We start from the raw sequence: 125,980 nt of genomic DNA on the forward strand, positions 1-125,980 counted from the left end.
TGCAACGCATGGTAAAATGGTGCCACTCCTCCTTTGGCTCTGAAATCTGCGTTTGCAGCTCAAACCTGCAAAGATGGAAATAAGCAATTGTACATGGGCGATAGGTCCTGTCAGCTGCACAGGGAGCTGTTTGGGAAAGCCAAGGCATCAGGGGGGTCCAGGATACTGTTGGGTGCTGCAGGATGTCCTGCAGGACCTGGACCCAAGCTGGCAGCTCCATGCCCTGGTACAGAGCATTGGTTCCACAAGAGCAGCGTCCCACAGTCCTGTGCCTGAGGCAGCTATCCACTGGCACAGGTGCCGTGCCAGGGGGATGCTCCTGCTGTTCACACTGCACAGAGGGACCAGGACTAGGCTACACCTGGGGCTGACAGGGGACCTGATGGGGAAACATCAGCTGAGCTATCCCAAATTCTCATCTTTCAGGGTGAAGTTTCAGTTATCTGGCTACAGAAGGACTCACCTCTCCAAACAATGGGCCTACAACTGCCCCAGGGAGGTCGTCACCTCCCTAGGCTCCATAACCAGCCCCACAAGGAGGGATGAGCTCTCTGAACAGGGCACAGATGCTGATTCACAGGGACATCTCCCAGCACTGATGGCTCAGGCTACAGGGAAACGTAACCTTTGGCAGCACATTCCAGATTTCTGCTGAAAAGCAGTTACTGATGCTTTGACCTCTATGCAGACTCACACAAATAATGGACTATGGTGCTGCCACAGGTCAGGGAGCAGCATCCTGGCTCACTCTGGGCAGCGTGTCTTGTCTGCTCGTCTGTGTGTCTGTGCACAGTCTGTAACATCTCCTGGAGGAACGGTGGCAAAGCCAGGAGATCAGAGGCTGGACACAGATGATGAAGCCATTTCCCTCTCAAAAAGATGCATCTAAGCAGATGATTCAGGTCCCATCCAAAACTCACGAGTTCAATGCCAGCTGTTTCTCGGGATTGCTGGCACGTGGCAGGAGGATGGGATGTAACGCCAGCCGCTCTCGTGCCGCGTTGGGCTGGCACTGGCTCTGCTCCCGGCAAGCCTGGTCTGTTCACTTGGCGAGGGCCAGCCCAGTGGAAGCACGAAACCACAAACAGGAGGAGTGAGGTTTTGCTGTATTAAGTCACAGCTAAGTGGAGATTGTTCAGGCATCCCTGGATCCCGGTGTCACTGTCCTAGTGATATTCCCAGGAGGACTCTGCTGAGTTGTACGGTGGAAGGGCTAAAAGGTGTCGGTGGGAGTAGGTTCAGCCTGCTGGAAACAATTCATGCCCAGCGAGTGCTTCTTGTCCCCCAGTGCCCACTGAGCAGCAGGGACTGAGCACCCCCATCCCACTGCCACCACGGGTAAAGGAGTAAGATGGTGCAGCCAACTCTCACCTCCCTCAGCGAGCTGGAGCAGGTTCAGAGCCCTCATAATAACTGTGTGGGAGTTATCTGGCCATGGCCTGACCTTGTTGCTGCCTGTGGATGCCACTTGCTTGGCCACCCAGAGGCCCAGGGGTGCACTTTGCTTGCCCATGGCCAGCATCCCCAGGACTGATTGCAGCTCATGCACTCAGCACTGCTCCAAGTCCAAACATCAGTGCAGGGCTGTGGCTGAGTGTGTGATCCTGGGGGGCTGCTGGGGACATAGAAGAGGCTGATGCCTGCAGGCAGGGCTGCTGTGGCCACATGCCAGTGACCAAGCACGCACAGTGCAAGAGAAAGCCTGGGAAAATCCCTCAGACAGGCAAATGAAGTTGGGCAGAAATATTTGCTGCACTAATTGCACTGCTCTAATAAGGAGAAGACAGAGCACTAAGAGGAGGAGGGCAGTGGATGGACAGTGCCTGGCACATCACCCTTTTGGGGACATGTTCTGATCCTAACAGTGGTTAGGAGACAGGTGGTCTGTACAACTCTTTTGAGTCCCTGTGCCCCCCTCCTTTCAGCTTTATTTGTTTTTAGTTCCAGTATTGAAAGTTCTTGTGATTTTTCTCACATGTCCACCAGTGTTTGCCACTTCCCACATCGTCCCAGGGCCCATCATCAGGTGACCACACAAGGATGAAAGCCCTTCCTTCTTTCTTTGTTTCACCAACAATCCCACAGCCCTTGTGATTTCTTGAGCTGACCCGAAGCTGTGACTCCACAGCGTTGGCCGGAGCTGGGCTGTGAAAGGTCCCGTGAGCAGGGCAGAGACGGGGAGGCTTTGGCCTGGAGCTCATTTCTGCACTGCAGGCTCAATGTGGCAGTGGGGCGGGAGCTGTGCGGTGCAGGGACGGTGCAGGGACAGTGCAAGGGCAGTGCAGGGACAGTGCAGGGACAGTGTCCGTCAGTCCCATCCCATCCCGCGCGTCCGGCACGCGCGCTCCCGCGGGCGGCGCGTGAAGCCCCGCCACTCGGCCCGGCGCGCGCGCACGTGACCGCGTCACATGCCGGGACCCCCCTCGCCCCGCCCCTCCTCCGGAGCCCACCCAATGAGCGGGCGGGCACGAGGCCCGTCCGCGCGATGATTGGTCCGTGTGGATGTCAATCCTCTGGTGGGGCGGGGCGGAGGCAGCAAGTTCCGAGGCTCGGAGGTGCTGCGGGGACGGGACGGGACGGGACGGGACGGGACGGGACGGGACGGGACGGGACGGGACGGGACGGGACGGGACGGGAGAGTGTGAGCGTGAGCGTGAGCGCGGTGGGGCTCGCCAGGATCTGGGGGGGCTGCGGCTGCGCCCAGGGGAGCAGGCGGGGCGCGCGGCGGGGCTCGGACTGCTCGGGTGCGACACACGGAGCGGGGCTGACCCCGGAGCAACCCGTGGTGTAGGTGGGGACTGCTGACCCCCCTCCCTGGGGCCCTCTCAGACACTGTGAACACTTTTGCTGAAGTGACGGGAAAGAGAAAGTTGTTCCTCTGCAAAGGCGCTGACCCTTGGCCAGGGCTGCTCTGTAATTCCCACAGTTCGGGGCTTTCCAGCGTTGGATACACCCAGCGCGACGCCTGAGCAGATCCCGTGTCTCCCACCCGAGGTCTGTAGCCAAACCCTGCCCCAGTGCGCGGGAGAGGCAAAAATCCGCCCCAGCCCAGAGGGAAGGGGATTTGAGGATGGTGGTGGGAGGACCCTCATGGTGGGACCTGTGCGCCAGCAGGGATGGCGGGCAGGAGCCAGGACCGGAGCCTGCGGGAGGAGCTGACATGTGCCATCTGCTGTGAGCTCTTCAGCGAGCCCGTCATGCTGGACTGCATGCACCACTTCTGCAAGGGCTGCATCCAGGGCTACTGGGACAGCTGTGCCCGCGTCCCCTCCTGCCCCCAGTGCCGCCGGGAGTTCCCCAGCCGGGCGTTCCGCACGCATTACCTGCTGGCAGGGCTGGTGGAGAAGGTGCGGCTCTGCGGCTCTGCCCAGCACCAGCAGAAGATGCAGGTGAGTGGCCTCTGCCAGGCTTGGGAGCAGGGGACAGATGCCACATGAGCCCTGTGCAGCCACCACAAGCCCACCACCCCCTCCTCCCACAGACAGTTCCCCTGCTGCAACACCTTACCTGACCCAAGTGCAGTGACACTTGTGTCTCTTCCTCATTCATTCCCTCTCCCTGTTTCCTTCTAGCTGCCTGTCTTCTGAACCCTTCCTGATCTTGCATTTGTTTCCATCACTGCTGTTCCTGATTCCCACCACAGCCTCATTGTTTCTCATGTAGGGACCATGCAGCCAAGGGTGAAGGCTGCTTGTGCCAGGTACAGTGCTTGAGGGGATGGTCCCTGCAGAGCTCAATTCACAGTAAACTGGGTTTAAAGCTCCTGCAAAGAGATATCTCAGGCTGGAGCTCCCAGTCTTAAAAATAAATGGGATTCATTACATGCACACCTACGTAATTCTCAAGCCCTGTGCATCAGGTGCTTGCTCCTCCTTACAGCCTTTATATGAGATCCTGTGGCAGTCTCCTCTTGATGCTGACCCTAGGAACTGGGATTGCTCCTGCCTCACAGCAGTGTAGTGAAATGGCCTCCTTACTTTCTTTTCCTCCTACAGAAACACCTGGAAGATGCTTTGCAAGCTCGTCAGAAGGAGATGGAGAAGTTCTTGCAGAGGAAGCGTGTGGTGCAGGAGGAGATCTGTGGCCTCACGGTAATGCCCTGAGGGAGCTTCTCTTTCTACAGCCTCTGGGTCAATGTTCATAGAGGATCTGTGTAGCACTTCAGCTGAGGTTTAGCTCAGCTTGCTGTAAAAATCTAGATGAGTAAATATGAGGAGATCTGCACAAACTCCCCTGCACACAGGCCAAAGCCCGTCAGTGCTGGATATTCAGCAGAGGCTTTGGAAAGAGCGTTAAGCACTCATTAGTGCAGTGTTTACAAAGTGCATTGGTGCAGCAGGGCTGAGGCATGGTGAGAGCTGTGGGGTGAGCAGCCTGTTCTGGCTCTGCAGTGCTGCCTCTTTGGGAGGCTGTTAATCCTTGGCAGCTCTAAAATCCTCTCATGTGTCTGAAGGGGTGGCAGCAAAGCTGAAGGAGCTGGGTCAGTGGCATTGTTGGCACTACACAAGTGGTGGCCTCATCACAAGGATGTTGTTTGGATTCATTGCAAAGCTCTGAGGTGATGGGAGGAGGCTGAATGCTCTCTGTTGGCTTCAGAGGCACCAGGCTCCCTCCTGGAACAAATCAGGGAAACAAGAACAGCCACAGGCTGACTGTGCTTCCTTCTTGGGTGGCATAAAAGTACTGGAAACTAAGGAAGGTGAGTTTGAGGAAAAGGGAAGTAGTTCAGAGGTGAGATAAAACTGACGGGAGACTGTCTTCTGACTGGAACCTCTGATCCCCCAGCCTGCACCATTTCATACCTCTGTCCCACTGCCAGATGTGGAACAGACTTTTGAGGTTAGTGAAGAAGTACTGGCAAATAAGCACGTGTTGTCCCATTGCTGTGCAAGGGCTGTGTCTCGAGTAAAGAAGCAAATTGGAACAGGGCAGCCTTGCACATCCTCTACAGTTCTGGTGTGTCAGCACAAGCACCTGCCAGAGCAAAGGGAGGCTGGTGAAGCTTCAGGTGTATCTTGAGGGAGGTGGTCTTCCTGTGTGGAGAAAGGGATGTGCGTTTCAGGAAGCACTCCTTGAGAAAATAACGAGGGCTAAGGTTGTACTTGGAGATTAAAAGCTTAAAAATTGGGAAAACAAAAATTCATTGGCTGTCTCTCGTAAACAGGCAGGAAGGCTGCAAGAGCACCATAGGGTTGGCTGGCCGAGTAAACAACTGGAAAAAAGTGACCTCTGAAAGAGCTGAATGAGATTTTATCAGCCTTAATGACTGAGATTAGTCTGTGCAGCTCCCCGGAGCCATCTGAGAAAGAAAGCAAGTTACCAGCGTCAGGCAGCTCTGCCCACAGTCTGGAATGATGTGAAATAAATCCAAACTAACCAGAACAGCTGAGTCTGCAGCTCTGGAAAAATTAAAGAGGTCCAGTCTTGCCCACAGGCAAATTCCTAGTGGTGTGGGGGAAGGTTGTGGCTGTGTGCAAGGTTTTCTAGTTAAGGTGACCGAGCCTTTGGTAGAGCTGTTTTTCTGTGTTGGTTTTTGGCTCTGCAGCCTCAAAACTTCTCCTTATGTCCTGTTCTCCATCCAGAAAAGTCATGGCTTTGTCTAAGACCCTCAAATTTCCAGGGCTCTGTAAGCAGAGTAAGCTTACAGACCTAGCCATCCTGTGCACCTTCTTGTGTTTTAGCTGTTGGGTTCATCTTCTGCCTCCTCCCTCTTCTCAGAAGGTGTTTGGTGAGCTGAACTTCAAGATCCGGGCCGAGTTTGCTCGCCTTCATGAGATCCTGGAGGAAGAGGAGAGAGCTGTGCTGGCAGATCTGGGCAAGAAGGAGGAGCAGGCACTGGCACGGCTGCACGGGCACGTCGGGCGGCTGGAGGAGGGGATGGCAGCCCTGCAGAGGGACATCGAGCATGTTGAGCAGACCCTGGGCAAGATGGAAGAAGTGTCCTTGCTGGAGGTGAGACTACTTGGCCGACCCTGGCAGGAGGCTGAGGGATGTTTCAGGATCTGAATTTGGGATGGGGAGAGTCCTAAATGACAGCATTAAGTTGTACGTGGAAGTCATCCTCATTGCCATCCCTCTGGATTATCTGCCCAATCCCTTAGAGTCTGGAGGCTTTAGCCACAAGGGATACAGTGATTTCAGATGCGGTGGGTCTTGGGAGCCTTATTCCTTCTCTGTCCAAGTGCCCAGTCGGTTTTCCCCAGGAAGGGGGTCCTGGTAGCTTGGTTTCCTCTCTCTGTGCTGCGTGTCAGCAGGAGGCAGGACAAGAAGCTTATTTGTGCATCTGCATGAGTTACAGACAGTGACTGCTAATTCTCTCTGCTTCTCACTGCAGGTGGAGAGCCTGGATATCAGGTACGTGCCTGGCATGAAAGAAGCTGATTCCTTTTTCAGGAGCTTATCTCTGTCCCTGGCTGGGACCACATAGGAGAGGCATCTTATCCCAAATTTTTAAAGCATCACACATTGCTCAGGAAGCTGCTGGTGCTGTGCAAGGGGGAGGCTGGTCCCCAGCAAACATTGGATGCTCCTCCCAGGGATCACGTGTGTTTAGGCGGTTGGGTTGGAAGAGTGGGTAGTGGAGACATGCTGGTTTGGAATGGGTGCAAGAGCCAAGTGTGCTGCAAGAGGGAACAATGCTGGAGCAACAGACTGTGGGTGCTTCAGCTTCTCCCTGCCCTTTCTTAGCTTCTTACTACTCTTGAGGCCACAAAACTGACCCCGAGGTGCAGGTTTGTCTGAGGCTGGGAGTAGCTGAGGGCTAGAACTGTCATAGGGGAGTGTGTCTGTGTCCCCTCCCTCCCTCCCTCCCTGGGATGCAGCCCGGCTCCACAGGCCTGGCCTGTTCACCCATGCAGGGGTGTGCTGGGTGCAGGTTTGCTCTGGGAATCCCTGCTCCACAAGCAGTGCTGCCAGATCTGTCTCAGACACCTCTGTCCTGAGCCACTTGCTGCAGTACAGAGCTGCGGACAGAGCAAGAAGCTGCCAGGGAGCTTTGTGTCCTGTCTTCACCAAATCTGTCCCATGAAGCAGCCCTGCCCGTGCTCTCCCCACGTGCCTCAGCAGCAGCTCAGCAGAGGGGCTGACTGCTGCTCTCTGCCCCAGGCCCTCGGTGCGTGTGGAGACCCAGCCTGCCTTGGACCTGCAGTACTACAGGGACAGCCACAGCGGCCCCTTGCAGTACACCTTCTGGAGACGGATGCTGCGCTCCATCTCCCCCGGTGAGCACGTCGGTGTGAGGGATGGGGATGCCCTGCAGAGGGAATGTGCTGCCAGTAAATGCCGTGGTTGATGTCTCCGCAGCTCCTGCCCCACTCACCTTTGACCCTGAGTCAGCCCACCCCAACCTGATCTTCTCCAGAGACCTGACAGCAGTGACAGAGAGGAATCAAGCCCAGCCTGTCCCCAGCAGCCCCCGGCGCTTCCGTCAGTGCGTCAACGTCCTGGGCTCGCAGGCCTTCGACAGCGGCCGGCACTACTGGGAGGTCTGGGTGGGCAGCAAAACCAAGTGGGACCTGGGAGTGGCTGCTGAGACTGTAGACCGGGCAGCGAAGGTCAAGCTGTGCCCGGAGAACGGCTACTGGACGCTCCGCCTGCGGAACAGGACGGAATACTGGGCCACCGCCACCCCCTGGGTGCGCCTGACCCCCCGCCACCCCCTGCGGAAAGTGGGGGTCTTCCTGGACTGCGAGGAGGGCACCGTCACCTTCTTCGACGCCAGGGACATGTCCCACCTCTTCACCTTCCACCAGGTCTCTGCAGAGAGATACTGCCCCTTCTTCAGCACCTGCTTCAGTGACGGCAGGGACAACATGGAGCCCATGCGCCTCTGCCACCTGGCCCTGTGAGGGATGGGGCTGTCCTGGGGGACGGGGCTTTCCTGGGGGACCAGCCTGGCTCCTGCCTGGGGCCGTGCTGGGGGCCAGTTGTGCACACACAGACCTACCTGATGGGTGTTGGAGGGGCTGTTTTGTTTTCAGTTTTGGGAGGAAGGAGAGGGATGGATCTCTTTGCAGTTCCCATTTGCCCTCCTTTCCCTCGGGCATGGGCTGTGGCTGCCACCAGGCATTCCCAGAGGTTCCTGGCACCCCTTGGAAGAAGAACCTCCCATGCCTGAGCATGGCACGGTACAGTAATGGCAGCCACGGGGCTGCAGCGGAGGTGGCCACGGGCTCCTGGCATCTCCTCTCCCTTTGTGCTCCCACCCGTTTGGAGGAGGGTCCTGGTCCCGGAGCACCATCAGGTGCCTCTTGACACTCAATTCCACATCCCGGCCTTAGGCTTCCTCTGCTGGAGGAGCTTCCCGGGCAAGGGCTCCGGGCCGGCAGCAGAGGGAGCTCCGTGCCCAGCGTGGGACCTGCTGCAGCCCGGGGACTGCTGCGCTGCCTCCCCTCGACTCTGTCACTAATAAAGCTCGTTAGAAAGGCAGTTCTGGCTGCTGGGCCTGCTCGGGGCTGTTGTGCTGGGGCGATCTGCAGCTCAGGGGTGTTTAGACAGCCTTGGGAGCACAGAGCAGCCCTCTTGACCCCTGCAGGGTCTCGGCTCTGCAGTGTGGGAAGGGCCAGGTGTGGGGTTTTCCATCTCCCATAGCTGGGCACAGGGGTACCTGACAAAGCATGTCCTTCACTGCCCATCTGCCTGTCCAGGGGGTGGCACAAGGGCCCTGTCCCCCCACAGTGCCACAAGGAACATTCCCATTCCTGGGACTCACTGCTGCAGAGTGCCAGGGCTGGGGGTGCCTAATGCCTGTGCCAGGGCAGAAGAAACCAGAGGGAAGGATGTCCTGTGCAGGCAGACTGTCCTGTCCAGGAGCACTGAACAGCCCAGGGCTCTGCAGGCTTGGGGTGCACGTGGTGCAGAAGGGACACAGTTATGGGGAAACCACTGCTCTGTGTGGCTTGTCCCAAATCCCTGGGCTGAGCAGTCTCCTGAGGAAGCACGTCCTTCCTTTTGCCAGGCTGTGCATGGTGGCCATGGTGTGCTGCACTCAGGTAGTGCCACATTTTGGTGTATAATGGCCTTGTCTGGCCCTGCTGGAGGGGCAGGGTTGGGACAGGCAGAGCCTCTGCCCTGCATGCAGCACGTACAGTGGCTCCTGCATGCAGGGAAAACAGTGCAGCGTTAGCCCAGTGGGGAAATGGTGCCTGCCCCTAAATGCTACCTGAAAAACTCATTTCACTGACAAACCAGAGCACCATGGAGTAGGAATCACAGCCATGAATGCAGTGACCAGCTGGGCCTGGCCCTGGGTTTGGGCAGGAGGGGTTGGGGATGGGAGAGTGGGCACCGTGGGGATGAAGCACCCCTGTGCTCCAGCATCCAGATTCTGCATCTCTCCATCTGCCCCCAGAACCCGCTGTCTTTTCCGTGTGGGTCACCTCTTTGCTTTGTCCCTGGGTGTCCCCAGAGCCATCCCAGTGTCCCTCTCCCACAGCCATGCTGAGGCTCCAGCATCCAGCAGCTCCTGCTCTGGCACCACCTCTGTGACCTGTCTGTGTCTTTATCACGTGCTTTGGGGAAGCCTTTGCTTCCTCGGGTCCCCCCACGTGTTGGAAGGGGGACAAGATTTTAAAATAAGATCCTTTTGTTTCCCAGGGCGGCAACAATGGAAAGGTCCCACCGGTCCCACAGTCGCCCTGTGTTTGTGATGGAAAATTCCCCGCCGTGGCGGGGCGAGCCCTCCCCGGTGTCCTGCCGTTAGATGGCAGCATGGACAGGCCTGTCCTGGCCACTGCCGCCTGTGCAGTGCCACCTTTGGACTTCAAGGGATGGAGGATGGCAAAATTCCTTGGTTTTTTGGGTGCCAGAGGATTCCCCCTCCTCACCTCTGGGTCAGATCCTCTGTTCCTCCCACACTCAGCTTCTCCAGACTGTGCATTTTGTCCAGCAGCTCAGCGGTGCAATGTGATTCATCCCCCCATCACTGTCCACCCCTTACCACCTTGCTGCTCGTGTCTTAGGGGCATGATGACTCCTGATGCTGTCCCCAGCGTGGGCACACTGCCATGGCAGGGAGCTCCATAGCTGTCCTGTCCCTGATCACAGCCCCTGGCACTGGGAAGGGCTCTGATCCCACAATCTCAGCTCTTCACCCTGTAGTGGTGGGCAGTGTTCCCCCTCTGTGCTGTCCCCAGCTTTTCCTTATCGTGGCAGGTTTTAAAAATCTATCTCCAGAAACTTGCAGGAGCTTGGATACCCGTCTGGGACGAAGGATCACGGCCACTCTCTGTTCCATTGGGATCAAGGAGGGAGGTGATTCAATATGAGTTTACCGAAGAGCGATATGGTCGGCACTGCCAGGGTTAAAAACTGACTAATTGGGATGGGCTGTGTTGGCCAAAAAGACCTGTGTGTTGGGGTCCCTCTGAGGGCTCCAGGAGGGGGATCGGGTGGTTCCTTCTGCAGGTTTGGCAGTGCGAGCAGCTGAGCGCACCACAAGTTTTCATGCCTTTTCGGAGTCGCGAGCGCATGGCTCTCATTCAGGCTCTTTCTTCTCTGACTGCAAGCGAGCATAATTAATAACCCCCTGGGGCGCAGCGCGGGGCCGTGTTAATTCATCCATTGGGTGTGCAGGCAGCTGGCCAGGGCTGTGTGCTCCCAAAACTCTGCCATCGCCCCCGTCTGCGGCGCGCTGGAGCCGGAGCCGCTGTCGCCGTCGCTGGCAGTGGCAGCGGTGCGGGGGCAGCGCCGCTGGCACGAGTGGGGCGGCACCGCTCGGCTGCCAACGCCACGGGCGTGTGCGTGGGTTTCGGTGCACACCTGCCAGAGAGGGGTGCAGGTGCCACGTGGAGCGGTGCTGGGGGGCCACGTGGCTGCCCCACGCTGCTGGCACTGCGCAGGGATGGCAGCATGAGCTGGGGCCCTCAGCGCACCCCCGAAGAGTAGGGGTGCAAGTGTGTGTTCACCAAGTGTGTGTGCGTCTTCGTGTGCCCCAGGGGGTGCAGGAGGAAGGAGTTTCAGGGGTGTGTGCAGGACTGCGTGCCTGGGGGTGTGCGTGCAGGTGTGAGGTGTGGAACTGCAGGGTTGCACATGTATGAAGGTGTGTGTGTGCAGCCAGGTGTGAGATGTGTTCGTTCGCATGAGGTGCATGGACACTGAGGTGAGAGGGTGTTCGTGTGCGTTCCCTCTGCCCTGAGAGGCCGGGATGTGCATGCAGGCACAGGCAAGAAAGCAGGCGACGTGCAGGCGTTCACACACAGGTGCAGGGGATGCACAGGGGTGCGCACAGGTGTGAATATAGACACAGGTGTGAGGGGTGCTCATGAATATAGACACAGGTGGGGGGAGTGCTCATGTGCCCACAGGTCAGGGGTGATGCAGACCCACACCCACGCACAGAGGTGGGGGGCACACTTGCCGCCAGCTGCTGGGTTGGCGACCCACGCACACAGGTGGGGACACCCATGTGCAGAGGGATGCCCACACCCCCGACGGTGCCCGGAGCCGCAGGTGCGCCCACCCCCCAGCTCGCTCCGCGCCCCTCCCCGTCCCGCCCCGCCCGCCAGGCGCCCCGAGGCTCGGCGGAGGGCGGCGGGCAGCCCGGGCGGGCGGAGGAAAAGGAAGCGGCCCCGGTGTTCCCCGCCCGCCGCCGCCGCGCGTCGCCGCAGCTGGGGCGCGGCGGGAGCAGAGCTCGGGCGCGGGGCGCTTGCACCGCTCCGCATCGCACGGACCTGCCGGCAGCCCCGGAGATGAGGAGAGTTTGCACGCTGCCCCTCTGGCTCTGGCTCGGCATTGTCTCGGAAGCAGGTGAGCTGACGGGGCTGCGGGGCTGCCCTGCCCGTTCTGCCGCCCACCCCGCACCTGCGGGCGCGCTGGGGACGGTGCTGCTCCGGCAGAGCGGGACGGGACGGGACTCGGCGCTGCCATCCGTGTGTCCCCCAGACCCCGGAGGGACCCGCACTGTCCGCCAGGGCGTTCCTCACCACGGACGGGGATATGCTGTGCCGCGGCGCTGCCTGTCCCGGGCACCCCCATCCCCGGCGGGGAACGGCGCGCTCGGCTCCGGCGTCTCCCATCCCCGTCAGGGACCGGCACAGTCCGTCCCGGGGTTCCCATCCCCGTCGGGAACCGGCACAGTCCGTCCCGGGGTTCCCATCCCCGACGGGGACTGGCACAGTCCGTCCCGGGGTCACCCATCCCCGACCGAGACGCGCCGGGGGGCCCGCCCGGGTGTCCCCGACGGCGGTGACAGCGTGTCCGCAGCGAGAGGACGGGACGGGAGGACCCTGCTGCTGTCCCCACGGGGTCCGGGGCTGGGGGGAGTCCACGCCGTGCTCGTGCCGCGGGTGTCTCGCTGCGAGCAGGGAGAAACCTCAGGGGAGGGATGGCCCTGCGCAGGGACGCGCCCGGCCGGAGGACAGGCTAGAGGCCAGTCTGGGCTCTGTTTATTTATTTTTTCACGCACAGGGTCATTAATTTGTGTGCGCCGGGCAGCGCGTTGGGGAGGAGGCCGCGAGGAGGCGGGGGTCCACACCATGCTGTCCAGCCTGCCTCTCCCAGCTCTGGTCCGCCTGGGAAGTCACCCAAGGCAGATCCCAGTGAACTTCCCGTAGCGCTTCTGGGGCAAAAGGCTGTTGGGCAGAGAGTCAAACCCTCGGCCACAGCTTGGGCCAGGTGGGTGTGGGGCCACTACGGAGATGGGGCTGCAACACCCATACAGAGAGCAGGGACTGTGGGGCAGGGCAGAGCTGGGTGGGCACTGCCACGGCAGCAGGGACAGGGCACCCCAAAAGCTACCCCCAGAGGAGCTCCTGCTTGCACAAGTAGAGCATTTACAGCCCCAATCAGAGCAAGACCGAAAAAAAAGTTAGTGATGATGGAAGCGTCCAACATGGGAAGATGAATTTTGGGAGTGTAAATAGAATTTTCTGTAGCTTCAGCTCAGTGACTCACTGTCACTGGTGGCATTTGCTGCCGTTGCTGAGCTGAGCTCACGGGAGGGTTGCAGAGGTGCGGCATGGACAGCATCACCAGCAGCATCACTATCAACCTGCTCTGCCCAAAATGCTGCTGATAGCTCTGGTGCCGTGGGGCTGAGGGACCCAGCGGGAGCTCCAGGAGGCCGGACAGAAAGGGACCTGCTGCTGGTGGAGTCACGGCAGGAGCTGCAACTGTTCAAAGCTCTCCTGTTAGCAATTTGTAAAGCGTCGTGTAGCTGTTCTCGGGTTCTTTCATCTCCTGGAGGTGCGGGAGCAGTGCCTGGGAGGCTCTGGCCAGCCTGGCTGCGTGCTGTGTGGCCTCGCCAGCGCAGGGCTGCGCAGAGCTTTGAAGCTCTCGGTGCTGACTGATTAGTGCAGCAACGGAGAATGATGTGAAGCTCAGCTGGGGGATTGTACCCTGGGAATTTGCTTCCTTTTCTTCCATTCTACCTGAGATCAATTTGTCAGTGTGTGAAGGGCCCACAAATTCCTCATTAATCATAATCCCAACTGGGTGCAAATGTTTGCTCCCCTTGAAAGTAGGGATTGAGGTGTGAGACTGTTCCACCTGGGAAGGACAAAATACTCATCTGAGCATCATGAAAGGTCTCTTCTGGCACTGCGTCCTTCTCATTCCTGCACCCCAGTGCCTCATTAAATGGGCCAGCAAGAGCACACAGCTCTTACACATTCCAGCTGCCCAGTGCACCCAGGATGGAGTGGTTCTGGGGAGCTGCCCTGTGCAGGCAGCGGGATGTGGAGAGCAAGCAGAGGTCCGGCCCCATCATCCCAGGGCCCTTCGAGGTAACACTGTGGATGGTGATGAGAGTGTGTACTCACTCAGCCAGCATCCTCTGGGCACAGAGCAATGCTGAGCATCCCACAACCAAATAATCCCGCTGGGGACGCTGGATTGACGCTTCCAAGAGCGTTTGCCCTTTTGCATGAGGGAAGGGCCCGTGCTTGTGTAGGACCTGAGCCGATTGCGTTGGCTGCCGCCACCTGCCCCCCTCTAGGATCACACAGACCCCCCGGCCGGGCGCTCGGACGGCCCCGCGCTGGCCGTGCCAGCAGCAACAGTTGCCTGCGCAGCTGGGATTTGAAGCGGTCGCTTTATTGCAAGTAATAAACATGGGCTGTTTCAACAACACCCTTTCATGCAACAGGCACGAGTGCACAGCAAACCCCGCTCGGGCTCAACCCGGCTGCTGTCAGCAATGAGGCTCCCAAGGGGAGGTGGGTGACGGGAGGGATGCAGCCCGTGGTCCCTGGGGGGCTGCCAGGGAGGGGCCAGCCATGGCTCCTGTGCCCTGCTGTCTGCTTAAGGATGATTTAGGGTGAGTGGGCTGCAACTACCGCCCTGGGATTTGGCACGGGCACGCGAGCCCACGGCTCAGTGCCTGCACAAACACCCACCGGGGCGTCGGTTGCTGAGCTCAAATTGACGTCTGGGCAGGGGGACACTCCCCCAGCAGCCAGTGCAGACTGGGTGGAGGGGGCTTCCTCCAGCATGCCCCATTCCACTCTGCTGCTTCTCTCCCATGGACTTGCTCCAAGCGAGATCCCTGTCCTCAGGGTTTCTCTTGGCCCTGTGTTGGTGTGGTGTTTTCCAGGGCAGGCGTGGGAAGGGCAGGTGCTCCCAGCCGACCAGGAGGGAACAGGCTGTTCCCAGCGTCCCAAGGCAGTTCCTGGGGAGGGAAAGGGAGAGTGGGATCCCACGGGAACGGCATCAGGACGGGGCTGTGGCCAGGCAACAGTTTCTCCGGTGCCGTGCGGGACATCCGCAGCACTCAGGAGGTTGCCTTGCAGAGCAGGAGGGGGCTCTTGGTGGGTCCCCAGGTCTGCCCAGCTCAGCAGTTTTGGGGATCAAGGTGAGCCACAGAGACAGCACCCACCTCACCCACCTTCTCCTCAGCCACTCCAGCTAGCACAGCAGAGGCATTCCCAAATAAATAGGGTGCCTTTGCAATCAGCCTGCTGGGCTGAAACAGCCCCAAGCAATGGGGGCAAGTAGAGGGGCTCCCTCACCCCCAGTTTAGGGGAGCTGTATGTTTGAACTGGGGAGGGGGGAAAACTGCAGTAAGCCAGCGGTGATGGGGATCCCAAGAGGTCCTGCATGTGTGGGGAGAAGCAGAAATCCCTGCAGTGGCTGGACCCTACGGGCTGCGCTGCCCATGGAGGGTGGGGAGCCAGCAGTCGTGGTGGTTTCCGTGTGAGGAATGACTAAACGTCACAGGGCTCTTCCGCTGGGAAAGACGGGCCGGGGCGTTGTGACTGAGGGCTGCGAAATCACAGCTCACCCGGAGAAGGCAGTTCCTGGTGGGTTCCCATGCCGGGAGGATGTGGAGTGTAGTGGGAGGCTGGTGGCTTGTTGCACGCTGCCACACAGCAGTGGAGCTCGTCACCACGGGGCCCTGGGGGTGTGAGATGTTTGCCTGGGTCCGTGGGCAGTTGTGTGTGGAAAAACAGATGATTTTGCGAGGAAAAAATCCACAGGTGGTTAGTTAAAGCTGAAAGCCCTCTTTCTGACTCTGGACTGTGAGCCAGAGGTGTCCAGTGCCATGTTTCTCCTTGACCCGCCCCAGCTACCCCCGCAGCTCCTGCAAATCTCTGGCTGGGTGAGGGGCAGCGGGCAGCCAGGTACGTCTCGTGCCAGCTGAGTGCCATGGGGTGCACTCTGATGTGTGCCAGGGTCTGCTGGGGGGACCAAAGCTGAGCCTTACCCTAGGCCAGAGCTGGAATTATCTTTTGTCCTTCATTAGGAAAAGAAATACTGCTGCAGCTGCACTGGCATCTAGTGACTGGTTAAATGAATTCCAGGATTTTTATTGCCTCTGGCTATCCCGGACCTTTGTTTCTTGTTTCACGTTGTTAAAAGAGGGGGTTAGCCAGGTCCCAGGGGGGCTTTTTTCTCTCTGGTCAGAATAGTTGTGATGTTTTCGGTGTTATTGCCCATCTGCGGTGCCTCATTGTTAGCGCAGAACAGTGGAAGCGGAGATGGCGGGTGGTCAAGTCGGCAATGGGGCACGAACCCTCCAGCCCAGTGTGGCCACTCGCCTTGTCGAGGGGGCTGCGGGCAAACTGCTCCATCTCTGGGTGCAAGTTCAGCGGGAGGAAAGTGAAAAGCCGGCCCTGTGGCAGCTGATGCTGAAACTCCCACTAAGTTTTATAAGCTGAGGATATTAAGTGGGGAGTCTCGGAGCCTCTCCTGGAGTCGTTTCCCTGCTGAGGTAGCAGAAACAGGTTTCAGCCAGTGACTTGTATTTCACCTTACAGCTTCTCCCACGTGTGAGTTGTTTTTCTTGCTGTGTTTCTGCCTCCCTCCTTCCAGGGTGAGGATCCCTCGCACGGGCTTTGTGGCCAAGCCTGGAGGTGCCATGGGACGGACATCATGTGCTAATGAGGGAGGATTGGCTTAGGGGGTCAAGAAAACACTGTAAACTGGGCAAACAGAGAGAATGGAATGGTGGGGAAATGCAAGAGATACTCTGAGCAAGTGTTGTGTTCTCCCCTTTTCTAAGCATGTAATAACCAGGCCCCTGCTCCTCCTCCCGTGCAGTGAAAGGCAGTGAGGAGCCCAGGGCTGTCCCCAGGAAGGACCATGAGAAAGGGATGAGTGGACTGCAGACTGTCCTGTTACTGATGAGCAGAGCCTTGGTGTGAGCAGAGAGAAAGAGGAGATGAGATTTTATCTGTTTACAGCAACCAGGCCAGAGCTGGTTGCAGCTCTTGGGAGAGCCTGGAAAACCCCAGTTCTGTTTCAGCAAGAGAATAAGCTCAACTCCACTCCTGGTCTCAGTGCATGCAAAGAGGGAAGTGGTCGAGTAGATCACTGATGCTTTGGGGACCTGCTGCCACCATGCAAGCTGTAGCTGCCTACCCAAGTGCAGGTGTGGAGGGGCTGAGCCTTCTCCTGGCCGTGGCTCCAGCTGGATGGGTAAACACCAGCTGGTGCACTTGGTGTGCCCACCTCAGTCTGTGGTGCCAGTGCTGGTGACGCAGCACCCAGGCACTGTCACACCACGGCCACAGTGCCCTGCACAGTGAGCCCACCTGCCCAGCAGGCTCCAGGGATCAGGGCATCCCCCAGGGAAGGGTTAAGCGAAGAGGAGCAGTGCTGATGCCAGGCTGGGTGTCCAGGTTCTCCCTTGGTGGAGGTCAGTGGTGGTTCATGGGAAAGGAAAAATTGGCAGCTGGGCCGGATGTCCCTGCATTTCCCCTCTTCCTGCAGCCGCCTGAACGATGTTCCTTATTTAGCTTTCCTGACGGACAGGAGGAATCTGATGGCGGAAACTGTCACTGCCTGATAACAGCTCAGGGACCCCTTTATGATGGGCGGCACGGCAGGGAACAGGGCAGCGCTCCCCTGGCCAGGAGGGGACAGCCAGGGCTGCCCTTTCCACCAGGTTCCTGGGGGCGGCTGCGGGCAGGGCGGGAAGGGCACTCGCAGCCTCTCCCTTGGTGTTGCTTTGTGTACAAACTCCCTCAGTGCTGTCTAATTGGCTCTTTTTTTTCTTTCTCTCTTTTTGGTGAGGCATCTGAACTGATGGGAAGGGTTGTGGATGGAAAGAGGGGAGGCATTATGCAAAACCACTCTGCCAAGGTCTGAGACCAGATGAGACTTTGTACTCACTGGGAATGAGGATATGAAGGGCAGCCAGGGCTGGGATGTTTCAGCAGGAGCTGAGAGTGATGACCAGTGCCAAGAGTTGAGCACACATCAGTACTGGGAGCAGCTCCCATACAATAACGTTCTGCCCAAGCAGATAAACAATGCAAAGGAGATGTTCCTGCATATTTTATTGTTCCCAGCTTTCTCTCTATGGAAGATGGCATCTTGTTAGTGTCTGAGCCATTCTCTTATATGTGCCCATGGTGACCAGCCTCAAACCACAAAAGGTCCTGAAATACAGCTTGTGTGTCAATGTATCCATTGATTTTTATCTTGCATCTGTGGAGGCCACCAGGCTGTGCTCCCATACCAAAACCAGCATTGTTTCCATGGCAATTAATGTATTTTAAAAGGGTGGAATGTACAGTGAGGCTGTATTTTTTCAAGAACAAGCCTTAAGCAAAGCAGCCTTTGCCACTGGATGGGACATTGGACTTCGTTCAATGCCCACGTTGGCATTGCTGTGCTCTGTGCTGGGAAACAGGACATGGTGAGCTGGCTCAGCTAGGCTGGGAGGCACAGGGCTCCCTCAGACCTGTGCAAAGGCCACACCACAGCCTTGCACCCTGAGATCACCAGTCCTCTGCTGCTCAGGGCTCTGTGTTCCCTGGCGTGGTCAGAGCTGCACACTTCGAAGTGCATCTCTGATGATTTTGGCTTTAGCTGAGCGATTTTAAAAATCTCGCTGCAAGATGTAAGACCTCAGCAGGAACTCACAGGGGTTGTTTTGGTGCTCTCTGAGCGATCCAGTATATGACCAGGTCACCCACCTGAGCATCTGTGAGTCGCAGGACTGAGGTTTGGATCATCCACATGTGCTGGTGCTGCAGGACCAAATGCTTCTCCCTTCAGCCAAGTTCAATTTCCTTTTGTGTTTGCTTTCTGTCAGCAAACAGCACAAGGAGGGAGACTGGTGTGAAGGGAACTGCTCTATCAGTCCATGTGTATTCAGATACTGCTCTGCCTGTGTCACAGGTGTGTGCAAGGCTGGCAACCATGGGAAGGAAGCAGAAGCTCCTGCCCCAAACCTCAGGGCACATTTCAGGTGGCCGTGCTTGGGGATGAGGTACCCATGGGAGATAACAGGGCTTTTCATCCCCCTGGCTATTCTGAGGCAGAAAAAGCAGCAAAATTCCTATTGCAAGTTGTTTAAAATGGTACGTGTTTCTTACGGTGTCACTTCCTATTGTGATGCGCAGATGCCACTGCAGCAAGATGAGTTAACTTCCTGCTACACCTTCCTGGGTAGGAGTCATCTCACCCAGCCCCTCACGTAAAAGTTTGGTGTAGAGCCCAAGGCGCTTGCTTTACGCTCAGCAGGGCAGGAGCAAGACTTTTTTGGAGATGCTCCAACCCATCCTCGAGGAGGTGTTGAAGGAATTGCCTTTCGGGAGGTCAAAGCTGAGACTGCCCCCAGCCCTCACAGTGTCCACACACATCCATGTCCCCAGGACTGGCACTGTGCCTCTGCCAAGTTGAATTTAACCCCACAATCCACTCTCTTCCTCACTGGCCAGCCTGGCTCCCTCCCCCTCAGCAGCTCACAGCTGCAGGAGGGGACAGGCACTGCCTGGCCGAGGGTAAAACAGAGGAGCAGCATCAACCAAAACAACCGACGGCCCCAGCCTCGGGAGACATGGCCAGGAGGAGGCTGGGAGGCAGTGGGATCATGTGGAGTGAGCAGTAGACAAAGGAAGGAAGTTTTTATTACTGGGCCAAATCCTGAGATCCTTCATCTGTATTTAGGCCAATGTCTCAATGACTTCAGTGGAGACTGGTCTGAGTAAAGAGAGAAGGAAGGGCTTCAGGATCTGGCCCCTGAATAACTGTGTCACGTGGGAAGTTTATACAGAATTTGCAAGCTCATGATGGCTTTGCTGAGTGACCAAGGGTAACCAACAACCATGGCAGCCAGGCCTCCCCCCTGGACCACTGTCCCCTTCCTCTCTGGGGTCCTTCCCCACCCTGCAGTGGGTTCACCTTTTTTGGCTGCTGTCTGGGCTTGTCAGAGCTTGGCAGACCCTGCAGGGCAGAGCCAGGTGCCCTGAACTGGGCAGTGGCTCCACAGGTTTGTAAAGGTCTGTAGTGTGCTGACAGTGAGATTTGGCTCCAGGCTTGGCTCTCCATCCGAGACTTGTTTTCCCCATTCCTGAAACACTGGCATCCTCTGAGATGGATGGAAGATGTAGTGACCCAAAAAAATAAATACTGATGAAAATGCAGGTCAAGTCAGTAGTTTCCGTGAGTGACAGTAAATCTTGACATTTACTGAGCTAAGAAGGTTGGGCACGAACTGTGGTTTGTGCTCGGATTTGGAAGCTGCCAGCTCAGAGCGAAATCGCACCCAGCGGAGGTGACGGCATCCAGTGCCTGCAGGAATCCATCACTCAGCCGGAGCAGAGTCCCCAGGGAGGTGTAACTGGGGCTAAGTGCCCATCATCCCTTCACCAGGCTGCAGGCCCTGGCCCTCGGGAAGCAAAGGGCAGAGGTTTAATGGCATGTCCCGAAAGTGTGGCAGCCAGCTGGACGGTGGGACGCTCCCACGGGAGATGCAGGCGTTTGCTCCAAGGAAATCCCTGCACCGCTGGGCAGGCGGTGCAGGATCCTTGTGCTGGGATGAAGCAGGGGGGAAGCAACCACCTTGCCTCCAAAGGGAGTTACTCAGCAATGCCTTGTAAAGTGATTTAGCTAACGGAGTGTGTTTCTGGGCCTGATGGCTCCTCACTGGCTTTGTTGGCTCTTGCCAAGCTGTCAGAATTGAGGAGTCCTGGGATGTAAGTGCTGGGTCTGGCAGCACTGCCAGTGCTGGGATGGGGTCAGGGCATATCCTGGTCTTCATGTCCCCTCTGTGCTGTGACATTCCAGAGTGCAAGGGAAGGGGAGCTGCCTGTTCCGGGCAGGCAGGCAGGCAGGCTCAGACCCAGGATATGTCCCCTGGGTGACAGACCTGCAGTGGGATTTTCACCACCATGTTTGGTTACTCCTGTGCTACAGAGACCAACAGAGGTAGCACTGTTAGTGCTACACTGGGGGTAGCCTGGCATCCCCAGTTTGAACACCTGGTGATGGAGTTTGATGTTCCTCAAAGCCCCTGGGTTGTAGGGAGTCAAGAGCCTTTCCAAAGAAATGGATCACACCAGGATTGCACCCAGCCCAGGACATGATCCCTGCTCCCAAGGTGCCTGTGTTGCCCAGGGTTGCCCCTCCACAACGCTCAGCATTTCACAGTATTTATGGCTGCTCCTCACCCTTGGCTGCTTAGACAAATAAAGCCTGGTGCAGCCTGAGGCAGTTAATCCCTGGCTTTCCAGCCTCCCAGCAATAACAAGGCCTGGGTGGCATTTCAAAGTATGCACTGGGGGAGAGGGGGAGTGCCTGGATCTATTTTTTATACGGTGGGGGAAATCCAAGCCTGCCTTCATTGAAGATAAGCGGCGTTGGCCGGGCTGGGCTCCGGCTCAGAGGTTGTAGCGGTGATGGAAGGCAGGAGACTCCGCACAGCGTTGGCCCCACGGTAACCTCTGCCAAAAGAAAAACACTCCTAATACAATAGTGGATTTAAAAAAGAAAAAAAAAAAAAAGAAAAATAAACAGGGCCCCACATGAACTTAGGAAACCTGTTCTGGCACGAAGAGCGATGTGCATGGTGAAATGACCTGAGTGGCACCTGGAAGGACTCTGGTCTCCAGACCCGCGTTGCTGTGAGTAGGAAAGGGCCAGTATCTGTCCTCGACCCCTTGGTCCAGTGTGGTGCCAAAACGGTGCCGCTGCCAAACGGCTTCTGCTGCCTCTGTGGTCGAAGCCAACGTGCCTTCCCTTCGTTCACGCCTTGGATTCCCGTGGGGCTGGAAAGGCCATCCCCAGCCTCGCCCCACGGCTCTGAGCACCAAGTACTTCATGGTGACCAAACAGGGACAGCCGAGGAAGTGTCGTGTTGTTTCTTTAGCGCTGTTTCCCTGTGAGTACTTGTGCTCCTTGGGTGGAAGTCATTAGCATGTGTAAACGCTTCCTTCCCATCGCGTCCGCTTGCGTGCTCTTCCCACTGCGCTGCGTGGCAAGGGAAGCACCTTTGAACGGGAAAAAACAGTCAGCTCTGAGTACTAACAAGAGTAACTGGGTGTTTATGCAACTTGGTCACCCTGTTGTAAGCTATTTTTAAAAAGCAGCAGAAGGGGGTTTAGCTGACTGGCCTTCAAACAGCGCCAGAGTCCAACGCTGCCATTTAGGCTGGGCGTTTCGTTGTAGGAATTGTGCTATGATATACAAAGTGTGACATTTCCAACTCAGCCTTTCTTGGAAGGGAATTAAATTAGTTTCATAGCTGCGCAAGGGGTGTTACGTGGAGGTGGAGAGAGAAATCTGTGCAGATGTTAAACAGCCAGCTAATCTCAAGTGACGCGAATGCCCCGATCCGCTTTGGCTCTCGGAGATGATGATTATCATCTCCTGCTGCAGCGGGTCCTGGCTTGTGGTCACAGCTCTGTGCCAAGAGAAACTGAGAGCATGTGCATCTGTAACTTGCCATCAATGCCCTGGACAGCCCCACGGGGCCAGATTTCTTCCCACTGCTCCGAGTCTCTCCATCTTTAAGTGTCTTTGCCCAGCAGGGAGCAGATGGGATCACTGACCTGGGGGTGAGGAACAGAGCCCTCTGTGGGGGGAGAGATTTGCTGTGCTCTTTAGAGCCCATCTCTCTTGGGGATTCTTCAGAGAACAGAGTAAGATTTTTATCAACCACATCAGGGAAGGCTCTGGGTTTGGGCAGCTCTGGCTGCTTTCAAGGATGGCAGAAAGCCAAGCTGTGCAGTGTTTTCCAGGAGGGTTGAAATTTCTTATCTCCTACGTGCTGTAGGTGCATTTACTCCAGGGATTCCACCTCCTGTCCTGCTCGTGCAGACGCCAGGAGGGCTCTTAGATCTGCAGCGAACACTCAGAACTCCTCTGTCAGCCCTCTCTGCTTGTGCACGTCTGACCTCGTACCTGAGCCTTCCTTCCTCTGCCGCTACCTCTGATGACTAATTCTCCTTTGAAGAGTGTGTGCCTGTGATCTTCCTGCCTCCCCTCATGCCCACCCCTCAGAGGGGTCGTGCAGACGCTGTGTGTGCACGTGCAGGTGTGCATGTGAGAAGCTGGAGGAGGGCTCGTGCTCCCCAGGCAGCAGCTCTCTCTATGCCCGTGACCACTCTTCCCTCTTTATTATTATTACTATTATTATTATTATTATTATACTTGGTGCTTGAAACCCCTGCTTTGATAATCAGGAAGTTTAAATTCCTCCTGCATTTCAGTTGTGCTTCCTACTTTCTGGACCCATCCGAGTCTAATGTAGCTTTTCGTGCTGCATTGACTCTGGGACAAATTAATTTTCTTTGTTCCCTGTTATCTTTAACTAGAAGGAATAAGGATTCCTCCTTTCTTGCACACGTATGTGTTTTTCCAAGTGAAAGCAGCCCAGTTTCTGTGACTCAGGCAGGGATGGAGGTAAAAGGAAGCTGCAAGATGGGCTTGCTGGGAGCCTGGAGCAGATGGGGAGTTGAATCCAGGTTTGCCAAGGCCAAGTAATCATCTAATTGCAAAACTATTTTTTCTCCACTTACCCAGTTCATCCATCAGCTTCTCTTGCACTCTGCAGCTGGAGAACAACTCGAGGGTGGGTTGTGTTGCAGGGAACAGGCACTGCCAGCTCCAGGGCAGCTGTTTGGTTTGAGGGCTCTGAGTTGATTTCAGTTCACAGCTAGGTAGCAAACATCTGGATGCAGATTCCAGGGACATGAAGATGGAAGAGCAGGTCTTTTCCACTTGGTACAATACCTCCCAGCCCAGCTGCATGGCTTGCAGACCCCTGAAAAAGCCCAGCACAGTCAGCCTGGCGGAGCAGGCTGGGCAGGAGGCAGGCAGGGTCCCCAGGCTTCGCTCACATGGGGGAAACCTGCCTTGAGTGGGGTACAGGGGTTTCTTTAGTGTCCTGCTCAGCCTGTCCATAAGCCAACAGTCTTGGGAAGAGTTAAACTTCAAAGGCCAGCAATTAAGCCCACACACATCAAGGAAAAAGCAAACCTGTGACTTGCTTTTTTCTTTCCAAACGCTGCTGCCCTTTTCTCTCTGTGCTCAGTGCCGACCCTCAGGCTCCGTCTGACTTCCCAGTCAGCTGCCTCTGCCTCTTCATCTCCCAGCAAGAGTTGGATGCTGAGGCCTCACATAGCTTGAACTTCATCTTCCCCCAGCAGCACACCTTCAGTTTGCTTTGACAGGACTTCACCTGAGCCTCTGGCAATGGCTCATGATGGTCTCCTCTCTGCTCTTTCTTAGGCCTTTCCCTTCCTCTGTGTCCATGCAGCAAAGTCATCAGCACAAGCTTTTCCCAAGCCACTTGCCCAGGAATCCCAGACCCCAACTGCCCATAGGGGGATGTCCTTGGCCCTTCCCAACCATCCATTCGTGCTGGCAATGCCTGTGTGCCAGGTATTGGACTTGGACCAACACTCATTTCACACAAGCTGTGGACCATCCCTTGCATCCCTTCAGGTTAGGGATGTAATGAACAGTGCTAATTGCTGTTATCAGTCCCCTAAAGCCATTCGATCCCTCTGCTCTCTCTACACCCCGTTAATCACATCCTGCGGGGGCAGAAAATGTGAGCAGGGCAAGATTTTGAAAGAAGTAAATTAAAAGAGGAAGAGAAGCAACCTGACAGTCCTTAAGATGTGGGAGGATAATTTTAATTGAGTTTTGCAAGGGTTTAGCCATGCAGTTAATAGGGGCCACTGGAAGAGGGCTGGCTATGTATGCTAAGCAGGACGACTCTCCCTGGGCTCCTGCAAAGCCGTGGCAGTTGGGCAGGTCTGAGGATTTCTGCCCCTTAGGGAGTGAATCCTGTGGGCAGAATAGGTCCTGTTCCTGTCTGAAGGCTCTGGGCTCCCCCTCCCCTCCCTGCGAATCCCGCTGAGCTGGAGCTGCCCTCTGAAATGTCAGGGAGAGGAAGCAATCCTTGGCTTGTTAGTTTCTACAAGGAAATAAAACACACAGATGGCTCGAGCATCCTCTATCTCAAAGGCAGGAAAAGGATTCTCCGGGCAGGAGCAGGCAGCCAACAAACCCGGAGCGATTCAGGGAATGGGGGACCAAACAAAGCGGCGTCTGGCCAGCCCTGGCCCTATAGCAGAAAGGGTGGGCCGGCGGCCACCGAGGGGAAACCAGCCCTCTGATGTGCCGAGCATCCCTCGCCGGAGCGAGGGCAGCGAACAGCCGCTCCCCTGGGGCCCGGGGAGGCTGCTGACAGCAGAGATCCTGGAGGAGGTCTGCAGGGTGGCCCCGGCTGACCCGCTGCCCCAGGCCGGACATGTGGCTACCTGACACGGGCTAACTTTGGCTCAGGACGGAGCCTCTCGGGGAGGATGGAGTAGGGAGCGAGCGCGGGAGGGGGGGGGTTGAGGGTAGGGAGAGGAAAGACGGCAGGAGACAGAAATGCAAACATGGCCTGACAGCCGTGGGGCAGGGGGAGGGGAGGAGGAAAAAGCAGGGTAAACCTGGCAGGATGGAGCAGGAAACCAGGCTGGAGCGAGCAGGGCGATGGTGAGATAGTGCTTCCTGCCGAGGGAGAAAGGCAGACAGATCAACGCTCCCAGCCGGGCACTCGCTGACCCCTCATTGGGATGCTTTGCGATGACGTGGTGGCAGGTCCCTGGAGCAGAGCAAAGTCCTATAAACAGGTGAGAGCATGGTCAGGCATTGGGTGTAGCCGTGCTCTGTTTCCCAGGGCAGTTGACTTGGGAAATACCCTGTTATAAATCCCTGCCTGAAGGCACTGATGGACCAGGAATAAAGAATACAAGGGTAACTTTGGTCCTCAGGAGAGCCTGTCTGTCTTGAAAGTGTCTCTTGCTTTTGAACCTCTTTGTTTCTGTCCCCGATGGACTCCAAGCTTGGAAGCTGAAAAGCTGAAGGAGCTCAGAGAGCTTGTGACATTGTCTGCCTCGTTCCCTGTCAGTGCAGGTTGTTATGAGATGCCAGAAAAGAACCAGTTAATTAAAGTTTATCAGCCATGAGAAGCTAAACAGACCCTTTGGGGTGCATGCACTGAGGCCAGGCAGCCTGTTGGACTGAGGCTGTGGCACTGCCTGGCTGTACCCGTGGGCATGGGATCTGTGGCTGTGGTGCCAGAGAGTGCCAGGGGCTGGGGAAGCAGAGTGGAATGCCCATCCTGTGGTGCTGCTGCTCAGGCTGTGGCTTCTGCTTGCGTTTTGACCATGCTGCTGTTGTGTAATGTGCTGCTCACATCTGTGTGCCCTCCCCATTCCCCTCGCCCCTTGGCTGCTGGGCAGGGGGATGCTTTGTCTGTGTCTCCCCTGGCTGCAGGTGCTGAGCTGGAGGAAAGCCCTCTTTCTTCACTCCCCAAATGCTCTGCTGTTTGGACACCCGTCCTTCCTCCTTACCTGGCATCGCTGCAGAGCCAGGGTGTTTGGGGCATCTCCGAATCTGGTGCCAAGAAAAAAAGCATTTCCACCAGCTCAGGTGGTGCTCTGATGGCCTTTTTCTCAGCCCTCGTATTGGTCTCTGCTCAGGGGACTCCTGCCTCCATACACCAACTTTCTCACAAAGGTTTTGGGGCAAAAATGATGTCTCATTATACTTTTGGTGTTGGACAGGAAGGATCAGACCCCCAATAATGAGAGTCACCTCTGTGTTTGTATTAAATGAGTTTCTGTAATTATTTTTCCCTTTTGTCCCTTGAAAAAGGACAGCCTGTCCTAGTTGAAGCAAAGGAACATCTGATGCTTTGGGAATATCCTCACAAAATGGTGAGGACACAAATCCACCACACTTTGATTTGGTGTTGTTTCAGGGCTTTGAGGTCCCTGAATGAAAGTGTGTAGGCTGAAGGAGCATTGCCTTGCCATTGGCACTGCCCATCGTGGGAAGAGGAAAGGTGCTGTCCTGGGCCTGAGCGAGCTCTTGATGTGTGGATTCAGTCGTGTGGCTGCTGGAGCACAACACTGGGCACACTGGGGCTCATCCTGCACTGATGGGCACAACCTGCTCCATTTTGCTGTCAAGTCCCACCATGGTTTGGGGCTCACTCTGCCCACTGTGAGGCTGGAGAGAAAACACCTGGTGCTTCATCCCTACATCGGCTGGAGCCTGACATTTATTTCTCAGCCTCGTGCCATATCTCACCTCTCCGTGAAACAAGCCTTCCTCCCTGCTGGCAAGCACCATGAGAAGGAAGAGGAGGAGCTGATGGCCCTATGTTTAGATTTCTCATGCTGCTGTGCCAACTGCCTGCTCCTTGTGTGACGTGGCACTCATGCCTTGCTGCTCCAATCCACAGCTGGATGCTTGCCCCGTGCATGACAAGTTGTTGCTCCACGGGAGAACTTCAACCCTGTAGGTGGGAAGTTGGCCCGGCTTTGCCTTCAAGCATGTGAACTTCCCACATGTCTGTGGGCAGCCACGGATCCCTCAGCACCAGGGCAGGGAGTTATATCAACACAGGGCAGGTGGGAAAGAGTAACTGGAGCAGAGTGGAACAATGGCACCTGCAGTGCTGGGGTTAGTTCCTGTGGGGTACATAAAATTTCAGCAGCAAATGCTGCCAATTTGGACAAGTCCAGCCTGGAAAGCTGGAGGAGAGGACTGCAGAAAGAGCAGAACCAGTGTTCTCCTTCCTCTCCCCCAGTGCCAGCTACTGCTGCTCTTCTGCATCAGAGAGGATCGTTCAGTCCCTGTTGGTCACCAAGGTACCAGAATTTTACTGCTGAGTGTCCAGGAGCAGGGCTTTGCTCACATAGTAACTGGTGCAAAAAAATCTCCCTTTTTTAGAAAATGTCCAAATCTGGTGTTCCTACCTTGTTTTGTTGGACAGACGCTCATTGATTAGGAATTTTTTTTTTGCTGAAAACAGCAAAGTAGAGATGGGGTAGTAGCACGGTTAGGGAAACTTTGCTGGGGAAAAGGATGCTCTTTTTTTCCCCTTCCAGCCTCTCTTTTGCCCTAGTAGAGCACTGAGTGGGCAGTGTGTGTTGGCCTGGGTACAGGGAGACAAGCAGGAGCACACAACCTCACCTGGAGCAGCTTTGCTTTGTGCATGTTCTCTTGCAGCTCTGGTCGCAGAGCCCCAAAGCAGTAAGTTTGGTGACCAGAGAGATCCAGCCCAGCACCGGGGAAGGAAGTCAGCAAGAAGGACAGAGTGTGAACAAAATCCCTCTCCGGAAAGGCGCCCCGTTAATCAGTCAGCGGGGCCGACTCAGCAGAGAGGGAGGGAAGGGGAAGCAGAGAGGGGCTGAGGTGGTGTGGGGAGGATTGGAGGGAGGATCCGGTGCAGGGCTTCCTGTGAGTGGAAGCAGACGGAGAGCAGGAGCTGTGCTGTGCCATCCTGTGCCATGCTATACCTGCACCTTCTGTCACGCCCAGCCCTTGACCTGTTCCCAAAGCCATCGCTCACTGCTGGCTCTGGCTCAGGTGCTTTTCTGCAGGGATTCGGTGTCTGCAGCTACCTCAGGGGAAAACCAAGTCCCACGCAAGGCTTTCCCACAACATGCCCAAGGGTGGAGAGATGAGGTCTGGAGCCTGCAAGATGCCCTGGTACTTTTGAGGGCGAGCATGGTGTCCCCGCCAGGCAGGGAGAGCCCTGGATGCAGGATGCAGTGGGCAGCCCTGCTGCCGTGCTGAGAGCAGCAGTGGTGTAAGCACAGAGAGAAGCAGCAGGGCCTGAAAATGATGGAGCTGCCAGTGATAAGGAGAAGGCCCTCGGTGCAGCCTGGCCCTTTTAGAGCCGCGTGCTGCAAGATCAAGGCTACAGAAACCGCTGGGAAATGTGCCTCTCTGGAAAAAGACAAGGTGTGAGTGGCTGTGGGATCCTGCTTCCTCTCACCGCATCCCATCAATCCCCCCTCTGTTTATTTTAATATCCTGCTGCCAACTTGCTTGGAAACCATCTTGAAAAAACAAAGCTTGCCGGGGCTGCCGCATGCCTTTTTAATTACATTAATGCTCTCCCCGTGCAAGGGCGCAGTTGGGTGTGCGGGAGAGAGCGGGCTCTGCTCAGAGGGCCGAGGAGATAAAGCATGGTTAGGGTTGGAGGTGGGGAAGGAGGGACTGAGAGAAGAGGAGACACTCCATGCTCTGGAGACATCTCCCTCGCACCCTGGGATTTGCCAGAGACACAAACCATCTGTGTGTCTTTTAGCAGAGATTTAATGGCCAAACCCAACACCAAGTTCGGCGCAGGAGGGAGTCATGGCAGGGCACACGCTCCCCCGGGGAGGAAAAGGGCAAGGGCAGCAATGGGGTGGGTCCATCAGCAAAGCACAAAGACTGATAGAGAATTTGGGTGTGGGGGGGGAAGCTCATGGCTTTGAAGACGCTTTTGCAGGCTGGGAGTAGCTCCATGTATCCTTTTGCCTGGCCTGGATGGCACGGGTGACTCTGGGCATTAGCATCCCAAGATGCCAGCCTTAGTGTGGGGCATCGGGGTGAGCAGTGGGTCCCCAGGGTGAGCCGGTGCCTGATGCAGGGAGTCCCCGAAGTTCCCAGCAATCTGAGGGCAGTGAGGAGGCTGGACAGCCGTGAGTGCTGGCCCAGCACTGGCTGCCAGCAGCGGGAGCGTCCCCAGCCCCGCGCCGCGGTGCTTTCGGAGCGAGCAGTGGCTCCTTTTCCTGTTGTACTCACGGAGGGCCATGGACAGGATGCATCTGCAGGAATCCCACAGCCTCAACCTGCACAGATCGTACTTTTCCTTTCTTCCCCTCCGCCCCCCGGTGTTGTTTGCTAGCAGGTCACCAGGCGGCACATGAAGGGAGGCAGGGGGTTATTCCTGCCGCCATCCTGCTCCCCCCGGGCCCAGCGGTGGGGCACAGCACTGGCTGAGAGGCTCCTGCTACCTTGGACCACTTAGTTGTTCAAGCATGGGGACCACTCCAGTTTTGAGACTTAATTTGGCTCCTGTCACAGCCAGCCCTGGAGCTGGCCATGACAGAGGGCTTTGGGGACTACCTTTCTGCTCGCTGCCCTAGAGCACGGAGATGGGGGTGAGAGGGTCTGCTGTCCCCAGCTGGCCCCATGCAAGCCATTACCTTCTGCATTTTGGGTTGAGCACTGTGGGGGTGGCAGGCACCCCTGGATGCTCCCTGGGGCCATGGATTGGGATGCTGTGGCCATCTGGAGTGTGGTGTTTGCACTGGGATAACCGCGTCCGGCATTAATAGGAAATGCAGCTTAGCGGACAGATTCCCTTCCCCACCCCCTTTTTTTAATAAGCCTTGTTAAATTTTGAAGGGATTTTACAAAAAATGTGGTCATTTATTTTCGCCGCCCGGGGGCACATTTTTGTGCGTGACGTCTGACGTCCCCTCTGCAGGGAAAGGGGGAGGTTGGAGGCACGAGGTGGGGTGCCCTGAGAAGCACGGGGTCCCAGAGACCACGGTGATGCCGACCCGACCCACGTGTTGAGAGACAAATGATGGCTGTTGTCGTCATTGTTGAGGACAGGCTGTGGGCAGCGGGACACACACGCAGGCAGAGGTGGGCCAGGGCAGCCCCTTGGCTGACTCCACCTCACGTGGGCAAGGGAAGAGGAGGCAGGAATGATGGGGGGAGATGGCCGGCACCCCGCCGTTGCCATGGGGGCAGCCACGGGGACACCCCCTCGGAGCGGCGCGCAGGCGGGAAGGAAGTGGAGAACAATCAGGGAGAGCAAGGCCGGCAGCCCCGGCCTGGCAGTGCCGGTGGTGCCGCTCAGCACGTCCCTCCACTGCCGTGTCCCCCTCAGCAACCTCTCCTTGGTGGCCGAGGGCCCTGACGGCTGTGTCAGAGAGGCTGGTGGCCATTTGATGCCTCCTGGGGCAGGTTTCCCCACAGAGAAGCATTCCTAGAATCATTGAATCATTGAGGTTGGAAAAGACTTCTAGGAGCATCAAGTCCAGCTGTTAACCCAGCACCACCTTGTTCACTGCTAAACCACGTCCCCAAGTGCCACATCCACATGTCTTTTGAACGCTGCCAGGGATGGTGACTCCACCACGTCCATGGGCAGTCTGTTCCAATGCCCGAGCACCCTTTCAGTGCAGAAACTTTCCCTAATATCCAATCTAAACCTCTAAACCTGGCACAACTTGAGGCCATTTCCTCCTATCCTAAGGCTCATGTGGCTCTACCACAGCGCTTCTGAGATCTGTGGTCCTCAGGTCGCAGTTTTGGAGGAGAGGTCTCACATAGTGCTCCTTCTGCTTGTGAAACCTGTGGAATCTCTGTGTTCTTGAGACCTCTCTGTCCTTGCCAGACCTCTCTGGTACCTGGGTTTGAATGTTACTAGGGAAGGAAACCAACATGCATAGAACGTAGAGTCAAAAGACCTCATGTTTTTGTAGAAAGTCGAGCTGGCACCATATTTTTGCATTCTTTTTTTCCTTAGCATTTAGCACCTACCCGAGCCACAGCTTCACATCTCATAACTCTTTCCCTCTATTTCTGGTTAGTTTCTATCCAACCCCCCCTCTATTTCTGGTTAGTTTGCTTGTTTTTGCTGTCAGTGAGACTTTTCTTTTGAATTATCTCACATCTCCAGAAGCTGGAGCTTTAAGATAAAGATCACGAAGTAATGACAGTCAGCAACACTGTGCTAATGAAAAACAACAGTAGTCTCTGAAGGTAACCAGTACTTCGAGATGTTTTGTCCGTGAGGAGCTCACTTAGGGTGCATGTCTGGCATGCCGGAGATGCAAGCACACAAAAAGTGGGACTCTCCCTGAAAAAAGGTGAAAGAAGACCATGATAATGTTTAACTGCCTGTCCTTGAGCCTGGATAATTTCACTCCCGGAATACCTGTCTGGTGGCACGGGGAAGGGGGCTGCTGCAATCCCCGGGGGTTTGGTCCTGTTCAGGTGACTGTACCTGAGAGTGTGCCAAAGGAGAGGGGCATTCCATGAATGCCTGCTGGCTCCAGAGAGCACCCCTGTGCCAAAGCAAGAGTTTTGCATTTCTGGTATCTGGGCATCCCTGATTTGTCCTCCTGATTACAGTGTATAGAAAAATCTCCTGCCAGACTCCCTCTGGTTACCAGAGAGGATAATTTCAGAGCCTTAGCCCAAGCAAACTCAATCTCATTTGCCTGGTGAGGAATGGGCACACTTGGATTCCTCAGCTTCTGGTCTTCCATCTTTTTCTGGCCCTTGTCTGTGCTAGTCTCTCTATCAGAGCCCAGGGACTGGGGGCCCTGGCCCTAAAGCTGCTGCTAAAGAGCTGCTTACTGGAGTCAGGAGGGCTGCAGACAAACCACTTATGTCCTGCTGAGCCAGCATTCAATTATCTTGTAGGAGCAGACCCCGAGGAGATGTTTCCTTCAAGAGGTTTTGCCCCTCTCTGGGGGGCAAAACCTCTCGTGATGCCTCGTGATGCCAGGAGAGCTGCTGCCCACATCGGTGGGTGCAGGTTGTTCGGTGTCTGCATCATCCCCTCTCTCCTTTCCCCCCACAGATCTGGTGAGCAGCTATTCTATGACCCCCCCTACTCTCAGCATCACCGAGGAGGAACACGTCATCAACGCCAAGGACACGCTGACCATCACCTGCAGGTAAGGCATGAGCAAGCCTGGATCTGTCTAGACTGCTTTTACCTGGTGAGCCTTGGAGGACTAGGCAAGGAGAGCCCTCCAGGGACACCTTGGCTGCAGTACACCTGCAGATTAGCATGTCTGCCTAGAAATCTTCCACATTCACCAAGGGTGAACTCATCTAATTAATTCATTGAAAAAGAAGCAGAAGACGTCTCCGAGGGGACGGTGATAACCTCTGCTGTAGTCCTGCAGGCAGAAGGAAGATAGAGAAACATTTGCATGATCTGATAGCTTTGTTGTAAGCTCTTCAGGGAAACTGGCCTCCCTAATTCTCCTTGTCTCTTTCTCTGACATTGATTATTCTCATCTCCTCGGGGCTGCTAGGATTGGAGTTCTGGTTTCTAAATCTAGTGGCACCTTTGGGGGATGTTGAGAAATACCCATGGGAGAAGGCAAGGCTGCACTCAGTGGTGTCTATGAGAGGCTTCCAGCTTTTCTAGGAAGCTGAGATTTAATACTTTGCCTTGTACACATCAGGGTGAGGAAAAACCCTGGCCAGACCAAATCAAAACCCTGTGAGAGGACCTGGAGAATCTCGGGTTGTTTTGGAGACTGGCTCTGAGAAGGTGATGTGCCTGAACTGATTTATCCATGCTGGGACACTTGGCTGTACATGTTTTCAGCACTACCCCCTATCTAGGAAAGTTAAAAAAAAAAATAAGCAAGTGGGAGAATTGCCCAAGGTCAATTTTCCTGGAGTTTCCCTTCAGCAGCTGAAAGCAGATCCATGCTTGGGATATGAGCCCAATGAGGGTCTAAATTCAGCGTGGGCCTCAAATGGGTGTTCCTCAGTGTTATATATAACCACAGAGCAATTACTGCAAACACTTGGCTGGCATTGTGTTCATGTCTTGTCACAAACATATTTAACTTTTCCTGGAACAGATGGAATGGCTTTTTCTTTGTGAATCAGTTCATAGCCAAGGCAGAGGGACAGAGGAAAGGTTGTTGATGGCAATACTGAACTGATTTCACCTGGTCTGGGAAGCTGCACGGTTGTGGGCTCATTCAGCCAGTGACCTGAGGAACCATGGTGTGTGTTGTGAGTTAAAGGACTGCCTGTGGTCAGCCTGCTGGGAGGGCATAGAGGAAAAGGAGAGACTCCAGTGCTCTGCCATGGTAGTACTTTCCACAGATGGATATGGGAACTGACACTCTCTGTTAAAACCTTGGAAGATGGGAGATTCAGTGCAGTTATTCTGAATAAGGTTAGAATCAGGGCAGACCCTTTCTCAGCAGTGGCCCAGGGAGGGACACAGAAAGTGGTTTCAAGACTTTGTTGTCCGCAGATTGAGCCAAGGCTAAAGAACATACGGTAGTTAGAGGTGTGGTAAAAGAAAGCGTCTTCTGCAGTCAAGCATGAACACAATTTCTTAGCACTTTGAAGCGGAAAGCCTTTTTTTTTTGTGTATCCCTCCTGAACCTGGATTGCCCTTTCCCTGTGCACTTGCTACGTATTGGCTAATATGAAGGAAAATCACTCAAGTGGAAAAGAAATGCTCTGATTTCCAGTGCAGACCGTGCATGGCCTGCCCTTGCAGGGAGCATCGTACAAGCTACAGAGTCACTGCAAGTGGCAACAAGCTCCCTGTTTGCTGCTCCCTCTGAGCTCTCCAATCCTGTGTTTATCTGTCTTGAGGAGAGGATTTTGACTGTGGGACACTGTTACTTCATTTGAATGAAAAGAAAATCCTTCCTGGTCCCTGGCTCTCTAATTACACCCAGCTGCTTCTCCAACCTCTTCTCTGGACCATGGCCCACCCTGGGAAGACCTGGCTTGGGATAATGGGAACTGAAGGGAAAAACATGCAGACCACCAAGAGAACAGGCAAAGGAGAGGGTGGTGGGGCAGGGTAGGGCAGAAAAAAATACAGAATCAAATCCAGGATCCAGGGATTTCCTGCTGAGCATGGTGTTGGAGGTGACTTCAGTTTGACCCTGGCCTTCCCTTGAGACCAATGTCCTCTGGCTGCTCTTCGAGCTTCCCTTGGAGCCAGGAGCACAGGCCTGCTTGAAGCAGTGATTCAGCAGAAAGATGAGCTCAAAACCCCCCTGTGAGACTCCCTGGAGACCTTTCGAGCTTCACCCACTGAGCGTGAGAGTCCCGCAGCCAACTGTGCTCTCAGGCTCCCCCACAGCAGCCTGGATCTCAGACATCCACAGCTCTGCAGCCCCCCTCCTGCTCCACAGCCCACCAAGCCTCATCAGTGACCAGATTCCATGCCAAGCTGAAGAGACCCAAGGGCACAACACATACTCAAGGAGCCACCAGATGCTGGGGCTCTGCTTTTGCAAATGGCATCACACGCAGTCACGTTCCCTTGTCACCCAGCACAATGCACCCTTGAGAGGCCCAGACAGAGCAGGAGACCAGTGCAGGAACATTCCCCAAAATGCAGATCGTGCCAGGGCTGGCTGAGAGCCCCAGAGATGTTTTGATCTAAGCATGTGGCAGAACCAGGGAAGGGGCTGATGCCCACATAGACAGTGCAGCTTTTATTAGCTCTCATCCTGAGAAGGAAAGAAGGAATATCATGAATCTCTGCATTCAAGCCCTCAGCAGCCTGTGCAGGGGGAAAACAGAGATCTTGTGCTGTTCCAGCTCATGAATATTGGAGCAGAGCCCACAAGAGCCAGCTGTGCAACAGCAGAAACCTCTGGAGGGTTCAACTGGGTCATGACTGTGCCAGCCCATCCCATCCCATCCTGCAGGTGCTGGGCACTCAGGTGGAGAGCAAAGCAAGAAAAAGAAGGGCAAGGTTGTCCTTTGCTGCCCAGCGATCTGTTACCAGAGCTGAGTCACAGATGCACAAACCCATCTGTGGCAGAGGAAGTATTTGACCCTGGAGCCCTCTTGGCTCCCGTGGAGGAAATGAGCACTGTGGCAGGGCTGAAGGAGCCTCAGGATAAGGCAGTGCCCCACAAGCACTGCTTCAGAGCAGTGTCCAGGGACACACAACACCTGCTGCTCTTTCCTACACGTGTGTGACTGCTGTGAACATCCTCTGCGGTGCTGAGGGAGGATCTGGCTTATCCCAGCTAAGCCACAAAGCCACAGCCAGCTTTGCCCATCATACCACACATGGGAGCTTCAAAAAGGATTGAAGAAAAGTGGTGCCAATTGCAGCATCTTCCTTGAAGAGCATCTGTCCTGAAAAGATTGAGGAAAACAGCTGTGGAGAAGCCTACAGTGCATCTTTCTCCAGCTGGCATCAGCCGGCTCCATGGCCAAGAGGCACATTATCACCGAGCTGAAAGAAAACAACTTGGGAATAAATCTTTGAAGGTGACAGATAGGAGGGAGGGAACCGTCCAAAACTGCTGCTTGGACCTTTCCCCAAATGCAGAGAGTAGGTACAGAAATAAATCCATGTGAGCCTGACCTGTCCCGATTCCTGCCTTCTTCTGGTCCTCTTAACCCACTGGTGATGCTAACTTGGACTCACAGTAATGCCCACACCTCTGTGCCCCCCCTGATCCTGGCTGAGCAGCACATATGCAAGGAATGCCTGTGTTAGAGCCGCCCACGAGCTGGTTGGCACGTCTGTTTGCACTGGCCCATCCATGTTTGTATAAATATGTGTCACTCGGTGACTGCAAGCCTTGGTTAATGAAACAAGTAGATCTGATAACGTGTGAAAATGCCAGTGGGTAAACAAACAGAAAGCGGAAACACTGGAGACTTGTACAATTACCCTCCTCCATGTGGAGTGCCAAAAATGCCTGAGCAAATGCAAAGGGCTTTGGGGCTCCTTTGCACAGTTGAGGTCTGGAGCTCTCAGCTCTGGGCTGAGATGGCCATGGCAGAGACCCCTGGATGTTACTGGTTTAGTGATCAGTTTTACTATTGTTTTCCCTGAGCATGCATAGGATGGGAAGAACTCAAAATTCAATTCTTAGTTTTACTGAAGTGCTCATGAGACTCTGATACCTTGGAGAAGCCTGCCCGTGCTTCACAGGCACACTGCTGGAGCTGCACCTACAGTCCTGCCTCAGGCACTGATGGCATTTTTAGTGAATGCACCAGTTTGAGCTGGGTCAGAGGGGCTGTGAGGTTGTCCCCAAGGGCTCGTCACTGCCTCCAGAGCCCTTGTGCCTGGTGACACGAGGCGAGCACAGCACACTGTCTCCGAACTCGTCTGCAGAGAGCTGGAAGAAAGCAAAGTCTACAGGAAGATAAATTAGCAGCTGAAGAAAAACACAAAGGGGCAGGTCTTGTCCCTATGCTTGGAGAGAAATCCTGTCCTCATTGCATCTGAGCCATTGTGCCCTCCAATGGCACCTTATCTCGCTTCCTCCTCACTGTCCCTTGCTGTCTGGATCCAGCTATCGCTGACAGTCACGGTCTGGCTGTACTTTAAAAGCATCTGCCCTCAGAGCTGCCCTGGCAGAGCCCTGGCAGAGGAGCTGCGTGTGCCAGCATGTCTATTCCCAACTCGAATAATAGATGAACCCAGTTTCCCCTCACTGAGCCAACGGTGCTGACAAAAGGCCATTTTTGCCCCACAGCTGTCCCTTATGATGGCTTCTTTTTTCCTTCTTTTTTTTTTTTTTTTTTTTTTTTTTCACGTACTTAAGTGACTTCCAGCTATACTGGCAAACTTTCAAGTGGGGACTAGGCCTTCCTCTGAAAGGGACTCGGATTCCATAGAAGGAAACTTCCAGCATGGAATAAAAGCTTGTTTTGTTTGTAGTAAACAAGTGCAGTTATAACAAGCTAGGCTGGCGTGTGCGAGCTCCTGCTCTGGAGATCCTCGGCTATCTATAAATACACACGTGCACACTCTGTCTGGGGGTTTCTTGTGTTCCTGGACTTTTCTGTCTGTCTTTGGGCTGCTGGCGAGCAGGCTCAGTGGTCATGCCCTCGGAGAGGTGTCTGCAGCTCAGTGTCTCTGCAGAGGTGGGAAGGGGTGGCAGCCCCAGTCCAGCTGTGGTTTTGAGGGGCTGCAGGGTGCTGTGCAGAGCAAGGGAACCCCCTCCCACAGCAGCAGGGAAGGAAACAGCTGGCAGCTGGCCAGAAAGCAGTCAGCTGAGCCTCCCCTGGTTTTCCCTGTGCTGTCTTTTATCCCTGACTCCCCTCTTGCTTTTCTCTTTCTCATTTTCTTCCCAGTCTGCTCTCCTTCCCTCGTTCTCCTTCCCACTCCATTCATCACACCATGAGCCCCAGCCAGCAGCTATACTGAGCCAAGGGAAATCATCACATCCATGTGTTTCCCTAATAGCTTTGGACCCTTTTAATAACAAGAGGGAATAGAGAATAAATGGAGCTTTTCCCTCAGGGCCCTGTGTGTTTCCCTGTCCTGGCATTCGTACCAGTAGGACAGTGTCGTGGGACGGAGGGTCCCGCTTGTGAGCGGGCTGATACCTTACAGCTTAGCATGGCCAGAAAGGTGGCCTGGGGAAGGGGAGAAGCCTCTGCCTGCCCAGTGATTAGGGAAGCTGCTTGCCATTTCCTCATGCCTGTTTTTTTCCCTTGGAGGATGGTCGTCCCTCCGTGCCTCAGCCCAAGGGTGGTGTCTGGCTGGGCCACGGGGAGGTGAGCGCGGGGTCACCGCCACGTCCACCACGCTCGGCCCCAAGCTAATGCTCCTCTTTGCCCACGTCTAGAGGACAGCACCCCTTGGAGTGGTCGTGGCCTGGGGGCAAGGTGGACCCTGCTGGGAAGGAGGAGGCCGAGCTGGCGGCCTCAGCAGCCCCCAGCAGCAGCCGGGCGATCCGAGAGGAGGACTGTGAGGGGACCGGCACGAAGCCGTACTGCAAAGTCCTGGTGCTGACGGAGACGCAGGCGAACGACACGGGTTACTACCGCTGCTACTACAAGTACATTGACGCCAAAATCGAGGGCACCACAGCGGTGGGCACCTACGTGTTTGTGAGAGGTAAGAGCCATCGGAGGGATGAACCTGCAGGCTGGGGGGCCGGGGGCAGCCAGTGCACCACAATGTCCGAAAGATTAAAAACCTCAAAGTGCCTCCCCTCCTGCTGCAGGCCTGGGGAGGGGCCAAGGGATGCTTCCCTGCACTTCCAGGGAACCAATATCCGTCCATGGCAGCAGCGCCTGAGATTCAATTTCGTCCCATCCTGGGGGCATTGCTCCAGCCAGGCTGGAATGCAGGAATTTAGGCAGTCTCAGAGACGTTTCACCACTAAAAAAAGCACAGGAGTTATCTTCTGGGCAGCTGGGGGCTCCCCAAGATGCTGGTGGCTATGGATGATAGCATTCCATGAAGCTGAGACTGAGGGAGAGAGAGGCTGAGTGGTACAAATGCACCATGAGCTGCTCCTGTCCCTGGGCCTGATGGCTCGAACCACTCCACAGTGGCAGATCCACTCCTCTCCACACTGTCTCCTCTCCAAACTGTGCAGGGGCTGCCTGCACAGGCAGGATTATGAGATGTATTTTGGAGGAGGAGGAAGAGGAATATTCACCGGGCTTGGGGTTGGAACCCCAGCTTAGCAGGGCCAGTACTCATCCTCTCCATGCCCCAGGGGTTCCCCCTCCGCCGTCTCCCCCACTGCTCAAAGCAAGATAAATGAGCCCTGTCCCCTGGAAACAGTTGGCTGAGCTATTTCTCTTTCCGCCCCCATTTATTAGTTGGTGCAGTTGTCATGAGCCAGGCAGGTCATGACATATAAGATGCATTTTTCAGAAGTCCCAGGGCAAAGCCAAATTTGCCTCTGCAACTATGCAGAGAAAAATGCAGGGGCAAATCGGAAAAGCTGGACAGCTGCTGGAGAGGAATTGAGGTCTGTTTGGGCAATTGCCTCCTCTCCCCGTGGGCTCTGCTGCCCACCCTAAAACAGGACAGAGCTTCCCTGGATCGCAGACATCTGTGAGTTGGACAGGGGTGTTCAGACCCTCTAGGGTGTTTTAATAGGATAGAGTTTCTTACACACGCTGAAAATGTGTACAGCCTAACAAACTTATGTGCTTTTGAGTGCTTTTGTAAGAACCTGATTTTCTTTGTGATCCAGCAAACGCCACTTTGCCCCCTGATCCACCTTCTCTCACCTCCAGCCTCTCTGCAGCTCAGTAGTGTCTCTCCTGTTTACCAGAGAGCAGCAAGTGTGCACATGGTGCAGCTTAGGGGCAATAAATCCCACGTTGTCAGGGTCCGTGGGACTCACAGTGCCTGTGGACAGCGTGTGTGCAGCAGATCCTGCCAACACCTCGCAGCATTGCTGTGCACAGGGCTACACAGCACGTGTTCATGCTGGTTCCAATCAGGCTGTCCCCTGTTATGGCTGTCAAGCATGTAGGAAACCTCAGAATCCGCCTTTCCAGACAGGACAGGCTTTCAGGCAGGAGAAGGGACATGTCAGGAAAACCCAGGCAAACAGTAACCATTGCAGAACATCCAGATAAAGCCCTGCCTGTTCCTGCTGAACTGGGCTGCAATGTGAAACTGTCCCTGGAGAGCTTGGAAGGGCTGATGTAAGTGTCAGGGATGTTTGGAGACAGCATGATCAGACCACAGCTTTATCCATCAACCTCATTTCTCATGTTAAGAGCTTGGTGGAATTGCCAGGAACAAAATATCTGTGCTTGGCTGGAAAAATGGGTTCTTTTGTATTTTACCTGCAGCTCAGTTCTTAAGTGAACTCTCCACACATACCTCTCCTTCCCAAGTGCCTGGTTAGGTGTGTATTTTATTACAACTACAGATAGCACTGTAGCACACAGAATGCCTCATCAGGGTAGGATAGGATATGTACAGCCCACATCTCATAAAGCTTAGCATATATTAATGAAGAAGATGCTAAATTATTCCCATTCGACCCATTAAGGCAGTCTCAAGGAAATTTGTGATGTGGTCAGAGCGGGGAGTTAGTGCATGAATCACAAGCTCATTGGCAGCAGGACCAGCCCAGTAAATCAGTTAGTTCTTGGCTGCCATCTGAGCTTGAAGGGGACCTCATGGTCTCTCACCTCTGGCATTTGTGCACCTCCTCCCTCTCACATGCCCAGGAGAGGAATGAGGAACATGTTCACACTGGGAAACAAATCTGTGATTTCAGAAATCCTGTGGCAGCACAAGACCCCAGGAAACAGACAAGAACTCTCTGGGCAATCCGTGTTTTCGTAACAGCTGACCAAGACAGTTTTCTGAGCGTGGCTTGTTTCACCTAAGATGTAGAAAAAAGACGTTCATACAGAGTAGGTCTTTGTAGCATGACTATCACTGAAGCAACAGCTTTATAGATCAAAAGTTAAAGAAATTCCCTCATACGCTTAACAGAGTGGGAGCACTGGGTTGGATTGGTTTGTGCCCAATGTGGTTTGAGCTACACAATCCCTGAGTGGGGATAATTTCCAAATTCATCTTTGACTTGTCCTTTTAGAGAGGTATCTTTAAGGGTTGGGTAGCAGAGTGAAAAAGTCTCAGGCTGGACAAACAGATGTCATGCCACAGTCCCTTGAAATCAGTGGTTTAACTGAAACCCAGGTGAATAAAGACTAAATGTAGTTTTTAAAGAAATGAAGGTGACTGGGATCATTTGGTCTGATTCCAGCATACCAGAAGCCATAAAGTGTCCCCTAGCAGGTCCCTGAGGCAGCCCTGTGTCTCCCACCACCTCCTTACGGAGCTGCCTTCACCCAGGGGACAATTCCTATGAACAGAGCCAGTCATGACCATGTGCTGGGTGGACATTTACAGAGACATGACTGGCAACACCAGGCCTTGGAGACACTAGGGACCAGTGTCTATTCAGACCATCCCACAAGGCATAAGTCCCTGTGGGAAAGGGCAGGCAGGGGCTGATTCTACAGAATAAATCATCCATCACGGAGGCTCTGCCAGAGGACACCGAGCAGCCTCACAATTCTTTATCTCTTCCAATTCTGTCTTCATCCCCTTTGGTCAGCCTGGGTCACTGCTCATTCTCTGTTGAGTTTAGTGTAACATCCCCGGCCTTGCTAAGTCATTTCGACGATTATTTTTGGGTGGTTTTTGCTCTTCCTGTCAATATTTGTGCCTGCAGCAGTTGGGCGGCAGTGGGGTGGCAGCCCTGGAAAGCTCAGCTCATCTGTTTATCTGAGCTGCAGGATGACATCTGCATACCATTCCGCTGGGGATCACTTCCTCACCCTGGAAGGTCGCGCTGCACCAGGGCGGGCGGCACGGCCCCGCAGCGCCCCTGCCTCGGGGCCACGCTCACCAGCTGGGCAGGCACCGAGCCCAGGGCACAGCACACCAGCTTCACAAAGGGTCAGAGCCAGGCGGAGACCTTGAGGGGGCCAGGAAAGGGGAGGTCATTTCCAGCCCTGCCCAAACGTCACACAAATGCCACTGCACCGGTGCTGCGCTTGGTGCGGAGGAGCCGGCTGGCTCCCTTTGCATTCCCAAGCTCCAGGTGTCTCCTCTGACAGTCACACGTGGCAGATGGGGCCATCCAGCTCCACACCACTCCCCCTGGCAAGCTCACGCTGTGTTAAAGAAAGTCAGAAAGCCGCCTTTTGTACTGGTTGATTTCTTTTCCCGTTTTTTCCTTGTCTCTGTTTAGTTGTTGTTCTCCTTGTATCTCTCCTTCAGATTTTGAACAGCCATTTATCAACAAGCCAGAGACCCTCCTCATCAGCAAGAAGGAGAACACTTGGGTACCATGCCTTGTGTCCATCCCTGATCTTAACGTCACACTGACCTCGGTGAGAGCTCGGCCAGTGGGAGACTCTGGGCTGAGATGTATTGCATTTGTTCTGCATTTGTAATTGCCTGAGTGGGAGCAGGACAGGCACTGCCAGGAAAGGAAAATGCATGGGATAAATTTTCCATGGAAAGTACAAGCCACTGGCTTCCTTGTTTTATTTGCTGGTTGAAGCTGTGTTGTCCAGTTCCCTTGGGCAAACCCCGCAGGTTTCCTGCCAACCTTGCCTCTCTTCCCTGAAGCTCTATGAAACAAAACAAGACTTTTGTTTTAAACCCATTTCCCCACAGCATCCCCTGTTTGCCTGGTCTCTGTGATCTACAACCCCTTTAGGTGGTCGGCATCCCCACAGGGGAGGAGGCTGCAGCCCTGGGGCTCAAGGCTAAAAACAGCTCTGTTATCAGTTTGCTTTTGCCTTTTTTTTCCCTTTTTTTTTTTTTTTTTACAATGCAAATACATCCTTCCAGGATGAGTGTTACTATTGTACAAAGGCCTCCAGGGACACTCTGGGGGCCAGGGGCCTTTCCCTTGCCCGGGAAGGACACTACCCAAGGTCAGCACTCATCCCAGTGGGGCTGATGTTTGGGACACCAGCATCAGTTTCCTTAGCTATCTCTAGAAGTTTCCATTCCTGGAAGTCTCTGGCCTGCTCTGCAGATGGAGAGGCTCATGGTGCAGGATGCGGCTGCTCGGGGTAGAGGGGAGGCAATTCCTAGATGGCAAACCCTCGAGGGGAGAGGGCAGGAGGCCAGCACAGATGCTGCATCATTTCTTCCCACGAAAGGGACGTGTTAGCCAGTGTAAAGTCTGGAAGGGGTGGGGTGGGAATGTTGTTACCCTCTTATTTCAGTTGGCAAAATGTTGATTTTTCCAGCAAAACTTCTATATCCACCCTGACGGGAAAAGCATCTTCTGGGACAACAAAAAGGGAGTGCAGGTACCGACACACATGATCAGGGACTTCTTGTTTGTCCAGTGTGAGACTGTCATCGACAAGAAGGTCTTCAAATCCAATTTCTTCATCATCCATATAGCAGGTGAATATTTGGGAAGGTGCAGAGGAGCAGTTTGGGAGACTGTTGGGGTCCTCTCTAGCTACACAGACTCTGCATGGTGCTTATACCTCCTCTACTGTGTGTCAGAAACATACACCAAGCAGCAGGAGGTCATACCTGAACCTCCTGTAACTGCACAGTCTGAGTCAAAGAATTAATAGATCAAAAATGTCTTTTTGTTGCCTCTTCTGCATCAGGGAGCGAGCTGTACGACATCCAGCTGTATCCCAAGAAAGCCATGGAGCTGCTGGTGGGAGAGAAGCTGGTCTTGAACTGCACAGTGTGGGCTGAGTTCAACTCTGGTGTCCGCTTCCAGTGGACTTACCCTGGAAAACAGGTACCAGCAAACAGAGCAGCTCCCTGTGTTCTGAACCATTTCTGTCTGGGTCATCCCCTCCTGCCCCTTTGTTGTTCCCTCTTCACATCATTCACAGGGCTCTGCTTCGCTGTTCTACCCATGCTGTGCCCTGGACATCTTGGGCAGAGTATTTTCCCACTTCTCTCTCTTGCAGCAGAAGGCAGACAGAGGGAAGACCCCTTTTCCTGGCAGAAAGCTCCCTCCTTACCAAGGTGTTATTGCTCTGAGGCTCTCCTGGGAAAACACTGGCTTCGAATCCACCAGTGCAAATCCAGAGCAAACATAATTGGCTTAAAAAGAGCTACTCTAGTAACACAGCCCTCGTTACCAAGAGCCTGCGAGGTGGTCCCTTCCCCACCGTGTTTTCCCCTTGTTTTAGCCATTGGCTCTTGGGAATGATGAGACAGGGGAGTCCCCTGACGGCATCACTTTCTTCATGTAGCTATAGGGCTCCTAGCCTGGTTCCTGGGCTGCAGATAAGAGCAAAACATGTGCTAAGCTCTGACTTCAGCCTCAGGCAGTCAGTACATAGGACATGCTGCTTTTCAGTCTCTGAGGATGGCAGTCCATTGCGGAGAAACCTGTCCAGGTAGAGGCAAGCACTGGGCAGCAAGAATCAGAGCTGTGAGGAGCCCATCCACACAGCCCCATCCCTCCGATGTCTTTCATCCCCTTCCCCTCTGTCATCTCCCGCAGACACAGCGAGCAGTGGTGGAGTCCGACCGCCGGTCCCTGCAGACACACACGGAGCTCTCCAGCATCCTGACCCTGAACAATGTCAGCCAGCAGGACCTGGGCGAGTACAGATGCACTGCCACCACCGGCGCCCAGATGCTGGAGGAGAGCACCGATGTCATCGTACACGGTACGGCCCCTTCCTCTGCCTCACAGAGCCACAGCCAGAGCTGAGCTGCAGCAGAGCCCATCCCACTGGGCTGTGCTTGTCCCAAGGCTCAGCAGAGCAGCTCCTGCACCCCCATCCACTCTGCTGGAGTGAGACCCAGCCTTCCTCCAGTCCCTTGGCCCTTCTATGCCCCAGCACCACGCTCAGCAAGGTACCAAGATGACAAAGGAGAGAGGTACCGACTCCAGATAGGCCCAAACACAGTGGGATGGCAGGACACGTGGGTCTCATGGCCCTGCAGCAGATTCAGCGCCCCTGTGGCATGGCTGGCCTGGGAGGCACCAGCTGCAGGAGCACAAGGGCATCATTGGCACTGGGTGGCTGTGTCCCAGCAGCAGGAAGTCACCGATCTCCCTGTGTCCCCAGTGGTCCCCAAAAGGGAGATAGAGGCGGCTCTTCAGCTGCCAGGATCTCAGTTGCCCTGCCACGACACCCTGCCTTGTCCTTGGTCCTTGCTGTTGGGCCCTGTGGAGAGCAGCAGAGTTTGGTGACAGCCTGTCCCTTTGTGCTCCCCTCCATGTTCACGTTTTTTCTTGCAGAAAAGCCCTTCATCAACGTGGAGTGGAGGAAGGGCCCGGTGATAGAAGCCACTGCAGGAGACGAAGCCGTGAAGCTGCCAGTGAAAGTCGTGGCTTACCCCCCACCAGACTTCCAGTGGTAACTCACCTTTCTTAGCCTGAGCCACTTTCTCCTCTTCTCCTTTCCTCTGCCAAATGGGAAAGCCTAGCCTGGCCCCCTTGCTGTGTCTCTCTGTGGTCACTTTTTTCCACCCATGGGGGTCATTTCTCCCAAATGCCCTGGCTCTCAGCTGCACAGCCTTGTCTTGGCAGTTCTGCACTGTCTGGAGTGGCAAAGCAGAGCACCCACAGGAGCTGTCCCTCTTGTCCCTCTGCTGCCCAGAGGTGCAAGGCAGTGGATGGGCTGCATGCAACATCGTGCTGCACTTGCACCAGAGCTGGCTGCAGCTGGGAGCTTTGCACTCACTCACTGCTTAGGGCAGAGCTACAGCATCCCCAACCTCACACACATACATATGAATTGATGCACAAGACCCGTAACTCAGGTTCAGGGAAGGCCCAGGGGCCTCCCCAGAGAGGTCCTCAATGCTAGCAAGGGACACCTCGACTGCGCTCTAGTGGGGACCAGCAAAGCCCTGCCCAGCTGCCAGTGGGACACTTCCTCCCCATGGCTGCATTTTCTCTCTGCCTCCCCGCAGGTACAAGGATGGAAAGCTAATTCCCAAGCAATCTCAATCTTCAATGCAGATCAAGGATGTGTCGGAGCAGCACGCCGGGACATACACGCTGGTTCTGCGGAACAGGCTGGCGGGGCTGGAGAAGCACATCAGCCTCCAGTTAATTGTCAATGGTAAGGGAGGGCCAGGGCTGGGCCGGGGGGGCAGAGCTGAGCCCACGGCCCCAGCCTTTGGGCTGCACCAAGACCAAGTCCCCATTGCTGTCCTAAAGCAGTTGGCACCTACATCATGTCTTCCTGCCCCATTGCTGAGGGACTGTCTCGTTACAGTGAGGCTGGTTTCTTCTGGCTTGGGTGGCAGGGCACAGTTTTGTTCCTGGCTCCATCACTTTGGGCAGGGTATGTCCCTGCTCAGGGGCCACTTCCCAGTTGCAGCTGGAGATGCTACTGAGGGTGACCCTGACTGAGGCGGACTTGAGGGCAGGGCAGCTGCCACACACGTGAAGTCTTGATCAGGAGCGGTTCCTCTGGGTGGGAAGCTGCTAGGGAATTTTCCCACAGCAGAAACTGGTCCCTGTCATACAGGATCCAGATGGAAGGGCACTGCTGCTTGGACATGTGTCTCCAGCACACTCTGTGGCCCTGTGCTGGGGGCTGCCAGACAGTGCTCTGAGCCCTGCAGCATCCAGATAGAGGAAGGAGAAATGATGTCACTTGAATCTGCCTAAGTATAACCCTGCTGTGCCTTGCAGGCCTGAGCTGCCCTGAGAGCTGTAGTGCCCAGGCTTTCCATAGACAGCTCTGGGAAGGGCTGTGCCTCGCATGGGGAGGCAGTGGCTGAGCCTGCAGCTGCTCATGGTGTCCCTCTGATCCTTGCAGTCCCTCCGCGTATCCATGAGAAGGAAGCCTCTTCCCCAAGCATCTACTCCAAGAAGAGCCCCCAGGCCCTCACCTGCACTGTCTATGGCATCCCAGCGCCAGAGGTGATCCAGTGGCAGTGGAGGCCGTGGATGCCGTGTCGGATGTTCTCCCGACGCAGCCTGTAAGTGCCGTTTCTTCCAACACCTGTGTCTTCCCAGGCCACCAGTTCAGCATTACGGGCTTCTTGTGATTGTGGTTGGGCCCCAGAGCCCGTCTCACTTCTGCTCTCCCCCCCACAACATGGCACGAGGAGGACAGCACTGACTGATAGCTCAGGGTACTGTACACCCACTTCCCCCGTGGGGAGGCACAGTGGACACACCTGTTCTCAATGTAGGAGCTTTGCCCAGCCTGGGTGATCCCAGACACCGACGACTTCCACAGTGTCCCCTGCATCCTCAGCCATCGACATCCATCAGTGGATGTCCACGGCACAGCCACACTGCAACCTGCGATAAAACCACTGATTGTTATGCTAATGGGGAAACTGAGGCAGATTGCAGGAGAAACTGTCCCAGCCCCTTGGTGAGACCCCAAGACAGCAGCTGGGGCTCACCCCGTTCCTGCCCTGAAGTCCCCATGGTTTTTCCGTCCTTTGTCTTCCGGTTAATGATGGAAGTAAAAGTGCTCATAGGCAGCTGCTGCTTGTGGGGAAGAATTGCTGAATCCTGGGGAAGTGCCAGATCTCTGGATGGTTTTCCAGGAGGGTGTTTGTGTCAGCAGCACCAATAGGTAGGCACGAAGGGTATATGCTCACTGCCTGTGCCCTGTGAAGCTGGGACAGCACCAGGCAGGGCTGCAGTGGCATTTTTTAGTGACAGCCTCACAGGAAGAAGAAAAAGGGATGGTGGGGAGTTGTAGCCAGAGCAGTCGGGGTGGAGGACATCAGGGTGCCTGGAGGAAGGCGGGTCCTGCAGCCCTTTGCAGGCTTTTGCCAAGCCAGGGACGACAGAGAGCTTTCCATTGCATGCAAGTGCACTGTGGCCCTGTCAGGAAGCAGAGGGGCCCGTGAATTATGAGCACTGTCTCCCAGGGCCACCGTATTTCTGCCTAGCATAGCTCCAGAGGATGCAGGAGGCTTCTTTCTAGCTTCCTGTTGTTTACACAGCTCACCAGTGTACAGATTGTTGCCTCACTAGTGGTTGCAGAGCACCCTTATAAAGCACATCAGAACTGTGTAACTGAAAGAACCCAGGAAATTTTGCAGAGTTATAGGACAGGGACATCAATCCTCAGACACAAAGCTACTTCTGCTGCCTTTTACCCAGCTGACCTTCTCTCCTTCTCTCTCCTCTTTCTCCTGCTCCTTCCTGGCTGCTGGATTAGCAATAGCAGGCATCGGGCAGCAAGACGCCATCAGAGGGACCGGATGCCTGAGTGCAAGGACTGGAAAGATGTGACACAGCAGGATGCAGTGAACCCCATCGAGAGCATTGACACCTGGGTGGAGTTCGTGGAGGGGCGTAACAAGGTGAGGTTGTATCCCAAACCCACCCTGGGGCAGGGAGCTGGAGACAGGCACAGGGGTCCTTTGCCATCAGCCAGCAAAAGTGGGCTGGAAAGGAGCCAGGCAGAGACAGATTTGGGGAGGGCTTCACACCTCTGCTTCTGAAATGAACCATCATCGGCCATTCCCAGCCCTGGGGCTCTGCAGTTCCAGGCAGCCCCAGGGCGAGGGAGAGCTGTCATCTCAGAGAAATTACCCTGTGACCAGAGAGGCTCCCACTGGGGCTGGCTGCACAGGAGGGATTGCATGGATTGCTGTTGAACACAGGGCATCCAGCTGGGGAGGGCACGAGGGGCGTGTGTTGTGAGGGCTCCCTTGGCCATTTCTGAGCACAGGCTGATCTTGTAGAGCCAAACCCTGCAGAGCAGCCTGGGCTGCAGGAAAGCAGGAGCCACAAACTGGCCAGGAAATCCCTGGCTCTGGGAATGTGTGTGTCTCTGGTGGGGCATTTCACCCAGCTGTCCCCAGCCCAGCGGGGTGAGGGTGGTATGGAGATGGTGGCATTTATCCACTGCAGGTTTGTGAGTGAGAGCACGTGTGCTCCACAGACCCCACTTCTCCATCACAGCATTTCCTTTCTGGAGGGAATCTCTCTCCCCTCAGTGCAGTGTGTAGTGTGTGACCTGCTTGCTGCCTGTTTCTTTCTGCCTCTCTGGTAGCCGCGAGTGTCAGGTCTGCGCCGTGACGGGGTTCCTGTTCCCGCTGGTGTCGGGCACCAGCCGCTCACAGAGGGATGCAGAACAAACAAATGGGCCCCTGTTTCCGAAAGTCACTTCCTGTTTTCCTACACACCTCTAAAGGCACTTCCTGTCCCCTGGCCTGGCTGGGAGTTCATCACTCAGCCAAAAGAGTGGCAAGGGCAGATGCTTCTCCTCCCAGGGCAACCGAAGGGAGAGGCAGCGGTTGGTGTCCCCCAGGGAGGAAAGCAGGGGTAGTGGGAGCTCCTGAGTGAGAAGCCCTTGTGTCTCTCTCCAGATGGGGCATTCATCTTGGTGCTTTTTGATCTTTCCCTATTTTCCTCATTCTCTTCCTCCTATTCCTCAGCTGTGTCCCTCTCTTTCCATCTGTTTGGTTGTAATTGTCCAGGAGCTTCAAATTAGGTTGTGCATCCCAGGATGTGCAAGAGCTTTAGGAGAAAAGAGTGGGATGCTCTGTCCTCAAATCTGCTTTCACTCCCTCTGCTCCTTTCTGTCTGTCTTCTTTTACCATCCTCCTGGTTTTTATTTTATCTGGTAAGGCCAGAACGAGCCACAGGGTGTGCAGTGCACTGCACATGCACTGCAGGTAGCAGGATGATGTCAGATCCAGAAACCCTAACTCAAACATAACACTGAGGATTAGAAGGAAAATGCCCAAGAAACAGGAAAGGCAGCACACAAAAGTGCCAGCAATAGGGTCACTTCAGCTGTACTGAATAACCCCAAGAAACGGAAAAGGCAATGCACAGAAGTACTGGTAATAAAGTCACTTCAGCTGCGTTGAGCAGGCACTGAATGAATGACTGTTGCTTCTGGTTAACCCAAGCTAATGCATTGCCACTTACAAAGGAAATGCTTCCCCAGGTCTATGGGATGAATAGTAAAGGCAAAGTAGTTTCCCCCTTTGTAAGGCAAAGTAGAAACACATTATTTTTGCATTTTAGACATTGTCTCATTAGAGGGCTTTCTGCATATGATTAACTTATTTAAACTGGAGCTCCAAACTGCAGGTCTCCTCTAAGGGGAGTGCTTGTAACACATTCGGCAGCTCACACATGTGCAGTGTGAGCCAGCAGGAGGAGGAGAGCAGCCTTATTCCCCAGCTGCTTTTCCTGGCTTATTCGGAAGCAGCATCTCCTGGGTCCATGCTCCCAGGATGGCAGCCTGGCTGTTTGCCCAATCTTAGTCATGTCTGGCTAGAGAGATGGAGGAGGAAGCTTTTAGGACCGTGTCTATGTACACATGGAATTTAAGTAAGAAGATGACAGCTCTTCCTGAACTGGGGAAAGCTGGGATGCTTTCACAGGTTTGATTTCTCCTTATGGATAAAAGGAGTCCTAGCAGGTCTGTAAGTATCTGTAAATTCCACTGAACCTACAGGATACTAAGTAGTCACTTAACGGCAAAGGGCTCAGGGAGTCAGAGCCCTGGTGTCTTTTCCCATTCTCCTCACTGTTATAAATAAAGCTTGGCAGGAGCTTAGCCATCCCCTCAGACCTGCATCATGTTACTGTCCCCCTTGCTGAGCACAGCAAGGGGGACAGTAACTGTCCCCATGGTGACCCGAGGGACTCAGCAAGAACTTTGCTTCCAAGGAGAGGCATCTATGCTGACTGGGCTCCAGAAGAAGGAGAAGAGATTGGAAATAAAATCGTGTTGTTGTTGCTAGAGCCAACTTTCAGGCTTGAAATGCACAAAGGGCTATTGAATAAGGGGCTATTTTTGTATAACCCTTTCACAGGTACAGCTGCTGCCTGGAGCCAGGTTTGCTATTTGCTTTGCTGCCTGCCTGCTGCCTGCCTCTTCTCTCTTGCTCTTTCTAACTCCTCCTTATGCTCTCTTCCCCCATCAGACAGTCAGCAAACTGGCCATCCAGGAGGCAAACAACTCAGCCATGTACAAGTGTATTGCCTCTAATAAAGTGGGTCGAGACGAGCGGCTGATCTACTTCTATGTGACCAGTGAGTACTGCAAACCTACCCTTTACCTGCACCAGCCAAGCTCTCTGCTGGAAAAAGGCAGGTCCCTACACCTGTTGGGTCCTGCCCTTCACAGTTAGGACCTTCAGCAGTGACTGGGAAGCCAGAAGGAAAGCAGGGCCAGCAGCAGATAGCACAGGCAGAGTTTGGCAGGCAGACCGGCAGGCAGGTGAGCCGGGGGTGCCTGTGCCTCGGTCCTGGAGCAGCCCGGGCAGGTCCTGGGCAAGTCCTGGGCTGGGGACAAACTGCTGGCTCAGGCCTAGACAGCTCTCTGCTCTGGGGATGTGCCTGGTCCAAGAGCATCCTCTAGTGGCACCACCCGACCCACTCCCAGGCTGGGTCCTGCTGGCCTGAGCCCCTGGTGGAGTCCCCATAGGATTTTGGTGGTGGGAGGAAGATGAGTTCATAGAAGCCAGAGCCCAGCGGTGTGGGCTGGAGTCATGGCCCAAATGGGGCTGCATAAGCCTCCTGTCAGCAGTACCCTGTGCTGGCAGGAGTCTCTCCCTGTCCACTGGGACAGGGAGCCCAGCAAGGACACAGCAGAGGTTTATCTTCCAGACAGACCCCAGAAGGCTGGGCCCATGGCCCTTGTGGTAGTGCCTGTGCTGTCAGATCCACTGTAGAGCCAGGTGCACATCTTCAGTGGCTGCTCCAGGAATGCCCTGCACGTGCAGTTGTCCAGGCTGCTGTGTCACTGCCTGCGTGTGTAAAAGCAGGCATGTGTGCAAACCAAAGGGTGCAGCTGAGCTGAGATCAGTAGCAGCCCAACTTTCCCCAGAGATTTCCCCAGTTTGCTTTGTGACCCCATCTTAATTTGAGCCAGGGACTTCAGAATGTCCAGTAACACTCGCTGGGCTTAAGCTGTGCTTGCCAGCAGTTTGCATGTCACAGTTCTGCTCTGCAGTGGTTTTCTTTACCCTGAGGACAGGCGGATCTCAGAGAGCTGAGCCTGAGGAGCCAGTTCCATTGTGTCTGGCAGCTCAGCCATGAAAACTCATTCACATGTTCATTTCCTTCCTGAAAGCCATTCCAGACGGGTTCGAGATCGAATCCCAGCCCTCGGAAGAGCCCATAGAGGGGCAGGACCTACAGCTGAGCTGCAATGCGGACAACTACACCTATGAGAACCTGCAGTGGTATCGCCTGAACCTCTCCAAGCTCCACGATGAAGAGGGAAATCCCCTTGTGCTGGACTGTAAGAACGTCCACCACTATGCCACCAAGATGCAGGGGGAACTGCGCTTTCAGCCCGACTCCAACGATGCGACCTTGCTGCTCACCATCCCCAACATCTCCCTGAACGAGGAGGGGGACTACGTGTGTGAGGTGCAGAACAGGAAGACCCGGGAGAAACACTGCCACAAGAAATACATCTCTGTTCAGGGTGAGGGTCCACAGGGCTGGTGGGAGTGACGGAGGAGCGCTGGTGCTCTTGCTGCCATGAGCTTCCCAGTCCGTCCCCAGGGGAAGCCACGCAAGCAAGCTAAACTCAAGGTGGCAAAGGCAGGGCACCTGGGTTCTCAAGACACCCTTCAGCAGGGGTCCGAGACCCAAAGCCCCCCAGGAACACAGATATTCCTTTGATCAATCAGTTTCCCGTTTTCCCCTCCTCCTCTTTGTGCTGCTCCTCCAGCCCTGGAGATCCCCCGCCTCAAGCAGAACCTGACAGACATTTGGGTGAACGTCAGCGACTCCATAGAGATGCGCTGTAAGGTGGACGGCAACCACATTCCTGAAATCAGCTGGTACAAAGACGAGAAACTGGTGGAAGAAGTGTCAGGTACAGTGGGCTGGGGGTGAATCAAAGGCAGGGCATCGTGTTCAGCCGTTGGAGAGCTGAGCACTGCTGAGCTCTGGGAGTTGCTGTACCCAGGCAAAGGCACTCGTTCTCTGAATTGGCCAGACTCTTTGTTTTAATCAAATTCTGTCCCAGTTTGATGCAGTCTCACTGGCCAAGTCTATGCCCCAGGGCCTGGCTCAGCACTGTCTGTGCATGTGCATGTGCAGCTGGAGAGCAGAGAGATATAAATCATTCATATTCTTACTCTCAGCCCCGTACCTGGCATCTCTGCTTAAGCAGAGAGCAACCCAGATCTCATGGAAGGAACATGGGAAGGATCCAGGCACATTGCAGAGGGAATGGGACAGATCCTGAAGCTGAAGCAGAACTTGACACACCAGCTGAACTGCCTGGGTACTGCCCCAATCCAGCATGCTCAGTTGGAGATTTGTCCCCTCCATACATTTCCTGGGGAAGGCCCCAGGGTATTTCTGAGGCCATCAGACCATAGAAGAGCCTCTACCAGCTGCTGTGATTTCATTCTGACATCTAAAATGAATCAGCAAAAAAATAGGATCCTGATTTTGAACCTGAGTGAGTCCAGTATATTAATCTTCTCCCCCCGTGAGTGACCAGCACAACTCTCTGTGCCTTTCAGGGATTGACCTGGCGGACTTCAACCAGAGGCTGAGCATTCAGAGGGTGAGGGAGGAGGATGCTGGGCTCTACCTGTGCAGCGTCTGCAATGCCAAGGGCTGTGTGAACTCCTCAGCCAGCGTCTCCGTGGAAGGTACCAGCAGCCACAACTCCCCTGGGGATGAAGGGATGGAGTAAGAGCTGTGGGCAAGGTCCCACACCTCTTTCCTGTGACAGTGGGAGGCAGTGAAAGCCCCTTGAAAGGGGCTGGTGGCATGGTGCTCTCACAGGAGGATCTGTAGTCCAGAGCATGTTTAGCTCAGGCAAACACTTCCCCAGTCACCTGATCCCCACAAGGGATGGCTGAGCTGGGGCACAGAGTGGGAATTTCTGAAGCTACAATTTCCCTCCCATTCCACAGGCTCTGATGACAGGACCAACGTGGAGATTGTCATCCTGATTGGGACTGGGGTTATCGCTGTTTTCTTCTGGATCCTTCTTATTCTCATCTTCTGCAACATCAAAAGGGTACGTGACTGTCTCTGTCCCAGGCAGGGGAGGTGGCATAGCAGGGCTTGGGGCAACACCACTGCAGTGATGTGGAGCTGTGTGACATCATCCACTAAACAAAGGTCACTGAGCGATGCTTCAAGTGCTCTCACTGCCAAGGACAGGGTGCATAAGGGCTGTGGTAAAGGAGGTGACAGGGGATGGTCTTTGCCAGGGGGTAGCAAATCAAGGCAGGCAAAGAATCCAAATCCCCTCTGGAATTCAGCACCCAGGGCAGGGAGGGCACCTCCTCACCCTTTGTGTTGGCTGATTCCTGCAGCCTGCCCATGCAGACATCAAGACAGGCTACCTCTCCATCATCATGGACCCCGGCGAGGTGCCCTTGGAGGAACAGTGCGAGTACCTGCCCTATGATTCCAGCAAGTGGGAGTTCCCACGAGACCGCCTGCGCCTCGGTGAGCCAGACCCCTCCCTGCCACTGCATGCTGTGGTCAGGACTTCCCACCCGCCCTTCAAACTCACCCTCCAGGTTTCTTACACACTTCTGTGCATTTAATCTTTCTCTCTGCCTCAGGCTTCCCATCTTCTTCCCCAGACTATCCCTAAAGCCCAGCTATGCCTGGGAAATCTGTTTGGGTCTGACTGTGGACAGGTCTGAGCCAACTGTAAGCCCAGAATCTCTCAAAGTACCCACAGAGGTGTCACAGACCAGGAGACCCCTAGGCATGCCTTAAAACACATCCCCACATTCTCCAAGTGGCAGTCTGGACAGAGCAGTCCAGTTCACAGCAGGTACCCCGAGTTCAGGACCAGGACTGCCTCCTTTATTGTCCTCATGCTGAGACAGCCACCTGCAGTCCCTGCTCTCTGTCTGGCAGGGTTTAAAGGGCAGCAGACTACCTTTGAGGCACAGAGCAGTGACATTAGTCCTGGCTGCTCTGCTGCAAGAGGTCATGTTTATCTTTCCCACACACAACAACTTGTTGCTTGAGGGCAACAAACAGCCCCTCACTTCTGCAGGACCATTTCCTTCCTCTGCTTTGTCCATGCCAGCTCTGTCTCAGTTCCTCCCATCATCCTTTCTCTTATTCTCACCAACACAGCAAGCAGCCACCTGAAAGGGCACTTGTTCCACTCCTTCCTTTTCCTTTATGATATTTTTTTCTTTCTTCTTCCCATGGTTTCCTGTTGGGATTTTTGTTTTCTTTCATTCTATACTGCTTGTTCTGCATCTGCCTTTCTTCACACTGCCTCTTTCCTTGTCCACAGGTAAAGTCCTGGGTCATGGTGCCTTTGGGAAGGTGGTGGAAGCATCAGCATTTGGGATCAATAAAAGTAACAGCTGTGAGACTGTGGCAGTCAAAATGCTGAAAGGTATGAGGACAGCAAAGCAAAACATGCAGTGTGTGTAGATAGCAATGAATGAAGCACCTGCCAGGAAATGTTCACCCTGCAAATGCCTGTCTTTTAATTAATGGTTTCTTGGCCTCAACCCACTTGATCCTCTTGTCTTCCCCTCGTGGATGCTTTGTCCCCATTCAGCTGCACTGGGAGGCAAGTGGCAGAACAGACAGTGGAGACTTTGGGAACTCAGCTTTCAAGGAAATTTATCTGTCTTCAAAGGCAAAGACTGAAATCTGTCTCAAAGGACAAACAGAAATCTGGAGCCCCTCTTTGGCAGGTCACTAAAAGAAGTGTTGCTCCCAATTGTCTTCTTCCAAACGTGCCTGTGTTTCGTGTTTAGGGGCCAGATTCAGAGCTGGGTAAGGAAGGAGGTTGCAGCTCTTACCCAGCTCTGGGGGCTAAATTGGCTTTGCAACCAAAGCCTGGTCAATCCAGAGTGAGATTTTAAGCTTTTATAGCTATTCTTTCAATCAGGCATCCAAAACATTATTCTGTAATTTGGCACCAAACAAAGCACTGAGGCAGTCTCTGGCAGTCAGTGGCCTGTATGTGGAAAGCGAGTCATGGCTCGTCTGAGCACTGCTTACCACTGCAAGTGTACAGATGCTCTGCACAGCAATGCAGGGGGAAGCCTGTCATGCAAGATTGCTTTACAGTCCTTTTGAGGCATGGCTCTCACCTGGCCCATCAGCTGCAGCTCAAGAGGATGCTTCTGTCTCTCAGGCTAAACTGACAAACTCTCAACTAAGACAAAATGCATACGGGGAAGCTGAGAAGTATGAAAAAGGCACACAAAAGAGAACAGAGAACACACCCTGAGGGTAAAACAGAGGGTCAAGAATTGATGCGAATTGGGCACTCGAGAGAAGATGAAGTACAGAGAGATGGCAGGGGCATGACACTGTGCTTGCTATTGGAATCATAAAAAGATATCTGGGTTTGAGTTGAGACAGCTCCTATCTTCAACTGTGATGAAAAGAATCAGATGTCTTTTGTTCCTAATTGTTTTATGGCTCGTTATTTCTGTTTGGAGGCCAAAAGGGCAGAGATTCAAACGGGTGCATCTGTATGTAAGCCTCAAGTGATCTTTTTCACTGCACAACTATCACAAGGAAAAATCTGTTGGGCACAGATTGTGTTGTCCTTTGCCCGGGGTCCCTGCACCTGCAGAGAGCATCGTACGTGTTACAGCAGGGATCCTGGGATCTCCAGACAAGGCTTGACATTTCATGTGGGAACATGCAATAACAAAATGTACCGAGGCTTTGAGGGCACAGCCTCCTCAGCAAGACTCGTATTAACGTGCTGCTAAGGGGAGGGTGGTGAGGGGGAGTGAAGAGCTGTAAGGAGGCATCATGACATGGTCTGTGTGTTTCCAGAGGGAGCTACTGCGAGCGAGCACAAGGCACTGATGTCAGAGCTGAAGATCCTCATTCACATCGGGAATCACCTCAACGTGGTGAATTTGCTTGGTGCCTGTACCAAACCCAATGGTAAATATCCCAGGGCAACAGGCTGTGCCTGCTCCCAGAGATCAGTGCTTGTCCCGTGTCTTTTTTGCTGGCCATACGTGTCATCACAGGGACGTGTGAGGAGGTTGTCAGTGTGTTTGTGTGCACTTAGGGCAGATGTCACAGCTCAGTGGGGCTGCACATAACATGAGTTGGGGTAAATTCTGACCAGCTCAAGCCCTTACCTCTTGCCCTGACCTTTGGTGTCTTCTCACCAGGTCCTCTCATGGTTATTGTTGAGTTCTGCAAATATGGAAACCTCTCCAACTACCTGCGGACCAAGAGGGAAGGATTCAGTCCTTACAGGGTAAGTAGCTTCCTTTGCCCTTAGGGACCTGTCTCATCTGCAGCCTGATACATGATCTGACAGTGTGACAAAGACACCCTCTGTCCTTCTTTCTGCAATGGGAAATCAGTTTAGGAACAGGAAAAGACTGTGCAGAGCATGGTTACAGGGGTTACACTGTGTGCTGCCTGCTGAGGGTTTTGGTGTGGTCCCCTTGCCAGGAGAAGTCTCCCAGGCTGCGTATCCAGGTGCAGTCCATCGTGGAGGCTGTGAGGGCAGACAGGAGGAGCCGCTCCGGGACCAGTGACAGTGCCATCTTCCACCGCTTCCTCATGCACAAGAGCCAGACAGCACACCCGATCCAGGAAGGTAAAGCTCCAGCCACCACAACAACACCAGACTCAGCTAGTTTGGGGAATGGGTAGGGAATATCAGTGGGGAGCTGGGACCCAGCCTTGGAGCTGATCACTCTTGCATGGCAATTCCCTGAACAGGGAGGGCTGTTACATCATCTCCTGCCTCTTGTAATATAAACCCAGAAGGGAGGATTAAATTCCTTGAGGTTTTTTTAGCCTAAAGAAAGGAGAATTGAGGGGGATCTCGGTGGGTCCTCCCTAGGAGACAGGGATGATGAGCTGACCTTCAAAGTCTGTTCCAGTCCTGTTCCCCACAACTCTGTCTAACTGACACGTGCTGGAGGCTGGACTCATTCTCCTCACACTTGAGCAGGTTCCTGCTGTGTGCCTCCTGCCACCTAAGCAGAAAATCGTAGAGGGGAGCTGATTACTCCAGTTAGCACTGAGAACTAGCTGTGTCTCACTGAGAGATTGTCTGTACCCCACAAGTTCTGGAGAGAGGCAAGCAGGACAACAGAATGCTCACTGTCTAATGATTTTCTTGTACTCCTGGATAGTGGATGACTTGTGGCAAAGTCCCTTGACAATGGAAGATCTGATCTGCTACAGCTTCCAGGTAGCACGTGGCATGGAGTTCCTGGCATCTCGAAAGGTGAGTTCACCCTTTCCTTTGCCCACCTGATCTTTTGTGCCTGCCTGATGAGAGAAGACCTGCTTACAGCCACTTCACAGGTGACACACAGAGAGATTCCGTGATCTACCTCACACTTCTCAGGAAATCTGAGGTAGTCATGTGTACACAAAGATGGGAAATTAGTCCTCCTGTATTTCAACCTCTCCTTAACCATCCCCTTTTTCTTAGCTCCTTCCCACTTTCACCATTTCCCTGTTACAGCTCAGGTTCACAGGGGGTTGGGAGGTGCTCTGCACTTTCTGATGGCTGTTCCTGTCCCTCTGATTTTGCCCCATCCTCTTTGTGTGCCCTCAGTGCATCCACAGAGACCTGGCAGCTCGCAATATCCTGCTGTCAGAGAACAACGTGGTAAAGATCTGTGACTTCGGCCTGGCCCGGGACATCTACAAGGACCCTGACTATGTCAGGAAAGGCAGTGTGAGTGCCATCTTCTCAAAGCCTTGACAGATTAGGCCCCCTTGACAAAAAACATCAGGAAAGAGGAGTGGAACCACTTGCATGGCCAAACGTCCTGTCCTCCTCCACCAGTGTCTCCATCCCTCTCTGACCTAACCAAACCTCCATTCCTCCACAGAGAGAGGAGCAGGGCTGTCAGCTCTGATTTCCTTTCACCCCTTTCATCTCGTTGCAACAAGAAGGGCTGTCCTGCTTCACGTGCCTGACTGAATGCTTGTGCCTTGCCTCTTCCTCCTGCAGGCCCGTCTCCCACTGAAGTGGATGGCTCCAGAAAGCATCTTTGACAAGGTTTACACTACACAGAGTGATGTCTGGTCCTTTGGGGTCCTTCTCTGGGAAATCTTCTCACTGGGTGAGTGCTGATGGGGATATCGTGCTGCTGAGAGAAGCATCTCTACCCACACAGCAGCTTGGTGGGTGAGTCTGTGCAGGAGGCCCTGACATTCTGAAGCACATCTAAGGGCTTATGGAAAGTGACACCAGTGTAGGCAAAAAAAATATGGAGGCCACATCCCCATGAACAGAGTGATGGGGACACAGGCGTGCAGAGGTGGCCGGTTTGGGCAGCACACCAAGGACTTGGGCTGTGCATGAGAAACGACCACATCTCCTGGCGTTTTGGCAGGAAGGGCAGTCTCAGAAGGACTGGTTTCTGAGGGTACGTTTCATGTTCCCACCCTTCTCTGAACTTTCTTTAGGGGCATCTCCATATCCTGGAGTCCAGATCAACGAGGAGTTCTGCCAGAGGCTCAAAGACGGTACCAGGATGAGAGCCCCAGAGTACGCCACGGCAGAAATGTGAGTCAGAAACCTCACGGATCCCGCATTGGTCAGAGCAGAGCCCTCTGAGGGAGGGCAGAAACCTTCCAGATCCCAGCCTAGGACAGGAGAAGCGCCTCTGTGAGATGTAGACCTTTCAGCCAGGGTGGGGAATGGGCCAACACATCCTTCACTCGAGGCAGCTGCCTGGAGAGCAAGCCAGATAGGTTCGGATTGGAGCTCTCTAGGTACCTTTGCATGCTCATGCTGGGATGAGTCTCTAAGTGGGCACTGTGCTTTCCTGCTCCAAAGGGTATCAGAGGTGCCTGAATCAGCTCCTCACGCCCTGTTACGTTCAGTGCATAACAAACCAACACCCTTCCAGCATGTCCACCTGGCCAGTGTGCTGGGGGTGCCAAGCTTTCCTTCACAGTGCAGCTACTGTGGGAACCATGTGGGCAGGACCTGTGGAGAGGGGTGGGACAGGGTTTCTGTGGCATAAAACCAGCATCTCTTCTTGGCAGCTACCGTATAATGCTGAGCTGCTGGCACGGTGATCCCAAGGAGAGACCGACTTTCTCCGACCTCGTGGAGATACTGGGGAACCTTCTTCAGGAAAACGTCCAGCAGGTGAAAACCTCTCTGTGTCTATGCTCAGCTCCAGACAGCTCTTTCTTCTCCCATTTCTCTCTCTCTCACTGTGCCCTCTACTGATTCTGTGGTCACTGCAATATTCTTGCATAGGCCAACCAATAACACAGGGATACCTGGATCAGTGATCTGTTTCCCAGAGCTGTTGGAGAACTCATTTCTCTGGCAGCCCTCTAGCTGCATCCACATACAACTCCACTCCTTGCAGGGCGGATGCCCTCTTACTCGTCATTCCAGTATTTCCATCCTAATCCCCAGATGATTATTTGAAATTCTTCAGCTGAGTCAAGGCCATGGTACTTCTGCTTCCCACACGCTTGCATAATGAAAACCAGGACTTGACCAGGGTTTCTGAAACTCTGCCCTGAGATTGAAATGTCAGGACCATGTGAACAAAACAACTGTGACATGGCAGCAGTCAGCTATACAGTTTTCTCTGAAACTATTACTAATCACGTCCATGCAGTAGCTCAACAGGACATTTAACTACGATGCAGCTCTTTTAAAACTATCCCTTTCAGAAGCCGATAGCTAAATGCTTGTGTACTTTCTCATCCTGACGTCCCTGACTTTAACCTTTAGACACTGGTTCCCCTCACATGCATGACTAAGGCACAGTGACTAAGCCACAGTTGCCCTGGAGCACAGTGCTCTGTCCATGTAAGGTGAAGAACTGTGGGATTAGGTTGTTTTCCTGCTCACATCTCCGTGCATCATTCACAGCTACTTAATGCAAAGGGCATAGAAATCTCAAGCCAGATATTTTGTCCCAGAGAAAGAAAATACACAAACCAGAAGTTTTCCTTCCCAGCTCTGACAGTCTCTGCTTGTGAAACTCTGTCTTGTGCAAAAGCCTTCCCCTTCTTGCCAGGCCACTCACTGTTCTTCCTACCAGGAAGGAAAGGATTACATCCCACTGAATGACTCTCACAGCTCAGAAGATGATGGTTTCTCCCAGGTGCCTTCCTCTGCCCAGCAAAACTCCGATGAAGAGGACTTTGACATGAGGATACGCTGCCACAGCCTAGCAGCAAGGTGTGTTCCCTCTGGAAAGGGTAGAGAGAGCCCAGCAGGCAGCCAGCAGCCTGAGCTTTAAGGCACCCTGAGGGATAGAGGGAGAACCCAGACTCAATGAGGCACAATCCCAGGCGATAAGGTGTGATCCAGGCTTTTAGGCCATAGTGTCTTGTTTATAAAAGCAATATTACTGGATTTTGATAATGAGAAAGAGCCCTTGATGCGTAAGCCCATGACATCTCTTCTTCTGACTCCAGCTATGCTGCCAGAGGATCACGTCAGGAGCTTCATCCTATCTGTTCCTAACGGACCCAAACAATTAAGCATAAGCCTCTCCTCTCTGGAGAGCTGTGATGCCTGGGATCTATATGATGATTTTCTGATTACCCCAACTGGAGAGGTCATTAGGGCCTGATTCAATTGGGAAGTCTAGGTGCTCCCCCATAGCAGAAGTAATATGGAGTGAAGAGGCCTAAGGTGACCCCATTACTTTCCCAAAATCCACCATTTGGGTCACCCAGCTCCCTGCATACTTTGGTTGCACAGTGAGAATGTTGGGTTCAGGTCCTGTTCATTCAGGACATTGAGTGCCGGCTTTACTGAACACACTGTGCTTCTGTCTGCAGATACTACAACTGTGTCTCGTTCCCTGGTTGTTTGACGGGAGGAAATCAGATCAGGTGCCCGTCCAGGATAAAGACATTTGAAGAGTTTCCCATGACACACACAATGTACAAGGCACACCCGGTGAGTAGCATCTGCGTGGAGTTGAGAGGGGGGCATAGAAATGCTGAGCTGTTTTCTGATACCTTTACTGTTAAGACCTTGGAAGGAAGATCAGTCCTACCTCATGTCAGTCTGTCTGCGTCATTCCTGTTAAGTCCATCAAGTCCTGTGCACATTCCTTTCTCCACCTGGCACACAGGGGTTTCTCTGCAGCACAGCTCACACTGCCTGAGTGGGAAATGGGGAGGAGAGATCTGCAAACAAGGGGACTATAAGGGACCTCAGAGAAGAGCCTGCTCTTCACCCTTCTCAAATCTGTGAACATAGCCTGGTTAAGCACACTGAAATCCAGCCAGGACTAGGTAAATCCAGAGTGTTTGCCTGCATCTCCTGCATCTTGACCCACATGGCACTGTGCAGTAGAGACCCCCCTGGTCTCTCTGAACTGGACTGGTACTTGCATCTCCTGTAGTGGAAAAACTTCAGTCATACCTTTAGTCTCAGAGGGAAACCTCACCTCTCACATATTTGATGGTAATACATCTTCCAGACAGGGAGCACTCTTTTTTTTCCCCAAAAATGACACTGAACTGCACACAGAAATCCTACCTTTTTATGTGCTGCATTTAGAAAGGTACCTAAGAAAATCAGATCCAGCATGCTGGTGAAGTGTCCCTACCTCTTTTTCCCCATCACACATACACACAATCTCATTTTCTGAATTATTTCTCCTCCCTTCCCACACTGATCAGTCGACAGGGATGTTACTGATAACTCCTGTTGCTTCCTTCCAGGACAATCAGACAGACAGTGGGATGGTTCTGGCATCTGAGGAATTTGAGAGGATAGAAAACCGACACAGAAAAGAAGGTGGATTCAGGTACTCCTCAAGTCTAGCCACTCAGACCTCCCTGCTGCCAAATGCAGTGAGACCAGGAGGCAGCTTTGGTGTCTCCCCATAGGCTGTACTTCTCGGAACCTTTAGCTGCGGGCCCTGAGCCAGATAAGTCCATGCACTCATTAACGAGAGGCAAAACACACAAAGAACAGACATGCCTGCTGCTTCCTAGGGTTTAAAATTTTGAGCTGTGCCCATCAATGAGAATATGCCTGTTAAGATAATGAGGCACAGTGGAGTGATGGTGTTAATGAAACTGTTAATGTTTGTTGGCATTTTTTGGTGAAATGTGTCAGGGCTTGTACCAGCAATGGCAGGTGGGATGGACAGAATGTGGCTGCCACCTCCCTCCCTCCCTCCGCCCTGACCCACAGGGCCCTGATGTGGTGGTGCAGGGATGGTACAGGCCTTAGGGTTTCACACATGCTGAAATGGAACCTGGCAGGTTGAGCTGGCACTCCCAGGGCTGAGGATGTTATGAATGGCTATGTCCTTGTCCCAGGCTTGGAAAGTGGGTGAGAACCTGTCCAGCCTATCTCTGCCGGGTGCCAGAGCAGGCAGGGACCTTGTCTTGGTGACAGTGTGTTGAGTGAGCCACGTCAGCTCACGTGTAGACAAGGCCAATCCCAAGCCTTGTCCTCACCTCCTCTGCCTCCCAGTGTCAGATCAGACTGGTCATTGTCTTTTCTGTTAGCCACAGTCCTGTGGCCTCTCTGCTGTTGTATCAAGCTGTCTCCTAATTCTTGTCCTTGTCCTCCTTTCCCTAAGGCATATGGCTGTTGTCTTCTACACCTGGTATCCTGTCTCCTGGAAAACACTGCCCTTAAACCTTTCCTTGAATGTGTCCCTGCCCTTGCTCTTGGGACTTCCTGCCAGTCACTTGGTATTGGCAGGTGCTGAGATGGGGCTGCTGATTTCCTCCCACATCATCTTCATCATCTTCGTTTCTTTTCCCCCATCCTGGCTGTTGGTTTATATCAGTTTCTGTTATTCCTGCCAGGTCTAGAAGCAATTGAGGCAATGTCTCTTGTCTCTCCCTGCTCATTGGGGCCCCAACCCTTCCCTGTATCTGGCAGGTATCCCCAGGGTAACTAGAAGAGCTGAAGGAACCCTGTCACCAGGTTATGTGCAGATTTTTCACAAAACATGAAGGCTGTGCTTAGATTTAGAGCAAGGCCTGGCTTTGTGCTTTGAATTGGAGGTTCCTGACCCTGCCTCTGACCCGTGCATTAGCAGATGAGATTTCCTGAAGCTGAGATCTCTCTAAGCAGGACAGAGGCTTTCTAAGAGTGCCCAAATTGATTCCCTGTGTCTCTCTCCTTCACAGCAGTAAAGGGCCCAGTCGAAATATGGACATGCCAGGGGAACAGTCGGACCTGCGGGGCAGATGTCGACCGTCGTACGGGTCCCAAGTCGGAGGCCAGACTTTTTACAACAGTGAATACGGGGAGCTGTCAGAACACTCTGAGGACGGCAGCTGCACCCCGCCTGGAGAGGGGGCCAGTCCCCCCACTCTGCACGCTTCCTTCTTCTCCGAGCAGTACTAATGGCACCAGGGCCTGGAGCTGCTTGCCAAGGCATCCCCTCTTACCTTCCAGGCACATCATCAGGGTCACTCAGAGCTTCTCCTTCAATCTACGCCCAAACTCAACAGGGAACCTACCCCAAACGGATGGGGAACACTGATGTCCTTGGAACCGCAGCACGATGGCTCTTACAGCTGCAGCTTCCCTGTGCCGGGACTGCAGAGAGCACCTCCCTGATTCCTCGTGTTTCCTTTCTTCCTGCGGCTCAGGCAGATGCCTTCTGCTGGCGAGTGGGTGCCTGTGTTCAGCACTACGGCACCTTCTGCCTGCCATCCAGCCTCCACTCAGATCAGCTTCCCATTCAGAAAGCCCGTTTCAGGTCAGATATAAATAGATCTGTCTTAGTCTCAAGTTTCTTCCTGGTGTGCAGCCTGAATGTTTTTCCTTGGATCGCTTCCTCCTCCCCTCCTCATGATGTCAGCTGCTGCGCTGTGGAGCAGAATCAAAGGGAAGAAATCCCTCGTGGTATTAGCAGCAAGAGCAGGACATTTTAAAGAGGTGTACTGAGAGATCCCGAGGGATCTTTGTAAGTGCTCGTGCATGCTGCTCGTTCTGAGTAGGTGCCAGCCTCTCCATCTCCTCTGCAAGCAACACCCACACCCCTCTCATCTGCTGGGGGGAAGCCTGCTGATCTGCCTTATCTCCAAGATTATTTTAGCCATCTCAACACAGCTAGTGCTGAGCAGGTCATCAGCTGATGGCTAAAGTGCTCCCACAGTGAGATAAATAGTAACCCCTTTTGCAGGCCCTGTGCAAAACAGGGTTTTTATGATCTGTGCTGGGAGCAGGTTACTCACAGGTCTGCTGCTCTCGCCTTCCCCTTCTCCCAGAGCGGTGCTGAGATCATTTGTTGCTGGAGTGAGAAATTAAAGCTAAGCTGGGTTAATTTCAGCTGTCTTCCAAACACAGAGTGAAAATTTGCTGTTTGCTGGGAGGAAAAGGATCAAAGGGGTAGGGAGTGAAATGTTTATTTTCAAGCTGCTGCAAGCGTTTTGGAAACAATGGAAGGAACAGAGCTCCAGCAATGAGGTGCCTGGGTTGCATCCCCTTGTGTGTTGGCATCACTGAGCACATGGGCAGCAGCACCTGGCCAGGGCTCAAGCCCTGATCCTCCTGGGTGGACAGTTCTGCACCACAACCTTTCCTGTTGCCCAAACTCCCTGACTCAAAAGAGGCACTCTCTGCCCAGAGAGCTCCTCTCCAGTTTCTGTTGCAGAGTCACCAGCATATCTGTCTCTGGAGGATTAAGGAACATGTTTGCTGAGGAAACATCTCATCACTTGGGCCTTTTGTTTCTAAGAGATACCATGTGAATTCAGAGCTCAAAGGAACCTCCACAGCCCCTCTCTCTAGACTTCTGTGCTGCTGCCTCACTGCTTCCCACCTACTTCTTTCCATCCTGCTCCCAATCCAAGAGCTCAGCCACAGAGCATGGTTGCATCACCGCCACAGGAGTCTGGGTGAAGAGGCTCGTCTGAACAGCTTGTCATCATCTCTTCTCCCACATGCCCGTGGCTGGCAGAGCTCTGTGCACCAGGGCACCTCAGCACCAAGGAGTTTCTGCTTTCAGGCCACACCTCTGTCACAGAGCCAAGGGTTTGGACTTTTAAAAACTGTGTTTCCTGTCAGATGTACAGCTTTTCCAAACTGTATTTCTTTTCCAGCAGAGGGTTTTGCGCGTTTCCCGACGTAAGCCTGAGAGTCCTTATGGATGATGTTGCCAAGTCTTAATTATAGTTCTCTGCACAAGTGTAATGGGGAGATTTATTTAGCACATGGGAAAAGCATGCCTGTCATTCAGATTCTCTAAGCCTGTGCAGCTCGCAGTTCTCCTCCCTTTTTGTGTCAGCAGGATGACATGGCTGCGATTTCCATGGCAAAAAAGAAGCACAAGAGTGGACCAGCTTGAGCCAAACTGGCTCAAGATGTGGAATGGAAAACCACATGTGACAGTGAATTCCCTGACTTCTACTGGTGTCCCCTGAAGTTGCCAGGAATTTAAGCATCTTTCAGTAATTGTTGTGACTCAGTAAGAATCCTCTGGCAGGAGATGCTGGAGAGCCAGGCCAAGGAAGTAGGACAGCCAGCGGGGCGTAGGCCAGACCAAATTCTCCCGCCCTCATCTTGCCCTGGTTTTCGGACTGGTGGTTCCCTCGGCAGAAGGAAGGTTGCATGTGCCCTGTGCTGCTGGAGGTCTCCACTGGCATTCACATGGGTGGAAGGTGGCTGGCTGAGCTAAATTCAGGCTGCTCGCTGGATGATGTGCCCAGGCTCTCTTGTTTCCAGTGCTCACAAAGCGTTGTCTGCCGGGAAACACAGCCCCATCTGAGAGACGGCCCAAGAAAAAGGATCTCAAAGGAAATAATAGTTGAAAAACAGAATTCCAAAGTAGCTGCAAGTCCTTCTCTATATGTGAGGGATAGATACGTACTAGCAAAGCCCAACTTGCAGGACAGCAGCACAATTTCTCAGCAGAAAGGGGACAGAGGCATCTGAGCACCCAGGCTCGTTTTCAGTGTGGCCATCCAGCCAGGACAGCTGCACTTTATCTCTAGGTTTAGCTGTAAGTTGCTCACAAGCATCCTTGTGGAGAAATGTTACTTCATTAGAGCCATTGTTAACGATCCCCTGCTTCACCCTGGGGAAAGCACTGGTGTGACATCTGATTTTTGAACATTCAAGTGCACAGAAGTTTATTTTCTCTGTCTTGCACCATCTTGATGGGTGGGGGTTGAATCAGATCCTATCGTAGCTGTGTCAACAGCGTTGCATGAACAATGCAGCCTGATAGGAGCAAATGCTGTCTCCTCTTCAGACACTCCTGCTGATGTAGAACTGTAGTGTGGGATATTGAAGAGCTGTTGAGACAATTGTACTTTTGCTCTCTAAAAGTATACTAAAATTAGATGTACAAACCTGATAACCCTTCCCACTCTCTTGCATTATTTCTGGCTTTTTATTTTTACAGTCTCCAGATAAGCATGAGCATGAAGTGAAGCTGGTCTGTTTTGGTTTTAAGATGTGAGACAACAGTGTTTTCTGTCTTTCCACAGCAACAAGGGAGTATTTCAACTTTTAAAACCCAGGGCTCGGTAATTGTGCCTGCTTATTCACAATGCACTCTCTGTTTTGTTTTGGTTTGTTTGGGCTTTTTACTGGAACTCAGCATTGAAGCTAAGCTATTTATCATCATCACCTTCCTTTAAAATGACTGTTTCTGCTTTATGACCAGCCTCATTTTTTCTTGCAAAATGTTGGCGTTGAGAGGACATTCCTCCCTCCTGAAAACAAAGGTCCCCTACTTGCAAATACACGTGTGTCTCTTGAAGAAAAACCTGTGTATCAAGTAACACTTCATTTATATTGCAATATTTTAGCCTGGTACCTGTTGTTGCTCCAGCAGCATTCAATGTTTCAGTGGGCTGCCTTCGAAGCAAGTAGGTTACAACATGGGTTATGTGCGAGTACAAAGCGTGGTCTGTGTGTGTGTGAGTGTGTTGTGTGTGAGTGTGTGGGTGTTTGCACATGAGTTTTCCCACCAGTGAGCATATGTGAGTGTTTATAACTCACGTTGAGTCTCGTCTCTGGAAGTTCACGGTTATATATCAAACCAGTTAGAACACTGCTTCCTTTCCTCTCCTCCTATAGTACCTGTTATCCTTTGTCATTAAGAGTTTTTTGTTTTAATATCTAAATGTGAAAATGAATAAAGTCATAACTGGCAGCTGCTCTCTGGTTCCTGGGGCCACCAGTGCCCCCACAGCCCTGGGCAGCACAGCCCCGGCCAAGCCGTGAGCGCATTTGGGGATTTATTATTTTTACTTTTGTGCCCGTTTGCGTTTCCCCTCATCCTCTCGGAAACAGCTGGCCTTTGTGGCGTTTCCATCCAGGATGGAACTCTCGTCTTTTCTCATGGTGAAGCCGGATGCGCTGTGGCCAAGCCGGCTGGCAGGAGCCGGCAGCTCAGCTCTCAGCGCCCAGCCCTGAGCCCCGGATCCGTCACGCCTCAGGCCTGGGGGTCTGGAACCCTCCGGCCCCCACGGACCCTCCCGACCTCCTTCACCACGCTGGGGAGGAGGGGGGGGACGACCAGAAACCCCTGGACCCCCTTCTCCTCGGGTCACCGACCCCCTCGGAGCCCCCTTCTCCTCAGCACCGACCCCCCAGGCCCTCCTTCTCCCCCGCCCCCGGTGCCGCCTCAGCCCCTCGCGGTGCCGCCCGCGGCCCGCAGGTGGCGCCCTCCCCACGGCGGCGGGCGCGCGCCGCGGGCGGGAAGATGGCGGGCGGTGTGAGGCCGTGTGGGGTGGGCAATCTCTGCTCCAGCCTCTCCACCGCCCTCCTTTCATCCAGGGTGAAAACAGACAAAAGGACCTTCTGATTCTCCCCTCCCCATCCGGGGACCTGTCCCTCTGGGGAACGAGGAGATGGAAGATGCTCTGCTCATGAAGTATCCCAATTTTGCGCATCCTGGTGCGTTGCCGGGCTGCTCCTCTCGTGAGGCTCCTCTCCTGGAGCCATGAGCAGTCGGCTGCTCCTCGGCTGCCTCCCAGGCCATCCACAAGATGCCCATAGGCTGGGAGGCAGGTGAGGAGCAGACGAGCACTGAGCAGCCTCCCAGCTGCGTGAGGAGGGATGGGGATGGGGATGGGAATGGGGATGGGGATGGGGATGGGGATGGGGATGGGGATGGGGATGGGGATGGGGATGGAACCAAACAGGAAGCCCTCCCACAGGGCTTGGAGCGTGGCAGACCATGTCTCTCCAGCAGAAACACAACCCACAGGGAACCAGACAGGGCAAAATAAAAAGCAGCTGCTTCTCGTGCTTAGCAAAGAGAACTGGGAATTTGCTGGCTTGGCCCCTTGTTTGCCTTCTAACACGGCCAACAGATGTTTCATCAGTGCTTTTCAGAAGTGCTCTGAGGTCCTTCTCCAAAGGTCAGTGCAGTAACAGTGAAGAATCCTTCAGGCTCCCAGGACTCCCTTGCCCCTTCTGAGGACATTTCGGCAATAAAGCACATGACTTTGCATCAGAATGATGCAGAGCTCTTAATGCTGAGAAATCAAAGCAGGAACAGCTCCGAAACATGTTCTGCACAGTGCAGTATCAGTGTGTCTGATACTGATACAACTCTTGCTCTCTGGCTGGGGTGAAAGTTTGGGTGAAATGAGAAGGCCATGTAGTTCCTCACCCAGCATTTACCAAGAAGAGCAAAATTAAATTAAAAAAAAAATCGCAAGCAGAACATTCAGCTGCTGTTTCAGAAACATTTCCTGGATTGTATTGACATTTCTATAGAGTTTTGCAGAAACAGCTTCTCAGAGGATTTTACAGAGGCACACGTGCTTTTAGCAGAGCCCACAGATCCATTCTGCTCTGAGATACAGCCTTGCCAGCCTGCTGCTTTCCTTGGGAACGGAACAGGTCTCCCCAGGGGCAGGATTAGCCCCGCTACTTGCGTCTCAGCAAAATAAATAGACTGTGCTTCGACGGTGTTATCTTACGTGCGTGCATGACCAGGTGCATCACAAATGGATAAACTACAAAACCTTGCAGAAGAAAACTGTTTAATAAGATGCACGGGCCAAGCACCAGGCTTATCTGAGGGACTCCCCAAGCAGCTGGGGAAGTCACTGAGGAGACCGTATCTCAGAAGAACAGCAGGACAGCTATTTGTTCAGAAACAGAAAATATCCTCACAGTCCTGCAGGAGTTGTCCTCCTCGCCATAACTAATTTTCAGATAGTTTGCCTTTCAAAATCCAAGAAGGCAATTACATTATTTTGTTACATCTCCAAAGAGGCCGAAATCCTTAAAACTAAGTTAGTTAAAGAGAATAATTTATCAAGCCCTGTTTTACACTATTTCATGGGATTAGTACTTATTAACAACATTTGAATGTTTATACAATTTCCCATTTCGTACATCAGAAGCAAGTAACTCCAAGTTGGGTAGGAGTGACCCAATCCTGACACACAGGCTGTGCTGCTCCTGTCCCAAAGCTCTTTTCTAAAGCGCTACCTGGACAGACTGAACACATCCCACCTCTTTCTCACACATACAGCCCATTTTGGACACACTTTTAAACCCTCTCTTGTATCTTTTTGACTTTCAGTGCTCCTGGGCTGGGAATACTTTTCTGAAAAGTCACTGAAGAGCTATGGGAGCCATTACATGTCCCTTTGCCAAGGGAGGTTTAGGTTGGACATTAGGAAGAATTTCTTCACAGAAAGGCTGATCAGACATCGAATGGGCTGCCCAGGGAGGTGGTGGAACCACCGTCCCTGGAGGTGTTTAAGGAAAGACTGGACGTGGCACTCAGTGCCATGGCCTTGTTGACATTATGGTGTTAGGTCACAGGGTGCACTCGATGACCTCAGAGGTCTTTCCCAACCTAACTCATTCTGTGATCCAATTCCTCGTGGAACTGCGGGTCCCTGGAGCCCAGCCCGCTCTCCCACCACCGCCATGGCTACGCCCACGATGACGTCATGCCATACAGCACCGCCCTCTCAGCATTACCCCCGCCCTTGTGGGCGTGGCCCCGGTCTCAGCCCCGCCTCTCGCCCTCGTGGCGCGGGGCGGGGCGTACTGCGCCTGCGCAGAGCGCGGAGCGCGGGGCTGCAGTCGAGGCGCGGGGCCGGTGGCGGAGCCGCGGGACGGAGCGGGGGCCTCGCCGCCCCCGGGCGAGCCGGGCATGGAGCGACGGCCGCGGGCTGCTGCCGCCGGGCTGGGTACCGCGCTGCGCCTCCCACCGCACTGAGGCGGCGGCGAGCCCCGAGGCGAAGCGAAGCGAGGCGGCGTGGCGGGCCGAGCCCGAGGCGAGCCTTGTGGCTCTGTGCGAACGCGGCTGAGGCGGCGGCGGCGGCGGAGGTTTCTCCCGGCGGCCTCCCCGGGACTGCGCGGGGCTGCGCGGGGAGGGGGCCGCGGCGCCGCCCCCGCCTCCTCCCCTCCCCTCCCCTCGCCCGGCTCGGGCAGCGGTGGGCGGGCGGCATGAGCGCGGCGCCCTGAGGGACCGGCGGAGCCCCGAGGGACCGGCGGAGCGCGGCTGCCCCCGAGCAGCCTCCCCTGGGAGCCGCGGCGGCGGATCGCACTCGGCTGGGACCTGCCATGACTCCCCTGGCTCCTCCCATGGCATGAGCCCGAGCTCTCCTCCCCGCTCCGCCTGCTTTTGGTCTCTCCGCGCTCCCGGGCTGTCAGATGGGATAGGACACACCCGGGCGTGCGGGGCTCGGGGCAGCGGCGGAGGCAACCGGTGACGGCCGTCGGCTCGCAGGGAGTCGAAGATGAGCTGGCGGTGGGCTCGCCAGCACTGGAACGGCGGCTCCTCCGTGCTGCTGCTGCTGCCGCTGCTGCTGTGGCACGGCCGGGTCCGGCCGGCCGGCGCCGACAACGCCAGCCAGGCGTACTACACCGCGCTCATCAACGTGACCGTGCTGAGCCCCGAGCGCGGCGGGCCCACGCTGCTGCGGATCGACCGCGGCCGCTACGGGCAGGACTCCCCCAAGGTGGAGGTCAAGGGGCTGCTGGTGGCTCCCGTCCCCATCAACGGAGGTAACGCTTCCCCTCGCTCGCTGGCCGGGTGGTTGGCCCCCTTTGCCTGGGCTGGGCAGGCTTTCCTCGAGAGCCCTTGACGGACGGGGAGGAAGAGCCTGCCCAGAGGAAAATAAAATAAATCCATGATCTGAGAGTGCTGGCTTGAATAACGGCTCGGCAAAGCATAATGTGCTTTCCAGCGCGGATCCCAGTAGGCTGAGCGTATTGAGCGGGTGAAGGTGTTATTCCTAAACTAACTACAGACAGTCGGTAGCGATGGTTGATAGTATTTGGGGACAGCGTTGCCGTGAATCTCAGAACAGCTGCATTGCCATCGCGCTGCGAGACGTGCATCCGGATGGCTTTGGCAGCTGCGTGAAGTCACGATTGTTCAGTGTACAGTTCCTAAAAGCGCTGTTTAAGCTGCTCATCCAGACTTGGAAGGACTGAAGCTATCAAGTTGTTACTCTCATAGCCAACCCAAAATGCAGTACTGAACACTGGGTAGAGAGCTCCCAATTAAGTTTTCTTTTAATTAAGTGAAGCTGTTGTCCATCAGTTGGGGGGATTTTTTGACAAATCTTGGGGTTTATAAAGAACACTAATTTGAACAAGTGAGACTTGTGATTTCTGCCTGAAATGAAGCCAGTTTCTTCAGTGGTAATGATGTTGTTTTAATAGAATCTTATTTTGAAAATCCTTCTTGACGTTATCTAAACTGCCATCTTTAAGAAAATAGACCACTTGATGGATCACAGTGGTCCCAACCTGTCTCCTGGACAGTAAACATCTGAATAATGTATTAAGCGAAATATTGTAGTCAGTTAAAACCAGAGTCTAAGTGGTGAAGGTTAAGAGTGGTTTAGAGGAATTGATAACACAAAACTATATTATTAGAAGCTTTAGAGAATTTGCCAGATCATGAGATCAGGAATACTTTGATGCTTCTTCAGAACAAATGCATCTTGGTAGGCAGCCTCTGTAACCTTCTGGTCCGGATGGATCAGGCTGTGCATCAGCAGGTGCTTGCCGGTCTCACTGAGGCTTGCTTTCATTAGCTTTACAAAGTGTAACTGGAACATATTAATGGGGCAGATTTTTGGGTGGAAGAGTGTGGAAGCAGAAATTGTTGAGGAAATGTACTGTAAAACAATTTTCATTTGCACTTCATACCTTCAGCTATCATCAAAATATGCTCAGTCTTTCTTCTGCTTCCTGGTGTTCCTCACTTGCACCCCCCCATGACATCAGAGATCTGTCCTGAAACATGTAAACACTGTTATTGCAAGTAGTATTTTTACAGGTTTTGAAACTGCTGCCTTTTAATATATTCAGGGTATCAAAGCACTTTATATTTTGAGCTTGCATTATTTGTCAAGGAAAACTTTTGATATTAATTTCTTTTTAGTCTGCTGCTGTGACATTTTCTGCTTTCTTCTGATATGATCTTCACTAAGCTGTGATTAAAACATTGAGGGAGGCTGTGACAGCATTTTCACAGGCTGCTAGTAATGGGAGAAGAGCTAAATAAAATTCCAGTCCATAAACAGTTTTTTTTAAACCTGCTGCTAAGTATTACGATGATAACTTTAGTGAGAAAACGCAGCAGGAACTGTGAAACTGCAGACCTGAATTGCTGCAGTTTTGACACGGTGCAGTCAGTTGTTAAAACTTTGTCATCAGTTGTTGGGGGGACTCAGTTTTGTCCTTCTGTTTCACAACACAAGACTTAAAGCAAGCACAGCAGCAGTTGTCTTCCTTACTTTGAGATATTCTGAATTGTTCTGTGTAGGTTGTTATATAGTGTACATTTTATTTGAATTTTGCTGAGGTGCTTCTTGTGGTTTAAAAATATTTCATGTGGTAAGAAAGATTGGAATATTTTATGCTTTTAGTTAAGCTGTTCTTAAACATCTGCTTTTTTTAATACATAAATTTGATAAAAGATGATGCAGTCTTGCTGAAGGTAATTGCTCTAATGTCTTTTTATCAGCCTGCTTATATTAGTGAAGGACTGTTTTACAAAATATTTTTTCTAATAGCTCTAAACACGAGTAGCTTCCAACCACTGCTGTTAGAGCAGTACATGCTCTACCCCTTTTCTCACTTATCCTCAGAAGAAAAGGGCTCTGCAAACCTTGTTAACAACTGTGTTTGAAGATACCTTGACTTTGAAACTGCTTTGATGTCAAGCATTCACCCATTTATGGCCTGTCCTTCGAAATTTCCGTAAATGTGGGTGATCTTTTAGCACCTTGAGGGTATAGTCTGTTTTAGAGCTGAAATGTCCTTAATGTCACATTTTTGCATGCTCTGTTAAGAATCACAGAATGGTTTGGGTTGGAAGGGACCTTCATGTTTATCTCATTCCAACCCCCTGCCATGGGCAGGGACACCTTCCACTAGACCAGTTTGCTCAGAGCTCCATCCAACCTGGCCTTGAACACTTCCAGTGATGGGACATCTTTTTACATCCATTATTCATTTGCTGAAGGGAAATAAATTAATTTATTAATTCAAGATTTAGAGATAATGTTCTGCTGCAAGCCATATTACCATGTGTAATACCACAACCCGTGATTTTAAGTGTTCTGTTCTGCAGTGGGTTTTAACTTGTATTCTTGAATATGCCCAACATTTTATATACTACTTTTCAAAGAAGATGCCAGTCCCATACGATCACCCATCCTTTATATCTGTGCACAATGACACGGTCGATCCCTTCTCCCGTTTCTTTAGCAGCATTTCTCTCATGAAATCCAACCTTGCTGTGTTCGTGCCCGCATTAAAACCTCTTCCCCTGTTCTTTTTATAGGCCCTGGTGTGAAATGGATAGGGGCTCTCCAAAGCAGCGTTCACTCCCCTGGTGTGGCGGTCGGGGATCGGCGTGACCGCTCGTGAATGTGCCATGTGAAAGGGCAGCTCCAGCGAGCTGCTGGTCACAGTTGGCTGCTGGGTGAACGTGCAGCACCTGTGTGTGCACGTTCTTCCAAGAGCGTTAAATGCACGGTAGCAGCTTAGTTTCTGTATTAGTCTCCCTTCCGTTCTTCCACCTCTAGTTCCTTTTCTCACCTCCTCCACCTTGTTAATCTTTTTTCATGACTTAATTTTCCTATTAGAAGAGCATTTTTAAAAGCTGCTGGATATGCATGCTTGCAGGTTGTGGGGAAAAAGTACTCCTCGGGTTTTAAATGGAAGGATAATAGTGAAATGCATCTTCACAGCCTGACGCAGCTTTTCTGATAGTCTAGTTCAGGTTTGTAGTATCTCTTTGTGAGGTTCCTGAGCGCTTCTCCCTCAATCCCTTACTCTCTTATTTGTGATTTTGTGCAGCCAGACATTTCATAGAGTCACGGAAAGGTTTGGGTTGGAAGGGACCGTAAAAATCATCTTCCAACCCCCCTACCACGGGCAGGGACACCTTCCTCTAGATCAGGTTGCTCAAAGCCCCATCCACTATTTTTGACTGTTGAGTCTGTGTTATTGCTTGTTTTCTGCTTGAATTCCAGTTGGAGCACTGGAAATGTCAGTCCTGTGTGCTCCAGGTCCCCTCATGGGTGGTCACACCTTGCTGGGAGATGAGAATTGGGTAGCAGGGAAAGCAGGAAGGGTGGTCTGGACTGGAGATGGGGCTAATAGGAAGAGAAATAGCAGCAGACTCAAAGCCAAACTTGAAAATGTTAAGATTCACTGAGCCAATAGGTCAGGAACAAGGGTGTGAGGAGGGGTGGAAAGGGAGGAAGTTTAAAGGGTGCATGGTGGTTGTACAAAAGCTGCTTTGGAGACAGAATTAATAGGAAGGGGAGGTCTCTTGCAGGGGTTGTTAGGGTTGGGGCTGGGTAAGGAGACCGAGAATTTGAGGAAAAACATGTTAGAAAACGGTGAAAGTGGGGAAGAAACAGTGTTGGCTCAGTGTTAAGAATGGAGGTTGCATGGTGCTGTAACTACAGCGTTCTGTCGCATCTGACACTTCATAAACATGTTGTGTGAACAAGTTTTAGCTGCAGAAGGTTTAAAATCCCAGTTTCCTGGTAACTGCAGAGCTTTAGGTAGCTGACGGAATTTCTGACCCAGAATCCAAACCATTAAGGTTTAGGAAAATGCAAAAAGCGAATATATCAGTGGAATAGAGGAATAAAAATCTTGTGCCATGCATCCATCCTTTACCATTGGTCTCACTATCCAGCTAGTCATTAATTGATAGAAAAAGTGGAGGTTATATATGGGAGTTTATAGCCATAATTGTAATACTTATTGAGCTAACAAGATTAAATCTGAACTATTACAGGACTCTTCTGAGCTTCACTGATTTTCTTTTGTTTAACTTCTTCCCTGAAACAAGATTACCTCTTATTCCAAGAGTTTCTTTTAGTGCTAAAGCCAGCTTTAGTCAAAGCAATTACCTGAAAGAGCTATTGGAAATAAAATGTCGTTGTACATAACTCATTGACTCATCGACACAATTTTTAAAAAGTGGAAATTATGGCTGGCTTGAATAGGAACTGTATTGATAATAAGACAAGTAGTAATACATTGAAAGAAAATATGTCTATTGCACAAATTAAGCCCTAATAGGATTGCAAATAACTAGTACCCTTCCTTGAAATAAGAATCAATCAGCACTGCTGTGTTGCTTCTGTAGTTTTCCCAGCTAAATTTTCTGGAAATTTTATCACAGGATTATAATTAATGTGTTGCACAGAGCTGTCTTATTTTTACCAGTCAGGTGTGCTATGGCAGCACCTGCCTGGGCAGTGGTGCTGGAGGAGGGAATGCTTTGGGGTGCAGCCTGAATGGCACTTCACCCTCCCCTGTGCTGGTTTTGCTCCCAACGAGCCTCTTGATCTGCTGCCCCTCAAAATACCGCTGGTGTCTCTCCAGCTATTGTATTACAGTGATTGAAGGTCAGACTTTAAAATGATTTCTGTATGTGTAGCTGAGACAGACCAGCTCTGGCAACTGGTGCTGGGCTCAGGGAGTGCAGTATTAGCTATGATCCAATCAATAGCAAGACATCTGACCTTTAAAAAGAAGGGAAAAAAAGGAAAAAGGAAAAAAGGGGAAAAAAAGAAACGCCATGGAATTAAATGGTTAATGCCCAGGGAGCGGGGTATTTCCTTGAAAAGAGGGCAAAGTCTGATAACAGCCAGTGCAGCAACCTTGGCTGAAGCCACTGTTGTGTTTGGAGCAGCACAAACACACCGTGTATGAGAGGGTGCAAACCCAGCTGTGGTTCAGGACTAGGAGACACTCTGCATTCAGGCAGGTTAGCATTTCTGGCAAAACCTCTGACAGCTGACCTAATAATTTCATTTTTCTTCCACAAAATGGCTCTCCCTTTTGTAGGGAGAAGGCTAAAAAGTTGGTCAAGCGCTTGGAAAAGAGGAGGAGGAATGTACTGTTGCTGTGCTAATGTGAGCTTGCTGCTACTTCTTCAGTAGCTGAGGGAGCTTGGTTGGATCTGTTGCATTATTAACTACTTTTTTCCACATGTATCCCTAAAATGCTGTCACAAACCTTAGTCCTTTCAGCATGAAGGGCTCTTGAATTATAAAAAATGGTCCAGGAGAAACAGATATACAAGTTGAACAGTCCTGTGTGTTCTGCAGAAGGAAACCGAAGCTCTCCTAGAGCTGAAAACAAACATGAGCCTAATGGTAGAGACTTTAATTGCAGCTGATCCTTCTGTAAAGAGGCTCTTCTGTGGTGCTGGGTCTTACAGAAGAAAGGGAGATGTTTACCAAAACATATAGTCATAGCTCTTTAACCCAGCAGGCTGCCACTTCTAACAGAAAATTGGGTTTTTGCTAACACATGATATATAGATAGACACAAAGAAAGGAGAGGTGGAGTAAATAGCTTGTATTTCAAATAAACTGGGAGAGTAGCACCTAGAGGGAAGCGTACTTAGATGGCTTTCTGTACACTTCTATCTTCTGAAATTACACGAGTGACTTCTGATCATGTCTTTTTCTGTGCAAGTGATTTGTTTTAGAACAATTTAATGTGAAATTGCTTTTTTATTCTGGTGAGTAACATTAGCTTTGGGCACCTCACTGCAAGGAAGTTCTTGGGGCACTGGAGTGTGTCCAGAGGAAGACAGTGGAGCTGGGGAGGGGTCTAGAGCACAAATCTGATGAGAAGCAGCTGAAGGAGTTGAGGAGGCTCAGCCTGGAGAAGAGGAGGCTCAGGGGGGACCTTCTCACTCTCCACAGCTCCCTGGAAGGAGGTTGTAGCCAGGTGGGAGTCGATCTCTTCTCTCGGGTAAGAAACGACATGATGAGAGGAAACAGCTCAAGTTGTGCCAGGGAAGGTTTAGGTTCAATATTAGGAGAAATTTCTTCACCAAAAGCGTTGTCAAACGTTGAACCAGACTGCCCAGGGCAGTGGTGGGGTCACCGTCCCTGGAGGGATTTAAAAGACTTGTAGATGTGGCACTCGGGGACATGGGTTAGTAGTGAATACATCAGTGGACTTGATGGTCTTAGAGGTCTTTTCCAGCATGAATGGTTCTAAAATGGTTCTAAACCTAAATGATTCTGTGATCATCCAGCTAATACTTGCAATCCCATGTCTTTTAGATTTTAGCTGGACTTTGGGCACTGGAGTATAGATGGCAGGATAACATAAAGCTGTCAGTGATTCTGTTTATCTGTGTCCCTTACAATGCCCACCCATGTGCCTGGCACCTGAGCTGTACAGCAGATGTTTTGTTTTAGCTGCCTCACCATGCAGGAAGGGTGAACCTGATGGTAAGACTTTCCCTCTGAAAATCGCGTATTAGGTACATGGAAAAGACAAGCAGAGAATTTCATGTTTTACTATTGGTTCTGAATTTTATTTGGTTAAAAGTGAAAAGATTACTTAACATTTGTGTGGTGTGATATAGGGTGCTAAGGTAAAGAAAAGTGAGTTGTGGCTTTTTAATAAATCTGAAGTGACTTGCAGATACTCAGTTCAGATTTATCTAAACCAACCAGATCTTTTGTACTACTTAAATAGTGCTGAAATAATATTGTCAGCTGTTAAATTTTCATCGGGATATACTGAATACACCTTGTCAGGAATAACATGCTGTAAGCATTTGAGTGGTGTTTGTTGGTCTATATCTGGAAAGCTTTAATCTCTTAATATCTTGTTTCCTAATTCTGTTGCTTTATCCAGTAACATTTCATAGCTCTGTCCACAGCTGAGAGAGACTTTGATCTCTACTATAGTAGGAAATTTTGTACTACTTTTCCCACAGATGCAGTTTCTGTTATCTCTTACTGATTTCTCTGTTCCTTTCTGAGCTAAAAATTTTCAAGCCATACAGGTTTCGAGGTGCCTACGTGAATTTTTGTAAAACTGAACTATATAACAGACTTTGGGTAATGCTGCTTCCTTGTTCAAGGTGCTCTTTGTGGCTTTTATAATTTTTCCCTATATTAGCCTCATTTTTGTGACCATTTTTGTTTTCATATCGTAATTTTGAGCAAGATTGTTCCAAAGCAAACCCTACATAATCCATAGGATTACTGTTTTTCATAATTCCATATACTTAAAGTAATTTTTTGTTGGTCGCAGTGTCTGCTTTCAGAGTTATCTTTGGCAGTTTAAGGGGATTCTATGGAATTGTGGCCATTTCTTAAATGGCATTTTCAGCAGGATGTACCACACCTGAGAAGGATGGGATTTTTAGCTTTCAAGGCTTGAGAAACTTCCTATCCCGGTCTTGCTGGTGTTTTCCACCTCCCGTGTTTTTAAGTGGAGATGTTCAGAGCAAGAGGGAAGTGTGCATTAAACTGCTTCTGTCCTAACAGAGGACACTGAGGTTGGTGGCACAAGGGCCATATTGTGGTTCTGTAACATTTCCAGAAAGGACTATAATTCCTTTTAAAAAAGGACTATAATTCCTTTTAAAAAAGGAATTTAAAAAATACGTACTGATCTCAAATTTAAGATTAGAAAGAGAAGCGGCAAAAGTGCAGCGGGCATGAACATGCTCTTTTTATGATTGATGCTGTTTATGATGGCCACCACCAGCGCTCCAGAACGTGTGTGGATGGATCAGTGCTGGCCAACAATTTCCAAAGTGATTCAAGTAATGATGTCAGGGTAATGGAAGAAAGTACTCTATAAAATTTGGCTTTGGGCATCTGTATTTCAGATTTTCCCTGATGCCTGGATGAAACAAAAGCAAAAGTACAAAGATACAGCAAATAGCCCTCCATGTCTGAAATGTCTGATACAGCCTTGAAAAACAATTGTGAAAAGGATGTGCTCGTATCTGGCTCCCCACCCTCCTTCCAGGGGAACAGGGAGAGGCACTTCTTGTCCAAATTAAGAGATGCAACGACTTCCTGTACGTCTGCCACTGTATAGATTCATCTGCACTGCTTTTCTCTAGGCAAGCAGAAGATTGTCTTTCTTGTTTCAGAAAACATCTTTAGCTCTTTGAATCTCCTTCCTTACAGATCTTAACCTCAGCTGTGTTAAGCTGAGGGTGCTTAAAAAAAGACCTTTTCTTTTGTTTCCAGCCAATAGGTTGAACTGGATATTTTTTTTTTTTTGTGGTGGATGTTTTGCTGAAATCTCATAGTCTGTGCTCACTGAACTCACTGCTTTAAAAGGAAAAAAAATATAGGGCACTTCATTTGAATTGCTCTTGTAATGTTTTCTGAGCTATTATGCAAATAAATTGATTGTTTGTGTCTTGAAAAAAATAACTGTTTATCCCAACTATTTTTAGTAGCCAACGATTCTTATCCTCTTGGCATTTGAAAGCATAAATATGTTTGCATTATAGATTGCTGTTGGCTCTAGATTTATAAAATCCTTTCATGATATGACCAGTGTATCAGACTAAACTGTGTTTCCAGTTTTGCAACCAGATCTGTCTTTCATCGCTTTCAGCTGCTGTAGCGTGAAGTTTATCTTCTGCCTTGGGTTTTGTGCCTTTTGTACACAGCTCTGTGTGGGTTTTGGGCTGTTCCAGGATATGTTACAGCATCAGAAAGGACAAAAGAGCTTTGCATACTGTTGAATTCAGACATCTGGCATTTGCCATTTCTGTTACTCTTCCTTTATACCAACTCTACCTGTTTAGCTGACGAGTGCTTTGTGTTTGCAAAACCATTTGTTTCTCTATGAATTTGAATACGTTTCCTTGTAGACAGAATGTGCATATGTAAAAAGCTGATGTTGGCTGCTGGGGTTTTACAAGATCAGCTTTTAATATTGTCCTTTTTTTACAGTATCCTGCACACAGCAGATAACTCTGAAATCTTGTTTTCACAATCTGCTTTGTTTAGTTGTACTTCCCACTGCAGTGATATTTATGGCTGCATTAGAAAGAAAAAAAAAAAAAGTTGCACTCCCCAGAATGACTGATAAACAGCTGTTTTGTAAATGCCTTTAGCAGATGAACCATATTCTAATGTTTTTAAGCCTCTAGGCAGGTATTGATTTGAATGTGAATTCATTGTTCTAGCTGCACTGGAGTTAAAAATAGCGTGTGTTAGCAAGCCTAATTCTCGGGCATATAGTCACAGCTTTCAATACATGAGACTTCTCTTTTTAAGTCTTTTCTTGATAAGAATGCAGTTATCTTTAGGCTTTATTAACAAAAGGATAGTGGCTTCCTAGTGCACAACAGTTAAGTAATTGAGCAAAACTTGGAGTTAGTTGTGCTCCTTTTTTTTTTTTTTTTCCCGTTTGAACATAAATGTATTTCCCATTTCAGTTGCAGATCGTCTGGGCTGCGACCCTCGAACACGTTTCCAAGTTCCACCAAACACCAAGCAGTGGATTGCTCTACTACAGCGAGGAAACTGTACATTTAAAGAGAAAATACTGCGAGCAGCTTCACATAATGCCACAGCTGTGGTCATTTACAACAATATATCCAGTGACGAACCCGTCACCATGACTCATCAAGGTAAATAAAATGTAATCTCCTTCGCTGTGATTCTTTTGCCCTATAAACTGTTACTGAGGAGCCCTTGGGGGTGGGCAGATGCTGTTTGACAAAGCCTGGTCTCTAATGATGTTTACATGTATGCGATATAGTGAAATGAGCAAATAATTCTGAATAGTTATTTTCCTTTAGCATACGTTTTATCCAATGTAATCGGTTAAATTGCTTCCCTCTGCAGTGGAGATGTGGGTGTATTGAGCAGGGAAATAGCTGTTAGATCTGAGGAGCAATCTTTCAGCCCTCTCTGAAGAAGAGGATCTAACATGTTTACACATATAACAAAAGGTCTAGAATTTTGCAAAGCTTCTGGACCTGAATAATTTGACAGCAGCATGGTTTCAGCTGGCTGTTGTGGTGGGGACCTTCAAATGTTAACAGTTGTATTTTGGCATCTGAGCCTGCAAGGACAGTTTACAGGGGGTTGTCTTTCTACAATGTGTCTGAGTGCCATACAGAAATCAACAAAGAGGGCAGGTGGCTCTGTAAGTTGTCTAGAATAATGCTGGAAATCTGGTTTTCTGTGGAGTTCTACTTCTTTACAGCTATCTATAATTTACCAATGTAAAATTTTACTGCTGCTACTTTTGCCGGTGGGAGCCTCGTGTAAATATTTTCCTTGATTAAAAACTGTATTTACAGTTCTGATAGCTACATTTTTCATTTTCTAGAAGGTTTTCTCGATTTGGAATTATTTAGCTTAATCGAAAAAAAGACATATTTTTATATTTGATGTCTGAATTTTTTTTTTTAAGAATATTTTCAGTCCTTTTACTTTTAAGCATAGGAGGTTGCTTGGAAACTAGAATTTCTTAATTATTGCTCTGTATGTTGCCACACAATTAGAATTGAGTTCTTTTACTAAAATGCTATGGTGAGGTTTCTTTCTCTAATTTTTTTTTTTTTACAAGGCAAATGTCTTGTGGCATCTTCTGGTTTAGTGAGGTTTGACTTTCCCAATTCTGTATACCATAGGAATTTTCCAGGGAGATTTTGACCTCTGTGTAGCAATTCAAAGCCTTGAAAGTTCATTTTTATGTTAGATACCTTCCTTAGACATTTTTACAAGTTATCTGCAGGCAAAAAGTTCCATATTCTAGTGAAACACTTTTTGACACCTTCCTCTTGTGGTTTTTCTCGTTGTTTGGTTGGGGTTTTCTTGCCACTTCCCTCTCTCCAGATGCAATGCCCTCCTAAACATTTGACTCTGGACTCTGTTTGAAATACTTGTAAGAATGTAAATTTTGCAGTCTGTTTAGCAATGATTTGTGAGTTTTCCCATGGCCTGGAATACCTCAGTGTGGCAGGAAAAAAGATTACTATTAATAATACAGCTGTAGCATTGTTGTCCTTGTTACATGTTAAATCAAACAATGGGCTTGATTATAACTTTAGTACCTTCTTTCTCATAATGTGTTAGGTTTGGGATCCAATGAGATGGGATCTGTCTTTTCTTAGGAAATCCTGGTTTCACTCAGTGTTTCAGCTCTGAAAACCAGTGTGTTGTCTTTGAAACTTAAATCAGTAGGGCCAGTGGTTCTGGTTGGTTGAAATAATATCTCAAGTTATAAAATATTAGAGCTGCTGTGGCTAAAATGGTGTCAACCATATCACTGCTTTTACACTTCTTAGGTGGTGAACAACCACATCATCTGCTAATTAGATAATCCAGTGCACTGCATCTCTTCTCCTTAGTATTTTCTATCCCCCGAAGTCAGGAGGAGTTGACCTTGTGTATCTGACAGCTGTTCTGCACTGATTCAGTTAATAACTTAGAGCTGAGATCAAGTGACAATGAAGGTGAGCCACCAAGTTGGTCTTACTTTCACATGATGTCTAGTGCTGTGCAATATTCCTCTTAGTACTCCTCTTTTCTTTAGAAATTGTCTACATAAGACAATTTTGCAGCTGTGTTATGATGACCAGGTTCATGGCCCTGCATTTTCTTTCCATAGGCAGGAGAAAGTAGACCTTGTGTTATTTTATATCACTGTAACATCATTTTTGTACTGCTACGTATCAGCCCTTAGAAATATTCTGTCTTCCTGGTGAAGCAGAGAGGAAAGAGGCAGCTGCTCATAATGCATCCTCTGAGCTGCAAGCTTTCTGTCTTGGATATTTCCATGAATTCCAATCACCTGCTTAGACAGTGTCTGGGGTAAAAATAAATAATATGTTCCATAGATTTATGTGTGTTGCCCACCTGCAGAGAGGTGATTCCCTATGAAAACAGCTTAGGAAGCAGTTTTCACCTGGAGGATTAATATTTTATCCAAGCTATTTTATGCTTGAACACACATCTGAAAATTTTATTCTCATGGAAATTCGTTCATACTCAAGATATTACTTGGCAGAATAGAAATTCCTTCTGGTGGCTGGATAACAGCTGTCACTCTGGAATCGGTCTGTCATCACCATGTCAAACGAACAGTTTCTGCTGCTAATATCAGCATTTGCTTTTTCTTGTGTGATAGTCTGCCCCTTTGTCTTCATGTTGAGTTTTAAAGTGGGTATTGACCTTAAGGAATCCGTGACCTTTTTTTTAAAAATACCTGTATTTCTGTTAATGTTATTTGCAACATCATTTTCTTTTCTGTGTGCATGTTCTTGTATATATTACTGTATACATGTAAAATAAACTTATTTTACACAGTCCTGTAGATATCTTCTATCAACCTAAGCAAAGGATGTCTTTCCCAGCATAAGTTATCTTAGGCTGTGATGTCACTGGCAGGAAGGCAGTTTTATGAGTGGTTTTTCTTGCTACTTCTGTTAAAGCAAAACTGATACTGTCTAATGTAAAAAAGAGCCTATGTGGTGGAGAAAATATGTAGCTGTCTCCATTATAAGCAATTATGGGAATAGTAAGGCAAGGCAGGTTAAAGAGCATTTTAATTCCTTTTTTGTTTGTTGTGGTGGAGACAGTCCTGTCAAGTACAAAACAGTGAAATTTGGGGAGGTTGGAACCAGATTATCCTTGAACCCAAACCATTCTATGTTTCTATGATACTGAATTTCTCTATTAAAATCTAGACTGGTATTTGGATTTATAGAAAAGAATATAAGCAAAGAAGCCTCTAAAGTTCAAACTTCATACTCAGAATTTATGGCACAAATATAGACAAAAAAAGAGAAACACATATAGGAGAGAGTGTTCAACTGAAGTTGCTGGATACAATAACTGCTGTTTATCAGCACCTAAGGAATTTCCTGAGGTATAGAGACAACTTCTAATATAATACTAGTTTTAGTGGATATATCTGATACAGGTAAATCTTTTAAGGTCTTTAGAACAAGCTGCAGATGTCTCATCTGGTGGTCCTTCTAAAGAAACAATGCATTAGTTCCCTGGCAGAAGGTGTTCTTGTTCCGTGGTGTGCATGGGTGATGTTCCCCTGCGATGGCTCTGTGGGAACATCGTCCAACATGGGCTTCCCAAAACAGGTTCTTCTCGAGGGGAGGATTTTTCGTGGCCCCCTATCCACTTAAAAAGCACACTGGCATGGGAAGCAAGGTCTGTACTTGCTTTGAACTGTTCTAAAACTGACTGTGGGTTATTTTAGGTCAGTGGGTCAGAGGCAGGAGGGACAGGAAGCGATTTGGAGTTGTTGCCATCTAATGGCTGTTCCACGTTCTTGCCCTAATTCGGAGTGGGTACAGTAGGCTGCCGAGATCCAGCAATCGAGATGTCACTGTCCTCTGTTGTGTCACTGTCCCTGAGAGCAGCACATCTCTGACTCTGCTGCTTGCCTTTCTCACAAATGTCTCTTTATGTAACTGTGAGCTGAACTGATGTGTGAAAGCTCTGGCAGGGTGCACTGCAGATTATTTTGCCCAAATGTGTGCTGACGAATATTTTAGCTCTATACCAAATCCACTGCGAAACTCTCCTTGGATTATTGAGACCTGCTTTTTAACCCACAGCTCAAAATTAATTTTATTGCATATTACAATAGTTATTAACATTTATTATTAATAATTTACCCTGGAATATTAGTGGAAAGGAAAGAGTTGAGTCATTAAGGTTGAAGCTTTAAAATGGCAAAACAATTAATAGCCTAATCATAGTTTACATATACTTGATCATTTTTTGTTTATGTTTGCTGATTGAAAGCCTGGAGAACAAGTGTCAACAGCATTATCGTTCATCCTGTTTCCCACTACATTTCTTGGAGGTGTATCAGTCGGGAAAATCTGTCACACAGGAGACAGAGGTGTCTGACACTTAGAGATGTGGAGAGGAGTGTGTTTGATGCACAGATTCTGGACCATAAGGAAGCACTTGTCTCTTCAAGACAATCCAGGGAAACCCCTTTGCAGAGCCATCACAGCCTCGGTGCCTTGCAGAACTCCTTACCAGTGTTTCTGTGTCATACATGCCTCATCCACAACTGAAATAACAGCAGTCAGGCTCATTTTAACTCAGCCAGCTGAAAGGGTAATTAGTTCTGTGACTGTGAAAAGGCCCACGGGACTGTTAGTGGCTGTAAGTAATTACATTCTTCTTCTTATCCAAAGTCTGAGCTCCAGCAGCAGAGTAATTCCCCATATCTATGGACTCAGTAGAACCAAATTTATGATACTAATCTATGAATATGCTATTTATAAAGCTCTCAAAATATTTTGTAGTGTCCTTGGGCAAGGCTCTCTTGCCATTTCTCTTTTGAGCTTAGCTGAAGTTGTTTGGAATGACTGTCCATGTCCAGATTGATAGAGCTGCGCAGAAGTTGTCTGTCTATAGAAGAATATACATGAGCATGACAGATTGCCCTTCTTAGAAATCCCTGGGTTTCTTAGCTCCACCATCTATTAGAGGGAATACAAACTGCTGTCCAGAAGGAACAAAATGAAAGCCACCTACCAGGACTTGGTCACGCTACAGAATGCAAGAGACTTCGAGTTACCAGAATCCAAGTGTGTCTTACATTGATGAATGTACCAGTAAGGTCCCATTACATTAATAGCATTGATTAATCAAGATTGTGACACTGTAGCAAGTTTCAGACATCATTCAGAAGTATAGAAAGTAAAAAAAAAATGTGAAAGAAGGTTGTTTTCAAGTTAGCAGAAATATCTTTTGAAGATAAACTTAGTATTTGAGAAATCTGTGAATCTGAGACAAGGAACCTTTTCTCAGTAGTGTGTAATGTATTAGGACTACACCATTTCCCTAGTTGAAAACTTAAAGGGATCCTTCAGCTTTTTATTAATTTGCATTTGTTTGAGGTTTGAATGTAGAATTTGGTCTACTTTGTTAGCATACCAAAACCTTAACAATACAAGTTAAATAAATTCCTTAAATAGGACTACAAGTGCAGTTTACTCACTGTAAAACATGGTTAAATGCCTTGTAAAAATATGTGAATAGAAGAAAAAAAAAATCTGCACAGGTTGTGGAAAGGGGATGATAAAGTGATACATTTCTTTCTGCCAAACTTTTTTTATTCTTCCAATGCCTCTCCTGTACATACTGGCACTGTGTTGTGTCTTGGGGAGACTGTGAGTGCTGGTTTTCTGGAGTTGTTGGGTGTAGCAGAGACAGCTTGACCTTGTCCAGCTGGAGGAAGTCCAGGGGCGTTGCTCCACATCTCATGTGTGTCAGCAGGGTTTGGACTTGTGAATGAATCAGGATTTAGCTGTGACTACCTGTTTTGATCGTATGCTAATTTCTCCTTAAGAAACATCTCCCTGAGTGTCAGCCTAGAGCAACTGGGTTATGAAATAATGTCAGCAGTTGTCATCTAAATACAGTTTCCTCAACTGATTTTTTTGATTCAGCCCTCCTTTTAGGAACTCTTGGTCACAGCAGATTACAAAGCGTATCAAAAATAGGGCAAGAACACTGTAGTGAGGCATTGTTTCTTGTTTAACGAAGGAGGACAGGCTTACAAGTTTGTTATTTATCACTTAGGGACTTAATTTAGTGCACTACAGGCTGGCACAACAAGAGTCTGATTAAACTTTAATATTTGGTTTGAAGTTAATTGTGTCACGCCCATCTTTGGAAAGCAGCTCTTGCTGTTTCTGGTTTTCTAATCATCTGCCTCAATCATATGGCTGCTTTTCTTAAAGGAGCAGGACTTGGTGATCATCCATCACGTTTTTTAGGAGTACAGCAGTGTGTGACACTTGCAAAACACTGAAGTGTGTGTCACCACGTTCACAGGGCAGAGAGAAAGGCCCTCTCTTAGCCTGGCAGGGTGAAATCTGTTGACGCTCCTTTTGCTACAAAGAAAATTTCAGAGTGTTCTTCAGACATACCTTGACAGTATTTCAGTTGCAATTCATAGAAGCCTGTTCCTCAATGAACTTGAAATATCTACTTCTTCGTCCTTTTAAGTATCAAGTTTTAATCTCAGAAGCTTTTTCTTTTTCTTTTTTTTTTTTCGGGGGGGGGGGGGGGGGTAAGGCTGTTTTGCATAGGTTTGTGTAGCAAAGAGACCTTTATAGTGTGTGTTTGTGTAATCAGAGAGTAATTTCTGCAAATACCTGCTCAGTGTTTTGGGATAGCTGTTCCACTGGTTGTATTTGATTGATGCATCCTGTAAAAGCCTGACTTTTGGGTAACAATTCCATATACTGCTGTCTTTTAGGATTTTTCTCATGGATTTTTCTCATAAAATATATTCTGGTGTCTGACCCTACATAAAATAGGCATCCTAAAGTAAATGTTTACATACAGACAAGAATTCAACACTTTCAATGTTGTAAAGGCAACAGGAAGACAAATGTTTTATAATACTATCCAGTCTTATTTTAAATTAATGTATACCCTTGGCATTAAATTCCTGCCTTGTTTAAAACTAAGTAACTGTCAAATATTATGGTTTTGTTCTGTTTTCAGAAGTATTTGATTTGGGACATCTCAAACAACATATTTTACTCTTGACATTGCTCATGTGTTGACAGCTTGGATGTGCTCCTGTTTACTTTCTGATTAGATCAAAATAAAAATATGTGCAGCTAGACCTGTTTTAATCACTCTGAAGGTATGCCAAGGCTCTTCCTCTTGGTGTCTGCTTTTCCATAAGCCAGTTTTAGAGTGTAAGAGTTATTCTTCACAACCCATTTATTTTTCCTCAGACTAAAATGTTAAGTTATCCGATGAATTTGTGGTTTTCCCCACTGTTGTGAAGCACTGTGGAGTTTTTATTTAAAACTCTATTCCCCAGGCCCACTTTTTCTAGCAGCACAGCTTTGCATACAGCTCAGTGTGCCTTTTCCCTTTCCTTCACCTCACAGATTCTATGGGTTATATCCTCTGTGGCTAAACCCTTCCCTTGTAGGTGTAATTCCTGCTTCCACCTCTGCTCTCTTGCAGCTCAGACGTGTTCTGGTGTTTTCACGGAACTCGTGATCAGTCTCTCAATATTTCATATATAACCATAGCACTTCATTTGTGCTTTCCTGGGGATTTTTGTTGTCATTTTGTGGGCTCCCAAATTCTGGTGGAGTGGTTTCACTGTTAGTGTTTTTCCAAGAAATCTGTTGCTCACAGTAGTAAGACAGATCCCTTTCCTGGGCACTGAACAGTGTGTGTTGCTGTCTTTTTATTTCTCATATAATGCATTCAGAAGTGCTTAGCACAGAGTTATAGGATTTTAATAGAAGAATAGGGAAGTCTGGTTTGTGAAGATGGGCAGTTTTATTTCCAATTACATTATCATGATGATGTTCCCATTGTTGCAGTCACACAGGCTGTGGCATTTCAATATCTGAATCATGCCCTGGATCCATCCTACAAGTGACTGTCTGTACAATTCTTTACCTTTACCAGGAAATGTAGAATTTGTTTGCATTTTTTTAAAGAAACACTCTGAAATTTCCACCAGCAGAACGTGCTTTAAGATTAGGTTTTTCAGAATGAAGTGATGAAAGGAATCAGTTACAATTAAATGTTCTTTGCTATTTAAAGAGAGAACAATTTTCTTTCGCAAGCATGGCCTGAACACAGTTTATCTGCTTCATGCTGTGTCTGCAGCATCAGCAGCCACCGTCAGAGACTTAGGAAATTACAAGGACTTGAGCTGAAAATATCAGCCATTAGCAAGCTGTTGACCTTTGTTATGAGTATCTGGCTTAGTTCTCAGTTCTCCCCAAACCTTGTTACAAAAAATCAGAATAGCTCAGTGCCTCTTACAGGTGGTCCAATTCATCCCATGGTCAAGATGGGGTCCAAGGTTTTGCCCTCCCCATTTGCAAGAGGCTGGTTGAGGCATTGCAGCAGTAGCAACAGTTCAGTGCCAGGTTGCTGAAATGCCCAGGAGGAATTGCCTCACCTGTCCTTCTCCCCCAGCATTGACCAAACAGCTGCTTGTGTTGTTCACAAGCTCAAGGAAAAAGGGAAACACCACCTGTTTGGCAGTTGCGTTTTGCCAGGCTGCCATTCCCTGCCACCTCCAAGGGACTGTGGTTGGATGGAAACTGCTCTTTGAGCCATGCCTGTCTATAGCTTGGTATGCTGGACGTAGTTGTCCATCACTTGAGTTTCAGATCAACAACTGGTAGTCAAGAATCACCAAAAAGAAAAGCCAAACACCAAAACCACCACAAATATTTGCTTGTGATGAGACTAGTAACTTTTCTTTGAGATGACTTTCTATTGACTTTCTGACCACGATGCTCTTTTAGAGTTGCTGGGAGATATGGACAGGTCAGTGAGAGAGCAAAGCAGTTTCTTTAGGGACTCTACAGAAACTTCGGGATGTTGCTGTTTTTCCCATATTCTTGGTTTTTTGTGTCTTCTCAGCTTTTTAAGTTCTTCTCTCTTCTCCTCTCACAATGTAACTTTACAGAGATTTAATGATTAATCACAACTCCATCCCTTTTCATACACAGAGTTGTATAACTATCCTAATTAAACATGCACATGGTAAAATTGCAAACTAGAAAGATCTGCCTGGGCTTGGATGATAGCAATTAAATGATTTATATTTACAGGCATCAATATTTATCTTGTGCCTACCGTCTGTCCTAGCTTGTCATCTATGGTTCAGTGTGTAGTTCATTGGCTTAAGTAAGCATTCCAGCTTCTTTTCTCTGGACACTGTGTTCTTGGCTGAGGGGAATATTGCATCCCGTAAGATTATGTAGTAAGACCATATTCTAAGTTTCACAAACAGTTAGTCTTTCTGTCTTCACCTGAGGATTTTTTTTTCTGCTAAACTTTCAGAAACCCAAGGTTTCAAGGTGCTTAAAATAAATGAGTCACTGTCTCCTCCTGCCCCCGATTGTTCTCAAACAGGGAGCTCTTGCTAAAATTATTTAGGGTGATGCCCCTGACAAAAATACGGATGAACCAAGTCCCAGTTTCCACTGAGCTTCAGTACGTTAAACAGGCGCAATTTATTTTTCTTTTCTGCAGTTCTCCTTGGCTTTTGCGAGGTCAGAAGCAGCAGTAGCACTTTGGCTGTTCCCAGTTGAGTCATTTGGAATGCAAATCACTTTGCAGTGATGCCAGAGGTTCCCATTGTGCTGGGCTTTATATAAAACGCGTGACAGATTGTCAGCTTTGTCACATTCCCTGGGCAGCAGGGAATAGGTAGAGGCTTCAGCTTTGGATTCAGATAGAACTGGGCTAGTATCAGAAGATCTTAGTCATCTTTGCTCTGCAGATAACTATAAATCATGTTGGAATATTATTACACTGAGTGCTTCTGCCTGATATTTTGATACTAGCATAATTCCTTGCTGCAAATGAATTCCTGCTGGGGAAGCGTAGCAGAACACGTGCTCTGGGGAATACAGTCCCCCCACAGCCTTCCCTGCTTCTCCTCACTGTCTGAACTAGATATGAAGAACAGAAGAGAAGTCTGGGGGAAAAATCAAGCAGTATAAATGACCTGCTCTCGGTTGATGCTGCATTGTCAGAGCTGCAGGGATTTGAAGTTGCAGGAGCTCAACGTGCTGTATGTGCATACAGAATCTTGCAGGAAAGGTGTCTCTTTTCCTGTAAAAATGTGCTGCAAGTCTGGGCAGGGACTGTCTTCCCCAGTGGACAAATGGGAATCTCAGTAGATTTCCATGAAAATAAAGCAAGTGGTGGATTTTTACTCTGAGCTTTGCTGCCTATTAAATATCTTTGTTACTTTGCATGAAACCAGACTTGACGCTGAAGTGTCTATGGAGAGCTGGACTAAAGTTGGTCTTGCGTGAATCTGTGTTAGGCTAGAGATGAAATACATTGTGTCCATAAATTGTGTTGGGTTTTGGTTGCAATTCAAAGCTTTTGAGTTACTGTGACACTTGTTTTAAAAATATTCAGAAGGAAACACTGAACTTTCTTTTCCTACTTTGACCCGTGTAGTAGGACAAGGCCTGAATGTCTTTGCCATTTCAATTTCGAAATTTCTTGAGGAAAACAATTTGAGGGCTGTGTAATGTCTTCAATTTTTGTGCAAATCCTAATTTCATCGGCTTTGGTTCTTTTGAGTAGTTTTGTCGGCACAATCTACAACATCAACATCAGTGAACTTACTCTGAAAATTGATGATAGTGAATGTAAAAGTTACTATTTGGCAGGGTGAATGGAAAGAGTAATGAGATAACATTTAACACTGTTGCACAACTCTATTAAGTCCCCACTTTGGAAAATGATGTAGCTGAGTTATTGTGCCCTGGGTTTCAAAAATGCTGCTATTTCGTTCATTTTTTGGATACAGTAGCTTCTTAAAAATGAGTTTTTAATTAAAAGACTTTGAACAAATGCCTTGTGTTAAAATGGGACCTCATGTTCTCTACTGTCACAGTAGGTTCTCTGTAGCTTAAACCCACTCTAAATCCAGAATCTTGGTTCTGAAGTTGCTTGCCTTATACAGCTCCTCTCTGAGGGGATGTGAATTGGAGCAAACAGATGGAACAAGCAGATGAGCAGACTTTGCAAGCATTTTGAAAATAGGTCTTGAAAGGGTTTTTGGTATAGGAAGCAAATAAATCTGGATGAATAAGAAAGACACTCATAAGGGTTTTTTCTTTCTGCTTTGGTTTTTCTGAAACTTATCTTTCTTTGAACTTGGATCAGAATTATCCTGAGTTCAAGATCCACTTTTTTTTAATTGCTTTAAACATAGGTGCTCTCTCTGCTCTACAGGTGATTTTGTTCTTTCTCAGCAACTCTTTTGGTTCTTTTACTATCCTTGTACCAATAATTTTCCCTTTGGGACAGGAAGTGGTCTAGAGGCAAGACACAATGAAAACAGATGGGCCACGCATTCAGAATGGAGCTGATGGAGCTGACAGCCTCTTTGCCATCTTATCAAGCGTGTCTTTGTACGGGAGATAAAATCAGCACTCACATTTCTGCCAAGTTTTTTCATTTCTCTTTTGCTTTGCAGCCACATAACCACACAGGGGAACTTGCATAACTCCCCACAGCAGCGTCCGCAGCGCTGGGTGTGCTGAGACCACTCCAGCAATATTCTCATATTCTCACTCATCTTTGAAATATTTTCTGAGAGTTGCCTGTTTAGGTATCCATGGCTTCAAATATGGAACAAATGTACTCTTGGAAGCTGGTTCAGGCTGCACACAGTAATTACAATGTGGGAAGTACTGTGTAAGCAGCAGAGATCTGTTGCTGTGCGTGGAGCTGCAGACAGTTTGCATGTTAATGCCCTAATCTGAAAATCTGGGTTTGAAGGACAAGCCAGGAGTTGAGTGGCCAGTGGCATATTCCGTGTGCCATGGATGGCTTAGATTAAAATCTCTTGAGTTGTCAAATGGCTTTGCATTTGGAAAATCTTTTGAGTAGCATGCCAGGTTAATTTTAAATGTAAATTAAATATTTTTCCTTTTTTTTGTAGGAACTGGAGACATTGTTGCTGTGATGATTACAGAGTCGAAGGTTAAGGAGATCCTGAATTACTTGGAAAAGAATATCTCTGTCCTGATGGGAATTGCAGTGGGGTCCCGTGTTCCTCCGAAAAACTTCAGTCGGGGCTCTCTAGTCTTTGTGTCAATATCATTCATTGTTTTGATGATAATTTCTTCAGCGTGGTTAATATTTTACTTCATCCAGAAGATCAGGTACACAAGTGCACGTGACAGAAATCAGGTAAGGGGTCTCCTTTTTTTCCCCTTTGTTTGGGGGGGATATTTCTGTATACAATAGTCAATGGGGAACAAGTAGTTTCTAAGGAATGTTCCATCAAACTGATGTTCAGAACCTCTTTGTTCCAAGGCAGAGCGTTTTGCCAGACAAGGATTTTTATACAGCAAAGTGTTTTCATTCTCACAGCACCAGTGTAAGATCTTCTTACTGGAAAGAATAGAACTGAAACAAAATATTTGGGTTTTGATGAGTGTAGGTCCATGAGTAAGATAGATTCTGTGTTGGCTGAGTAATGCATGTATGTATGTTGGGAACAGGGAGGAAAGTTAAATGGTTTTAACTTTCAAATTTACTTAAGATCACACTTGGTATGGAGTACCTAACTCTCCTAGTCATTCATTTTAACAAAAATTTTGTCCATCATGCCATTCTTACATTCTTTTTCAACTCTTAATTTAAGAACTGAGTTATGTATGACCATACTTAGAGATCTTGACTCAAGTTGTCAACTCAAATACGACTTAAACTTTGGAAGTAAATGTTTTACTAGTGTGGACTTAATGACCCACTGCCTCCATAGTCTGCCTTGGCTTTTACTGAGAAGGGTCAGTAAACCTTGGGAAATCCACTATGCTCTCTTTGCTGTATCTCTCTGTCAAGGCTAACTTAGAAAGCTGCTGAGCTCTAGCCACTGTCCCCCTTTTCCCCCAAATAATGGCTCATGCACAGCACCTCCCTGTGAGGCTGGTGTTCTGTCTGACCTAAAACAAATGCAAACTTACAAAGCCTCGGTTGTGGCACAGGATTTCCTTTTCAGTTACTATAAATAGTGTCTGATGCTGCAGGTCCCCTGGGCATCCTGTAGATTTTCCTAAGGATGTCATTCTTAAATGACCACACTGTAGCCGGTACTTAGTGTGGTCCCCTGGGATGGTGAAAGTTTAAATATAACTGTAACTTAATGAATGTCTGTGGAATACTAAATTGTGCCTTCTCTATCCCCTACATGGCTCTAGGCTTCTTCCAAATGTCCACGTTTCAAAACACTTGCTCCATGGGGAAAGAGCTCTTTTGACCTTTTTTCTTTCTTTAGATTTTTACAAAGGTCAGGAGAAACTTGATGAAAATTTTATGTGGTTTAAAAAGCTGGGCTTATTAAACTTTAATAAGAAGGTGGCGACAGCTACAGCTTATTTTTAAAGAGCTTTGAGAGCTTTCACAAAGGCTGTACTGTTAGTGATGAAATAACTTGATTTAGACTATGATCTTGTTTTTAAGTTATGTCAAGGCATGCTTTTTTTTGTTTGTTTGTTTGTTGTTTTTAATCACAGCCATCAAGAACATGCTGTGTTTTGTAGATAGCACAAGTAGATAGTGGTGTTTCACACCGTCACTGTTGCACACTTCCGCTGGAGGTGTGAAACTCTTGTTGCATGAGGTAGTGGCCTCTTCCACCCAGCCAGTTCTGGGTTTCGAAGGCAAGCATATGCTGTGTGCCTGGGCCCTGACTTGAGCAAAACAGAAAATCCTGAGCATTTCCAGGGTTAGCATAAAACAGTATTTGTTAAAATTAGGAAATGGAAGAGATTGACCTCTTAAATGGAAGAGATGAAAGTTATTATTTAGCAAATTTATTTACGTAAGAGAGCTTGAATATGCTGCAAGAGTTCTGCTGGAATATTACCCATCCAGTAGGAAAATGATCTCTTTAAGATTTCTTGCAGTGCCTATACAATCACATGCAGTAGAACGAAATATAAATACTACCCACAATCACTTAGTTGGTAGTGCTGAGCATTTAAGTTAAATACCTTTTCAACCTCATTCCTCTCTTAGTAATCACACTTTTGGTTATGCAATGGTTATCTGCTCCAGCAGTGTGCCAGTGTGTTCTGTGTCATTAAGTACTCAGGCCAATATGCTTGTTCCAGGGCATATAATTTAGATTTGCTTAAATTGACCAATTTCTCGCATACTGAAGTCAGGGTGAGATTTCTGACTTTAGGAGGAATATAATTTCCCCAGCCCGGCTCTGATTCCGATGCTGCCTTTCCTGTGTGGATATAATTCAGTAGCTGGGACTGAGTATCTGATTTTTTCAAATCCTTGCTCTAAAAATTTAAAATAAGAGCTGCTGTTCTGTGAAAACCACAAGGAAAAAAAAAAAAAAAGGCACTTATGCAATGCTAGTATAAGTGGTACAGTTGGTTGTGGTAGACTTCTGAGGCTGTATTTCTCAAATAGAAGCAGCTTTCAGTTTGTGTGCAGGAAAATGTGTGATGCAAGGGTACACCTTATGAAGGATTTGGGTTTCAGCTTCGTAGAAGGTGGGCACAACCCCCCCCCACATTTGTTGCAGGCTGCATGGGAGGTTTTGATGGGTGCTGCAGTTTGAATTCTCAGAAGCAGCCCTTTCAAATGCAGAATAATTAGTGCAGGATGGAGGGGAAGGAGGAAATGCATGAACTTCCCTTTCTCTATTCAGTGTAAACCAAGTCTGATGTCTCATTTTTCTGAAGGGGAGGAGACAGGATCTTTGTTCCTCTCGGTGCCACATCTCTGGGATCCCAGGGACCAGCTGGCAAACAGTTCCCTGTTGGCTGGGAGTTGGGCATCACAGTAGGAATCAGCACTCGAATTGCAGAAATGGCCCCTTCCATCCCACAGTAGTGGTCATAAAGCAGCATAAACAGCAAAAAAATAGCTTGGCTTCCGCATTTAGATTGAGGTTATCTTCAAACCAGTATTAATTTCAGCTTTATTTAAGTCTGTACTGGCTTATATAGATTTCATGACCCATATTTTTTTTTCTTTTATGAGATCCTGGTGGTTTCTGGTAATAGCGAGAGCGAAACTGGGTTACACTGAGAGGATCTCTTGCATCTCAGAATAAAATCAGCCTGCTCGGTGGGGAAATATAAAAATGATTCAAGCTTAAGAGAACAAGCAGTATATTACAGCACACTGAATAAAAACCCAACGTGAGCAGAATATAACAGAAATCATCAGGAGGGCACATTCCTCCAGCTTTTATCCTGCAACCCGGATTTGATTAGTTTTGCACGTAAATGTTGGGTCACTTCTGTACAGCCCATGAGGTTTGTGCCCATGCTTGTGGAGTGCCTTTGGGGATTCAACTGTTGAGGTTTTTTTCCTGCTTGACAAATCTCTGTGCTTTGCTGTGTGTGCATTTTTTCTTCTGTGCTGGCCTGCTGCCACAGTGTGTATTGCAATGGTATTACTGAGCCCAAGTAAGTCATTATAAAGGACACTAATGAAGCTTGTTTAACAGGGTTAATTTGTGTTCTCTTCTTTGTCATTTTATTAGCGTCGTCTTGGAGATGCTGCCAAGAAAGCCATTGGTAAATTGACAACCAGGACAGTAAAGAAAGGTGATAAGGTATAATAATAAGATTTCAACGTGATAAACTTGAGCATCATATTTAATTCTTTCTGGGGAAACAATCTCACTTTTTCTTTATTTCTGAGTTATGACCTTGCTTTCCTTATCAGGGGCTGACTTTGTCCTGTGGCACAGCACTTTGTATAACTGAGTATGTGTTCAATGTATGCTGTAAGTTTGGGCATTTCAAATAAGTTTCTCGTGCCTAAATACTACTTGCACTCCATCTGGCAACTGGGACGGAGGGTGGGTTTGTGTGCTGGCTGGAGGGGGTGGGGTGTGCTGGCATGAGTGTATATAGGGTTAGGATTGTTTGTGTGGAATTCTGTAGGCTTAGAGTCATTCCATGTGTAAGTTGTATAAAGTGAAAATAAATACAGAAGACAGATAATAGAAAAGAATCTCTTATGTAAAATGCAAATATCCAGTAAACTGAGGGGAGCATAAACAGATATTTCATTAAAGATAGTAAATGTTACTCCAAGAATATTTCTTGACAGTATACAAACTAAAATGTATGTGTGAAGTCCTAAACTTTTTCCATTTTTATGAGCAGTACTGCTTTTGTCTTTGATTCTGAAAGGAAAAAAATAGTCACTTAGTCTTGCTTAATTTTTGATCTTTAATTTTCAAAAAACAAGGGAATTCTGCCTATGATTTAATTTTTAAAATATTATTTCCTTGGACCTTTTTATTGTGATTCCTTTTTATATTTCTTATGAACACTCTCAGCAGTGGAAGATTAGGAAGTGATAGGAAAATTTGCTTCCAGAGAGAAGCAGAAAAAGTGTCCTCCTGTTCTTCCTCCCTCTCTGTGTAGTTTTATTTCAACACAACCCATTGCACTAAATCTTTTCTGTGGCTGTGGAAAAAAACATATATATAGGGAGAACTTTTTTGGGTTAAAAGATGCTGCTGTCTTGACATCAATTCAAAAGTGGCAGGTGATATGTAGGTTGCAGCGCAGACAGCACATGCAGGTGAACAGAGTGGGAAAAACCTGTCCTTCCTCAAAGCAGCCACTGGGATTTTCTTTGTGCAGCCCTGAGTGGTGCTGACCAGGAGTGCCTTGGTCTTGCTGTGGTCCCTGGCTTGGTGTCTTCCTCGTGGCTTGTTGGCTCTGAGAAGTGTAATGAAGTTGAACTGAGAGAAGGCACAGCCTGTTTTGTGTCACAGACCCAAACATCTACATCCAAATGAAGTCATCCCTTTTTCAGTTGAAATTTTAAATTCTCATTTTTAAAAATACAATTTTTAAAAAGTCATAAATTCTGGGGGAAAAAAAAAAAAAAGAGGAGAGGAGCCAGTCAGTCAGTGATCCTCATATTCATGTCTGGATAAGAATGATGATAATTCTGCCAGTAAGCAGCAGACACAAATGTGGGACTACTCTGCAATAAGTAAAATGTACTAATTCTGGCTATAAAAGTGTATCACAGGATTTTTATCCTGCCAAAGCAAACAAACATACAAAAAACCCTTAATAAAATGGAAGTTTTAGCTCCAAGTTGGAAGTGGAAAAAAAAGGAAATGTAGGAAAATCACCAGTATGTTATATATTGATTTCACTGAACATTAGAATCATTTTAGCCCTTAGCTTATGTTTCAAATGATCATTTACCAGCTCCAAATGAGGGGAGAGCTTTGTACATATGAGATGCTTTTCTTGTTCAAGTCATGTTGGAATATAACAACCCAGTCATTGGTTTTGTATCTTAGTAACAGCCACTTGGCACAACGCAGTTCATTTACCAGTCACAGCTACTTTGACATTTGTCACAGGCTCAACTCTTGACTTGAATTTTCATTCTATTCATTTTAGGAAACAGACCCAGACTTTGATCACTGTGCTGTCTGCATTGAGAGTTACAAGCAGAACGATGTTGTTCGCATTTTGCCATGCAAGTAAGATAGTAAAAGTTGCTTTGTTTGGAAACTGTTCTCTCTTGGTGCTCCTTTGCTTCCTTTCATGTAATGGGTGCATTGTAATTTACAAACGCGTTTGTTGGGTGTTTCCACTCCTAATAACAGTTCATTTTAGGCTGTGGTGCCAGAAGGTGTGAAGGTGGGTGCTTTGACTGTGGACGTTAAGCAGAATGATATTGAAGATGGGCAGTTTGGGCGTATTGGCAGCAGAGCTGTTGAGATTGCAGCGAGGTGGGGGTGCAGGTTTAAGGACCAAGTGGTGGGCAGACTCAAAGAACTTCAGTGTAATGACCCAGGTACAGCTGCAGCATTTTGCACAGTAGATGTGCAACATTGGCTGCTGGTTCCTCAAACTGTAGGGAATGGGAATGCAGCCTTTGCAACCTTCATACCTCCTCTGTCATCAGTCAACCTCCGTGCTGTCATCTGTCTTTGGTCTCTCCAGTGCAGTGTGATCTTGGCTTGTACCTGAAGATTTGTACTTGTTGGTTACTCTGCATTAGTTCTTAAAATATAACAACTTCCTCCTCCTTTTATGACATTCTCTTGACGGGTTTTTACAGGTTTTCAGTTTGTTTCCATTCCACTTCCATTCTTGAGTTGTTTTGGGATATTTGCTCTTTGAGAGATGCTTTTAAATACTTTTCCACCTGGTGATTGATTCTGATGAATCAGTACATTTTGGTAGCCTTAAGCATTACCGAGGACATCTTTGCCTTGTATACTGAAATGCAAAGCTTTCTCCTTATCTCCAGACACAAAACCCACATGTAAGTTATGTTGTATATGTGCAGCAAGATCCAGTCATTTGGCCTGTGCTTGGTATATAAATGGTTCTGCATGATAGTCTAGAAGCAACAAAGTCATGTGTTGGAGTCAGTCTTCAGTCAGGCAGCAGCAAATCAGAGCTCATTATTGGTCTTCTAAATCCTCCTGCAGGCTGCTCTGAATAGCTGGAATATTTGTCTTCCAGTGCTTCAGGTATTTCTACCATCATGAAAGGAAAACTATTATTTTATATCTTACTGATCAAAATATGTGTGTGTTCTACTTCTGAAGCCAAAATTCCAATTCAGTTTTCAATTTGCTTTTCTCTATGCTCTTTACCTCTTGGACAGGGGGAAACAATGACCTGGATTAGATTTTCATTGTTGTTTTTTTAATATGCCATACAAATGATTGTTTAGAAACTCTCATGAAAATATTTGAGAATAGGAGAGCTTGGTCTTGGATTGTAAGGATTTGGGAGCTTTTGGTCATGTGGATGTGTGGACATTTCGTTTTTACAGTCCAGTCATTTTTACTCAAAGATGACATCCTCTTGCTCTAACAAATGTACTCCCAAGTGATAAGTAATTCCAGAGAGTTACATCATTTATTGTAATCTCAAGTGAAGCTTGTACATGTGAGTTAAGGTCTTTGATGTTACGAAGGAGGTTATTTAGAAATTAAAAGAGGAACTTCTGGAAACTTCACACCAGTTTTGGATCACTTTGGCCACTTAGATGATTGATTGATTAAACTGCCTCTTAAGAAACCTTCACTTGTGTAGTTCAGGGTGGTGCTGTGAGGTTCAGTGATGTGGAATGAATGTTCACAAGTCCCACTCCTCTGTGCCTTTCTCTTGGTGCTGAACAGAGGGCAGGGGTAGGTCCTTTCCACTGAAGAGAGAATGAATCTTCCCCTGGTAGAAAAATCATCTTCTCCCGCTGAGCACAAGGCAGAGTTGGGATTGAAAGCCAACTTCCTTAGTTAATCAACTGCCCTTGTCCAAGAGGTTTGTTGCTGGTATCCACTGATAAGATACAGACCATTTAAATAAGATGTTTATTGATTTTTTTTGTTCAGTTGAAAAAAAAAAAAAAAAAGAAGAAGAAAAAGTCCTTTTCCTTCAGACACCTTCGGGGAGCCGCAGTCCTGCAGGCAGGAAGCTCCCTGCTCTCAGGGGTAGGTACAGCTGCTTCAGGGAGCTGGATGAAGGTGCACCTGGCTGCCACCTCAGCACAATCTGCCCCTCTGCAGTCTCCCATGTAAAGGAGAGATCAAGGCTCTTGTGTAGATCCCTTTCTGTTCTGCTTTTCACGAGAATGTGAGGTCAGTGAAGGCTCAGGTTGCATTCCTGCCAAAGGCTGTATGACAGCTTTTATGTTCACTTTCTACTCCTTTTTTAAATCTCGCTTATCATGTGCTGCAGCTCAGCTTTAAGTTGAATGCAAAACCATCTAGGCTAGACACAGTGAGATGGATGCTTTCCACAAGACATTTTTGTATTTGTAGATGAAAAGCCAACCAGTGCATGCAGAGATGAGCCCCGTAAATTTCAGATTCCGTGTAAGATTTTTCAATCTTCAGCACCTGAGACGCTTGTTTTGGAGTTTTAATCCTTTTCTACTTCCTCATACTTCACCCTCCAATTTATTGCAACATGCAGTGGTAGTTTAGGAAAAAAAACGAACCAGCAGACAGACAATGAAACAGAACTACAAGAGAGTCTCTTAAGCCAGATGAAAAAATAAATTCTGAGAAAACCATGGAGAAAATGACTCGACCAAGAGGAAGAAATGAGAGGCTGGACATTTTTCTTACTGTGCTTGTTGAGGAAGCTATAATCATTAGACAATAGGAATCACTGACATGATTCTACCACTGACATCCTTCCTGCTTTCATCAGTTTAAAAGTAACCTTTCCCTTTGGTACCACAATTGTTCTCTGCAGTTAAGTGTGGTCTGTCACTCTGTGCCTCAGTAGAGGAGTCTGGTCTGGGCAGACACACAGCAGGCAAAATCTGCCAGCAGCTGAGCAAGTTGCACCTAAAATTCCGTAGTGAAACACCATATTTGGGATGTAAAGTTCTGTGGAATGTGGGAAATTGTGACCCATTTAAAAATAAACTGAAGTGAAATTTGTAGGAATTCAACTGCATTGTTTGCAGTTGTTCATTTTGTGCTTCAGAGGGAGTAATATGTTCAGTTCCAGCAGCCTATGGACATTCCTATGGCTTTAGTGCACACAGGGACAAGGCAGCCATCTCTTTTAGGCTTACAAGCTTGAGGAATGTGTCTTTTGTGAATGTCATTGTGTAAGTTAAAAATAAGTAGGGGAAACAAATGTCAGACGTAGCAAAATACAAACCTCATGGACAGCTTTCTTTATTCAGATAATTTCATTCTCCCATCACACAGGGGCTGAGCAGGCACTAGGTGAAAAGTGATCAGGAGGGGGTAGTGTGAAGGACTAGTGAGAGATAAGGGAAGGGGAGAGCAAAGTGACAGGTTAGAGAAAAGCAGAGTGTGACATTGGAAAGGGCAGAAAGATACCTGGGAAGGAAGGAATTGACAAAGCAGGAGAGCAATGAAAGGAGTAGTGAATATGTTAAAATAAATGGGATTTGAGCCAAATTCTTAATTCCCGTATTTGGCAAGAAGGAGGAAAGTGACAAAAGTGACTAAGCCAGATTTTCATGTGTTTGGTTCTGTGCTGCTGCAAGTAGCTGCCTTTTTCTTTTTGAGACCAAATGAACAGAGTATCTTGATGGCATCCTTTCTGCTTTCTGCAATGCCTCTGCACAACCCCCACTTTCTCTGCTACCTGCTTGCAAGGACAGTCTCTCTCTCAGCAATACTCTGTATTTGTGGGAAGCATGGAGGCAGCTCTACCCTGGCATTGCCTGCCTAGGGGGAGACTTGGCACCTTCTTTCCCTCTGCAGCAGGCCAGGCATCCCTCCTCAACTGTGTTCCTGTCCTGGAGCTGTATGTTCCCTGCTGTGAGGTTTGGACCCCCAGGATGAGGGGAGTAGTAGCCAAAGATGCCACTTTGCAGCAGCAAAGGTCCCTTCAGTGGGATGCTGCACTGAGGGCCAAGAGGTGTAGTGACCTTTTGGGAAACAGCAGCCATTTGAACCCTTGTCCTGATGTGACATGCAAATTTGGAGTCCTTACACAACCAAAAGAGCTTTCCCAGCTCACTTTTTTCCCTGGGAAGCGCTGCAAAGGAGCCCTGTTGTACAAGAGTCGTCGTTAACAGTGTTCGTTACAAGCTGGAGGGCAATTGGATTGGGTGTGCTGACAGAGTGGAAAAATACCTGCAGGTCACCTGTCTGGAGTCCTGCCCGCACGGGAGACTCCGTCAGTGCTCCCAGCCTGGCTGCTGGCTGAGCTCCCTTCAGCCCTGGGGCTGGAGAAGCAGCTGAAGCTGTGTCACACTCCACTCCCCAGTGTGCAGCTCCTGAGGGAACATCATCAGCTGCTGTGACCAAGAGCAGCTCGCTAGGAACTCCTCAGATTTATGGTCTTGGAAAACAAATGACAGAAATAGGAAGGCGGAGGTTTATGATAGCAGAAATTGCAAGGGCTTACTTTGTCTGGCTGAGATTTTAAGATAATTCTTGTTTACTGTCTTCATTGCTTGTAGAGCTGCTTTTTAACTCTTGCAAACAGAGAAATCCAGACAGAGCCTGAGCCACAGTGATGCTATCAGCAAACTTTTTAAAGAGTAGAAAAACTGTGTAAGTAGTAGGCAGAGCCATGTTCATCTAAATCAATAACCTTTGGAGAACTGCGCTTCTTTGAAACACATTAATAAACATCCTTGAAGAATTAGGGACTAAAAGCAAAGAATTAGGAGGTCACAAAAACAATTGAGCTGTGTGTGTATATATATATCTCAAACTGCTAATGACTTTTTAAAATAACTCATATTTAGTGGATGCATGCATGTTGGCATCACTATCAGTTGCCTGCTTCACTTGATCTGAGTGCTTCTACAGCACTGATTAGCTGATAATGATATAATAAAGCTGTTTTCATACTTCTGTGGAGTCTTGATGTCTGCTCTTTTCCAAAATATTAGATTTTCAGGTCTGTTCTGCTTTAAAAAACAGACTCCAGAGACTTAAAAGAAAACATAAGCAAATAAAAGTCATAATTTTCCAAACACAGAAAAATAGCATCTCTATATGTTTCAGAAGGTTTCAAGCCATTTTCTGTCACCCAGGGTTTCTAGACATTGTTTCCTGTAGTTTTGCAAGTAATAAAGGGAATGCAATAAGATTTAATAATAATAGAAGTGAGTCTCTTTTGGGTAATTGCTTGAACAGAAGGCACTGTACATATCCTGGATTTTATGATTTCCATCTTGCTAGAGGACACAGGCCAGCCAAGGGACTAGCTGAGATATTCCTGAAGTTTCTATTCCTGCATTATCTGAGATACAGATAAGCAAAGTTCTTTTGCTCCCTGTCCATCTTCTGTTGACTATTTTGCCCTCAAAATCTATGCATCTTTTCTTAGTACAAGTAGGACATACAGCTGTAGCTGCCTGGAACCTAATAATGTTCATGTTCTTTAGTCCCTCCATTAGTCTGAGTAGCCATAGACAGAACATAATCACAGACTGTCTTTTTCCATGTTTGTTAACAGTTTCAGTTTTTTTCTCTTGGGTCTCTTTCCAGAGATTTAAAAGAGAATTAACTGGTAACATGCCTCATTTGGTCTCTGCTTTTAAAATCCCAAGGGGTGGGGAGCAGAGAGGTTCCAGACACCATGACGAGCTTCCTGAGGCCCAAGAGCAGCAAAGCATAACCCGAGAAAGGAGGGGGCAGAGGGTTTATCAACTTTATGCTGCCTTGGGGGCACTCCTGACCTCTTACATGCCTCAAATAGATGGCAAGAACTCCTTGTTCTGCCCCTGCCCCCTCGCCTGCTGGTTCCAGAGCACAGCCCTTCGCTGACTAAGCAGCCCCTGTAATTGCTGATCTTTGTCATGGTCACCAGTCTGTCGTGTTCGGGTGTGCCTGCTCCGACTGGCTTCTTGCTCTGCAGTCAGTGTCACTGGAAATGAAAGATCTGGGCTCTGATCATAGGAATTATCACAGGCAGTGAGTCAAACTAGGTTATTATGAGCATTTGCTAAAGCTTTATTGTGGAGAAAGTCTGGTAATACCCACTTCTGCCATGAATGTGCTCTGAGAAGTTCTTTGCCTTCTGAAAAACTAGGAGGGCATTTCCTTTACTTCCTTTAATTTAGATGTGTTGTTTTGGTCTCTGCATAGCCCTTCCTTGTTACATTGGTTTCTATCAATCCCAACACTGTTACATTCGTATTCAGGTATGTAACTGAGATTTTGGATGCAGTGGAGATGGCAAGTCAGACTTGTTGTCTGTTGCAGTTCCCTCCTGTGCAAGTACCAGGCCCTGTTTGCCTTTCCATCTTTGAAAGACTATTCCTTTTTTTTTTAATGGCTATGATATGATGATGGACATGTTTTCCTTCTTGATATCAAGAAATACTGATTGCAGGAAAAGCCTTCTTTTTACTTTGATGTGATAATTATAAAAGCCCTTTCAAAGTCAAACACAAGCATGTTTGGATTGGTTCCACTGACTTGTGAATAAAATTGACTGCTAGTGGATTTATGTTCTTCCTACCCAATTTATGGCCAGGTTCTACATCAAAACTGAGACAAGACTTTACACTAGATTGTTTTGGAAGTGGTATGACCCTAATTATTCTGCCTACGTGCATACTCATATCCACAACAAAAAGGTGAAAAATAATTGTAAAAATCTTGCTTTAAAGTGTTTCTTCCTGGTTGAACCATTAGTAAAGGGTGGTGAAAGCAAGCAAGAGTTTTTTATTTGTTTTTTTTTTTTTAATTATTGCAGTCAGCACAGAATATTGATGATTCTAAAATTTACTCTGCTGCCTTATTTAGAAAAACAATTATCCAAGATTTTGTTGAAATAGTTCTCATTGTATAAAATAGAATTGTTTGCAAACATATGTGCCCTCTCTGTTCTTCTAGGCACGTGTTCCACAAAGTCTGTGTGGATCCATGGCTCAGTGAGCACTGTACATGTCCAATGTGTAAACTGAACATTTTGAAGGCACTGGGAATTGTGGTAAGTGGATCTGTTGCTAGCTCTTCTTCCTCCCATGTCTGAGACCCAGAGCAGGAGGAATAATTGTAGGGGAGAGAGAGGGAAGGGTGTTACAGCATCCTTACTCAGAAGGTGTTTGGATTTTTTTACTTATTTGTTCTTGTTCTTCCTTTCCTTTGTTGCTCGTTGAGAATATATTGTTGTATTTGTATTTAGAACAATTTCTTATCTACCAGACCTCTACTAGTTTCTCTATAATCTTCCCTTTTCTCAACTCCTTTCAGCCCTTCCTTGTTAAATTTGCTCTGTAAATCTCTTGGTTTTGTGATCTGCTGTAGGCACTCCTAAATTTGTTTGCACATTAAAAGCCGTGCCTTAGGTGAGGCCAATGAGTTTTCCTCAAGCAGTTCATGGCTTCTGGGATCCCTGAGGACTGCTTTTGTTGACCAGTTCATAAAGGAATAGCAGTGAAGAACCTCAAAGAGGATTTTTTTAATCTTTCCTGTATGAGAAAAAAATCCTCAAGCTGGAGTGATGCTCTTTTCAGAAAGAAGAGAAAAACATATGGAGAGACTGTCTAACGTGGCTTTTGAATCAAGCCAGTGAGAATAATCAGGCCTCCATTTTTGGCTGTGTCAGTTGCCAATTTCCAAAGTCACAAATTTCAAAGAAATAGTTGCACTTACGTTGTGGATGATCTGTTTGTGCAATTAATGCCATACCTGGGTTTTTAGAAGAGGATACGATAGAATTCAGAATATGTTGCCGTGGCTCATTGTGGTAAACCAGACAGGCACAGGCTGTGAGACGAGTGTGTTTGAGTCCCTTCCTTGAATCTTAATCCTTTTGAGTCCCTTCCTTGAATCTTAATCCTTTTTTTCTTCTTCTTCTTCCTCCACCTCTTTAAGGTGGAACTTGTTAACTCGCGTTTCTCTCCCGTGTGACCTCAGGGACAAAAAGCATGTGTATGTGTGTGTGGTTCTGCTTAATTTATAAGTTTACCGAGTGCAGAATGTTCCCCGTGGTAATGTGGGGTCGGGTTTTTCCCCCCAGCCAAACGTGCCATGCACGGACAACGTAGCCTTTGACATGGAGAGGCTCACCCGGGGGCAGCCGGCCAGCCGGCGCTCGGCGCTCGGTGACTTCGCCACCGACAGCTCCCTCAGCCTGGAGCCCCTGCGCACCTCTGGCATGTCCCAGCTGCCACAGGACGGAGAGCTGACACCGAGGTCAGGAGAGATCAACATCGCAGTGACAAGTAAGTTCCCTCTGGCTCTCATGCCCTTCCGTGGCTCCCCGTAGCTCTGCGCTGCGGGGCCGCGGTGATGGATGTCCCCGCGGGGACAAAGGTGACCTCAGTGTCTCTGCGAGAGGCATATGCTCCTTGCTGAAACCAATAACTCTGGGTAAGACAGTGCCAACACTTCCATTATTAATGGTATATCCATTTAGATCTGCATGCAGAGAACCCTGGGTGAACTAAAATGGCACCGAAATGACCTTCCTGAATTTGGTAACCGGGACAGTAGTCTGGGTTGCCAAAACCATTATTTATCCTTTCGGAATACATTACATGCAATAATTTACACAAATAGAAGTATTTTAGCTGATTACTATTTCTGCAGACATTTTTTCCCCTGAGAACGTTGCTACTGGAACTTTGACGTCACTTAGCAGGTGTTTTTTCTTACAAAATTTGTGAATTAAAAAAAGCATTTGATGTACCAATATTTGAGTATTGTCCAAGTGTTTTATAACATCAGAAAACTGTTCCTGCGCTGCTTGCAAGCTCTTATCCATAAGAGCAGCATGGAAAATTTCCACTCACTGGATTTCTCCTAGGGTTTTTAATGTGCAATAGCACTGTAATGAATACAGTGTGTGTAGAACTGCATCATTTTTCCATATGCTGTACAGTCTCAACTTGATGCATGAATGGTTGTTTTGCTGGCTGAACTGCAAAAATAGAATCCATGCACATGTACAACAGTCTAATTTTCTCCTTGTATTTTGTTTATGTGCATCTATGATCTATATTTTGAACTTAGTGACACTGTTGTAACTGATGCAGTCCATTTGGGTGTTTCTTTAGGTGCTGTAGCAGAGTAAATGTCTCATTTAAAAAAATCTCGTTGTATGAAAAACATAGTTTGTATCTAGAAATGTCCTGATCTGAGAAGGGGAAATCCACATACGAAGTCTAGATTCTCTACAAAGCCACTAAGTCGCTTTGCCATCCAGTGTTTGACCTTTGGTTCACCTTACACCCAGCTCTGTTGAACGAGGGCGGATCTGTTGCTGTGCTGCTCCCTTGTCACGGGTGGGAAACCTCTGTAGTTTTCACTTTTCACTAATTGGTTTTACAGAAGGTGTTTTTACTGTCTGTTCCCAACTGTAGTGCTGCTCGTGCACAGATGGGATGCCAGGGTAAAACAAGAAATAATCAGCAACAGTTCATTCTGACAGTGTTTATAAAATAAAGCTTTAGAAAGGGCTGTTGAAATGTTTGGGTTTTATGGATGACACATGCATTCTTTGATGCATGAGAGTTAAACCAAAAGCCATATTCAACAACAATGCTTGTATTCCAAACTGTTACTATATGCCAAATTGATTTTGAGGAGGGACAACTTTGAATAGTGAACATTTTTTATAAAAGCCTTCTTTATACTATGTTTTCTTTTTTTAATGGGTCTGTATGTCTACACTAATGTTGGAAGTTGTTTTCCATGTGTATTTCTGCCTATTAAATAGAAAACTAGTTATGTTTTACCACTGGGCAAACTACCCTGGTTTTTGTTGGGTTTTAAGTAATGCTGTAACATTTGTTCAGGAGGGAGGGGGTGAAGACACCATTGAAGTGTGACAGTACATTGGGTGTACTTACATGAAGAGCCATGTCTCACCAAATCTAACCCAACCCTGACAGTCTTTCTGACTTTGGGGGAGGTGGACAGAGTTTTTATTACGTGTTCCCTTGATCCTGCATTTCACTTTACGTTGTTGAGTAACCTTTCTTTGTCACTAACCCTTGGGCTCTCTCAGCCAGGAAATATTGTTGTGCCATGCTTTTTTTCCGCACCTCTCTCCACTTCTTCTTTGCTAGCCTTCTCCAGTCAGTAACTCTGTGGCTTAACCTCCTTCTGCTTCACCTCCTGGGGCCAGTCATGGCATAGAAGCCTCTTGCCTTCCGCCAGTGGTGTTTGAGGGGAATGTTGGCATCGCTTTGACATGAGCCTTCTCCCACGAGTGATTTCCTCCCTTTCCTTTGTCAACAGAAGAATGGTTTATTATTGCCAGTTTTGGCCTCCTCAGTGCCCTTACACTCTGCTACATGATCATCAAAGCCACAGCTAGCTTGAATGCTAATGAGTAAGTAAATATTCAGATGTTTGTATGTATTTTCTCGTGGGTGTGTGTCATGGACAGCATTGGGAATAGATACCAAGAGAATAGAGAAGGGGGAAAACCCAGCTGTCAAGGAATCAAATTCCTTTCCTGCTTTTCTCAAATGCAAGTGTGTCTGTTAACTGTAGGTTTAAGGGTAACATCCAGAGGCCCTCTTAATTTATATTTAGCTGGATTGTCTGAGAAAATATCCTTGCTAAGTGGAGACATGAAACCGGGGGAAATAGAGAATATTTTATGTTCAGTTTTTGATCAGTGGTCTAGGTAAACATTAGATTTCTGCTGTTGAATTCCCACGTTCAAAAGGCACCTGGCAGAGCCAAAAAAACTGCCAGCAGTTACCTTTGAAAATTTTTACCTCGATTTTATAGTCACATTCATATTAAAAAGAATAAATCTGGATTCCTAGTTGGCATACTTTCAGCTAAGAAAAAACAAGGTGTTTAAACAGAAAACTACCTTTTGGCTCTTAGAAGAGGGAGAGATGAAAACAATGAATGCAGTACTGTTTCTTCTCTCTTAAATGAAGAAATACTTGCTTCCATGCTTTCTTAATTTATATAGAAACCCCCAGCCTCCCTTCAGACAAGCTGGACAAGAAGTTACCCTAGCACATGACTTTCAGTCTCTTTTTTATAGTTCTGTGTGGGCAAGTATAAATCTGTTCTGCAGATCAATTATCTAGGTACATCTAGTTATTCTCATGTAGATGTAGGGAATATCTGGGCTCACGATATATGTTTAATCATTATTTATTTATTTACTTGGGAAGGCAAAGTGTCAACATCTTTCTATATCTCTGAACATCTTGACGCAGCTGAGTTTCCATTAATGTGTTGATCTCTCTACCAGAAGTGGGGTGAGAGTCAAAGGCAGTCTCTGTGCAGCCTGGAAATGTAGCTTTAAAAAGATAATTTTCTTCTTTTATTTTTTTCCTTGAGATAAGAGAGAGAAGGAGGTTTTTTTTTACTTTTGTTGCCATTTGGAAAGTATAAGGTGTCCTCAATAAGATGTAAACATGTCTGATAGTCTTCAGTTTAAAATTTTAGACAGTCTCAAGCTGATCATCTTCAGGAGGGACCATAGCATTGGTCATCAGGTATCTTGGATTACCACTAAGTTGCAAATCTTCCTTTCCTCCTTTTTTCACATGCTGATTCCAGAAGGCCTTCATGAAGAATAGTCTTAGAACTTCAAACAGCCCAATCAAGTCTCCCGATTATTTTATTTTTTTCCCGATTTGTCAAAATCTTGAAATTGCATCCCTCAATCAGCAACTTGGCAACAAAGCTGCAGCTGAACATAGTTCATCTTCCCAGAAGAGTTAGTTTGGGAAAGCATGGAGCAAGAGGAGCTGTAAAACGGGAATGTCTGCATTTCCTGGCACTTGCACGTCATGAGGAAGGAGGAGGAGCTGCAGCCCGTGTGGTGTCATCCAGATGTGGGCACCGATAGCAGCTGCATTCCTGCCTTGCCTTGCAACTCTTTGTTGCCTTTTGCTCAGTGGGATCTGGGACTGTTTGTACTGGAAGGACAAGCTGCTTCACACTGACAGGGAGCTTGAGCCTCCAGCAAAGTGTTTTCACAGTGCTGTTCCCTCGCTACAAAGGGTGTGCTGATACAAGGAGAGCTCCTTTCCCGAGTGATGGGAATTGAAATGTGAGCTCATACAAGTGTGTACTTGAGGCAGATTTAAGAAAACTCACAACCACAGAAACCAGAGCTGTCAAAAATCACTTATTTGGGTAATTGAGGTACCTTGCTGTAGCCTTTAACCTCAGCTCAGCTTCATCTGAATCCTTCGGGATCTGAGCAGCCTCCACAAGTGCTGCTGTGTTCAGCTACTCATTTTAGACAGTTTAAAATGACACTAATGCTTAGATTTATTGTTTCATTGACACCTTGTGTTCCCCAGTGCCAGACAAAGCATTTCCTGTGCTGAATATCGTGCCAGATATATGGTAGCTCCTTCTCCCTGCAATTTCTATTAAATGTCATAACAGCATATCTGCTTTTTATGCTGCTCTCCATATACAAAGCAATGCTGGTGTGCCCTGCCTTTGTTATGGTAGTGTTTCAAGAGGAAGCAGAGGAGTTCTTATCAGAAAACAGCAGTAGCAAGAATGAGGTCACATAATATGCTGATGCAAGTAAAAGGTGCCAAATATTCTCCTTTAAAACTCATCTAAACCCATATCCTGTTCCTTTTTTTTTCTATGTCCTTCCCTCAGCTTAAAGATATTTATTTAGGGCAGTAGTTCTGGAGTTGTGAATATATACATATTTAACTTTGTGTATATGTATATATACACACATGTACTTTTTTTAATAGTTGTGATAAAAGTAAACATTGTCTCAGTAATAAGAAAATATGGAACCAGCTGCTTTCTCTTGGTCTCAAAATATCCTTTCAGTATTGCTGTTAGAAGATTTAGGCAGTGTTTGAAAGGAACAGAAGAAGCACATTTTGCCTTCCTGCTTAGGGAACAGTCAAAAATTACTGTATAACTGTGGGTTTCAGCCCAAAAAGCCCAGCTGCTGGATAGCACCACTTAGAGAAAGTTTTCAGTAGCACATGAAGTGTCCTCGAAAGCTCAGAAGTGCTCAGACCTCTGGCTGTCCTGTAAGAATGACGTGACAAATCCGGACCTCTCCTAATGCTCTGGCCTTGTATAATTAGTCACTTTTCACTAGCTTACTTTTACGGGATTATTTTTTATTTTATTTTATTATATTTTTTTTTTTAGTGTTGGCAGTATTAACTTTAACATAAATATTTTGTTCCCTTTTTTTTTTCTGCCCCGCAGAGCAGAATGGTATTGAAGAAACGCTTTCCGGCCGATTGCCTCGGAGAGAGACACCTATTTTTATGCATCATTTATCGATCATGCAGCACAAGCAATTATTTAGTACATTCTATTTTTTCATAAAATTTGCTGATGCCAAAGCTTTGTATTAAGGAAAAAGTGAAGAAATAAAAAAAAAAAAAAAACCAACCTAAACAACTTTAATTATGAAATCTTACTCTGTGAGAATTTCATTTTTCTTGGGCTTTCTGTGTTAGTACTCGAGTCTGAGAGCATTTTGTAAATTTTGCGAGGTGCTTTATTTCCGTTGAATGATTTCGTCTTTGCAGTTCTCTATTGTTCTCCGCTTGTTTTGGGACACAGGAGTGGAAATCTCGTGCAGTGCCGTCGTTATGATGCCACCCAGCACAGAAGTGACTAACAAGCACTAGTAGCAATCATTCCATACCAACTTTATAGGGCGAAAAAGGCTGGGCCAAGCATTCTTGTCTAAGTCCATATAACAGACTTACCTTGACTCCAGCTGAGAATTAATTTGAAATAAGAACATTTTCTCAGCTTCCCCTCCTGTAATGCTCCTGTGTCGCACTGGGAGCACGGCAGTATAATTTTTGCCTTGAGGTCAGACATTGCTGAAGGTTTGCAATGCTCTTGTCTCAAAATACGAATCACAAACCTTTTCTGTCTTCTCCTTTCACCCCACCCTTCTCTTTGATACAAGTGAAGCTGCTCTAAACCGCTTCTTCCTTCCTAATAACAAGTGGAAACTTTGTGTTTCCCCCACTGTCTCATGTGAAACCTCCTTTCAGGGCTAGACAGGGGTTAGTTTTGCTTCAAAATCAGATCACTGATAATGCTCTTTGATGTAGAAACTCTGTGCAAACGTGTCCCTTCTTGCTGTGGCTTCTTTACTGGGGAGGAGGCAGAGGGAAAACATCTCTCCTTACTGTCCTCGCTCCGGCTGTTCATGCCAGTTGACTTATGCAAGCAGAGTGTGAGTAATTTCACAACAGTCAGTTAAAACATGCGGGGCTGAGTCCCAGCCAAATGCTAATGCTTGAGTTAATCAGATGGGTAGATGAAGGTAACAAGTCAGGAAGGAAAAAATAATTGACAGAAGTTAAAGCCTACTCTGTGTTTGGTTGTTTTGTTGTTCTGGGATCAAGATGTAGACGTTCGAAACAGAATGCTTTCTAAATTAATTAAATGAACAGAGAGAAGCAATTTTACTGTGAGATTTAATTTTTTTATGTACTGGGAACTAGGGGATTTAATTTAATTTTATTTTTATGTATAGGCACTTTTAGAAGTTAGGAACACGGCCAGACGCTGCATTAAAATTGTTTCTTAATTTTTATTTGTCCATCAGACTTCAGCTGAGAAGGCAGCTTTTATAATAAGAAATGAAATGTGTGATAGCCTCAGTGCATTTAATAGAATTCTTCTTCAGTGTGTCCTTGTGAAATTCTGAAAGAAATATGAAAACAATCAATAGAGCAGTAAGTGTCTTTTGAAAGACTGGAAAACCCCACTGGACTTCCTCATGGAAAGAAAAAAGCCTCAAACGTACTGTGTCTGAGGACTGTCTGCTTTTAAAGTACAGTGTGTGTCAGCTGAGTGTTGTTGCCAAAAATGGAGGAATGTGGTTAGAGCATGATTTAGGGTATGGGCTATGATATATGTTTTGTTCACCCATCTCTCAACAGCAATAGTAGAACTGATAAGTTTGTGCTTGTCTCCTGAAACAAAATTCCTTAAGTGCTATTTAGTGCTGTTGGGAAAGATGTGCAGAGACAGCCTGAGCAGAGTCATGACCCAGATGCAAAAGGCACCAAAACAGTTCTTGATTCTTCTACAGAACAGCAGCAGAAGGAGAAGTTGAGTGATATTTGGAATGAAAAGGCTGACAGGGCTTTTTAGTGAATCTCCCTCCATAGAGGATTTAAATAACTCAGCACCATCTTTCCTAATTTTTTTTTTCTTTGAGCCTCTAACAATTGTCTCAACAAACATAGACAATTTCTGCTAGGTTACTTCTAGGTCAGGTGAGCTATGACTATCTGTTAATGAAATAAATATGTTCAAAGATGGACTCAATTTTTTTTTTTTTACTCTGGATAGGCACAAGAAGGAAATTCCCAAAGTTTTTCATAGAATCACTTAGGTTGGAAAAGCCCTCTAAGGTGAATAAGTACAGCCATTAAGCCAGCAATGCCAAACCCACCACTAAACATGTCCTTTAAATGCCTCGATCCAGCCTGTCCAGATCCCTGTGTGGAGCCTTCCTGCCCTCCAGCAGACCAGCACTCACATCCTCCCTGGTGTCACCTGCAGATGTACTGAGGGTGCACTTGATCACCTCATCCAGATCAGCCGTAAAGACATTGAACAGGACTGGCCCAGGACTGACTCCTGGGGAACGCCAGTGACCAGTTACCAACCAGGTTTAAAACCATTCCCCACCACTCTCTGGGCCCAGATCATCCAGCCAGTTCTTAACCCAGTGAAGGGTGTACTTGTCCAAGCCACGAGCAGCCAGTTTCTCATGGACAGTGTCAAAGGCTTTACCAAAGCACAGGTAGACATATCCACAGCCCTCCCCTCATCCACTGAACTGGTCACCTTGCTGTAGAAGCAGACCAGGTTAATCAGGACCTGCCTTTCCTAAACCTGTCCTGGCTGTGCCTGAGCCCCTGGTTGCCCTGTATGTGCTGTGTGATCACACTCAGCGTGATCTGCCCCATGACCTTCCCTGGCACCAAGGTCAGGCTGTAGTTCCCCAGATCTCTCTTCCAGCCCTTCATGTAGAGGAGTTTTTTGCTAAACCTCCAGTCAGCTGGGACCTCCCCAGTTCACTGAGACTGCTGGTAAATGATGGAAAGCGACTCAGTGAGCACTTCCACCAGATCCCTCAGTGCCCTTGGGTGGATCCCATCTGGCCCCATAGACTTGTGCGTGCCTGAGTGGTGTTTGCAGGTCACCAGCCATTTCCATCTGCCCTGCTGGCCTTTCCCCTGTTCTTACCCATAAACACTCCACCCCCACCATCAGCATCATTGAACTCCCGACAATCAAATCCCTAAAGCACAGGGCTACCCCAGTGCCTCTCCTTCCCTATCCCTTCTGAAGAGCTTTCAGCCATCCATGGCAGCGCTCCAGTTGTGCCAGTCATCCCACCATGTCTCCACGATGGCAACCATGTCACAGCTTTCCTGATAAGCTGGCTGCAAGGAAACGCTGCTTTATGAATAATCCCACTCTGTTGTTCCTCAGCTGAGAGGGTGTTTGAAACAGATTGTCTGAGAGAGGGAGTGCTCTGATCAGATTCCCGCAGTAAGAAGCCATCACGCCAGAGGAGCTGTGGAGGGACTGCAGCTTGTGGCAGAAGATGGCCCTGATTAATGAGTAAGGGCATTAAAATACTTTGAGATGGAAAGGGAACACCAGGTGATACTTAAGCCTGATGCACCTGCAGTGCTGTGTCTCCTGAATTTTTGGCCTTGGTGTTGTGCCCAGTTCTGTGGCATCCTTTGATAGGTATAAAGGTCAATTCCAGGATAATGTGATTATTTTCAGGCTCAACACAAGTTATAGGAAAAGTTCTTTTAAAGTATATAATGAAGAATAGTGGCAAAGAGCACTGAAGGATTCATTTTTGTGTATTAAAACTGCATGCAGCCTTCCCATTTGTTTTCCATACCTAAGGGGTAAATGTTGATCTTTCTTGGTAAGTGCAAAATAGGAAGAACAGACTCATGAGCTGAATTTGGAACTGCGGATGTTTGTACTTGTCCTTAAAATACATTATTCGGTAAATTTATCAGCTGGACGGATGCCACGTTTTTAAACAAACAGTAGCAATTTTCTGCATTAAGAGGAGCGTGGCTGGGTCACGGTGCCCTGCTGACTCTGCTGCTCCAACCGTGGGCTGTGGGCAACGGTCCCGACCTGGTTAATGGAACACCTGAAGATTGAGTGCTGGAAAACAGGGAGGCAGCAGCTGGATCCTCAGCCCTGGGCGGGCTGCACTGGATGGGAGAGGAAGCATTTAGGAAAAGAAGGAGCAATGTGTCCCCGAAGTGGTATGGAAGCCAAGAGATGTCTATCTGTGTGGAAACATGCAGCCTCCCTGGGAGGGGGTGGCTTCCATTTCTTCTGCCAAGGACAAAAGACATTACAGCAAAGAATTTCAGAGGGGTTGGATATACACTGCCTATTTCCAGAATGATATAAAATATTTGTTGTCAGATGACCTTTTCTGCCTGTTGATTAAATCTCTCCCTCAAGTCTGCTGGAGTGGAAGTCTGGGTGCACAGAGGAGATGACGGCTGTCTGCTTCCAAACCTGTGTTTGATTTCTGTGTAATAAAAACAAAAGCAACACCAAGCTTTTAGAAACCCCTCTGGTTTGCTTGAGGATGGGTTGTGTGTAGCATTGCAGCAGGTGGAGGAAAGGGAGATGAAACATCCAATATCCAAGGCTTATTTCAACTGCAAGCTGAGACTCACTCACCAAAAATTAAATCATCCTGACCCATAACACAATCTTGAAGTCAGTTTTATCTGGTATAATTTCAAAGCAGGTTTGTTTTTTATTTTGAATTATAGAATCACTGAGGTTGAAAAAGACCACCAAGATCATCACGTGCAATTGCTGGAGACAGACTATGATCATCTGGAAGTCATTGTTCCAAGTTTATGTTCCCTCAAACACTCAACCTTCATTTACTTATTTATTTGTTTGTTTATTTATTTGAAACCTGGATATGTGCTCCCGTCAGAGTGAACAATTCAGTCCTATGCAGTGTAACTACTAATTTTACTCTTGTTTCAGTTAACAATGAGATCAGAAATAAATTAATATGCTTAGGTGAACTTGTCCTCATGAATGGTGGAGTGAGTGTGTGTACTGGCTTTTGGTGGTAAAAGAGCAGCAGATCTGTTGCCCAGCTCCAATTTCCTGATGTTTTTTGCAAGGATTTGACCTGGGCACACAATCTCTATGCGGCTCAGGATAGAGTTTGCTGCAGACCCAGATGGCAGCTCGCTGGCACAGCATGCTGCAGTTTTCATGGAGCCCATTTACAGAGTCCCTGGCTCTTCCAGCCAGTGCTGCTGTGAGACCTCTGCTTTGATAAGTGCAAAGTTCATCTTTTGCTCTTACACAATCACACACATTTGGTTATAACTCTAGGTTTTCTTTTTTAATCATAATAAGGACTTACTTTTTGGGTTTTTTGAATCTGTGTCCTTAGGGAATGTGGGGAAGGAGAAAAGGTGTTTTGGACAGTAACAGCTGAACTCTTATTTTCTTATATCTTCTGTAAGCTCTTTGTTTTCAGAATGGCGTAGGCTGAGCTCAAAATTTGGCAAAGAAAAGGGGATTTAAGCTCCTAAAATCCGCCAGGGCTAAAGCTGCAATCCCCTAAGCACCTTGCCTCACTGATGCCTGGAACTGGAGGCACCTTGGTTTGCCGGGTGCCTTCTTGATGAGCTTGGAAGCTTTTCAGTTGCCTCCAGTTTGGCTCATGTAGCTGCCTGGTGTCTTGTAATCTAAGCAGCTCCCAGCTATTCCCCCGCTGGGATCGAGAAGCCAGGTAATGAAATGCTTTGGCCAAGGGCCTGATCTGATAGATGCTCTCTGAAGAGAACCATCTGTGTAGCAGGAGGGCTGGGCTCCTTGCAAAACACACCTGTGGGCTCAGAGAGCCACGGCAACTCCAGGCCGCTGAGGAAAAAAAATGGAATTCCATTCCCCACTTTATCAACAGCTGCTTGGTGCTTGGTTTGGGTATCACCAATGCTGGAGAAGAGGGTTAGGTCTTCTTTTGGTTACATGCAAGGAAATACGTAGGTGCCTTTTTCTAGAAGATGAGTCGGGTGGATGAAGGTTGCTGAGCTCTGGAGGAGGTCAGGCTTTCAGCAGCACCGATGGGATGATCCTTGGGGAGCCCCTCTCCCAGCCTGCCCGTTCCTTTCGACCCCGTGCTGGAGCACTCTGTGCTGGTGCACAGCGCTCTGGTGCCAACCAAAGGTTTCTGGGTTTCCCAAGGAAGCACATCCCTGCTTTGCAAGGCTGTAAATCAACAGCCAGCACCAAGTGCAAAACTCCAGCTTGCCCCAGCCTTGCTCAGACTTGACCCGTTTTATCTGAAGGAGTCATTTGAGGTGGGCCTGTTCATGCATATGGAAAGCGCTTGCTTTGAATTGTCAGGGGAGCAGGTGAACAGAGGTGAAATATTTTATATGGTTGTTACTGGTTTGCATTAAAGGGTGGCTATTTTTTCCTTGTGTACTGTGTTTGCAGCCAGCACCCGGGTATGAGGATGCTCTACTCAGTTCTTATGTTGTTTGTGTGTGTTCCTAACGTGGTTTTGTTCTACCTCTTGCAGGCGGTCACTTCTTCCATCGTAACTCTCTGTCCCCTCGAAGCCTGGTCTACGAGAGCGAGTTCTCAACCATCGAGCCTGCCTTGGACATGTATGACGAGAACAAAACCTGAAAGGAATCCATGCTCCTTCCTGGCCCTTTTTCCGTTCTTTTCATTTCTCATTCCTATTGTTGTGTACTCTTTCCATGGATCTCCTTTGTCTGAAGAAGAGCTGCTTTTTCCAGAACACGAACCCGCCTTCTCGACTGCACCGACGAAGACCAGCTGTGGTGGTTTCTGAGGTGGCACCTCTGAGCTGACAAAGAGCTGCGTGCAAGCAAGGTTGTCTGATGGAAATTGCTGAGTAACAGCATGGGGAGCTGTGTCGGTCCAGCCGCGGCGACGCAGGAGAGGTTTTACGGTGGTCCTAAGAGATTGTGTCGTGCTGCAAATGCGTCTCGTAACACAGGCGTCCGCTGTTTCCAGTTGTTCAGTTGTCCACGTGGCTGGGCAATGTCAGAAAGGGAACTGGTTGTAGAGGAGATGGCCAGTGACTGGTAAAAGCACTCGTATATCTTGGTCAATCCATAACCTTACTGTGAAGTAGCCCCTTCCGAGAGGGACCTTTATAAGTGCATTGAGTTTCCTACAACCCACCTAACCCCTGACAATGGCGAGCCAGCCTGACGTTCAAGCTGCAGAGAGGACCTGCGTTTGCAGAAAGATTTCAAGGAACTTGATGCTTGGTTTGTTTTTTTTTCTCCGGTTTGATTGAAGCAGGAGAAAAATGGTGTACACAGAATATACTTTTGGTCCTTCGTGTGCTCAAGTCAAGTGAGTCTCTTTCTTGTGGAGAGGACATTCACAGAACCAGCACTTGATCTACCTGAAAACCATTAGACTTTTTGAAATATGCAGGAATCGAATTAGCTTTCTTTCTCACTTAACTTTTTTTTTTTGGGGGAGGGGGGGGAGGTGGGGGGGTAAAAAAAATCCACCAAATTTTTCACTGAGGTTTTTTAAAAGCCAGCATGTTGGCATTACGCAGAGAAGGAAAGAGGTAAGCTTCTTATCCCATTCTCCCGTTGAGATCCGCAACAGTAATTTAACAAACACATTCTCTGAGCTGTGCCCTTTCCCACTGACATCAATAACGGGAATGCAGAAAGCAGGAGAAGAAAGGAAAGCAGCTACTGCCTTGACACGCTGCAGGAAAAATCAATTTTTACCAGCATGTGACAAAAGTGGTGGGGAAATGGATATGGTTTGCAAGCTTCTGAGAGAACAGTGCAGAAGTGGAGAGCGAGTGTAACCTCTGGAGCTAAAAGTCATCCACAGCGTTCCTCTAAAGAGCCGACGTGGAGGAGCGAGCGCTTCTGCGCCTCCTTTTCCTACCGGACAACGCATAGCTGTTAATGAATGTTTGGATTTTTCTCCATTGCAGTCTAAGTTACTGTAGGTGTAGAAATGCATTTGTGTCCTTGTAATATGAAACACAGTTTCACCCTCTGTATAGGAATCTCGAGAAATCAGTTAAGCCAAAAAGAAAGGTAAGACATACTCTGCCGTGCTTTAATTTCACCTGCTTTTGCTACAAGCAGGGGAATTTCCTCTCCTTTATAATGTTTTTAATTGTATAGCGGTCTACTTAACATATATCCTTTCCTGAGGTGTGGTTCAGCTGTGTCTTTAACATGGATGTTCAAGAGAAAAAAGAAAAACCCAGCTCTGTAAAATGAGGAAATGATCCTCTTCGCCGAGCGTGCTTTGACTTTTGTTGCTGTGCGTCAGCTTTATTTAATCTGATAATTCGAGAGTGGGTGGTGTGAAGTGTAGGGAGGTTTTTCTCATAATACCCACATTTATATTTACCGAATGCACTTTTATTGTCATTCAGCTCACTCCAGAAATGTGCTGAGGCCCCAGACTTCTTAAGAGCACAATTTTGACACCCACTTTCTCCTGCGAAGCAGAAGTGAAGGTCACAGAAAACGCCAGCAGCGGCTTGAGCAGCAGCGGGTCGTGGTCAGGATCCTTCCTGTGCTGGCAGATGTGCAAGAGGGGCAGTGACACAGCTCCTGGCAGGCAAGCCCGGGCAGAGCTCCCCAGCCTGGCCTGGCTGAGCTGTGCTCAGGCCCGTACAGGGCTCGGGGGCGGCAGAAGGGCTGATTGAGCAACCCCCTGTTTTCGTAATTACATCTGCGAGATCACAGCAGGAAAACACGTGAGAGCGGGCACCTTCCGAAAACAAACGCCTGAGAGAAAAGTCACCAGCTCTCAAGGATGTTATATGGCTTGTTTTTATCTGTGGAGGGCAGTCAGGGTCACAGTAAACCCACAGGCACCTGGGTGTTCCTGGTTGGATACAGAAATGTCTGGGTGCCTCTGCATGTGCACAGTGGGGTTTGGATAGGGCAACCTCTTGTATGGGGTGCTGATGCTCCAAGCAAATCCTTCTTGTAGGGGCTGTTTCCCCCAAGGCCACCAGGAACGTCACCAGGGCACAGGTTCGGCACAAAACCAAAACTGATGATTTCTCAGCTCCAGCTGAACCCGTTCGCACGGATATACAGGATCCCTGCCAGGATATACGGGAAAGCTAGAAAAGGCATGGAAATTAAATCTAAAAACTAGAAAGCACAAAGCCCCCAAAGACAAAATAATAAATAATGTCACTTGTATTTTGTTAAATCTCCTTATTTCCAACTGAACATCTTGGTTTTAAGCAGGGGGAGGGCAGGTTTGCCTCTGTGGAGATCAGGGCCTGGCATAGTGATGTAAAAGTGGATTTGTGCTGTAGCATCTTGGATAAGGGAGCTGATGTTTATAATTGGCATCCTGGATTCAGAAAATCTTGCAACACTGGAAAAATTAAAAGCTTGTTCAAGCAATTGATCCCTTCGTGCTGTAGCAGGCGTTCTCCCACTTAGTCATATTTAGCATGGGGAGGAGGCACCACAGCAACATGGGTGATGTTTTTCTGGGCTGTGCTGGTAAGTTTGAGGTTTTCCTTTTAATATTAATCAGTATATAAAAAAAGCTTGGTGAGCATCGTTGTTCTTGTTCTGCTGCAGTGGTGCTGTGTGTGGTTTGAGTCATTTCACAGAAGTAAAACATAACGGCAAACTACCAAGGACTGTAAGTGCCAGTAACTTGGAAAAGTCATTTTTAAGGTTAAAAAAAAAAAAAAAGTGCTTTTTAACAGCAACATTCATTTTATGACTTCTACATATTAAAAAAAAAGCTTTTATCTCCAAATGTTTCCCCAAACTATTTAAACCCCAGAACTTCACCTTCTCTTTCCTGGCCTCTTGTTCTATGAAAGTTTTGCATGTTCCCGTAAGGCATTTGTAAAATCAAGGTTTGCTTGTGTTCTTAGAGGATAACTGCCAGTAAAAAAAAAAAAACCAAACTGTAAGTGTGCTTTTTACCTATAATACAACATTAAATATTAAACTTGAAGCATGTTAAAATTTCCCTAAAGACCCTCACAATTGCTCTCTCCTGTGAGCTCCTGTGTTGGGATCTGCACTGTCCCCTTGCTCTAGGATGCTTGCCCTGGCACCTGAGGATGCTATAGGAATAGCCAGGTATCCTACATTAGCCAAAGAAAGACCAAAAAGAGTTCAATAAATGTGTTTAGGACTGTGTTATGAGACTTTTACACATCTTCTGTTTTCTTTAAACACACTCATGTAAAGTAATGCAAAGGCTTGGGAGAGCAGAGGGAATTCTTCAGGAAGCGTGGGTCACACCGAGGCTTCAGAACTTGTTCAGTCCAATTTAGGTTTGAGATAATGCCACAGAAAGGTCATGAGCTGAAGGATGAAGGCACCAGGGTTGAGCTGAAGTTCAGGCAGCTCTGCAGCCTGATTACTGGCGATTGAGTTGACTTGATTATTAAAAATATTTGGCATTTTGCTTAGCTAATAGTAATTTGTTTTCTACAGCATAGAAAATGGCTCACAAGCTGAGGCACGGAGGGGCAAATGCAAGAGCCACAGGGCTGCTGCCAGCCCTGCAGGGTGGGGAGAGAAGGGCAGGAGGACTCAGGGCAGGGACCTCAGGAGACACCTTCAACTTCCCAAGTGAAGCTTTTGCTCCTTTTTCACCCCTTTTTCCACAGCCATACTTGACCTAATTTTCCAGTCTGAGCAGTGCAGAAGAGTGCATGATGTGCCATGACAGCTTGCATATGTGTTGTTATATTTAAAAGATTTCTTCCCTTTTTCCTTTCCCTGCTAGACTTGCTGCACCACAGGGCACAGCTCAGGGCAGCCCGAGCTCTGGCACACTCGGTGGAAAAGGCTGAGCAGGGGAGGGACTGAGGGAGGGAAAGATGCTCCAGTTAAGCTGATTGGGGGGAATTCAAGGGAAAGGTAGACTGTACATCTGTACATTGGTGCTCATTTCTGCTTTGTTTCCTACGGTTTTGAAATAATTAAGAGAAAAAGCAGCACTCCCTACCCCTTCCTTGTGGGATGCGGTGACAAGAGCGGGGCTCCAGATGGGATTTTGCTCCTGGAGCAGAGCCTTGGTGCTCTGTAAGCCCCAGCTGGTGATGTCCTGAGCTGCTGGTCACAGCCCTGACCTCACAGGGGCCTGTCAGGTTTACCTGGTGCTTGTGAAGTGCTTTAGGGAGAATAAATCCACTTTCATGAGCCTTTGCAAAGCAGGAAGAATCAACACCCTGTTGTCTTTCAGTGGTTTGATCCTTTTATTGCCCTACTCTTTTTAAAAGCCTGCAACATTCCCAAACATGCTTAATTCTCCCCAGTTAATCTCTGCTATCCCACTCCATCAGTAACTACCTGCTTCCTCCTCCTCTGGAGAGCCAGGTAAAGGTCCCCATTGTGCAGGCACCACCGTCCAGCTGTTCTCCAGCATCTTCTTCATCACTGTGCCATCTCATCACTGTGCCATCACCATGCCAGCCAGCCCCCTAGAGGGGATTCGTTGCTCCAAACCAGCATCACAGTCCGTGGGAGCACAGAGGTTCCTGGTGGGTTGTTCTTGGCCAAAGCAGGCTCTGTGGGAGCTGTCCTTGTGGGATGCTCGTCCTGTGGATCCCTGCAGGGAGCATCCTTTCACTCCTCCAACCCAGTAGCCTCATGGAGGTGCCCACATGAACAGACATGGATGTGTAGGTTGTGCAATAACATCTGAATATTTATTCTTTTTTATGGCAATAACGTCCAGGGTCCCTGGGTTTTGGGGCCCTGTGGTATAAGGTGTTGCCCAAAAATAGTCCCTTTCCTAAAGAGTTAGTATTTAAGTATTAATATTCCTGCAAAGTAAGAAGTACATAGTGTTTTACTGAAAGTTGAAGCTATTTGGAGTGATTTCAGTGCCAGGCTGAGGTGTAACATAAGATAGTGCCATACAGCTGGGAATGGGGTTTTGCAACCCAAAGATCAACTGGACATGCATGCAAAGGCTCCCTCACTCCTGCTGGGCTATTCCTTTCACCACGTCCATCCACAAGCCCCTCATGATCCAGGAGCTTTTTATTTTCCCTGAGCTCAGCTGTGTGCATTTGCTGTGCCTTTTGCCTTTTTTTTTTTTTTTTTTTTTTTTTTTTTTTTTTTTTTTTTTTTTTTTTTTTTTTTTTTTTTTTTTTTTTTTTTTTTTTTTTTTTTTTTTTTTTTTTTTTTTTTTTTTTTTTTTTTTTTTTTTTTTTTTTTTTTGCTGCTTCCCACATGCTCCATGGCTCATTTTCACTTGGCTGTGATTTGACCTTCAGCTGCCCAAACCCCTCGGGAGGGACAGTAGCCATTAATTCACAGCAGAGCAGTTCTGCTGGGCTGTGCTAAGCCATGGACCACCAGATTTGCTCTGGATTCCCCCTTGCCCTGCCCAGTGCCTGTGTCTGTGATACACTCGGGTTGTCTCGGGCAGTAAGGGCTGTATCTGCCCGCAGCCTTCCCATGGACCTGGGCGGCACTGGGAAGGAGGATGGTACAGAAAACAGCTCAGCAGCTCAGCAACCCTCCCATGCCCCAGCACAGGAAAGTCTGGGCTTGAAAGTAAACTTGTTCTTTGCTGCTGTAAAGCCAGAATGTTTAATGGAGTGTTTGGGGCTGTTGAAGCAAAGCTTCTGTTTGCCCATTCGTGTGGTCCCAGCCTGTTGCTTCCTGGTTTGCTGAAAGATGCTACATGAACAAGAAGACTTCTCAGTTGCCACCACATCAGCAGGTAGACTTTTCCCATCCTGTATGTCTAGGCTTACCTCCCGGCACTGGTAAGACCTGTCACACTGCTCCTATAAAAGGGAATAACCTTTTGGAGCAAACTGAATGGTAGCATCTCCCTTCTGCTTGTCCCGTCAGCCCTGCTGCAGTTTGCAAGTAGCTGTTAAATACTAAAAGCTTCTCTGTATGACTGTGCCTGTCCAGGATCAGCTGCTCGAGGCCATGGCTAACTATGCACTGAATCCACCAAAACGGGATCATTTTATCTCAGCAGAGAAGGGACACCCCAGCCTTTGGGCACGGGAGACTGCAGCAAACAACAACAACAACAAAACCACAACTTGTGTGTAAAAGGAAAAGTCTGTTTCGACTGGCTTGCTGCAAGGTGGGTCACACCGGTGTGACCAGGGAACCTGAACACTCCAGCAGCTACAGGGGCCTGGGTGTGCTGTGGGGACACGGGCATGGCGGGTGAAGTGGTGCCCTCCTGACTGTCAGAGCCCTCCAGCCCTTGTGAGAGTGTAGCTTGCCATCAGCAGAACTTGTTGACGTGTTTTGATGTAAGTATAACACTGTATTGTAGTTCCGTGGTATATGCTGATATGTTAATAGTGTATACTGACTAGTTAGGATTTGCTAATGTACTACATTTCAATAAAAAGCAATTTAAAACTATGGAGTTTGTGAGTTTGGTGTCTCTGAAAACACAGGAGGATGAGAGCATCGCCCAGTGACTCCGATCCCTCCAGTATTTCTTATATATCTATCTTAGAGGGCAGTGTGGAACAACACTGTCAAAGGATCCATTTTCAAAAAAAGGATTTTTCCCACTCTGCTGTAAATTTTTTTTGATTTGCTGAACTAGTCCCTAGAAATCTCAGGCCATTAAAGGCCACATGGTTCAAAGTGGCTTATGAATATACTGGAGACACTAATCAACCTTCCCACAGCTTTTGCTGCCTGAAAGATGGCACAGAGTGAGCAGGATCAGCAGTAGTAACACAGAGAAGGATCCTTCAGCAGCTTTTCCCAGTGCTCAAACCCTCCCCATAGCACTCCCAGCCTTCAGAAAACATCATGCTGCTCCCAAACACTGCTGTGCTATTGAGGTGAAGGCCCAGCTCTGAAAGCTGAGCCAGCTAATAAATACTGATATTACAGTAGTGTACAAAGGCTCCAGCTGGGATTAGGGCACTGCACTAACACAGAGGACAGATCATCCCAGGGTTAAAGGATTTATAGCCTGAAAAAAACACGGCATTCCCGCCTCCCTGGGAGCTGGGCAGTAAGCACGGAGATGGCAGATGTCAACATTTTCTGCTGTTGTAACACTGTCAGAGTTTGCCGGGAGGCTCTCTAATGGTTTTTGAAACAAGAATAGCGGTTCACTAAATTACTGGGAAGCTGCTCTGCAGCCAGGAGGTGGGAAGGAACTGCAACTCCCTCTCTCCTGTTTGCTGCAAAGATCATCCTTGGACTTGGCCACAAGTTTTGTGTGGGCTCCAGAGCTGCAAAACAAGGACCAAAACAAACTGGCTGCCAGGAGGGGGATGCTGGGACACCCCCTCCTTGGTGGGGCATGGGCTCGCTCACGAGACTGAGGTGTTGGAGGTATCTGTGTTTCACAGCAAAAAGGGTAAATGAGTTCCCATCTCCCCAGAGGGCAGGTGGAATCATCACCAGCCTGGGCAGGAGAGTTGAACATGTCCCCAGCATGTGGGGTC

The 125,980-nt window shown here is 48.8% G+C and overlaps 3 protein-coding genes across 10 annotated transcripts; all 3 read left to right on the top strand.

Annotated features, from left to right (window-relative positions):
• The first annotated feature begins 2,523 nt into the window (after window positions 1-2,523).
• On the top strand, window positions 2,524-8,418 carry LOC114063198 (zinc-binding protein A33-like). Of its 4 annotated transcripts, none has more exons than XM_027895321.1 (9): window positions 2,524-2,555; window positions 2,887-2,994; window positions 3,115-3,389; window positions 3,996-4,091; window positions 5,719-5,952; window positions 6,335-6,354; window positions 7,105-7,220; window positions 7,303-7,855; window positions 7,892-8,418. In XM_027895321.1, the coding sequence occupies exons 3-8, from the start codon at window positions 3,117-3,119 to the stop codon at window positions 7,845-7,847; spliced, it is 1,284 nt and encodes a 427-aa protein (XP_027751122.1). In that variant the 5' UTR covers window positions 2,524-2,555; window positions 2,887-2,994; window positions 3,115-3,116; the 3' UTR covers window positions 7,848-7,855; window positions 7,892-8,418. The 4 variants fall into 4 exon arrangements, with proteins under 4 accessions (XP_027751122.1, XP_027751124.1, XP_027751123.1 ...); XM_027895322.1 differs by having other exon boundaries at window positions 2,530-2,555; window positions 2,927-2,994; XM_027895323.1 differs by lacking the exon at window positions 2,887-2,994 and having other exon boundaries at window positions 2,527-2,555.
• A 3,210-nt stretch (window positions 8,419-11,628) lies between these two features.
• On the top strand, window positions 11,629-67,456 carry FLT4 (fms related tyrosine kinase 4). 3 transcript variants are annotated; one of them, XM_027895306.1, is made up of 30 exons: window positions 11,629-11,745; window positions 32,060-32,156; window positions 37,806-38,077; window positions 41,735-41,847; window positions 42,721-42,883; window positions 43,099-43,238; window positions 43,956-44,124; window positions 44,703-44,820; window positions 45,380-45,531; window positions 46,237-46,399; window positions 47,605-47,749; window positions 50,336-50,444; window positions 51,487-51,846; window positions 52,096-52,242; window positions 52,901-53,032; window positions 53,300-53,406; window positions 53,708-53,843; window positions 54,658-54,762; window positions 56,172-56,285; window positions 56,522-56,610; window positions 56,811-56,958; window positions 57,503-57,597; window positions 57,934-58,056; window positions 58,336-58,447; window positions 58,794-58,893; window positions 59,379-59,484; window positions 60,401-60,540; window positions 61,149-61,269; window positions 62,043-62,128; window positions 63,474-67,456. In XM_027895306.1, exons 1-30 carry the CDS (start codon window positions 11,688-11,690, stop codon window positions 63,691-63,693), a joined length of 4,140 nt encoding a protein of 1,379 aa, XP_027751107.1. In that variant the 5' UTR covers window positions 11,629-11,687; the 3' UTR covers window positions 63,694-67,456. The 3 variants fall into 3 exon arrangements, with proteins under 3 accessions (XP_027751107.1, XP_027751108.1, XP_027751109.1); XM_027895307.1 differs by having other exon boundaries at window positions 11,642-11,745; window positions 63,477-67,456; XM_027895308.1 differs by lacking the exon at window positions 62,043-62,128 and having other exon boundaries at window positions 11,642-11,745; window positions 63,474-63,570.
• Window positions 67,457-70,632: 3,176 nt separating this feature from the next.
• On the top strand, window positions 70,633-120,389 carry RNF130 (ring finger protein 130). Of its 3 annotated transcripts, none has more exons than XM_027895280.1 (9): window positions 70,635-71,286; window positions 80,993-81,187; window positions 93,025-93,275; window positions 96,601-96,672; window positions 98,498-98,580; window positions 105,406-105,502; window positions 106,535-106,739; window positions 108,760-108,853; window positions 118,088-120,389. In XM_027895280.1, the coding sequence occupies exons 1-9, from the start codon at window positions 71,019-71,021 to the stop codon at window positions 118,107-118,109; spliced, it is 1,287 nt and encodes a 428-aa protein (XP_027751081.1). In that variant the 5' UTR covers window positions 70,635-71,018; the 3' UTR covers window positions 118,110-120,389. The 3 variants fall into 3 exon arrangements, with proteins under 3 accessions (XP_027751083.1, XP_027751081.1, XP_027751082.1); XM_027895281.1 differs by lacking the exon at window positions 118,088-120,389 and adding an exon at window positions 111,697-111,844 and having other exon boundaries at window positions 71,019-71,286; XM_027895282.1 differs by lacking the exon at window positions 108,760-108,853 and having other exon boundaries at window positions 70,633-71,286.
• Window positions 120,390-125,980: the final 5,591 nt, after the last annotated feature.

Source organism: Empidonax traillii, unplaced genomic scaffold (genome assembly GCF_003031625.1).
Source record: "Empidonax traillii isolate 1590-97213 ecotype Southwest subspecies unplaced genomic scaffold, ASM303162v1 scaffold455:size476776, whole genome shotgun sequence".
In the NCBI taxonomy this organism is placed as follows: domain Eukaryota; kingdom Metazoa; phylum Chordata; class Aves; order Passeriformes; family Tyrannidae; genus Empidonax; species Empidonax traillii.

Excerpts from the sequence above, each read along its gene's own strand:
- LOC114063198 (XM_027895321.1), top strand. The coding sequence starts at position 3,117 with ATGGCGGGCAGGAGCCAGGACCGGAGCCTGCGGGAGGAGCTGACATGT. Across the intron at positions 3,390-3,995 it reads AGCACCAGCAGAAGATGCAG|AAACACCTGGAAGATGCTTT; the intron begins GTGAGTGGCCTC and ends TTCCTCCTACAG. Across the intron at positions 6,355-7,104 it reads GTGGAGAGCCTGGATATCAG|GCCCTCGGTGCGTGTGGAGA; the intron begins GTACGTGCCTGG and ends TCTCTGCCCCAG.
- RNF130 (XM_027895280.1), top strand. The coding sequence starts at position 71,019 with ATGAGCTGGCGGTGGGCTCGCCAGCACTGGAACGGCGGCTCCTCCGTG. Across the intron at positions 71,287-80,992 it reads TCCCGTCCCCATCAACGGAG|TTGCAGATCGTCTGGGCTGC; the intron begins GTAACGCTTCCC and ends TTCCCATTTCAG. Across the intron at positions 98,581-105,405 it reads GTTCGCATTTTGCCATGCAA|GCACGTGTTCCACAAAGTCT; the intron begins GTAAGATAGTAA and ends CTGTTCTTCTAG.
- FLT4 (XM_027895306.1), top strand. The coding sequence starts at position 11,688 with ATGAGGAGAGTTTGCACGCTGCCCCTCTGGCTCTGGCTCGGCATTGTC. Across the intron at positions 45,532-46,236 it reads CCTCCAGTTAATTGTCAATG|TCCCTCCGCGTATCCATGAG; the intron begins GTAAGGGAGGGC and ends TGATCCTTGCAG. Across the intron at positions 53,407-53,707 it reads TCTTCTGCAACATCAAAAGG|CCTGCCCATGCAGACATCAA; the intron begins GTACGTGACTGT and ends TGATTCCTGCAG.